Source organism: Gorilla gorilla, chromosome 7, assembly GCF_029281585.2.
Source record: "Gorilla gorilla gorilla isolate KB3781 chromosome 7, NHGRI_mGorGor1-v2.1_pri, whole genome shotgun sequence".
In the NCBI taxonomy this organism is placed as follows: domain Eukaryota; kingdom Metazoa; phylum Chordata; class Mammalia; order Primates; family Hominidae; genus Gorilla; species Gorilla gorilla.
Genome location: NC_073231.2, coordinates 94,688,887 through 94,833,065, shown reverse-complemented (window position 1 = coordinate 94,833,065; position 144,179 = coordinate 94,688,887). Strand labels below are relative to the sequence as shown.

The 144,179-nt window shown below is 35.1% G+C and overlaps 1 long non-coding RNA gene across 1 annotated transcript; it reads right to left on the bottom strand.

Annotated features, from left to right (window-relative positions):
* Positions 1–76,382: 76,382 nt before the first annotated feature.
* Positions 76,383–138,019, bottom strand: LOC134759106 (uncharacterized). Its single transcript, XR_010135008.1, has 5 exons — positions 137,941–138,019; positions 112,184–112,383; positions 90,084–90,208; positions 79,498–79,616; positions 76,383–78,565 (listed from the first exon to the last, which is right to left on the bottom strand). It is a non-coding gene; the product is annotated as an uncharacterized lncRNA (long non-coding RNA).
* Between the last annotated feature and the right edge of the window lie 6,160 nt (positions 138,020–144,179).

The following is a 144,179-nucleotide window of genomic DNA, read 5'->3' as shown; positions in this document are numbered from 1 at the left end:
AATTTTAAAATCAGTTTTTTGTTTTTATGAACTGTTAATTCTCATTTTAAAGAAGCTGAGTTTTGCATATTTTCTTCAATTTTTATTTATAAAACTTAAAACTAAATAAATTCTGGAAATATACCATAATGAATTGACGATTAAAATATTTTCTAAAATAGACACAATCTATTTTTTCAGGTAACAAAGACATCTGTTATAGAGGTAATTGGAAAGAAATATGCACAATGGTCCTGAGAATATCTAAATCTTATATGTTCTTTCTCTTTGTACTGTGTTATTACTAATGTGGCAATCAACATGGGTCTCTGCTTTAATCACTCACCTGACATCAGCCTGTTGGGTATTTGCCCCATCTATATATCAGCATTTTCCAGGCACCTGAAGAATGGGATTTAACATTCAGCAGAATAACATTGAGTATTTTGCTCAATTTAAAAATTCTAACAATTGAATTTCCACCTCTACTTAAATTAGATGAAATAAAGCACCAGAAACTATACTGTAGAGAATAATTCTCCAGTGGCACAAGGAATTTCTTAATGATTGAACATTTTGGAGTAGAAATATGTAAATTTATTATTTCTGTGTATCAACTTTTTTTTCTCATCTTGAGATGTATTTTCTTTAGGAGCACAAATCATCTAAATAATATCATAGAATAATTAGCATAGAACTGTTAATTTTAGTAAGATACTACTCAGAAATTCTAAGTAATATGTTCCAAATAGTCATATTGAAACTTCTTGTCTAGGCCTCTGTATTTCATAACACAGTCTGATTTTTGGCTTATTCTAACTACCAAGTACTGATTTTTAAACTACTTTTATTCTGTCACCAAAACCTTTTATTTCACTCAGATTAAATTACTGCTTCATCAAACCCAATTTGCATGTGATAGTCACGCTACTGATAATAACAACTAACATTTGAGTAGCTTTTATGGAAGTTTAGCATTTTTAAATATGCCACCTCCTTTGAGCCCACCATCAATGGCATGAGACATAAAAGGCAGATGTGTTAAATATTCTCAACTGAAGGATAAAGACATTAAAGTTCAGAATGTGAAAGTGACTTGTTTAAGGCATAAAACTAATAGGTAGTGGAACCTAGACCCATGTACTTTTCACTTACACAACATTGCCTGTATTCTCTTTGGCTCACATTTTCTTCTGTACTGTTATTACTAATGATTGTATAAAATAACTTTTGAAGCACAATAGTTTCAGAGACATCAATTAATGACTCTTATAGTCCTATTCTTTTTCACATTTTAGACTAGGGTTTCTAAACTTTAAGAAGTAATACTTAAGTTTTCTTGAATATAAAATGTCACTTATTGAAGGTGGGAAGATATTAAAAGTGAATTTATTGACTGCTATTTCTTTATTCCATCTTTCATGTTTTCTCCATCCCCATCTCCACCCCATACATGGTGTTTGGGAAATTAAAGAGAAAATCAGACCACTTGCAATAAGCAGTGCTTATTTAGAATATTCTAAATATTTACCTAAAATTGTTGATTTATATGAAATCTATTCTAATTGCATTATTGTTTTAGGTAAGCTTAATCATTTAACACATTATAATACTCAAAAAATGTACAGAAATGTTGTGTTAATAAGTAGTGTGTGATATTTTTTATTTTTAATCTGCATTTCAACAGAATTCACCCTTTGTCAGTAACTTCTCTAAAATTTACAATCATTAACCCACAAAAGGCTGACTCTGTGAAATATGTGACCTAGCTTTTAGCCCACAGAAATTCAACTGAAGGACAGCTGTCAGATAACAAATTTTAAACAGAGGTACAGGTCTCCATGGTATAGACAGTCACTTAGACCTGAAATCCTGAATCTGTATCCCCAGGTAAGTGTGAGCTTCTTGTCGTGGACTGATCCAGAACCCAGATTAAATGTTGACTGTGGGTGGAACAATGTCACACAATCGTGGCCTCTAAAGTGTTTACTATCTAGGTAGAAATAAGGAAAGACAATATAAATGTTCTATTTTACTGAAGTTATTAAAATGAAAAGCTTAGGAAAAATTTATCATGGAAGGATTTTCAGGGGATAATTGATTTTGAAGAACAGGATAGACTACATAGAAACATAATAAAAGAGTTCATTTTTCTCCTTTCTTCAGAAACTCTTACTAGCCTCCATCCTGCTTTTATTTTGGGGGCATATTTTACATTTCTAACTTGGTCAATAAGTTTAAAGTAGGAATTTATCACTGTCGGTGCACTAGTGCCATCCTAACATTCTGAGTCAATACACATTTGAAAATTTTTGTCATTTGAATACCTAAAATAATCACAACATACAAAATCCAAAATGTGAAATATAAAAATTTAGTTTTTCTCACTTTCCTAACCCAAAGCTATCAAGGTCCCTGTTATGGAAATAATTATAATAAACTGTGTTTTGAAGATTTTTCTTAAGTATTATTTGCATTCTCTAGCATGTGCATTCAAAATGCAATATAAAGTTTTGAGAATTCTTCACTAGTTAAAACTTCCTTTATAGAAAATTTTAATATACTCATATTTACTATCACACATTTTTGAAGTGCAATACCTTTCAACTTTACGAAACTCTTATTAGCAATTATTAGAAACAGAAGGCCTGGAAATAGCATTAGAAAAAAATCAGAAAATAAATAATGGAGAAGTAGAGTTTTTTTTGAAATGAAGATTTAGAAAAAATAAAATAAAATGAGGAAAAAATAAACCCGGGCCCTAAAACTGCACTACTGCATTTGGCAAACAAAAGGGAAGGAACTGAGATACAAAGGCTTTGATAATGGATTTCTTGCCAAAAACAATGGAACCACGGACAGTGCGCAGAGGATTAGAAACATATATTGAGGCTGGGTATGGTGGCTCAAGCCTGTAATCCCAGCACTTTGGGAGACCGAGGTGGGTGGATCACTTGAGGTCGGGAGATCAAGACCAACTTGGCCAACATGGTGAAACCCAGTCTGTATTTAAAAAATACAAAAATTAGCCAGGTGTGGTGGCAGGCACCTGTAATCCCAGCTACTTGGGAGGCTGAAGTGGGAGAATTGCTTGAACCTGGGAGGTGGAGGTTGCAGTGAGCCAAGATCACACGACTGCACTCCAGCCTGGGCAACAGAGTGAGACTCCATCTAAATATACATATATATACACACACACACAGAGAGAGAGAGAGAGATGTTAATCTATGGCTTTTTCTGTCACAGGACTCCATTGTATTCTGGAATTGGCCATCTAAAACTCTGTATATATACTCAGGTATTTAACATAAACATGTTGTAGTGAATGTTTGTGTATTCTTCCTCCCTCAAATTCATATATTGAAATACTCACCCCCATGGTTTTGGTATTTAGAGTTGGGGCTTTGGGAAGATGACTAGGCCATGAGGCTGTAACCCTTATAAATTGGATGAGTGCCATTAGAAAAGGGACCCCAGATAACTCTTTTTCCCCTTCTACCATGTGGGAACATAGCATAAGGGCTTCCTTCTACCTGTGAGCCAAGAAGTGAGCCCTCACCCAACATCAAAGTGCCAGTGCATTGGTTTTGGACTTCCCAACCTCCAGAACTGTGAGAAATGAATTTCTGTTGTTTACAAGCCACCCAGAATATGGTATTTTTTTTAATAGCATCCTGAATGGATTGAGACACGGGCCCATAAGCAAACACTTACTAACTTAAATAATGCAACACAAACACGTGCTCTTTGTTGAACCCATGAGAGGTAAGAGCTTGTAAAGTTTCTAACAAGGAAAAGGAGGCTTTTCCTGAAATATTCCCTTTTATTGGTTTCAGGACCCCCCCAAATATACTGAGAAGACACTCTTTCTTTGTCAACCATTCCATGAATTTGTTGAAGCCTGTAGGCAATATAACGAAAGTGGCTGATGTAGCTTCTTGGATGACATGACAACTTTTTAGAATTGGGCATCACAGTTATGTTTGATAGGGAAGGGTGAGGTTAGCTCTTGATTGACTGCATGATTATTCTGCCTGCGAAGGTTTGTATGTGAGCAATCTCTGATGTGATTAAGTGTTCCCCAAATCATACTCTCTTCTTCCACAATTCATTTGAGTTGGTTTTGACTTCTGCTTCCCTGGCCACTCCCATGAGGAATCATACCCAGCTTGTTCTAGGGAGAAGTGCCAGGTACTGTAGGGTGCTGCTTCTCCCAGTGACAACCAGAGTTATCAGGAAGTGCTCTCTTTCCCCACACTGCTGCAATGAACCTGAAGGAAATTCTGGCCATCTCCTGGCCCTCTATGACCTAGTCAGTGTTCGGATTACTTATTGTCCTCAGAACAACTATATCTTTTCCCTTCTTCACCTGCATTCATTTATCTACAATGAGGGGCTAGAGCCTGTTGGTCTTTTGGCTTGAACTCCCCTTCATTTGTTCTCCTCCATGATTTGGTAGAAAAGGAGAAAGTATAAAGCCTGCCTTTGTTTTTGTCATACTTGGTGAGTCCAAGAGTTTCTAGAAAGGTGCATGGAACTAAAGAAAATAAAATCTTTTTAAACTCTAACTTTCGAACCAGAAAATTGGCATTTAATAAAATCAACACCAATGCCAAACACAGATTACTATTATTACACATTTAAAAAATTGTAATTGTACGATGCTTAAGAACATATTAAATACTTTTCCTATGGTATCCTATGTTTACTGAGGACATATTTCTCTAATCCTAGTTTTGAATAAGGATTCCTTATTGCTTTTTCTTACAGTAGAAGAAGTAGAAGCGTTTTCAGGAACCTAACTCTTCTGGTTGTGGTGGGACTTTTAATCTCATCTCCTACTGGTAGTGTCAGGCCTAATGTACAAACATTATAGATAGTGCTTACTCTGGCAGTCAATACTATTTTGTGTTAAAAGAAATTCAGTAAAAGTTTAATGCACTTACATTAGATCTTTAAGCCTTGTAGTATTACTTGGGAGTAAAATAATGACTATGACATAAAACTACATTAAAAAGATTTAGAGTCATCGGGGATGTAAATGTTAAAAAATATAAATACTGCTCACATTATGGACACAGAGCAGGGATATTTGATAGGGGTTGGAGGAGACAGAATATCAGAGATCCCCTCAGGAAAGGAATTATTTGTGGTCATTCTTCACATGCAAGCAACAGTAGTTACCTAAAAGAAGGAGACACACATGAAGGGTATCATTTACTTAGGCAATAGTAGGAGTGAAGAGTTTGTATATATTTGGCATTTCTCAAGAAGTTTGATGCTGCTTGATCAAAACTAATGAGGTGGAATTCGTTGTCAGACAGACATGAGAGATAAACAAGGGTCAGTTCATGGTGGATTTTTCATGTCATAGAGAGATACTTAGTTTATTACTTATGTAGCCTACAAAAAGAAATGAAAGAATTGTATTCAGGCTGAATTCAGACACAGATTTTTTTGTGGGCTGGTTGGAGGATGGGGTAAGGCTGAGTAAGAAAGTTTCAAGTGCTAATACAAACCTGTGAGTTTAATTTTGCCAATGTCCATTTAGAGGTACAGAGAGATCTTTAGCTAGATGTGAACATTACTAAAGTAATATTTCCAGGTTTAAAATATTTAATTTTCTAGCAAATATGGCAACAGTGCATTCCTAAAACGTCGACAAGAAGATTAATCAAAGTAATGTCTTTGAAAACTCTAAACAGTCCTCAAGGTACCATTTTAAAATGTAAAACATTAGCTTGAATGCTCAAAATGTAATTTCTATAAAATACTTTTTAAATGAAAGAAAAATAAGCCATTGTTGGTTAAATGAAATACCAATCACTGCTCTAAGCTCAACTTGTAGGAAAGTTTACTAAATAAAACTATGAAATAGATTACGTAGGGAGGGCATATTCTTTCTAACACTAGATACATCAGAATATAAGACAGGCAGTCATTTCTTTAAACTGATTTATGTATATCTCTGACTAATATAGTAAAATGGAGAAAAAAATAGCCATTTCTGCTCTCTTTCTTTTCTATTATTCTATTTCTGTGACAGCAAGCTCATTTTCTATACTGATAATCTTTGAATATAAATTTCAAAGAAAATACCTCATGTGTTTGGGAGGCAGCCTTATAACTGACACTGAGACTTTTCTATCTTTTAGTGCTACTGTATGTAGAATAAATATTTTAATAATGTGTTTCTGTGGGATGAAAATATTTATATCAAAATGCAAACACAAGAGTACAGTTTTTCTTCACTGTTTTATTCAACCGTTCAGTCAGCAGTAATTTAATATGAAAATAAAGTACATATTATTTAATTCTAAAATGCTTCTTGGCTGTTCTGATGATAAGTTGCTGGCTTTGAATAGAAGCTGAGTTTAAAAAACAGAATTACTAATTCCAATTTAAATACTACCAGGCATTTTGAAATTACCAACAATAGCAGGGTAAGATTAGCATTGTTGATCCCAGTGCAGTGGAAGAAGAGCTGTATAGAGCCAGAAGCCTGGGAGAGGAGTGTGTCAGTTCTATACAATATGCCTTTGGCAGAAAAGGGGCAGGCAGGAAAGGGCTGGGTTGTAAGAATAGGTGTATACATGGGCCCAGAATCCATCAAAGGCACTCCAAAACTACAATCAGTCAGAAAATCAAAATCCCATCATGGAGAAGAAAAGCAGATACTGTTGACATGAGGATGTACCTATTTATAATTAGAACAATTCTGCCCAAGCCATATTTATCTCATTGTTACATATATTGGGCTGTTACCATTTCATGGGCACATATTTGGTCTCTGAAAATTATTTATTACAGTGTAAATGTTCCACTTCCACATTTAAAAGTCCAGGTTTTGGCATGATTCAAATGCTTTTTTTTTTTTTTGCAATACAAATTTACTGTTATAGTATCTAGAACCATCTAGAACCTTACTATCTGCCAGGAACTAAACCAAGAGGTTTCTGGGCAGTATCTAATTTATTCTTCACAATAACCATTGCAGGAAGATACTGTTGGAGAAAAAGACGTTATTTCCCCAAGGTCATAAACCTCACGGTTGATAGAATCAAGATTCAAACTAGGTCTATCAGAACTTTGAACATAAGAATTTAACTACCAAGATTTAACTATACTGCTAAATCTCATTCCTTAGGAATTAATATCTTGAAGCAATTTCAAGTGGTTCCTTTATTTGTGATGAGTGAGAATACTATATGGGGGATAGAAAAAATAGAAGCGTCAAGGAAACGAGCAATCCAATTTCAAGAAAATATACCTCATTTTCATTACTAATAGCATTGCCTATAATATGGTAAACATAAATGAATATTCCATATATGATAGTTTACCTGTAAGACAATGGTTAGGACTTCTCGATCAAGCTGGTAATCCCACGATTCAAATTCGCTGCCCTTCATACTTCAAATCACATTGAGGTACAATAAAAATAGTAACAAAATTATAGCTGTGCTAGAAAACAGAGAAGATGGATATCCATCAAAAATAACATTTTAAGATTTGTGTGGTTTATGGCAGACATTATACAAGTGACACTGAAAACAGGCAGCAAACCAGCATTGTAACTCTTGTGGAGGAAGAGAAGTATCAGAGTTAACCCAAATGAAAACTGGAAAACAAAAAATCCAACCTCAGAGTCAGCAAGAGCTGGGAGTAGGAGTAGGCCTCAGGGCGAGTAACTGGATAATTAATTGTAAAACAGCTAGATCTGAGCCAGCACAGGCCCAGGGTACAACGGCAAAACTGCTGAGGTATTTGCAGCAGGAAAAGCTTAGTAAACACTGCTCTGTAATTAATTGTTCAATGCAGTCTACTTTCAGGGGATCTTAGGATGTGCATTAGACGAGAAAGGGAAGAGGAACAGAGTGCTAGACACTTAAGACATACACCAGGACAAAGAAGGAGAGAAGTAGTGAGGGAAAGAGAGTTCCACCCCACAGCAAACAACACCAAAATTCTGTCTCAAGCTAAGAATCTTGCATAATATGGCAGTTGTGAAAATATTCAATTTTACCTGGATTATCCCAATCCATTTTTCCTGAGAGAAAACCAACTCTTGGTACAGCCTGTCCTACATCTGCAGAGGCATATAGTGGGAGCCTGTATCAGAAGAGGCCTGAAGGAAGAATAGATCCCCATATCTAGTGAGTCATTTCATCTTAGTTACCCATGCCAGTAAGGTTTACCAATCTATCGGTATCTGTTTATCTCAATCTATCCACCAAATCTCCCTAGATACTGACAGTAATTGATGAAGCATCATCTATATTGATGTGTTCATGTAAATATGAACATATATTAAAAAGCACATGCAAGAAAACAGAATCACCAGACACTTATGAGAATACAATATAATAAAAGGAAGGCACTTCAGAAAAAAAAAAAAACAACTAAATAACTGAGTGGGAAAATTTAGCTAATGTTAAAAAAAAGTTTTAAAAAATCCAAGTTAGTATAGTCAAGAGATTCAAAAAAATACTATTTTCATAAATGTAAAAATACCCACTTCTCTAGAATAGAAGCAATCACAAAAATTAAAGAAAATTATCAGTATTAAATATGTTTACTGAAATAAAATAATAATAATTCAATGATGAAATAGTAAGAGATAATATAACTGAAAACTCAGTAATCTGTAACATAAACTCTTCTTAGACCTCTACCAAAGAATTCAAGTAATGGAACTTATAATAGAAAATAAAAAGAAAAATATTATTTATAATATCTAGTATTTGTTTGAATATATATAATTATATATCTAGTATTTGTTAGAATATATATATATTTGAGGCAGAATCTTGCTCTGTCTCCCAGGCTGGAATGCAATTGCCCAATCTCAGCTCACTGCAACCTCTGCTTTCCAGGTTCAAATGATTCTCCAGGCTCACCTTCTCGGGTAGCTGGAATAACAGGTGCACATCACCACGCCCGGCTAATTTTTGTATTTTTACTAAAAAGGAGGTTTCACCATGTTAGCAAGGCTTGTCTCAAACTCCTGACCTCATTATCCACCCGCCTCGGCCTCCCAAAGTGCTGGGATTACAGGTGTGGGCCACCATACCCCACCAAAAACTATATTTTCATTCAAGGAGCTCAGAAAATCAAGAAAGAATACATTTTGGAAATAAATGAATATATAAATAGACACACTTTTGTGAAAATTTTAAATACTAATAAAAAATACAAATCCGGCCAGGCATGGTGGCTCATGCCTGTAATCCCACCAATTTGGGAGGCCGAGGCGGATGGATCACTTGAAGTCAGGAGTTTGAGACCAGCCTGGCCAACATGGCGAGACCCTGTCTCCCTAAAAATACAAAAAATAATCAGGTGTGGTGACGTGCACCTCTTGTCCCAGCTACTTAGGGAGGCTGTGGCAAGAGACTAGCTTGAACCTGGGAGGTGGAGGTTGCAGTGAGCCAAGATTCCACCACTGTACTGCAGCCTGCATGACAGAGTGAGACTGTCAAAAAAAAATTCCAATAATCCAATAAGTTTCCAGAGAGTATGCAAAAGACATCTATTAAAAATTAAAAATTGTAGTGAAAATTGGCTTTTTTAAATAACAGTAATGTTAGAGTACAATGAAGGGCTATCTATATAGTTTTGAAGGACAATAAACTGAACCTAGAAATTTATAAAACATTCAAGCAACTAACCAAATGCTATCCAAATAGGAAACGCTTGTGAGCAAGAAACCAAGAAAATGTATACTAGTATCCAAATAATTATTGATGATGCGGGCATACTACGAATATGAGTATTAAGAAAGTATCCTTCAAATGAAAGGGCACATGTAAATAATAACAGTAGTCTTATAGATAGCTTTTATGATTCGTATTTGCAGACTTTCTTGTGAATATAGCAGACCTCAGTGAAAATTTTGCAGTCTTATAAGCCTTTATTTGGAAAAAGACAAGTTGGTTGTGGCAGGGGCAGTGATGTGATTCTTTAATCTTGAATCATCACACAAGAACAGACAGAATAATTGGTGTAATAAATCAAAACCCTAAAGATAACATCTCCAACAAAACCATATGCTAGTATCTCATGAATGTCTGTATCAAATGGGGAGGAGCCAAGTTAGCAGTAAAGTCATGTTCAAACTGAGAGGATGCGGAAGACAGGATTATGATGGCCCTGAGAGCCATATATCATTGATAAGCACCCACTTCCCCAATGATGGAATTTCATTTGTGAAATGAAATTCAGCAGCCCGAACCTTTTCAGTCCATTTAGCAAGGGACTTCACAGGCTCACAATCATAGACGAGGGCCATGAGACCACAAGAAGACTGAAAACACTGAGGGAGTCTTGATCTGAAATCTCTAAAATGTAACCAGTCCAAGTTTACTTCCTACAAGGCTCACAGTGAAATGACATGAGTAGAATGCAAATTAAGCATGGCTTAGAATTTAAGACAAAGGAAAAAAAGAATTGTAATTCAATGGATAAATGCTTGAGGGAATAAATACCCCATTCTTCATGATGTGCTTATTTCATTTTGTATGGCTGTATCAAAACATCTCATGTATCCAATAAGTATATACACCTACTATGTACCCACATTTTTTTTAAGTTTATTTAAAGTGAAGGAGAGAAGGGAAGCAGATCTCACTTTTGAGTAGGCACTTAATTTACTTCTTGGTAACAACAAAACAGAGAGACTTCAAACTATGAAGCTAGAAATGCTCTATTTGTTCACCCCAACCACTTATACTGGTACCTCTTCCTAAAAGTAGAATAAACCACCACTTTAATTAACGCAAACACCAGAAAACAGCTGCAGTCAATTATCATGTAAAATTCTTATTTAAAGAGAGAAAACAATAAAATAACTTGATACGAAGACATGCTAAAGTATATGCCAACAAAGCAGATGGTAATAATTCAAAAAGTGGATTGAAACACATAAAAACAGTTAGATACATTGGTTCATATACACTAGTTGCAACTCATACATCACTTTGGAGGATACCATGAAACCAACACTTTATTCTGAACACTAGTAAATAAAGGGAAATAATCATATATTTATCCTTACTATACACACGTAACATTATATAGTGAAATAAACAGTTCATAAAACAGCATTTATGCGTACCATGTCATACATTTTATTTTCCTATCTTTTAAATTTTATTTCTTCATAAAAATGATTTCATGATGCTCTAAATTGTTTTCCCACTGCCCTAATAAGTAACCTGAGATTAAAAAATGATACATTTATCCCAACTCTTAAAATTTATAAATATTCAAATGTGATTTAATAATTTATGTATATTTAGTCAAAATAATTTGAAAATATTTAGAGGTAGTAGAATATGGATTTGTCTAAATAATTAAATAAAAATGAATAAAATAAATTAGGTCTACTTCTGGAGATTTTAATCCATCAAAGAAATATAGAAGGGAATTACAATAAAGGCAAAAGTTCCTGGATTGCAAAATAAGAAAAGAAAATAGAAAAAAAAATAGAACCTTAAATTAATTAATTCACCAGTGACACAATAAACCTGTGAAGATTCCACCAAATATGACATTTAGAAATATAAAGTAAAAACAGTAATCAACATTTCTATTCAGCAATTATTTTGAAAAACAGTGCATCTTTATAATAAGCAAAATGAAGAACACTCAGAAAAATAAACTATCAAAGTGAAACAAGACAATAAGAAGCAGGACAAACTAATCCAGGCAAAAACAAATGGAAAATGATCAACTACTAAAAAATGCCAATACAAGCATTTATAACCATATGAGAAATGTTTTAAACTTCCAAGGAAGTTTTTATTATACAAATCTGATCCTAAATAAAAAGAAGGATGAAATGTCTTTCAAATACAGCACTAATCCTAGAGCCTGATGATGATGGCAGTAAAAGAAAATTTATAGTTTAATGATCTTTAGAAATGAAAAATATAATACAACAGACTTAAATAAGATCAGAGTAAACAGCAGTCAGAACTACTTTAATGAAGACTTTACCACCCAAAATTGCAACTGGCATAAGTGAAATCTTAAACATAATACTATATGTCAATATGACTGGTATAGGTAAGCTTATAATTTTACCAATGTCATGTAACAAGCACTCAATTAATCTATTTAATTAATGAAATTTAATCATCATTTATGCTGAATTCATTCATTATAAGTGAGTCACAAAGTTCAACCCACACTCAAAGGAATGGAATTACACAAGACTGTGAATACCAGGAGGCAAGAATCATAGGGGGTTAATTTAGAGGCTGCTTACTTCTCTCTCTCTTTCTATCCCCACAGTAGGTGGTGACTGCCCAGGCAATGCCATCCCTGGATTCCTATACTATTGCTCATGCTTCAGATATATTTTATGTTTTTTAAATTCAACCCATTTGAGTTATCAAAACAGGAGGGTGTGATCTATGTCCTGGTTTACCCTGAATGACAGAAAAAAACATTGTATTTATGCATAGGGGTTTCATGAAAGCTCTTATGTACTATTAAATATAAATACACAATTTTGTGAAAATGAGCCTATAAAATCAAGATGGTCACAGGCTGTTTTTAAGTTTATAAGTTCATTTCACTTAACTAGCACATTTACCATTTTGTCATTATGATTAGCAGGTGTTTCATCAATTGTAGGAGCTATTAATTTTATTAAAACAATTATTAATATAAAACCAGGCATGCATTTATTTATGTTCACCAGCTGCTGGTTCATACGTTGTGAACTTTTTACATATCAAGTAATATTTAATCTTATTCAAAAGCAGGGTACTATTTCATTTAATAGATGCGGTGAATTTCATTCCTGTGATAACTGTGGAAGTCAAATTGCTAGGTCAGAGAATACTATGGTATTTAGAGCCAATTTTCTCTGAAGAAAAGTTTTTCTAATATATATTTCCACAAGATGAGTGTAAGAAAGATTGTTTTCAGATATCCCTGATGGTATTATTAACTATCTTTCTTTAAGATTTATCAATTTGATATTTAAATTTCTTCCTGTTATTTTAGCAGGACATGTAAACTTCTTCCTCCTATTTTAGCAGGACATATAAACACATAAATAGCCTCTCTGAAAATTGTCAAAAATGTTTGATTGTTATGAAATTGAACAAGTTTTCAGAGAGGCTATTTATATGTTTTAGATGTTAGTAAATTCTCTGTAGTACTTATGGATTTGTAAAAGTGTTTATTGATTTTCTTACTGATTTGTAAAAGTCCTTTATTTATTACCCATCACCTATTTTGGTAATGCTTTCCCCTGAGTTTTATGTTATCTTTCCTCTCGATCTTCTGCGTGTCTCTATCAAAATATATTTGAAATTTTCCAAGTTCATATATGTTAATTGGTCAGATATAACATATCTTTATATCTTTATTTGAAGCTTAACAACCCTATACCTTCCTAAAATTCACTTATATATTTTTTCTAGGCTGTTATAATTTAGTACAAGGAATTTAAGCCTTTGAGTTTGCTTTATATTTAATTAAAATCAAAACCAAATATATTGTTGCTGTTGTCAGAGATTTTTGAGTTTTTATAAACACTTCATTTTCCCTTGTCGCCCTTTCCCACATCTGTTAAAGCTCAGATGTGCCCAAATCTTCAGTCTTCTCTTCCTTTACACCACCGAATAGAGATGATGTCAATATAAAAAGATGATGTGAAATAACATTTTGAAAGGTGTGAATTTTTAGCATGGATGATAAAGAAACCTATTTTGTGCTAAGCTACTGAAATATCTTTGTTGATTATTACCAGTACAAAACCTATTCTGTCTTCTGACTAATGTAGGTAGCAAACCAATCATAAGGCAATTTAAAGCGAGTCTCTCTAAATGTTAACATAAGGAAATGGGGATCGGTTTTCACAATTTTTTTAGGAAGGCAAGACATATGGCTGACTAATCAAAACTCTGCATGCTACTAATAAATGTAAATGAATGTCACGCTTTCCTCTAAAGCAAATTGCCGAGTGACAACCTTAAGGAACATTAAGATTAATTTTAAAAGTTTGTCAATCAACTCTATAAATATTCATTTAGCAAAACAACCTGATCACCTGTTATTGGCACTCTACTGGGTCTTAAATTCATAACTTGCAGTTGAAGTCAGTTCATATATTAACTTTGCTTAAGGTATAGTCTGTCTCTTGATAGTTTGTGTTCTTTTCCTGTTACAGGTAGTGAGGCATACACAACTCATCTGAGAGCCTTGGTTCCAGCTAAGTCTAAGGAGAGCCTTGGTTCTAGGGTTCAAGCTAAGTCTGTCTATCACCAACAGATAAAATCCTTTTCAGCTCTTTCAGAGAAACATGAAAATGAAGTTCAAGTTTGCCACTGGACACATGAAAAGATTTAGAAGACTGAGTAGAGTTCACTCAGGAAGAGCTCTGAGGTTAATTGTGAAGTATAGCTATTAGGTGGGTTGATTCTTCTGTGTGGCTAGCTGTTGCTCATGTCAATGGACACAATGAGTGGTGATGGTGGAGTGTGAGGTGATGTGAAAATAAAAATACAGATTTGGTAATATCTAAAAATATTTGGGCTTAACTTGGGAATCAACATAATGGTTAACGTTGGGGAAAACAGAGTTTAATTTTTATATCTACTTGTAAACATACAGTTAGGGGAAATTTTTTATGTTATTTAGCCTTTCATAAATAAGTACTCTATGTTAGTTTTTAATTATAATTTTATTAATATTCAAATTGAATATCCTGGAAACTAGGGAGAATCGACATCTAATTAGAATCTCATATTTATTAGTAACAAACCAGGAAATTACTCATTAATTTCTTTTCTTCCATTTAATAAGTGCTGATTTAAAGAAAGCTCAGGAATGCCAAAATATGCACTTTTATTAGCCTGTACAGTCTCAAATGACTCTCAAACTGGCTTAGATATCATTAGTTTTTGAGAACTGTTATGTGAGAATATTTTACTTCGATCATTGTTCTAGCTACTTACAGGCACTCCCTGCTATAATAGCAGCGTCCTATAGAAATACAATGCAAGTCACAATCTGATTTTAAATGCTTCAGTAGTCACACTAAAAAAAGTAAAAAGAAGGTGAAATTAACTCTAATAATATATTTTATTTGACTCAATATAACTAAAATCTTATTGTTTTAATACATAATCAACATAAAAGTATTAATGATATATTTTATTTTTAAATTTGTTTGGAGGTGAGTGGAAATCCAGTGTGTGTTTTACACTTGCAGTACATCTTAATTTGAATGAAGTATTACAAGTTCTCAATACCCACGTGTAGCTACTAGCTACCTTATTGGACAGTACAAACCTACTTTATCCTATTTTTTGTGTCTTTTTTAATCCATGTTTGCCAGCCTAAACTGACATTCATTTTCTGTTTTCTCTTTTCTGTATGCCATCAGTAACTTTCTTGTTCATACAGTTCCCTTGGTCCACAGTCCTTAATGCTGTATTTATTAATTATTATTTTAAAATGTATTTATGGCATTATGAAGGAATAATTAACATGCAATAATCTGCAGCAATTTAAATTGTATCATTTGATACATTTTGACATATAGATATACCGGAGAAATCATCACAATAATCAATATAGGGAACACATCTATCATCCTCTCCATTTTTCCTATCGCCCTGTAATTTTACTTTACCTGACCTTTCTGTTTTCCTCTCTCTAGGCTCTGCCTACTGTTAGTACAGTTTAGCTTGCATTTTCCAAAGTGTTATATAAATAGAACCGTGATCCATGTAGCTTATTTTCTTCTGCCTTGTTTTAGATTAATTAATTATCTTTATGCCTCCGTTTTATCTTCTTTTTTGGCTTACTAGTTTAAAGATTGTTTTGACATTTTTGTGGTTGATTTTGGTTTACAGTATACATCTTTAACTTAATCTCAGTGATACTGTATCACTTCACATAAAGTATAAGAACCTTACAAAAGTATACTTCCATTTCTTTCTTCTCAGTCTTTATGTATTGTTATGGTATATGTAAAACCTATGTGAGCAATCGCTCAGTGCAGTCAGCCCAAGATGGAGGGTTTGTGCTGTGGGCCCAAGCCAGGGGTTCCCTGTCTGGTGATGTGCCATGCTGAGTGTGTAGGACCCATGGGAGACAGAAGGGCCTCCTCTCCTTGGGTCAACTGTAGCCTGTTGGAGCTGTGGATAAAGCAGTTAGGGTCTTTGCTCCTTCGTTAGTTTCAGGGTGGCAAGGGCAGTTCTACTGCAGATGCAGTGGCAGAGAGGCTTTCAGTCGCTCCTGGAGGCTCTGTCCTGGGAGTTGCTGAGTTGGCACTGGCTTGATAGCTCTGGCAGGGGGTGGCTGGAGGCCCAGGCCTGGAGGACCTGTCCAGTGAGGAGATATGGGAATAGCCACCCATGTAAGTCTGGCCACTTTTCAGTAGGGCTGCTGCAGTATGCTTGGGACCCACTCCAGTCCCTAGTCACCTCAGATTTCTAAAACCTGGAGATGTCACCAGTGAAGGCTTCAAAACAGCAAAGGTAGAAGACTGTCCCTCTCTCTGGGAACTCTGTCCCAGTGGGTATGGACCTGTTACTGGTCCAGAGGCACCTGTAGGAAGTGACTGGGGACCCTGGTTGGGAGCAGTTGCTGACCTGCATCTCTATGGGATGGAGTCCCCAGGAGCCAAGCAAACAACCCTTGGCCATGACCCTACTAAGATCTCTTCCTCTGCTGCCTCTAAGCTGAGAAAGGAACGGAAACACTGAGATTACCCCAAAGCTGCAGTGGGCAACCCAAGAGTGCCAAGTCATGAAGAACAGCCAGCACTCAAGGGGCAGAGGAACCCACACTTTCAGAGCACTAATGGGGAGCAAGGCTGCAAATGTAAGGAAACATAGCGGAGCCCCACAACCAAGCAAGAGTCTACCAACCGACAAATAAGACTATGTCACCTGCTAAATCACACCCCCAAACTTCAACATCAAAACATTTCACTAGCATACCTCTCTCTGAAACCAGAGATAAGAAATCAGCTTCAAATAAAGAACCTATACAAAGCCTCAGCCTGGTTAAAACATTTAGAAAAGAATCTATCGGCTGTACTCAATCTACACTGCAGTTAAAGGAACACCCACACTCAGGGATAAGAAAGAACCAATGCAAGAACTCCAGTAACTCAAATGGCCAGAGTGTCATATGTCCCCTGAATGATCGCACCAGTTCTTCAACAACAGTTCTTAACCAGGTCAAACTGGCTGAAATGACAGAAATAGAATTCAGAAAATGGATCAGAACAATGAACATTGAGATTCGGGAGGGTGGCAAAATCTAATCCAAGGAAAATCATGATCACAATAAAATGATACAAGAGCTGAAGGATAAAATAGTCGGTACAAAAAAGAACCTAATGGGTCTGACAGAGCTGAATAACACAATACAGGCATTTAAGAATGCAATCACAAGTATTAAGAGCAGAATAAACCAAGCTGAGGAAACAATCTCAAAACTTGAAGACTCGTTCTCTGAAATAAGACAGTCAGACAAAAATTTAAAAAAGACTAAAAAGGAGTGAACAAAACCTCCAAGAAGTATGAGATTATGTAAAGAGGCCAAATGTATGAATAATTGGCATCCCTGAAAAGGAGGGGGAGGAAGTAAACAACTTGGAAGATATATTTCAGGATGTCGTCCATGAAAACTTTCCCAACCTTGCTAGAGAGGTTAACAGTCAAATTCAGGAAATAAAGAGAACTCCTGCAAGTTTCTACACAAGAAGATCATCCCCAAGAAACTCAATCATCAGATTTTACAAGGTCAAAACGAAAGAATGTTAAAACCTGCTCGAAAGAAAGGGCAGATCACCTACAAAGGGAACTCCATCAGGCTAACAATGGACCTCTCAGCTGAAACCCTACAAGCCAGAAGAGACTGGGGGCCTATATTCAGCATCTTAAAGAAAAAACTTTTCAACCAATAATTTTATATCTAGCCAAACTAAGCTTCCTAAGTGAAAGAGAAATAAGATCCTTTTCAGATAAGCAAATGTTGAGGGACTTTGTTACCACCAAACCTGCCTTACAAGAGGTCTTGAAAGCAGCACTAAATATAGAAAGGAAAGACTGCTACTAGCTAATACAAAAACACACTTAAACACAGAGATGAGTATCACTGTAAAGCAACCACAAAAACAAGCCAACATAATAAGCAGCTAACAGCAAAATGACAGGTTCAAATCCACACATATCAATAGTAACCTTGAATGTAAATGGGCTAAATGTCCCACTTAAAAGGCACAGAATGGCAAATTGGATAAAAAAAAGCAAGACCCAATAGTATTATGTGTTGTCTTCAAGAAACACATCTCACACGTAATGACACTCATAGGCTCAAAATAAGGAGATGGTGAAAAATCTACCAAGCAAATAGAAAGCAGAAAAAAGTAGGGATTGCAATTTTGATTTCAGACAAAACAGATTTCAAAACAACAAGATTAAAAAAAAAAGACAATGAAGGGCATTACATAATGGTAAAGGGTTCCATTCAATAAGAAGACCTAACTCTCCTAAATATACATGTACCCAATACAGGAGCACCCAGATTCATAAAGCAAATTCTTAGATAAATACAGACACAGACTCTCACACATAATAGTAGGATTCTTCATCACTTCACTGATAGTATTAGACAGATCCCTGAGGCAGAAAATTAACAAAGATATTCGGGACCTAAACTCAACATTGTACCAAATAAATATAGTTTTAAAGACATCTCCACCTCAAAACAACAGATATATATTCTTGTCATTGCCAGATGTCACATACTCTAAAATTGACCACATAATTGAACATAAACAATCCTCAACAAATGTAAAATAACTGAAATCATAACAAACACATTCTCAGACCACAACACAATAAAAACAGAAGTCAACAGAATGAAAATGTCTCAAAACAATACAATTACATGGAAATTAAACAACATGCTCCTGAATGACTATTGGGTAAATAATGAACTTAAGGCAGAAATTAATAAGCTCTTTGAAAATAATGAGAACAAAGAAACAACATATCAAAATCTCTGAGACATGGCTAAGTAAGTGTAAAGAGGAAAATTCATAGCAATAAATGCCCACATCAAAAGCTAGAAATATGTCAAATTAACAAACTAACTTCACAACTGAAATAATTAGGGAAGCAGTAACAAATAAACCCCAAAGCTAGCCGAACACAGGAAATAGCAAAAATCAGGGATGAACCAAAGGAAATTGAGACACAAAAAAAATCATTCAAAAGATCAACAAATCCAGGAGTTGTTTTTTTGAAAAAATTAATAAAATAGGCCACTAGCTAGACTAATTAAGAAGAAAACAGAGAAGATCCATTAAAAAATACAACTAGAAATAATGACAGGAATGTTACTACTGACCCCACAGAAATAAAAACCATCAGAAACTACTATGAACACATCTATACACACAAACTAGAAAACCTAGAAGAGATGGGTAAATTCCTGGACACCCTCCCAAGGTTGAGCTAGGAAGAAATTGATCCCTGAACCGACCAGTAATGAGCTCCAAAATTGAATCAGTAATGAATAGCCTACCAAGCAATAAAAGCCCAGGACCTGATGAATTCACAGATTTACAAAGAAGAGCTGGTACAATTTCTACAGAAACTATTCCCACAAATTGAGGAGAAATGATTTCTCCCCAACTCATTCTATGAGGCCAGCATCATATTGAAACCAAACCTGACAGAGAAAAAACAAAAATTGAAAACTTCACGCCAATAGCCTTGATGAATATCAATAAAAAATCCTCAACAAAATACTTGCAAATTGAATTCAGCAGCACATCAAAAAGCTAATCCACATTGATCAAGTAGCCTTCATCCCTGGGAGGCAAGGTTAGTTCAACATAGTAAAATCAATGTGATGTATTACATAAACAAAACTAAAGGCAAAAACCACATGACTATCTCAATAGATGCAGAAAAGGCTTTTGATAAAATTCAACATCCTTCATGTTAAAAACTCTCAATAAATTAGGTGTTGAATGAATATACCTCAAAATAATAAGAGCCATCTATGACAAACCCATAGCCAACATTATACTGAATGGGTAAAAGCTAGAAGCATTCCCCTTGAAAGCCAACACAAGACAAGGATGCCCTCTCTCACCACTCCTATTCAACATATAATTGGAAGTCCTAGCCAGAGAAGTCAAGCAAGAGAAAGAAATAAAAGGCATCCAAATAGGAAGAAAGGAAGTCAAACTATCTCGGCTTGTGGATGACATTATTCTATGTCTCAAAAACACCATAGTCTCAGCCTAAAAGCTCCTTCAGCTGATAAACAACTTCAGCAAAGTTGCAGGACACAAAATCAATGTACAAAAATCACTAGGATTCCTATACACCAACAGCAACCCAACTGAGAACCAAAGCAGAAAGGCAATAACATTCACAATTGCCACAATAAAATAACTTAGAAATACAGCTAACCAGAGAGGTGAAACATCTCTACAATGAGAACTACAAAACACTGCTCAAAGAAAGCAGAGAAGAAACAAATAAAAAAAATTGCCATGCTTGTGGATAGGAAGATTCAATATCATCAACATGTTTATACTGCCCAAAGCAATTTACAGATTCAATGCTATTCCTGTCAAACTACCAATGACATTCTTCATGGAGCTAGGAAAATTATTTTAAAATATTTATGAAAGAGAACATTCGGTGTTTGGTTTTCTCTTCTTGTGTTACTTTGCTGAGAATGATGGTTTCCAATTTAATCCGTGTGCTTGAAAAGGACGTGAACTCATCCTTTTTTATGGCTGGATAGTATTCCATGGTGTATATGTGCCACATTTTCTTTATCCAGTCTTTCATTGATGGGCATTTGGGTTGGTTCCAAGACTTTGCTGTTGTGAACAGTGCTGCAATAAACATACGTGTGCATGTGTCTTTATAGCAGCATGATTTATAATCCTCTGGGTATATACCCAGTAATGGGATTGCTGGGTCGTATGGTATTTCTACTTCTAGATCCTTGAAGAATCGCTATACTGTCTTCCACAATGGTTGAACTAATTTACACTCCTACCAACAGTGTAAAAGCATTCCTATGTCTCCACATTCTCTCCAGCATCTGTTGTTTCCCGACATTTTAATGATCACTGTTCTAACTGGCATGAGATGGTATCTCATTGTGGTTTTGATTTGCATTTCTCTAATGACCAGTGATGATGAACATTTTTTCATAAGTTTGTTGGCTGCATAAATGTCTTCTTTTGATAAGTGTCTGTTCATATGCTTCACCCATTTTTTGATAGGGTTGTTTGTTTTTTTCATGTAAATTTGTGTAAGTTCTTTGTAGATTCTGGATGTTAGCCCTTTTTCAGATGGATTGATTGCAAACATTTTCTCCCATTCTGTAGGTTGCCTGTGTACTCTGATAATAGTTTCTTTTGCTGTGCAGAAGATCTTTAGTTTAATTAGATCCCATTTGTCAATGTTTGCTTTTGTTGCCATTGCTTTTGGTATTTTAGTCATGAAGTCTTTGCCCATGCCTATGTCCTGAATAGTATTGCCTAGGTTTTCTTCTAGGGTTTTGATGATTTTAGGTCTTACATTTAAATCTTTAATCCATCTTGAGTTAACTTTTCTATAATATGTGAGGAAGGGATCCAGTTTCAGCTTTCTGCATGTGGCTAGCCAGTTTTTCCAGCACCATTTATTAAATAGGGAATCCTTTCCCCATTGCTTGTTTTGGTCGGGTTTGTCAAAGATCCGATGGTTGTAGATGTGTGGTGTTATTTCTGAGGCCTCTGTTCTGTTCCATTAGTTTATATATCTGTTTTGGTACCAGTACCATGCTGTTTTGGTTACTATAGCCTTGTAGTATAGTTTGAAGTAAGGTAGCATAATGCTCCAGCTTTGCTCTTTTTGCTTAGGATTGTCTTGGCTATGCGGGTTCTTTTTTGGTTCCATATGAAGTATAAAGTAGTTTTTTCCAATTCTATGAAGAAAGTCAATGGTAGCTTGATGGGGATAGCATTGAATCTATGAATTACTTTGGGCAGTGTGGCCATTTTCACGACATTGATTCTTCCTATCCATGAGCATGGAATGTTCTTCCATTTGTTTGTGTCCTTTTTTATTTCCATGAGCAGTGGTTTGTAGTGCTCTTTGAAGAGGTCATTCACATCCCTTGTAAGATGGATTCCTGGGTGTTTTATTCTCTTAGCAGCAATCGTGAATGGGAGCTCACTCATGATTTGGCTCTGTGTTTGTCTGTTATTGTTGTATAGGAATGCTTGTGATTTTTGCACATTGATTTTTGTATCCTGAGACTTTGCTGAAGTTGCTTATCAGCTTAAGAAGATTTTTGGCTGAGACGATGGGGTTTTCTAAAAATACAATCATGTCATCTGCAAACAGAGACAATTTGACATCTGTTTTCCTAATTGAATACCTTTTATTTCTTTCTCTTGCCTGATTGCCCTGCCCAGAACTTCCAATACTTTGTTGAATAGGAGTAGTGAGAGGGGACATCTTTGTCTTGCACTGGTTTTCAAAGGGAATGCTTCCGGTTTTTGCACATTCAGTATGATATTGGCTGTGGGTTTGTCATAAATAGCTCTTATTATTTTGAGATATGTTCCATCAATACCTAGTTTATTGAGAGTTTTTAGCATGAGGGGCTGTTGAATTTTGTTGAAGGCCTTTTCTGCATCTGTGAGATAATCATGTGGTTTTTGTTGTTGGTTCTGTTTATGTGATGGATTACATTTATGGATTTGCGTATGTTGAACCAGCCTTGCATCCCAGGGATGAAGCTGACTTCACCGTGGTGGACAATTTTTTTTATGTGCCGCTGGATTTGGTTTGCCAGTATTTTATTGAGGATTTTTGCATCAGTGTCCATCAGGGATATTGGCCTAAAATTTTCTTTTTTTTGTTGTGTCTCTGCCAGGTTTTAGTATCAGGATGATGCTGCCCTCATGAAATGAGTTAGGAGGATTCCCTCTTTTTCTATTGTTTGGAATAGTTTCAGAAAGAATGGTACCAGCTCCTCTTTGTACCTCCTGTAGAATTCGGCTGTGAATCTGTCTGGTCTTGGACTATTTTTGGTTGGTAGGCTATTAATTACTGCCTTGATTTCGGAACATTGGTCTATGCAGAGATTTGACTTCTTCCTGGTTTAGTCTCGGGAGAGAGTGTATGTGTCCAGGAATTTATCCATGTCTTCTAGATTTTCTAGTTTCTTTGCATAAAGGTGTTTATGGTATTCTCTGTTGGTAGTTTGTATTTCTGTGGGATCAGTGGTGATATCCCCTTTATCATTTTGTATTGCTTCTATTTGATTCTTCCCTCTTTCTTCTTTATTAATCTGGCTAGCAGTCTATCTATTTTGTCAATCTTTACAGAAATCCAGCTCCTGGATTCGTTTACTTTGTGTCTCTGTCTCCTTCAGTTCTGCTCTGATTTTGTTATTTCTCGTTTCTGCTAGCTTTTGAATTTGGTTGCTCTTGTTTCGCTAGTTTTTTTAATTGTGAAATTAGGTTGTTGATTTTAGATCTTTCCTGCTTTCCCTTGTGGGCATTTAGTGCTATAAAGTTCCCTCTACACACTGCTTTAAATGTGTCCCAGAGATTCTGGTAAGTTGTGTCTTTGTTCTCACTGGTTTCAAAGAACATCTTTATTTCTACCTTCATTCCGTTATTGACCCAGTAGTCATTACAGAGTAAGTTGTTCAGTTTCCATGTAGTTGAGTGGTGTTGAGTGAGTTTCTTAATCCTGAGTTCTAATTGTTCTAATTTGATTGCACTGTGATCTGAGAGACCATTTGTTGTGATTTCTGTTCTTTTACATTGCTGAGGAGTATTTTACTTCTAATTATGTGGTCAATTTTTGAGTCAGTATGATGTGGTGCTGAGAAGAATGTATATTCTGTTGATTTGGGGTGGAGAGTTCTGTAGATGTCTATTAGGTCTGCTTGGTCCAGAGCTGAGTTCAAGTCCCGGATATCCTTATTAATTTTCTGTCTCATTGATCTGTCTAATATTGACAGTGGGGTGTTAAAGTCTCCCACTGTTATTGTTTGGGTGTCTAAGTCTCTTTGTAGGTCTCTAAGAACTTGCTTTATGAATTTGGGTGCTCCTGTATTGGGTCAATATATATTTAGGATAGTTACTTCTCCTTGTTTCATTGATCCCTTTACCATTACGTAATGCCCTTCTTTGTCTCTTTTGACCTTAGTTTGTTTAAAGTCTGTTTTATTAAAGACTAGGCTTGCAACCCCTGCCTTTTGTTTTGTTTTGTTTTGTTGTTTTTTTTTTTTTTTTTTTTGCTTTCCATTTCGTTGGTAAATCTATAAAAACGATAAAAACCCTGGAAGACAACCTAAGCAATACCATCCTGGACATAGGAATGGGCAAAAAATTCATGACAGAGACACTAAAAGCAATTGCAACAAAAGCAAAAATTGACAAATGGTAACTGATTAAACCGAAGAGCTTCTGCACAGCAAGAGAAACTATTCGCAGAGTAAACAGACAACCTAGAGAATGGGACAAAATATTTGAAAACTATTCATCTGACAGAGGTCTAATATCCAGCATCTATGAGGAACTTAAATTTATAAGAGAACAAACCACTCCATTAAAAATTGGGCAAAGGACATGAACAGACACTTCTCAGAAGAAGACATAAATGCAGCCAGCAGACATATGAGAAAAGCTCAATATCACTGATTATTAGAAAAATGCAAATCAAAACCACAATGAAATATGATCTTACACTAGTCAAAATGGCTACTAAAACATCAAAAAATAACAGATGCTGGAGAGGTTGTGGAGAAAAGGAAACCCTTATGCACTGTTGGTAAGAGTGTAAATTAGTTCAACCATTGTGGAAAGCAGTCTGGTGATTCCTCAAAGAGCTAAAAGCAAAACTACCATTTGACTCAGCAATCCCATTACTGGGTATACACCTAGAGGAATATAAAGCATTCTACCATAAAGACACACACATGCAAATGTTCATTGCAGCACTGTTCACAATAGCAAAGTCATGGAATCAACCCAAATGCCCATAATTGACAACCTGGATAAAGAAAATGTGGTACATATACAACATGGAATATATATTTTTTCTTTGTTTATTATACATTAAGTTCTGGGATACATGTGCAGAATGTGCAGGTTTGTTTCATAGGTATACACGTGCCATGATGGTTTGCTGCCCCCATCAACCTGTCATCTACATTAGGTATTTTTCCTAATGCTATCCATCCCCAAGCCCCCCACCCCCCAACAGGCCCCAGTGTGTGATTGTTCCCCTGCCTGTGTCCATATGTTTTCGTTGTTCAACTCCCACTTATTAGTGAGAACATGTGGTGTTTGTTTTTCTGTTCCTGTGTTAGTTTGCTGAGGAAGATAGTTCCAGCTTCATCCATGTCCCTGCAGAGAACATGAAGTCATTGTTTTTATGGCTGCATAGTATTCCACGGTGTATGCAGCCATAAAAAGAATAAGGTTATGTCTTTTGCGGGAACATGGATGGAGCTGCAGGCTATCATTCTTAGCAAACTCGTACAGGAACAGAAAACCAAATACCACAATGTTCCCACTTATAACTGGGAGCTAAATGATAAGAACTTAACAATACAGAGAAGGAAACAAGAAACCCTGATGTCTACTAGAAAGAGGAGGGTGGGAGGATGAAGAGAGCAGAAAAGATAACTATTGAGTACTAAGCCTAGTACCTAAGTGATGTAATAACATGTACAAAAAACCCCTGTGACATGCGTTTATCAATGTAAAAAACCTTCACATGTACCACCAAACCTAAAATAATTTTTTAAAAAACATGTGTGTGTATATATGTATATGTTTGTACTAACTATACACACACACACACGCACACACACACACACACACAATAAACCCAACAACATTTCGATATTATTTTTGTTTAAAGAGTCAATTATCTTTTGGAGAGATTTAAAATATAAGAAAAGAATTCTGTATGTTAACACATATCTTTATCATATTTTGTGTTTTGCATTTCTTTGTGTAGATCTATCATTCTGTTTACTAATTTTCAGCTTCTGCTTGAAGGAATTTTATTAACATTTCCTAAAGTGTTGGTCTGCAGATAGTGAATTCCTTCAGCTTTTGTATTTCTGAACATGGCTTTATTTTGCCTTTGATATTGAAAAATATAGGTGTAGCATTCTAGTCTGACTTTATTTTTATTTCAGTGCTTCCATAATGTTGCCCTGGTTTCTTCTTGCATGCATTGTCTCTGATCAAATCTGCCAACATCCTTGTCGTTATTATAATGTATGTAACATGTCTTTTCTCTGGCTGCTGTTAAAATTCTCCTTTTTATCCTTGGTTTTGAACAGTTTAATTGGATATTCTTTGATGTAATTTTCTTTAACATGTCCCGTGCTTGGAATTTTTTAAGTTTCTTAAATCTGTGGATTTATAATTTTCATCAAATTTTGAAATGTTTGGCTATTATCTCTTCATTTTTCTTCCCTTACTAATGTTCTAACTGTCCTTTCACATCCTCAAGAAAGAGATAATGACTGGATTTATCTCTTGCCGGATGTTCATTTATAGGGCTGAATGGTGTAGGAGAATGGGAAAATTGTGTGGAGTCTAGTGTCCTCTCTCTCTCTCTCTCTCTCTCTCCGTTTCTCTTTGTTTTTCTCTTTTTTGTGTAGTATGGTGCTCTCATGCATTGGTGGCCATTTAATGGTAAGCCTGAAATTTGGATTAGAAAAATATTTGCTTAGGTCTTGAGCATAAATTACATACACCAACCAAGTGTCATCACTGTTTTGTTTTAGGAGTTACTGCCACCTATTTTAAGCAGTATAGTGGTTTGATTTCCTGTTAAACATTGTCCTTCATGTGTGTAACTCTACTGGAAACCTTATGTGTAATATATAAGCTGCGTTTGAGAATTCTTTGGTATTCCAGAGGAATACTAGTGAAATTCAATCAACATCCCAGGGGGAAGGTAAGGCGTTAAGAAGAAAATAAGGGAGCATGAAAGAGAACATTAAACTTGAAACACTGAATTTACATTTTATGCACAAGAAAAGGAATATGTTGGGGACTGTTTGAAATGAAATTAAAGAGTTATTGAGGAAGTATGTATTTTATCCATAATATAATGCAGAAATATTTAAAATAGTATCATAACAATGTTATAATATTCAGATGAGAAATAATAAGAATAATAAAGGCAGTAGCAGTGAAAATAGAAAGAAGAGGCAGTATTTGAGAATAGAAATATTAGTCACCTAACATTTATGAGATTGGTTGGAGTAGACAGTAAGAGAAAAACGGTATGGAGTAATGCTTAACTTACTGGCTTGAACAACTGCGTAGGTTGATGCCGTCGATGATCAGGTTTGGGAAAAAAATGTTAAGCATCATTTGTGAGAGCTTCAGAATCATGTGAGTTTATATAGATAGAATCATGCACAATTTATGATGTGCTAGTTATAACATCCATCTTCTCCCACTTAAGAAAACATAAGTGAATAAGATGATTTTTATTGCAAGAATGGACTTGAATCTTCTCTAAATAATTTTTTAATTTTAGTACTTTATTAGTAACAAATTATTTGTGACATTTCTTGCAGCTTCTGGAAACAGACCAACATATTACTTTACCACCAAATTAGAAGTTATAATCTCCTCACTTGTCTCCTTACTTCCAGCCTAACCTGATTTAGGACTATCTTCTATTATGGCCATGCTTATCCTAAAAGTTCCCAGGACATCGCATCTTTCAGTTAGATTTCTCAGACTATTGATTAAAATAAAAGCTTCATATCTTAGCATACATATTTCTTTAATGTGATTCTTAATCTATTATTACAGCCTCATTTTAAGTGTCTCTCTCTTCTTGTGTGACACTTCCAAGATGTTGCAGATCGTTTGCAACTCCATACCTTTGCAGATGCTGTCCCTTTTGACTGGAATAACTCATTCTACTCTTTCAGCTGCTCGTAGCCTTAAAAATATCTACTCATCTCTCAACTTTCAGCTCAAATACCACCCCTCTAATAAAATCTTCAACTTCCTTAACAAGAGTGAACTGCTCTGCAACAAACTTTGGCCACATCTCTGCAATAGCACCTCTTAAAATGTATTTAATTTATTAAAATAGGCAATGGCACAGTTTATTTTATCTGTTTCTATCTGTCTTGTGGTTAAAAATTTGAACTTCTCAAAAACACAGTGTGTGATTAATCATTGTAATGATTAACACATTGTCATGTTCAATATAGACCCAATGAATTATTGAGTGGATGAAATTTAAAAAATTTAAATTAAAAAATTAGTGATTGTGTATTTTTCCAATCTTCTATATATATGTGGTGCTTTTGATTACACTACATATGAATTACTGAATGAGGCATTTTAAAGTTCCTAGTAATAATTATTGATTCATTCTGTTTATTTTTAGTTCTGTCAATTTTTAGATTTTGACATTGATTTTAAGTGTATACATATTTGGATTGCTCTATTTTCTGGAGGAATTTCCTGTTTTATAGTTTTGAAATATGCTTCCTTATCTTAAATTGTACCTTATATGACAGGAACATAAATTTTATGACATGAGTTACCATCGGATACATTTTCTATGTATTTACTTTCCATAAATTTTCCCCATAAATGTACTTTATATTTAAAATGATTCTCTTATAAACTTCTTATAGTTAGGACTTAATTTTTGTCCAGTTTGACATTTTTGCTTTTTAATTTGAGTGTTTATTCTTTATACATGTAATGCAATTAACAATAAGGTTAGTTTTGTTTACCATCTTGCTATTTGGTTTCTTTTGCCCTGATAGTCTTTGTTTCTTTGTCCCTCACTGCTAATTTCTTTATTAATCTATGTATTTTAGTATAAAATTTTATCTTTTATTGGCCTTTTAGATATATCTCTCTGATATGTGAAATAAATTTATGTAAAGATGTGTCATCCTTTATAAAAGTGAATATAAACATCTTTGTTGTGCTTGATATCGTAAACAATTTCTTGCCCACAGTGTTCTTTTGCTTGTAAACATGTTTTCCCAAATTTCTCATTAATGTCTTTCTCCAAAGAATTGAAAATCATGTTTTCCTTAAAAAGCCTGCAAAATTGCAAACCCACACTCCCATCTACTGATAATTATAATTTATTCATGAGAACTTGTTTACTAGCACTGTTATAAACAAGTGGCTACCTTGATCAAAAGAGATAAGTTCTCCAAAAGTTATAAACAATTTACATAACCCATGATTTAATGTATGAGATGACTGTGGGTGTAACTAATTAGAGCTGGATGATACAACTGTGAGTCAATAGACTAGGAGGGATTTTGGCTGCCCAAGCACCCCAGTCAGCATATAAGCCCACAGTCCAGAACATGTTGAACGTCAATTGGGCATGAATTCCCTGGGCATCTCTCAAGTGCACTACATTGTTTGACGACCTAATACACACCAACCATAAGGAAACTGCAACTCTCAGTGCAGATGACGGTAACCCATCTGCAAGAAGATGTCACTAGACAGACCAGCTGTGAGCAAGTAACAGACAGTAAAGGTAGTGAGAGAGCCTGCCAGAAAAGGCAGCATGTGCCTTCTTGCCCTTCCCCTTTTTTTTTCTTGTAATTGACAGCTTTTTGAAGAATTTATTTAAACGTAGTGGTTTTCAGTTCAATCTTTCTCAGTATGCTTTCTTAGAGATATTTTGAAGCCAAGGTTCAGTTTTGATCTTCAAGTGATATTACCTAGCATAAAACAACCTTGTTTCTACTGAGTAATATCAGTATATTTTACAGATGCATATTATATTGAGTAATATCTTCTTTTCTTTAAAATTTTGTAAACAGTTGCTCTAGCAGTTGTAATATGTGTCCTGAACTTGTGCTTATACTAGAATTAGTATTTTACCACTGCACATATAAGACACTTCTATTTATTCTTTCCAATCTTTGTGTTGCTATGGTAAATACACTTCTATCTATTTTATGAACACCATAATACATTATTATTATTGTTGGTTCAATTGTTCTTCTTGAAAATCCAAGTTTATAGAGGTCTAATTTACATACATTAAGAGTTACCATCAGTTTTTTATTAAAGATGTTAAGAATAGAAAATACTTAGTCATTTATATTTACTCACATATGTACCATTGCTGGTATTTTTCCTTTATTCCCTTAGATCTACATTTCCATCTGGTATCATTCTCTTCAACCTGAGGAATTCCCCTAGTATTTTTTTTTTTTTTAGTCCAGGTTGGCCAGTGACAAAATCAGCTTTCACAGTTAAAACTTTATTTATATTACACACGTTTTGAAGGATAGTTTCACTGAATATGGAATTCTAGTTTTCAGCTTCCTTAAGAAAAAATAACTTTAAAAATGTAACTCCACTCTCTTCTGGCTTGCCTTGCTTTTGATGACAAGGTAGCTCTCATTTTTTGCATTGTTCATCATATTATAATATTTCTTTGTCTTTTAGCTTCTTTTAAACCTTTCTTGTTCTTTGCTTTTTGGAAATTTGACTATAATGTGCCTAGTTATGGTTTTCTTTCCATTTTTTTATTCTTGCACTTCATTGAACTTTTTGAATCTGTGATTACTACTTTTTATCAAAATTGTAGCATTTCTATTAATTTTTCAAATATACATCTTTTCCCTACACCCAATCAAATGACACATATGCTATATATCTTGATAGTATCCTATAGGTCATGGTACTCTGTCCTCAGGCAATCTCCTCAGCACCCATAAACTTAACTAGTGTTTATATTTTCTTGTGGCAAATACATTGCATTTTAATGTAGTTATTACAAAATTTTCTTATTTTCACTACTCTGTAAGCTCATTGATGGTAAATGATTGTATTTTTTTCTTTTACTGAAAGTTATTTTTAAACCGCTAGTACTTTAGAAGGTTTTTTGAATAAATATAAGCAGTTTGAGGCTGAAAAACCACAAAAAATGTATACCATAGTATTTGTTTTCAGAATAAAATTAAGCAGCTAAAATCAAATCAAATTATTTCATAACAAATTTAGAAAACGTATGTCAAAGTTATCTTCTTCTGAGTTACACACAAAAGAAAATGGCAACTACTAATACACTGTTTTCTAAACCATATATGATAGAGGCTCATGGAAGAGATTTCCCCTCAAAGGAGACTGTAAATAATGGGGATTTTTCTCAGACTAATCACATTTGCCACAGTGATCTATGGTTTATACTCTCATGTCAGATCAACTCTCCATAGGATTAAAAGGTTTACTGAAAATACAGTCATTTATTGCCCACCAGTCATGGGCCTCAGAATTCACCACCTGGAATTTGTTCCAAGTTATACAACTTGACATGAACCTTAAGATGTATTAAAGTGTCTGTCAGAGGTTTGCCACTGTGAGTAAGTGCACTATTAGGGTGTAAAGATAACGACAGTGATTTATTGGTAGCAAATCAACCTGGGAAATATTCCCTTTTTCACTTCGTGTCTTTGATTTTCGAGTTTTCTTGGTGGCATCAACAACAGATTTAACATGTAATTACCACATGTAATATTTAAAAAATAATGTACCTTACCACCAGACCACCAGATCTAAATTACTTTTCTCTTTTCTACATTTATCCATAGTGCAGTAAATTCAACATTTATAATAAGTGGTAGTTTGCATTTATTCTGTAAATTGTAGTATTACATTCGAATCTTACAAATATTCAGGATGTTTTTTTCTTTTATGAATTATACTTCTCTTTAGAGGAATCACAAATATTGTAATACAGGCTGTTTATCTGGCACATTTGAGAATATACTAGGAAAATTAAAGCTACATTTATAAATAGCTTGCAAATAGGGGCATAGAAATCTTGTTTATCTGTTTTGTTTGTTGTGTAAAGCTGCTAGAGAGTTCCAAATTATAAATGCTCTAAGAAAGCTTCTTTTTGTCTCTCTGCTGAAGGAAATAAGTATTCAGCTTCTTATGATGAATTGAGAATTATTCTACCAGGTATTTTGAGATGTCTTGCACCATTATATATTTTAATTTTGATTCTTCTATCTAGTTTTGATTTCTTCTATCAGTACAAGAGAATCTGTATGAGAAATACTAAAAAGTTCTGGTGTATTTCCTTTATAATACTATTTTTTCTTGAATTATTTTGTTTATTTGTTTATGTTATCTTCTTACTCCCAACAAGAATATAAAAATTATGATGCAAACGCATTTTAATATTTGTTCATTAGGTCAGGCACAGTGGCTTATATCTATATTCCCAACACTTTGGGAGGCTAAAGCAGGAGAGTAGCTTAAGTCCAGTAGTTTAGACCAGCAGGGACAACATGTGAGACCCCTGTCTCTATAAAAACATTTTTTAAGTCATTGATTAATATATTCTCTGCACTAACAGTGGTTTTCATATGAACTAAAAATTATTTCTTAGGCTGGGCGCAGTGGCTCACACATGTAATCCCAGCACTTTAGGAGGCTGAGGGGGGCAGATCACCTGAGGTCAGGAGTTTGAGACCAGCCTGGCCAACATGGTGAAACCCTGTCTTTACTAAAACTACAAAATTTAGCTGGGCATGGTGGCAGGCACCTGTAATCCCAGCTACTGGGGAGGCTGAAGCACGAGAATCACTTGAACCCAAAAGGTGGAGGTTGCAGTGAGCCAAGATCGTGCCGTCGTGCTCCAGCCTGGGCGACAAGAGCAAGACTCTGTCTCGAAACAAAACAAAAGAACAAAATTATTTCTTAAATAAATGAATGAATGAATACAATGGTTGATACTAAGTGACTTACTTTCAAAACAAAGTAACTTTCTATATCCTCATTAGAGTATCACCCATGAAATATTGGTTCTGATGAAATAAAATTTTATGTCAGTGAGAATACTATAATTAGGTTCTATGATGATGTCATAGTGGAATTATTTTTTGGTGGGGGGTCATGGAGAGGATGTAGGGATAGTACAAGGAAGCAGTATTTTCTGCAAAAAGTAAAACTTGGCTTACTTTTCCTCATGAAAGTCAGTTTTTATTGTTCTTGTGTACATTCCTTTTACTCTTTTCTAAGTATATATTAATCCATAAGTCACTCATGGATTAATACCATTTACTAAATTGGTATTATACTGTATTTTCATATTGAATAGAATTGTGGCTGCCTAAAAGTGCAAATTGCCATGAAACTAACATATGTGTGTCTGTTTGTAATATGTATTTAAAATTACATATTTAAAATTATATATGTATACACTTAAAATGTTAAAGTGTTAATGAGTGTCTTAACAGTACTTATATAGAGTTTATAATTTGGCACTATTGTGAAGAAAAAGTCTGAACTGAATATACTTTTTAAAAATATTTCATAGAAGAAAATGGTACTAAAGTTCTTTTTTTCCTCTATTTTTTGTTCCTTTTGGAGGGTGGAAGAGAGTAAATATAACACATGCAAACCATAGCCCTGAATCTTGAGAATTTTTTACATTTACTTAATAGTCAAAAGAATATTTAAAGGGAATGAGTTAAACTTATGTATAGTCAAAGTAAAATGGCTTTGAGTTTCAACCCCAGCTTTACTATCTAGCAACTGTTTGGCTTTGGGAAAGCTTCATGGCCTCTTTTAATTTCAACTTATTCACTCTGTAAAACGGTGATTATAATCTCTAGCTCAAAGATTTTTGGTAAGCTTAAATGATCTTATTCATAAAACAACTAATATAGACACAATAAATATTACCTAATGTATAAATATGATGATAATAATAGACAAATGGTTAAGCCAGTGACTAAACGACCAACAGCCGATAGACAACAGTGGTTAATAGACCAATGGCAGTTTGAGAGATTAGTCTACTCTGTTTGGCTTTGGGGCTTTATAGCACTACAGAGGAATAGAATCTGTAGAGTAAGTTAATTACCATGTCCTTGCAAAGCATGACAGGAAGGATGCTGATTACTTGTGAACATATAGCTTACTGAACAGATCAAATTTAGTGGCAGTTGACTCAATGCAATTCTCTAAATTCATGTTACATAGCATATTTCATAATCAACAGGTAATACAGATCTTCAGGCATAATTATCATATGCTGGGCGAAGAAACTTTGAGAAGAAAGTTTTCATATCTCATTACTAATCCCTGGAGCCATTTCATCATCAACCAAGTCATAAATAATATATATTTCCCTTGGAGAAACTAAAGACAAAAATACTGCAGTAAAATTTAGCTGGTACCATAAATCTGTTACATAATCATACCATAGTCATCACTATGAAACTTGAATACCTTGGCCCTACTCACATCATAATTTCTGTCATTTAGTTCAATAAAACATTACAAAGAAAATACATGTGATTATTTGTTAGCATAATTTAAGTTGCTCATATTGTACTATGGTTACTCAAATTTCTACTTTTCTAAATGCTAGCAAATAATTGAAATAAAATTCAATTTACACTCTCAATCCTAAAAAAACTAAAAATAAGTAAATTTTTTCAATTGTGATAAAATACTTTCCCATTGATGTATAGGTGACTATGTACTCAAATACTATATGACTATATTATAACTATATTGGTATAGTTACATTTTAATAATATAAATACATTTTAGGGATATACAATAACGTGTGTAAACATTAATGACACTTCATTGCAATTAACATTTAGACTTAAAATTATTCTATCACAAATTAAAACAATTAAATTTTTAGGCTTGACTGAAGGTAATTTAAATTGCATATGTGTGTATTCATCCCTCCCAAGTATTTCTTGTTTCAATTATGTGTATAAATATAAGGAAAACAAGCATTTTGTAAATGATAGATGCAGACATGTGTCTCATATTATTGATCTCACTTATGTCTAGACTACAAATTAGGAAGGAAAACTTACTACATGAAAGTTCTCATATCGACCCTAGAAGAGTTTGTAGTACAGCATCTAAGAGAACCTGAACATATATAGACCAGATAAAAGGGAGCACTTAACTTCTATATTAGTCCATTTTTATACTGCTATAAAGAGCTACCTGAGACTGGGTAATTTATGAAGAAAAGAGGTTTAATTGACTCACAGTTCCATAAGCTGTACAGGAAGCATGGCTGGGAGGACTCAGGAAACTTACAATCGTGGCAGAAGGTGAAGGGGAAACAAGCATGTCTTACTATGGCATAGCAGCAGAGAGAGAGAGAGAGCTAAAGGGGAAGTGCTACACACTTTTAAACAACCAGATCTTGTGAGAACTCATTCGCTATCACAAGAAGAACAAGGGGGAAGTCCGCCTCCATGACTCAATCACCTTCTACTAGGCCCCTTCTCCAACATATGGGGATTGCAATTCAATATGAGATTTGGGTGGGGACACAGAGCCAAACCATATCAACTTCCTATAGGAAAATTAATTTTAGTTTTGACATATCTTATTAAATCTTTTGGAGATGTGAATCACCTCCTTATAGCCACTGTTACTTCAACCTTATTTTGCTGCCTTAGCAGCCCTCCCAAACACAGGACTCTGCCTGAATAGTTCAAGCAAAAATGTTACCTTTATTACCAAGTTTAGCACCCTACATGGAAAAGATTATGTTGCCGTTTGTTTATTTAATGGATTATCTTTAGGAAAAAGAAATTGTCTCCAATAAGGATATTTGTAACAATTTATAACAATTTCTTAAACAAATTCTTATACAAAAGAGTACTCACCTAAGATTCCAAAATCAAGTGAATCAGTATTCCCCAAATTCTCTATAACCATATAGACCTATGCAAGCAGGGCTCCAATATAATAATTTCTACTTCCTAATTTATTTCATATTTCAATATTTCTGGCTGATCACCTAGGTACTAAAGTTGAGAAATATCAGAAAATACATTGAATAGATTTATTATCAGAAGTCGTATACTAAATTTGGCAGAACTCAAGCCAATTTAGAATTTAACTGAAATATCCCAGCCATTTTGTAAAGCCATTAAAAGAAAACTGCTAGTGCCAAGGAAGTTTCACCAGGGGGTACAATGTCAGTACTCTGGGCAGAATAAGCCTGAGTTGGTTCTGAATGAGAAAAGGAGTTTCTATATCCTTACAGCTTGAAAATTCTGAGCAGAAATGTCTCTGAGAATGGTAGTCGTGCAGATTTTGTATACCCTCTGACAACTGCCTGAGCAGATATCTTGCTTACGAGGAGAAACCAAGAAAGGACAAGAGATGCGTACCCTCACTGCTTCCCTTCGGAATCATTACATTTCTGTTGACATTCATAATGGCACATTTGGGAAGGAGGGTGTTACTCTTATTATTCTTGTCAAGGGAGGGTTATACATATATATTTAGCAATTTAGAAGTCATTTATCTTAATTGTACAATTTATGTATTCATTCACATTTTAACATATAGTAATTTAAATTAAAGTATTAGTTCCAATAGCATTTCTAGGTAGATTTGTTAACAATTAACAATTTAATTATATGTTTTCTACTCTCTACCAAGTCCTCCACAATGAACACATGATATCAGTGTAGGAAAGAAACATGTAAGAATGCTAGGAACAATGAAAGAGTACCATCTGCCTCACAGAAACTTCGAGGGATGTCTCTTATTTGGGACAGATGATAACAGATTTAAAAAAGCTCCCCCTACAGGGCCAACTCACAACCTTGTCTCCTGATATTTCCATTATTAGGGGAATTCAATGGAAACATCAGCTCAGATTAAACTTTAATTCAGAGGCATGAAGCCTGGAAAAAATATATCTGCTTTAAAAAGTATGAGGAAATGTACATTTTAAAATAACATAATTTTAGAAAATAATTTAAGATGATAAAATAATGCTGAACAAGGCAATTGCATGAGATGGATTTAAAACGTTCTCAAAAAATATGTCTAAGGAAGGTGCTGAGACAAGACTATGTTATTGGCAAGTATTTTATTTGATGAGTTACATTCCTTCATATCTAAATTATTATACAACATAACAAATATAGTTTCTAAGCTCCTTTTATGAATCAAGTATAATCGTAATGCTAAAACTTGAAGATGGCACTTAGAAAGATCTATAAATCAATCTTATGAAAAAATACATGTGTGCATTTTTGCAATGAAGTGTTTAATACAAGATCAGGCAACAAAATTGATCCCAGTAATTCAAAGATGATTTATCCTAAAGTAATCTGTCCATATATTCTGTCACATTAAGATGTACAATGAAGAAAACCACATATTTTCTTGATATTCTTCAACAAAAATTTAACTGAGTCCAGCATAACTTTTTCATGTCCTTCATCTAAAATAATTAATCATGCAAAATGAAAATAGTTTCATTAATGGCAAGATGAAGACAATAATATTCCTTATCATCAGTATCACACAATTATTTTTGGGAAGTTCTAGTCAGTCAGATAAAATAAAATAAATGAGATATATGAAACTATTATGAAAAAATTAGAATAATCATTTGATAATGTGATTATCTACTGAGATCCCAAAAAAGTGTTAAAAACTATAAAAATAAATATAACAGTGGCCTGGCCTATTACAAAATCCCCATAAAATTCAGCAGCATTTCTTTATGCTATCATTAACCATTTGGAAAACATGATTTAAAAAGACTTGATTACAATAGCAATGTAAATGACAAAACACTAACAAATGAAACTAAAAATAATGTGCTAGGTGTATTTATAATTAAAACCACAAAACTTTAATAAAGTATATGAGAATATAAAATATGTAGATTTTCCACATATCAGTTTAACAGTGTTTAAACAAAATCTACAGAAGGTTGTCTTTAAACTTAACAAAATGGATTTTTAAAACTATGTAATGAAGAAGGCATCTATACTAAATTGTTGCTTTAATCAAATAAAAATGTGTTCATCAAAAACATTACAAACAAAATCAAATTTCAAATAATGAAAACACATAATGGAGAATTTTAAACACATATAATGGAGAATTTTAAACACATATAATGGAGAATATATTAAACACATAATTTTAAACATACAAAGGAGAATATATTAATGTCTTTCATATATAAAGAATGATTAAAATTCAACAGAAAATGAGCAAAGAGTAATCTGTTTGAAAATACACACATTCAGTAAAAACATTGAATATATTTAGAGTTGGTAGTAACCTAAGACATGCATATTAAAGAATGCAGAGGTTCCAGTTTTGCTCATTCGTTTTCAACTTACTTTATTAATAGGTAGTAGCAGTGAAGAAATGATAAATTTTTGAGGTAGTCTTTAGAAATAGAGATTTTCAAGGCTTTGATTAAGCAAGGGTGTCTTTTATCTCTCAAGATTTTGTTTCTTAATGATTACTCTGATAGTTATTACTGGTTCAGAGCAAAAACAAATAGTATTCTTTGGCCTTAGCTTCCTCCACCATACAATTTAGATAATACATAAATCATAGAACTTAAAGTACTAAAAAAGTCAAATATAATTGCCTAGCAATCTGACTGTCACTTACAAAATAAGTGCTTAATTAATTGCTGGTATCATTGTGATTTTTATTATCACTTTAGTTTGTTTTTATAATTTATTAAAAGACCTTTGAGTTAAGCTTTGGTTAGTCTGAATAGCTCCCCTAAATTTTGATCAAATTTCTTTTTAGTTGTTTTTATTTTAGTTTACATCTGAAATCACGTCTTGGGCCAAACAAGAGTCTGCTTAGAGGGTACCTGCTCTGAGTGTGACCCAAGATCTTCATTTGCAAATATTTTGTTGAAGATGTGTTCAATAAATACAAATCTATTTAGTTTTGCTAGTCTGATATATGAAAGTTTTTCATATCCATAGATAGATTATTAATGTATATATCTAGTTAGATTATTAATAAAACTAAATCATATTTAACTTTTTAATGAATTGGCATGCACTCTAAAAGTCACATGAATGCATCTTCTTTTTTTTTTTTTTTTTTTTAATTTTTTTTTTAATTATACTTTAAGTTTTAGGGTACATGTGCACATTGTGCAGGTTAGTTACATATGTATACATGTGCCATGCTGGTGTGCTGCACCCACTAACTCGTCATCTAGCATTAGGTATATCTCCCAATGCTATCCCTCCCCCCTCCCCCCACCCCACAACAGTCCCCAGAGTGTGATATTCCCCTTCCTGTGTCCATGTGATCTCATTGTTCAATTCCCACCTATGAGTGAGAATATGCGGTGTTTGGTTTTTTGTTCTTGCGATAGTTTACTGAGAATGATGGTTTCCAGTTTCATCCATGTCCCTACAAAGGACATGAACTCATCATTTATTATGGCTGCATAGTATTCCATGGTGTCTATGTGCCACATTTTCTTAATCCAGTCTATCATTGTTGGACATTTGGGTTGGTTCCAAGTCTTTGCTATTGTGAATAATGCCGCAATAAACATACGTGTGCATGTGTCTTTATAGCAGCATGATTTATAGTCCTTTGGGTATATACCCAGTAATGGGATGGCTGGGTCAAATGGTATTTCTAGTTCTAGATCCCTGAGGAATCGCCACACTGACTTCCACAATGGTTGAACTAGTTTACAGTCCCACCAACAGTGTAAAAGTGTTCCTATTTCTCCACATCCTCTCCAGCACCTGTTGTTTCCTGACTTTTTAATGATTGCCATTCTAACTGGTGTGAGATGATATCTCATAGTGGTTTTGATTTGCATTTCTCTGATGGCCAGTGATGATGAGCATTTTTTCATGTGTTTTTTGGCTGCATAAATGTCTTCTTTTGTGAAGTGTCTGTTCATGTCCTTCGCCCACTTTTTGATGGGGTTGTTTGTTTTTTTCTTGTAAATTTGTTTGAGTTCATTGTAGATTCTGGATATTAGCCCTTTGTCAGATGAGTAGGTTGCAAAAATTTTCTCCCATGTTGTAGGTTGCCTGTTCACTCTGATGGTAGTTTCTTTTGCTGTGCAGAAGCTCTTTAGTTTAATTAGATCCCATTTGTCAATTTTGTCTTTTGTTGCCATTGCTTTTGGTGTTTTGGACATGAAGTCCTTGCCCACGCCTATGTCCTGAATGGTAATGCCTAGGTTTTCTTCTAGGGTTTTTATGCTTTTAGGTCTAACGTTTAAATCTTTAATCCATCTTGAATTAATTTTTGTATAAGGTGTAAGGAAGGGATCCAGTTTCAGCTTTCTACATATGGCTAGCCAGTTTTCCCAGCACCATTTATTAAATAGGGAATCCTTTCCCCATTGCATGTTTTTCTCAGGTTTGTCAAAGATCAGATAGTTGTAGGTATGCGGCGTTATTTCTGAGGGCTCTGTTCTGTTCCATTGATCTATATCTCTGTTTTGGTACCAGTACCATGCTGTTTTGGTTACTGTAGCCTTGTAGTATAGTTTGAAGTCAGGTAGTGTGATGCCTCCAGCTTTGTTCTTTTGGCTTAGGATTGACTTGGCGATGCGGGCTCTTTTTTGGTTCCATATGAACTTTAAAGTAGTTTTTTCCAATTCTGTGAAGAAAGCCATTGGTAGCTTGATGGGGATGGCATTGAATCTGTAAATGACCTTGGGCAGTATGGCCATTTTCACGATATTGATTCTTCCTACCCATGAGCATGGAATGTTCTTCCAATTGTTTGTATCCTCTTTTATTTCCTTGAGCAGTGGTTTGTAGTTCTCCTTGAAGAGGTCCTTCACATCCCTTGTAAGTTGGATTCCTAGGTATTTTATTCTCTTTGAAGCAATTGTGAATGGGAGTTCACTCATGATTTGGCTCTCTGTTTGTCTGTTGTTGGTGTATAAGAATGCTTGTGATTTTTGTACATTGATTTTGTATCCTGAGACTTTGCTGAAGTTGCTTATCAGCTTAAGGAGATTTTGGGCTGAGACAATGGGGTTTTCTAGATAAACAATCATGTCGTCTGCAAACAGGGACAATTTGACTTCCTCTTTTCCTAATTGAATACCCTTTATTTCCTTCTCCTGCCTGATTGCCCTGGCCAGAACTTCCAACACTATGTTGAATAGGAGCGGTGAGAGAGGGCATCCCTGTCTTGTGCCAGTTTTCAAAGGGAATGCTTCCAGTTTTTGCCCATTCAGTATGATATTGGCTGTGGGTTTGTCATAGATAGCTCTTATTATTTTGAAATACGTCCCATCAATACCTAATTTATTGAGAGTTTTTAGCATGAAGGGTTGTTGAATTTTGTCAAAGGCTTTTTCTGCATCTATTGAGATAATCATGTGGTTTAACACCCCACTGTCAACATTAGACAGATCAACGAGACAGAAAGTCAACAAGGATACCCAGGAATTGAACTCAGCTCTGCACCAAGCGGACCTAATAGACATCTACAGAACTCTCCACCCCAAATCAACAGAATATACATTTTTTTCAGCACCACACCACACCTATTCCAAAATTGACCACATAGTTGGAAGTAAAGCTCTCCTCAGCAAATGTAAAAGAACAGAAATTATAACAAACTATCTCTCAGACCACAGTGCAATCAAACTAGAACTCAGGATTAAAAATCTCACTCAAAGCCACTCAACTACATGGAAACTGAACAACCTGCTCCTGAATGACTACTGGGTACATAACGAAATGAAGGCAGAAATAAAGATGTTCTTTGAAGCCAACGAGAACAAAGACACAACATACCAGAATCTCTGGGATGCATTCAAAGCAGTGTGTAGAAGGAAATTTATAGCACTAAATGCCCACAAGAGAAAGCAGGAAAGATCCAAAATTGACACCCTAACATCACAATTAAAAGAACTAGAAAAGCAAGAGCAAACACATTCATAAGCTAGCAGAAGGCAAGAAATAACTAAAATCAGAGCAGAACTGAAGGAAATAGAGACACAAAAAACCCTTCAAAAAATCAATGAATCCAGGAGCTGGTTTTTTGAAAGGATCAACAAAATTGATAGACCGCTAGCAAGACTAATAAAGAAAAAAAGAGAGAAGAATCAAATAGACACAATAAAAAATGATAAAGGGGATATCACCACCGATCCCACAGAAATACAAACTACCATCAGAGAATACTACAAACACCTCTACGCAAATAAACTAGAAAATCTAGAAGAAATGGATACATTCCTTGACACATACACTCTCCCAAGACTAAACCAGGAAGAAGTTGAATCTCTGAATAGACCAATAACAGGAGCTGAAATTGTGGCAATAATCAATAGTTTACCAACCAAAAAGAGTCCAGGACCAGATGGATTCACAGCCGAATTCTACCAGAGGTATAAGGAGGAACTGGTACCATTCCTTCTGAAACTATTCCAATCAATAGAAAAAGAGGGAATCCTCCCTAACTCATTTTATGAGGCCAGCATCATTCTGATACCAAAGCCGGGCAGAGACACAACCAAAAAAGAGAATTTTAGACCAATATCCTTGATGAACATTGATGCAAAAATCCTCAATAAAATACTGGCAAAACGAATCCAGCAGCACATCAAAAAGCTTATCCACCACGATCAAGTGGGCTTCATCCCTGGGATGCAAGGCTGGTTCAATATACGCAAATCAATAAATGTAATCCAGCATATAAACAGAGCCAAAGAATGCATCTTCTTAATTTTAATTTTAAATCATGCACGCTTTGCTTGCTGAGAACAATACACAAATCTCTCATAGGTACATGTAGGCTGTTTGCTGACTTTAGCTTTGACTACATTTGTTTTCTCTTACCTTCCACTCTGCAATATTTATAAATAGAGCCAACTCTTACCAGAGTTTTGAAATAGAGATAACTTTTCATCTTTACTCATGTTCCTCTTCCTTCAATTACATCTCCAGTCACTTCTTGCTGACCTCTGATTATCCTCTTTCTGGTTTCTCTCCTCATAGCCTCATGCCATTCCACTGTGTCTTAACTAGGCCTGCAATCATTGGAGAAGCCCTATGTTCTGTAATTTTTTTAAAAAAAAAACCCTCCTTGCTAGTACTTATGTGTACAGCATTCCCTTTCTTTAGGTTCCTGCTAAATTCCTGAAGTTAATCTGAGCAACTAAATCATTAGTTGACCTTCACAAACATTGATGGACTTGTCTGTTACTCCATCCTGACAACATCCTGTTTCCAGTATAGTTTTTAATAAATAATGTGGCATTTCAGCCACAGGTTGAACATCAGTGAGGATCAGTTGGATCAAAGGGTTTTCCTCCACATTTTAAGTGACAAGGCATAGGTGAATGTTTGCTCTATGTTTTAGTTTTCTTTTTTTTTTTTTTCTTTTTATTTGAGATGGAGTCTTGCTCTGTTGCCTTGGCTGGAGTGCAGTGGTGCAATCTCGGCTCACTGCAACCTCAGCCTCCTGAGTTCAAGTGATTCTTCTCCCTCAGCCTCCCAAGTAGCTGGGACTACAGGCGTGCACCACCATGCCTGGCTAATTTTTGTATTTTTAGTAAAGACAGGGTTTCACCATATTGGCCAAGGTTGTCTGGAACTCCTGAGCTCAAGTGATCTGCCTGCCTCGGCCTCCCAAAGTACTGGGATTACAAGTGTGAGCCACTGCCCCAGCCACATTTTAGTTTTTTATTGCTCCTATAACAATTCATCACAAACGTAGCAGCTTAAAACAACATAAATGTATTGTTTCATTGTTCTATAGGTCAGGGGTCTTAGTAGGTTCAGTTGGTTTCTTTTCCCTTATTCTCACAAAGCTAAAGTCAAAATGTCAGTTAGCTGGCTCTTATGTGAAGGTTCTGGGGGAGAATTCATTTCCAGGGCTGTTATGGCTGTTGGCAGAATTTAGCATGTTGATGTAGGACTAAGGTCCCATTTCCTTGCTGGTTGTCACTTAGGGATCTGTCACTCAGCTTCTAGACACCACCCGCATTCTCTTGCCTATGGCCTCCTTCATCTCCAAAGCTAGCAATGATGCATCAAGTCCTCCTCATGTGCTGAATCTCTCTCACCTCTCTTTCTAGCCTATCTCTCCACAATTTCTCTTTGCCATTCCCTCTCTTTCTCTTTTTTTATTTCTCTCTCTCTCTCTCTCCAGCTGAAGAAAGTGCATTTAAAGTTTCTTGTGATTAGAATGCGCTCAACAGAATAAGCACGGATAATCTCTCTGTCTTAAGATAAGTCACCTTAATTATCTCTGCAAAGTGCCTTTTGCTTTGTAAGGTAACATATTCACAGGCTCCAGAGAATAAGACATGGCTATTTTTGGGGGCCTATTATTTGGCCTGCCTATACTCCACATACTTAGTGATCTGGTTATCTAGATTATAGAGCTGGAGCCCTAGAATTTGAAAAATTTGGCTTTTAGGCAATTTCAAACATGAGACGGCTAACTTATTTTGTATATCCTCATGTAACAACAACAAGAGGGCACCAACATCTTCCTTGAAGCACAGAAAGTAAATTTGTCTAAGGCAAGGGATAAATTTTTGGTGGAGGGTGAGGTGAGGGAAAGTCTTGTTTTTATATTTTTATTTACTTTCTTAATTAGGGAAGGGCTACTACAACAAATTATCACACACTGGGTAACTTATGTAACAAACATTTATTTCTTGCAGTTCTGATGACTGAAGTCCAAGATCAAGATGCTAACAGGTCCAGTGTCTGGTGAGGGCCCTCTTCCTGGCTTGCTTCCTTCCTACTGTGTCCTCACATGGTGAAGAGCAGAGACAGAGGAAGCAAGCTGGCTTGTGTCTTTTTATAAGGACACTGATCCCACCCTCATGACCTAAATACTTCTCAAAGGCCCTACCTTCTAATGTAACCACATTGGGTATTAAGATGTCAACATATGAATTTTGGGGGCATACGATAATTCAGTCCATTTTTTCACACTGACAAAAGAATGGCAGATCAATGCCTCAGGTTATGTGGACTTTGGCCTTCATGACCTTCAGACTTGCCCATGATAGCTGTAGAATTGAACTCATTTCACATTCAGAGGTTTCCAGGGTAGCAATCAAGGAGACCTTATATAAAGGATTTTTATTTCTACTGGGGCCTCTTTCCTCAGCATGTTCTTCAGAGTCCCAACAGTCCATGGACCCTCAAGTCGTCGCATCCACAATGATAAAGTTATGCAAGGGGTGTTCTTGAAGGTGAGCAAAACCATCAAACATCCATAGGGAACTGATGTCTTTTGCCACTCATCCAGTTCTTCCCTCTGCTTCCCCATTTATTCATTTCTTTATTCTTTCATTCCACCATAATCTGAGAAGCCTCCACTATGTGTCAGTGACTACACTGATGTGCAGGCTACATTTCTAAAAAGAGTCAGGCAATTTTTCATCTTTGAGAAGCCTTTTTTTTAATTTTGGAGACAGTTAAGAGACAAAAAAAGTAGATACATAAAAAGTAGTTCTGATTTTGAGTGTTTTATATATTATTAATACATTGACAGAGTAATGTCATAGAGAAAGCAACAGATATAGAGGGTGGTTGTAACTTTAAATGAATGTTGGAGAAGATTTCTCTGAAGGATAAAAAATTCTAAAAGCATATAGCAAAAATAACTCCTGCTTCTAGATGTCTTAAAAATTTAACTTTTCATAGAACTAAAATTATTTAAATATCAAACTATGTGATGCAGTAATTGTCTTCTTAGACATGGTGGAGTTGCTGTAATTCAAACTGGTGAGAAAGTAAATATTTTTATTGCTTGTTTTCACTTAAGTATCTGGAGGGAAGAAAAGACTGACATTTTTAACTTCTTCCAGCTCCTTAGAGTAAAAGGTTGAAACACAAAGTATTTGGTGATTCTGTTTTAGAAAAACATTAAGGAGCCTTTGGATATTCAAAGATACAGAGGAGAGATAAATTCCGTAGCATATTGAAGGAGTATGGAAGAGTCCAGGAGTCTAAGATGGAGAGGAGAGTAGTTGGGTTTATAACTTTATATAGAAAATAAACTGAGCCACATATGAATATACAACCCCTGCATTTCACAGCTATTAATTCAAAATAGATATTGGAAAAAATGAAGGAAAATAAATAGGGGTCCCTCCACAGGTTGCTACAGTGTGGAAACACAATGGAACAGTGATAGATGATGAGATTATAAAGAAACTGATAGGACAGAGGCTTGTGAAGGCACAGGAGGAAAGTTGTAAGCTCCCCTTTTCCCTCTGAATTGCCATAGACTACAGAATTCCAGGCTCCAAGTGTCCATGGGATGGTGTTTAAACAAATTTATTTTAAATTTCAGAGGACAGATTACATTAGTTGACAACAGCATTACACTCACCTGGTCATTCTGTCTCTTTAAAACAGTCCTGTGAAGTTGATTGGAAATTTCATCTTCTCCCTGTTTGAGGTAAGAGGAAAGTTAAAGACAACGTACAGTTTACTTTTTCATGAGGACAAACTGTATGTGCTAGATTTTCATTGTTTTGTTTTGAGCTCCTTGCTTTTCTTCTCCCCTCCTTTCTTCTCTTCCAGTTATCTTCCTCTTCCTCCTGCTTGTCTGTTTCCATTTCATTTTAGGGTGTTGGCATTCTCGGTGATACTTGCTCATGCTCTTGCACAATATTTGGAAGACAGAAAGGGGGCAGCAGGTGTTATTTTTTCTTCAGCAGTGGCATCAGACATATGAACTTTAATAAGTATGATTTTCTTCCCGCCAATCATCTGCCTTTTTACTGCAGGGCAGCTGTGGCAATTGGCCATGGTTCCATTTCCTGATTTATAAGTAACCGTAGCAATTTCTTGATTCTCTAGATCACACCTAAGTTGGTGGTTTTGAAAACCATAGGTAATCTCTCTTGACTTTCACTTCTCCAGTCATTTAGAGATTTTACTAACAATGAATTTCTAATATTACATTCCTTTCAACTTTCTATACTAGTTTCTTTTTTCCTGACTGAAAATGACTAATAGTTATTTTTCAAACGTTCTTTTAGTACTCTTCTAAAACTCATATTATTAAAGGGTTGATTGCCTTGGCATGGAGGCTTAGAGAATATCATCCTCCTTTATAGCTTCCAAAAGTCTATAAGAAACTTGAGTGCCAATTAAATCAGTTTCCATAAAGATATTGGAGTATGGTCTGATTCATACACCGAACCTGGAGTACCTCAAGACACGCATTCTCAACAGGACATTGCCCTCCCCACCCCCAACTAAGGGGTGAAAACTGTCCTTGAACATGTAAAAAAATTTAACTACGTATTACGTGTAAAACACAGATATATCTGCAATACTAAACAGATATACAGTAACCTATGATACTAAAATTTCATGGGCTGGTGCTAATTAGAAAGATAATGTTTCAAAAGGCTCTTTAGCTGGGTAATAACAGAAGAAAAAAGAAAACTGGTTCAAGAGAATTAGAGACTAGTTTCATTCTAAGAAGACACTGGGATTTTACTTCCATTCTACCTCAGAATTTCGATGCACCATTGTATACACTATGGGTGCTCCAGCATCATCCAAAAAGATTCTGCAGGCTATTCTAGACCATTGATTTTCAAACCTGGCAATGTAAATCCTGAGAGTTTAGAAATTTTTTTGCCTTACAATGGTGCATAGGTGGTTCAATAATCAGCCAGCTCTGATGAAATTACTGCTCTGCTCTAACTGTAATAAGCCGTAGCTTTTAGAAGGCCAGTTCTCCATAGCTATATGGATCTAGAAAAAATGGAGACAGTGAGCCCGACTATTCTTTTTGGTGAGTGCATGTATCTAATACATCCTTTTTCATGCTCCAGAAATAATGGCTTTTTTTTTCCCCCTTGTAATTTCTTCAGTTAATCCCACATTTACTTAATATTATTTGGTCCTTTGCTCTGAATACCTTTTTCATTATGAATAACTAATCAAAGCTGTATATAATTTCCAGAATATCCCATTTTTATTGACTCATCATTCCTTACCCTTCTCTCCCCTCACAGACCTACATCATATTTAAGAAGACAACGTATGCTTGTTATAAAATTAGATGTAGACAATTAAATACCACCAAGAGTCCTTAAACAAGGATATGTCAGTCCCTAAGAGAACTGTGGCACTCCTAGAGTAAAGCTTTTGTTAATGACTGTAAATACCATACATTTAAAAATGAGTAATGTTTCTCATTGAGAAATTTTACTAAACAGGAGTTGCTTTATTGATTTTTCACTCTTCTATGGCAGTACACCCTGAATATGGAAATATTTTTACTCTGAGAAGATGAATCATTTTTGGTTTATAAGAGTGCTGTCAGAAAGAGTAAAAAGAAATCAATAGACTTGAAGTTACAACCAAAGTTGTTTAAGCAACATGAGCTACAAATAGGAATTAAATGAATAATATGACTTATGCAGTATGCATTTTTCAAGTAAATTAATGAGGAGTAGTTGATCCTATTTTAAAGCATACACAAAAAACTAAAACCAAAATGAAATCTTTACTATGAGAAGGAACAAAGTTCTTATTGACTTATCCAGGCAGATTTTTGCTAAATATTTGTGTGTCTAAATATCAAGTGTGCATATATTGTACTATTTTTTAAATTCCTATTTCACATTGTAATTAGAATTATTAACCATCAAATCTAGAAGGAATCCTATGGAACATTTTATCCAATGGTATCTTACTGATGGAAAACTATTTTCCAAAAGATTAAAAGGAAAAGTAGAATCTAGGCATTCCTAATCATCTTTCCCTGCTCTTTCTGTTTCAGAATCTTGAGATGTTTGAGGTCAAACATGTCTTTATACTACATTCAATGCTTTTTACCTTATATTTTTCTACATCCTCCAGCACAGTGCTTCACAGTACAGACATGGCCAGTACTTGACTTGTAATGGCTGCCCAGAGTGTTGTGCTGAGGAAGGAGTCAGTTGGATAGATCTTCAAGTGACTGGCACTCTCTGATTGGTCGTTTCCCTTCACTCGTGGCCAGTACAGACAGCACAGTCCAATCATGTATCTAAAATATCCTCCCTAGTCCATTCCCTCAATCACAGTCTATTCCCTTTCCTTGCTTAATTGTCTTCCCAGCATTTCACATTATGTGAAATTATCTTTCTTGTATACTGCCTTCTCCTACAAGAATGTAAACTCCAAGAAGGCAGGGATTTTGTTTATCTTGCTCACTGTTGTGCTGTAGACTTATTAGAGTGTTGGCATATGGGAAACAATAAGCATTTGTGTAATAATTTTTTAAATACTGTACTGTATTGCACATGCTCTATATATGTTCCTAAATTCTTATTCCCAACTCAGCTTTTGTTAATATCATTTAAACTTTCACTGGAAGTTCAATATTTTAGAATTATTGTTGCAAAAATGTTCTTTATCACAAGATATATTTTGGCAGTCATATTTATATACATATATAAAACATCTAGGGTAGGGTAGGTTTTCCAAAAGCAGGATCTATCTGTATACATGTATACACACATGTGTACTTGGATAGGACTTATCTAAAATGGTACAGGAACCATTATTCTTGGTTCATGTATCATTGTGAAGGGAGTAAAAATTGGCAAAGAGGATTTATTGGATAGACTTTAGCCCTTTTTTTTCTGAAGTCCTTGTAAGCAGAGTCTGAGCTCCTATTCTGATAAAAAAAAAAAGAAAGAAAATTCCATCATAAGCACCATCACTTTCTACTGAATTACATAATGAAGTAATAAAAGCCAGTTATCATAAGCCAAATGTGACCATAGTATATTCAGTTTGAAACTATTTTAGATAAAAATTTTAGATAAAAATCTATAGCAAAATTTAGTCTTTTATAGCTGAGTTCCACTCCTTTCTACTTACAAAACACATTATTTTAGAGGCTGTAATTAATTGTCACTTTATTCTATATTCATTATCTAAACATTTAATATACTAACAATTCCAGACACTATGCTAGACTCCCAGGATAAAAGGATAATGTCCTTCCTTCAAGAAGTTAACACCCTAATCATTAAAAATAGGACTCTATATCAGATCATGGAAGACTAGAATTCTTCTTCTGGCTTTCCAGTTATAACTTTGTACAATTAAGGAAAAATTATTGATATTAATCCATTTAAAAAAATTAATTGGCCAGGTGCAGTGGCTCATGCCTGTAATCCTAGCACTTTGGGAGGCCAAGGTGGGTGAATCACAAGGTCAGGAGTTCTAGACCAGCCTGGCCAACATGGTGAAACCCCGTCTCTACTAAAAATACAAAAAATTAGCTGGGTGTAGTAGCAGGCGCCTGTAATCCCAGCTACTTGGGAGGCTGAGGCAGGAGAATTGCTTGAACTATGGAGGCGGAGGTTGCAGTGAGCCGAGATGGTGCCCCTGCGCTCCAGCCTGGGTGACAGGGTGAGACTCCATCCCCCCAAAAAAAAACTAATTGATGCATGATAATTGTATATATTTATGGATTACAATGTGACATTTTAATATATTTATACATTGTGAAATTATAAACTCAGAGTAATTAACACATTCGTCACCTCAAATGTTTATTATTTCTTTTCAGTGAGAATATTTAACAGCCTCTCTTTTAGCTACTGTAAAATATGTAATACATTATTATTAACTCTAGTCACCTTGCTGTGTAATACAACGTAAGAACATCCCCCTATCTAACTGTAACTTTGTATCCTACTCATTGACCAAGGTCTTCCCCTTTCCACCTCTTCACCTTCCTATTTCCAGTCTCTGGCAACCACCATTCTACTCTCTACTTCTATGAGTTTGACCTTTTTAGATCTCACAAGTGAGATCATATCGTATTTTTCTCTCTGTGCCTGGGTTAATATACTTAACATAATGTCATCTAGGTTCATTCATGTAGTTCCAAATGACAAATTTCCTTTATATTAGGGGTGAATAACATTCCATTGTGTATATATACCACATTTTTAAAAAGCCATTTATCTGTTGATGAACACTTTCCATATCTTGGCTACTGCAAATAATGCTACAGTGAACATGGCAATGCAGACATCTTTCTGGCATACTGATTTCAATTACTTTGGGCATATACCCAGTAGTGGGATTATTTGGTCATATGGTAATTCTGTTTTTGGATTTTTAAGGCATTTCCATACAGTTTTCCGAAATAGCAATGTGAATTTACTATACCAGATACAATGTATAAGATTTTTGTTTTCTCCACATTTTCACCAATACTTTTCATTTTTTGAGAATAGCCAATCTAACAGGTGTGAAATGATATTTCATTGTGATTTAAATATGCATTTCTCTGATGATTAGAGATGTTGAGCATTTTGTTCATATATCGCTTGGTCATTTATATGTCTTCTTTTGAGAAATGTATATTCAAGCCCAAGGCCCTTATCTTAAAGGGATTGTTTTCTTGTTATTGATAGTTTGAATTTCTTACATATTTTGGATATTAGCCTTTTATATGATGCATGATTTGCAACTATATTCTCCCAATCCATGAGTTGTCTCTTCATCCTATTAGTTGTTTCTTTTTGTTGTTCAGAATCTTTTAATTTTTATGAAATCCATGTGTCTATTTTTGTTTTGTTGCTTATGCTTTTGGGTTATATTTAAAAATTTTTCCCAGACCAATGTCATAGGGCATTCTTCTATGTTTTCTTTTAGTAGTTTTATAGTTTGAGGTTTTATGTTTAAGTCTTTACTCCATTTTGAGTTAATTCTTATACAAGGAGTGAGATTAGAATCCATTTTCATTTTTCTGTGTTTGAATACTAGTTTTTCCAACACTGTTATTGAAGAGACTGTCTTTTACTCATTACGTGTTCTTAGCACCTTTGTCAAAAATCAATTGACCACGTATGTGTGGGTTTATTTCTGGACTGTCTTATTCTGTTGGTTGATATGTCTGTTTTTGTCAGTACCATGCTGTTTTGACTACTATAGCTTTGCAATATATTTTGAAATCTGGTAATGTAATGTATCTAGCTTTGTTCTTTTTGATCAAGTTGCTTTCGCTATTTTGTGCATATGAATTTTAGGATTGCTAACTCTATTTTTGTAAGAAATGCTACTGAAAATTCAATAGGGATGCCATTAAATTTGTATATTACTTTGGGTAGTATGTATATTTTTAAAATTTTTCGTTCCATGAACTCAGGATATCTTTCCATTTATTTGTATCATCCTCACTCTCTTTCATCAATGTTTTATAGTTTTCAATGTACAGGTTGTTTACACCTTTGGTTAAATTTATTCCTAAGTATTTTTTTTTTGATGCTTTGTAAGGAAGATGGTTTTTTAAATCCCTTTTCCAGACAGTTTGTTGTTATTTTATAGAAATGCTACTGATTTTTGTAAGTTGATTTTGTATCCTGCAACTGTATTGAACTAATGTATCAGTTCTAGCAGTGTTTTGATGAAGACTTTAGAATTTTCCGTGTAATTTCTAACTGAGACAATTTCAGTAAACAGAAATAATTTTCCTTTGTTCTTTCTGATTTGGATGGCTTTTAGTTCTGTCTCTTGACTCTGCTCTGGCTAGAGCTTCCTGTCCTATGTTGAACAGAAGTGGTGTGAGTGGACATCTTTATCCTGCTGGTATTTTAGAAGAAACACTTTCTGCTTTTCACCATTAGATGTGATGTTACCTGTAGGCTTCTCATATATGACCCTTGTTGTGTTGAGAAATATTTCTTCTATACCTAATTTGTGGAAAGTTTTTAAATCATGAAACCATGTTGAATTTTTTTCAAATGCTTTTTCTGCATCTATTGCGATGATCACATGGTTTTTGTACTTCATTCTGTTGATATATTGAATCACATTTATTGATTTGTGTATGTTGAGCCAACCTTGCTTGGCAGGGATAAATCCCACTTGATCATGGTGAATGATTTTTTAATGTACTATTAAAAGTGTTTTGATAGCATTTGTGGAGAATTTCTACATCTATGTTAATTAGTTATATTGACCTGTAGTTTTCTTGTAGTGTCTTTGATTGGCTTTGGTATCAGGGTGATATTGGCCTTGTAAAATTAGGAAGTATTCCCTCCTCTTGAACATTTCAGAAGACATTTTAACATTGAGTTAGATCAGTGTTAGTTATTTTTAAGTGTTTGGTAGATGTCAACCATAAAGCCATCTGATCCTTGACTTTTATTTGATAGCAGATATTTAATTATTGATTCAGTCTCCTTATTTGTTATTGTTCTGTTCAGATTTCCAATTTCTTTTTGTTTTAGTCTTAGTAGGCTATATGTTTCTAGAAATGTATTCATTTGTTCTAAGTTGTCAAATTTGTTGGTATGTAATTCTTGATTTAAATTTTTAAATAAATTTGGTGGGTACATATTAAGTGTATATAATTGTGGGGTACATGAGATGTCTTGATATAAGCATGCAAATGAAATAAGCACATCATAGAGAATGGGGTATTCATTCCCTCAAGGGTTTATCCTTCTACAAACAATTCAAATGCACTCTTTTAGTTATTTTTAAAGGTGCAATTAAAAGTTATTATTGACTATAGTAACCATGTTGTATGATCACACAGTATGTCTTATTCATTATTTCCAATTTTTTTCACCAATTAATAATCCCCACCTCCCCCCCAGTCTACCACTATCCTTCCCAGTATCTGGTTATCATCCTTGTACTCTCTGTATCCCAAATTCAATTGTTTTGATTTTGAGATCCCACAAATACGTGAGAACATGTGATCTTTGTCTTTCTGTGCTTGGTTTATTTCACTTCACATAATAATCTCCAGTTTCATCCATGTTGTTGCAGATGAGAGGATCTCATTTTTTATGATTAAATAGTACTCCATTGTGTATATGCACCATATTTTTGTTATCTGTTCATCTATTGATTCACACCTAGGTTGCTTCCAAATCGTAGCTTTTGTTAACATTGCTGCAACGAACATGAGAATACAGGCATCTCCTGGATATACTTATTTCCCTTCTTTTGGGTGAATACCCAGCAGTGAGATTACTGGATCATATAGTAGCTCAATTTTTAGTTTTCTGATAAATGTCTAAACTTTTCTCCACAGTGGTTGTACTAATTTACATTCCCACTAACAGTATATGAGGGTTCTCTTCCTCTATACCCTCGACAGTATTTGTTACTGCCTGTCTTGGATTAAAGCCATTTTAACTGGGGTAAGATGATAATTCATTGTAGTTTTGATTTGAATTTCTCTGATGATCAATGATGTTGAGCACCTTTTCATATGCCTGTCTCAAAGACATGTCTTTGATAAATATCTATTCAGATCTTTATTCCATTTTTTGATTGGATTATTAAATTTTTTTCCTTCAGAGTTTTTTGAGCCCTTTATATGCTCTGGTTATTAATCTCTTGTCAGATGGGTGTTTTGCAAATATTTTACCCCATTCTGTGGGTTGTCTCTTCACTTTGTTGATTGTTTCCTTTGCTGTGCAGAGGCTTTATAATTTAATGTAATCCCATTTGTCCATTTTGGCTTTGGTTGCCTGTGCTTGTGGAGTATTGAAAAAGAAATTTTTGCCCAGACCAATGTCCTGGAGATTTTCCCTAATGTTTTATTATCACAGTTTTACAGTTTGAGGTCTTAGATTTAGGCCTTTATTTTGATTTAATTTTTGTATATGGTGAAAGATAGGGCTCTAGTATCATAATTCTCCATATGGATATCCAGTTTACCCAGCACCATTTATTGAAGAGACTGTCTTTTCCCCAGTGTATGTTGTTGGAAACGTTGTCAAAATTGAGTTCACTGTAAATGTGTGAATTTGTTTTTGGGTTTTCTATTATGTTCCATTGGCCTGTGTGTCTGTTTTTATGCCAGTACCATGCTCTTTTGGTTACTATAGCTCTTTAGTATAATTTGAAGTCAGACAATATGATTCCTCCAGTTTTTTTCTTTCTACTTAGTGTAGCTTTGGCTATTCTGGACCTTTTATAGTACCATATTAATTTTACATTTTTTTTCTATTCTTGTGAAGAATATCATAGGCATTTAAGTATGGATTGCATTGAATTTGTATTGTGCTTTTGTTATTATGGACATTTTAACAATATTGATTCTTCCAATCAATGAGCAAAATATTTTCCATTTGTTGGTGTCATCTTCAATTTCTTTCATCAGTTTTTTATAGTTTTCATTACGGTAATCTTTTACTTATTTGGTTGTTAATTACTAGATATTTAATTTTATCTGTGATTGTTATAAATGGGATTTTTAAAAATTTCTGTTTCAGATTGCTCACTGTGGGCATATAGAAATGCTACTTATTTTTGTATGTTGATATTGTATTCTGCAGACTTACTAAATTTTTTATCAGTTCTAATAGTTTTTTGGCAGAATCTTTAGGTTTTTCCAAATGTAAGATCATGTGATCTGAAAACAAGGATAATTTGATTTTTTTCCATTTCAGTTTGGATGCCCTCTATATCTTTCTCTAGTAGGACCTCCAATACTATTTTGGATAACAGTGGTAAAAGTGAGCATCCTTGCCATGTTCCAGAGTGGCTTTCAATTATTCCTCATTCAGTATGATACTAGCTGTGGGTCTATCATATATGGTTTTTATTATATTGAGGTATATTCTTTCTATACTCAGTTTTTGAAGGTTTTTATAAGGAAGAGATGCTGAATTTTATTAAATGCATCTTGAAATCATCATATAGTTTTTATCCTTCATTCTGTTGATATGATATATCACATTGATTGATTTGCATATGTTGAACCATCCATGCATCCCAGGAATAAATCCCACTTGATTATGATGAATGATCTTTCTAATGTTTTGTTGAATTTGGTTTGCTAGTACTGTGTTGAGGATTTTTTAAATCAATATTCATCAGAGACATTGGCCTGCAGTTTCCTTTTTTTTAATTTTTGATGTGTTTTTGTCTGATTTTTGTATCACAGTAATACTGGTCTTGTAGAATGAATCTGGAAGCATTCTCTCCTCCTCTGTTTTTCAGAATATTTTAAGTATGATTGGTATGAGTTCTTCTTTAAATGTTTGGTAGAATTCAGCCATAAAGCCATCAGGTTGTGGGCTTTTCTTTACTGGGACACTTTTTATTATGACTTTAATCTCATTACTTGTTATTGGTCTGTTTAGGTTTTGAATTCATTCCTTATGCAATTGTGGTAGATTGTTTGTGTCTATGAATTTATCCATTTCATCAAGATTTTCCAATTTATTGGCACATAGTTTCTCATAGCAGCCCTTAATGATCCTTGAAATTTCTGCAGTATCAGTGGTAATGTCTCCCTTTTCATTTCTGATTTTATATATTTGTAACTTCTCTCTTTTTTTCTTAGTCTGACTAAAGGATTTTCAATTTTGTTTAACTTCTTAAAAACCAAATTTTGTTTTACTGATCTTTTGTATTGTTTTCTTCATTTCAAATTTGTTTATTTCTCCGCTAATCTAATTTCTTTTCTTCTACTAATTTCAGTTTGGTCTGCTCCTGCTTTTCTAGTTCTTTAAGCAATGTTAGATTGCTTATTTGAAGTTTTTCTCTTTTTTTGATGTAGGCACTGATAGCTATAAACTTTCCTCTAAGTACTGCTTTTCCTGTATCCCATGGGTGTTGGTATGTTTTGTTTCCATTATTAATTGTTTTAAAATTTTTTCAATTTCTTTCTTCTTTTTTTATTATTATTATACTTTAAGTTCGAGGGTACGTGTGCACAACGTGCAGGTTTGTTACATAGGTATACATTTGCCATGTTGGTTTGCTGCACCCATTACCTTGTCATTTACATTAGGTATTTCTCCTAATGCTATCCCTCCTCCAGCCCCCCGCCCAACAACAGGCCCCAGTGTGTAATGTTCCCCTCCCTGTGTCCATGTGTTCTCATTGTTCAACTCCCACTTATGAGTGAGAACATGCAGTGTTTGGTTTTCTGTCCTTGTGACATTTTGCTGAGAATGATGGTTTCCAGCTTCATAGATGTCCCTGCAAAGGACATGAACTCATCCTTTTATATGGCTGCATAGTATTCTGTGGTGTATATGTGCCACATTTTCTTTATCCAGTCTATTATTGATTGACATTTGGATTGGTTCCAAGTCTTTGCTATTGAGAATAGTGCCACAATAAATATGCATGTGCATGTGTCTTTATAACAGCATGATTTATAATCCTTTGGGTATATACTTAGTAATGAGATTGCTGGGTCAAATTTCTAGTTCTAGATCCTTGAGGAATTGCCACACTGTCTTCCACAATGGTTGAACTAATTTACACTCCCACAAAGAGTGTAAAAGTGTTCCTATTTCTCCACATTCTCTCCAGAATCTGTTGTTTCCTGACGTTTTAATGACCACCATTCTAATAGGCGTGAGATGGTATCTCATTGTGGTTTTGATTTGCATTTCTATGATGACCAGTGATGATGAAAATTTTTTCATATGTCTATTGGCTGCATAAATGTCTTTTTGCGAAGTGCCTGTTCATATCCTTTGTCCACTTTTTGATGCAGTTGTTTGATTTTTCTTGTAAATTTGTTGAAGTTCTTTGTAGATTCTCGATATTAGTCCTTTGTCAGAGGATAGGTTGCAAAAATGTTCTCCCATTCTGTAGGTTGCCTGTTTACTCTGATGATGGTTTCTTTTGCTTTGTAGAAGCTCTTTAGTTTAATTACATCCCATTTTTCAATTTTGGCTTTTGTTGCCATTGTTTTTGGTGTTTTAGTCATGAAGTCTTTGCCCATGCCTATGTCCTGAATGGTATTGCGTAGGTTTTCTTCTAGGATTTTTATGGTTTTAGGTCTTACAGTTAACTCTTTAATCCATCTTGAGTTAATTTTTGTATAAGTTGTAAGGAAGGGATCCAGTTTCAGCTTTCTACTTATGGCTAGCCTGTTTTCCAAGCACCATTTATTAAATAGGGAATCCTTTCCCATTGCTTATTTTTGTCAGGTTTGTCAAATATCAGATGCTTGTAGATGTGTAGTGTTATTTCTGAGGCCTCTGTTCTGTTCCAATAGTCTATATATCTGTTTTGGTACCAGTACCATACTGTTTGGGTTACTGTAAACTTGTAGTATAATTTGAAGTCAGGTAATGTGATGCCTCCAGCTTTGTTCTTGTTGCTTAGGATTGTGCAGGCTCTTTTTTGGTTCCATATGAAAATTAAAGTAGTTTTTTTCCAATTCTGAGGAGAAAGTTAGTCATAGCTTGATGGGGATAGCATTGAATCTATAAATTACTTTGGGCAGTATGGCCATTTTCACGATATTGATTCTTCCTATCCATGAGTATGGAATGTTCTTCCATTTGTTTGTGTCCTCTTTTATTTCATTGAGCAATGGTTTATAGTTCTCCTTGAAGAGGTCTTTCACATCCCTTGTAAGTTGGATTCATAGGTATTTTATTCTCTGTAGTAATTGTGAATGGGAGTTCATTCATGATTTGGCTCTCTGTTTGTTTGCTGTTGGTATATTGGAATCCTTGTCATTTTTGCACATTGATTTTTTATCCTGAGACTTTGCTGAAGTTGCTTATCAGCTTAACAAGATTTTGGGCTGAGATGATGGGGTTTTCTAAATATAAAATCATGTCATCTGCAAACAGAGACAAATTGACTCCCTGTTTTCCTAATTGAATACCCTTTATTACTTTCTCTTGCCTGATCGCCCTGGCCAGAACTTCCAATACTATTGAATAGGAGTTGTGAGAGGGGGTATCCTTGTCTTGTGCCAGTTTTGAAAGGGAATCTTTCCAGTTTTTGCTTATTCAGATATTGGCTATGGGTTTGTCATAAATAGCTCTTATTTTGAGATACATTCCATCAATACCTAATTTATTGAGAGTTTTTAGCATGAGGGGCTGTTGAATTTTGTCAAAGACCTTTTCTGCATCTATTGAGATAATCATGTGGTTTTTGTCGTTGGTTCTGTTTATGTGATGGATTACATTTATGGATTTGCATATGTTGAACCAGCCTTGCATCCCAGGGATGAAGCCGACTTGATCATGGTGGATTAGCTTTTTGATGTGCTGCTGGATTCAGTTTGCCAGTATTTTATTGAGGATTTTTGCATCAATGTTCATCAGGGATATTGGCCTAAAATTCTCTTTTTCTTGTTGTGTCTCTGCCAGTCTTTGGCATCAGGATGATGCTGGCCTCATAAAATGAGTTAGGGAGGATTCCCTCTTTTTGTATTGATTGGAATAGTTTCAGAAGGAATGGTATCAGCTCCTCCTTGTACCTCTGGTAGAATTCATCTCTGAATCCATCTGTTCCTGGACTTTTTTTGGTTGGTAGGCTGAGAATTATTGCCTCAATTTCAGAAACTGTTACTGGTCTATTCAGAGATTCAACTTCCTCCTGGTTTAGTCTTGGGAGAGTGTATGTGTCCAGGAATTTATCCATTTCTTCTAGATTTTCTAGTTTCTTTGCATGGAGGTGTTTATAATATTCTCTGATCGTAGTTTTTATTTCTGTGGGATAGGTGGTGATATCCTCTTTATCATTTTTTATTGCATCTATTTGATTCTTCTCTCTTTTGTTGTTTATTAGTCTGGCTAACGGTCTATTTTGTTGGTCTTTTCAAAAAACCAGCTTTTGGATTCATTGATTTTTTGAAGGGTTTTTTGTGTCTCTGTCTCCATCAGTTCTGCTCTGATCTTAGTTATTTCTTGTCTTCTGCTAGCTTTTTAGTTTGTTTGCTCTTGCTTCTCTAGTTATTTCAATTGTGATGTTAGGGTGTCGATTTTAGATCTTTCCTGCTTTCTCTTGTGGGCATTTAGTGCTATAAATTTCCCTCTACACACTGCTTTAAATGTGTCCTAGAGATTCTGGTACGTTGTGTCTTTGTTCTCATTGGTTTCAAAGAACATCTTTATTTCTGCCTTAATTGTGTTATTTCCTCAGTAGTCATTCAGGAGCAGGTTGTTCAGTTTCCATGTAGTTGCACAGTGTTGAGCGAGTTTCTTAATCCTGAGGTCTAATTGGATTGCACTGTGGTCTGAGAGATAGTTAGTTGTGATTTCTGTTCTTTTACATTTGCTGAGGTGTAGGGTCCAGCCCTACAGAACCAGTGGGTTTTTCTCTTCGTGTGTGGAGATGAGTGATCATAGAAATAAAGACACAAGACAAAGAGATGGAAGAAAAGACAGCTGGGCCCAGGGGACCACTACCACCAAGACACAGAGAGCGGTAGTGGCCTCAAATGCCTGGCCATGCTACTATTTATTGTGTACAAGGTGAGGAGGCAGAGTAAGGAATGTGAGTCATCTCCAATGCGAGTCACATGTCCACTGGACAGGCAGCCCTTCCCTATTTGGTAGCCGAGGCAGAGAGAGAGAGGGGACAGCTTACGTCATTATTTCTATGCACTTCTTGGAAAGATCAAACACCTTAATACTTTCACTAATTCTGCTACTGCTATCTAGAAGGTGCAGCTAGGTGTACAGGGCGGAACATGAAAGTGGACTAGGAGCGTGACCACTGAAGCACAGCTCACAGGGAGACATTTAGGCCTTAGGATGGCTGCGGGTGGGCCTGATTGATGTCAGGCCTTCCACAAGAGGTGGTGGAGCAGAGTGTTCTCTAACTCCCCCGGGGAAAGGGAGACTCCCTTTCCTGGTCTGCTAAGTAACAGGTGCCTTCCCAGGCACTGGCGCTACTGCTAGACCAAAGTCAGCTAAGTAACAGGTGCCTTCCCAGGCACTGGCATTACTGCTAGACCAAGGAGCCCCCTAGTGATCCTGTCCGGGCATGACAGTGGGCTCACACTCACCTTCTGGTCACTTCTCACCGTGTCCCTTCAGCTCCTAACTCTGTATAGCCTGGTTTTTCCTAGGTAATAATTATAGAACAGGTAATAATTATAGAACAGAGATTAATATAATAAAGAGTAATGCTACAAACTAATGATTAACAATATTCATATATAATCATGTCTATATTCTATTTCTGGTATAACTATTCTTATTCTAAATTTATTCTTTATCATACTGGAACAGCTTGTGCCTTTAGTCTCTTGCCTCGGCACCTGGGTGGCTTGCCCCCCACACTGAGGAATGTTTTACTTCCAATTTTGGGATCACTTTTAGAATAAGTGCGATGTGGTGCTGGGAAGGATGTATATTCTGTTGATTTGGGGTGGAGAGTTCTGTAGATGTCTATTAGGTCTGCTTGGTCCAGAGCTGAGTTCAAGTCCTAGATATCCTTGTTAATTTTCTGTCTCATTGATTTGTCTAATATTGTCAGTGGGGTGTTAAAGTCTCCCACTAATATTGTGTGGGAGTCTAAGTCTCTTTGTAGGTCTCTAAGAACTAACTTTATGAATCTGGGTGCTCCTGTATTGGGTGCATATATATTTAGGTTACTGTTAGCTCTTCCTGTAATTGATCTCTTTACCATTATGTTGGTTTAAAGTCTGTTTTATCAGAGACTAGGATTGCAACCTCTGCTTTTTTTTTTGCTTTCCATTTGCTTGGTAGATCTTCCTCCATCCTTTTATTTTGAGCCTATGTGTATCTTTGCACATGAGGTGTGTCTCCTGAATACAGCACACCAATGGGTCTTGACTCTTTATCCAGTTTGCCAGTCTGTGTCTTTTAATTGGGGCATTTAGCCCATTTACATTTAGGGTTAATATTGTTATGTGTGAATTTGATCTTGTCATTATGATGCTAGCTCATTGTTTTGTCCATTAGTTGATGCAGTTTCTTCATATCATTGATGGTCTGTATAATTTGGCATGGTTTTGCAGTGGCTGGAACTGGTTGTTCCTTTTCACGTTTAATGCTTCCTTCAGGAGCTCTTGTAAGCTTCCTTCAGGAGCTCTTGTAAGCTGGTAGTGACAAAAGCTCTCAGCATTTGCTTGTCTGTAAAGGATTTTATTTCTCCTTCACTTATGAAGCTTAGTTTGGCTGGATATGAAATTCTTGGTTGAAAATTATTTTCTTTAAGAATGTTAAATATTGGTCCCCACTCTCTTCTGGCTTGTAGGGTTTCTGCAGAGAGATCCACTGTTAGTCTGATGGGCTTCCCTTTGTGGGTAACCCGACCTTTCTCTCCGGCTGCCCTTAAGATTTTTCCTGCATTTCCACCTTAGTGAATCTGACAATTATGTGTCTTGGAGTTGCTCCTCTCGAGGAGTATCTTCGTGGTGTTCTCTGTATTTCCTGAATTTGAATATTGGTCTGTCTTGCTAGTTTGGCAACGTTTTCTTGGATAATATCCTGAAAAGTGTTTTTCATTTTGGTTCCAATCTCCCCGTCACTTTCAGGCACACCAATCAGATGTAGATTTGGTCTTTTCACGTAGTCCCATATTTCTTGGAGGCTTTGTTCGTTTCTTTTCACTCGTTTTTCTCTAATCTTGTCTTCTTGCTTTATTTCATTAATTTGATATTCAATCACTGATATCCTTTCTTCCACTTGATTGAATTGGCTATTGACGCTTGTGTATGCTTCACAAAGTTCTCATATTGTGGTTTTCAGGTCCATCAGGTCATTTAAGAGCTTCTCTACACTGGTTATTCTAGTTAGCCATTCATCTAACATTTTTTCAAGGTTTTTAGCTTCCTTGCAATGGGTTAGAACATATTCCTTTAGCTCAGAGAAGTTTGTTATTACCGATCTTCTGAAGCCTACTTCTGTCAACTCGTCAAACTCATTCTCCATCCAGTTTTGTTCCCTTGCTGGAGAGGAGTTGTATTCCTTTGGAGGAGAAGAGGAGTTCTGATTTTTGGAATTTTCGGCGTTTCTGCTTTGGTTTCTCCCCATCTTTGTGGTTTTATCTACCTTTCGTCTTTGGTGTTGGTGACCTACAGATGGGCTTTTGGTGTGGATTTTTTTTTTGTTGATGTTGATGCTATTCCTTTCTGTTTGTTAGTTTTCCTTCTAACAGGCTCCTCAGCTGCAGGTCTGTTTGAGTTTGCTGGAGGTCCACTCCAGACCCTGTTTTCTTGGGTGTCACCAGCGGAGGCTGCAGAACAGCAAATATTGCTTCCTGATTCTTCCTCTAGAAGCTTTGTTCCAGAGGGGCACCCACCTGTATGAGATGTCTATCGGCCCCTACTGGCAGGTGCCTTTCAGTCAGGCTACACGGGGTTCAGGGACCCACTTGTGGAGGCAGTCTCTCCGTTATCGGAGCTCAAATGCCATGCTAGGAGAACCACTGCTCTCTTCAGAGCTGTCAGGCATGGTTGTTTAAGTCTGCAGAAGCTGTCTACTGCCTTTTGTTCAGGTATGCCCTGCTCCCAGAAGTGAAATCCAGAGAGGCAGTAGGCCTTGCTGAGCTGCAGTGAGCTCCGCCCAGTTCGAGCTTCCCTGCTGCTTTGTTTACACTGTGAGCATAGAACTGACTATTTAAGGCTCAGCAATGCTGAATGCCCCTCTTCCCGCCAAGCTCCAGCATCCCATGTCAATCTTAGACTGCTGGGCTAGCAGCAAGCAAGGCTCCATGGGTGTGGGACCTGCCAAATTAGGCACAGGAGGGAATCCCCTGGTCTACCAGTTGCGAAGACTATGGGAAAAGCACAGTTGGCAGGAGTGTACTGTTCCTCCAGGTACAGTCACTCACGGCTTCCCTTGGCTAGGAAAGGGAAATCCTCTGAAACCTTGCACTTCCCGGGTGAGGTGATGCCCCACCCTGCTTTGGCTCACCCTCCATGGGCTGCACCCACTGTCCAACCAGTCCCAGTGAGATGAACCAGATACCTCAGTTGGAAATGCAGAAATCACCTGTCTTCTGCATTGATCTTGCTGGGAGCTGTAGACAGGAGCAGTTCCTAATTGGCCATCTTGGAAGTGACTCCTCCTTCTTCATTTCTTTATTGTCCTTCTGGTCTTTCATGATCATATTGTTTAATTTCCATGTACTTGTATAGTTTCCAAAATTCTTTTTGTTGTTAATTTCTAGTTTTATTCCATTCTGGTTAGAGAAGATACTTGATATAATTTCAGTTTTTTTAAATGTTTTAAGACTTGTTTTGTGACCTAACATATAACCTATCCTTGAGAATGATCCATATGCTGAGGAAAAGAATGTGTATTCTGCAGCCATCAGATGAAATGTCCTGTAAATATCTATTTGATCCATTTGTTTTATAGTGCAGATTAAGTCTGATGTTTTCCTGTTGATTAAAATTCTTCGTAATAGTCTCATGATTATTGGTATTTCTGTCTTATCAGTTGTAATGTCCTATCTTAAATTTCTGATTTTATTTGAATCTTGTTTTTTCCCTTAGTCTAGCTAAGGGTTTGTCAGTTTTGTTTAGAGTTTCAAAAATCTAGCTCTTTGTTTTGTTGATCTTTTCTATTGCTTTCTATACCTAGTTCATTTATTTTTTTCTACTTACATTTTTTTTCTCCAATCTTGTTATTCCCTTCCTTCTGCTCACTTTGGGTTTAATTTGTTTTTTTAATTCTTAGAGTTGTAATTTAGATTGTTTACTTGGAATCTTTCTTCTTTTTCTATATAGGTAATTGCTATAAACTTTTGTCTTAGAACTGCTTTTTCTGCAACACATAACATTTGGTATAATGTGTTTCCACTTTCAATTGTCTCAAGATATTTTGAATTTTTCCCTTTAGCTTCTACTTTGATCCAATCACTTTTAAAGTACCAGTTGTTTACGTTTAACATATTTGTTAATTTTCTATGATTCCCCCTGTTATTGATTACTGGTTTTGTACCATTGTGGTTGAAAAAGATACTTGGTATAATTTTAATCTTTTTTTAAAATTTATTAAGACTTGTCTGGTGACCAAACCTATTGTCTATTTTGGAGAATGTTCCATGTGCACTTAAGAAGAATGTGTATTCTGTTTCTGGTAGGTGAAAGTATCTGTACATATCTATTAAATCCATTTGGTCTCAAACATAGTTCAAATCCAATGTTTTCTTGTTGATTTTCTGTTTGGATAATCTGCCCAATGTTGAAGGTAAGGTATTAAAATCCTCTATTATTATTGTGTTGTAGTCCCTGTCTTTTTTCAGATCTCTGAATACTTGCTTTATATATTTAGGTGCTTTGATGTTGAGTATGTATATATTTACAATTACTATATCCTCTTGATGGATTGAACCATTTATCACTATATAACGATCTTTCTTTTTCCCTTTTTAAAATTTTTGCCTTAAAGTCTATTTTATCTAAAATAATTTTAGCTACCCCTGTACTCCTTTCGTTTCCATCTGAATGGAATACTTGGTTTTTACATTCCTTTGCTTTCAATCTATGAATGTTCTTTAAGATGAAGAGAGTCTTTTGTAGACTGCATATTCACTCTATGACTTTTAATTGGAAAATTTAATCAATTTACATATAAAATAATTATTGATAGTTAAGAGCTTTCTAGTTCAATTTTTTAAATAATTTTCTGTTTGTTTCTTTCTTGCTTGCTTTCTTGCTTTCTTCCTTTGTTTTTTTTCTTGCTTGCTTTCTTCCTTTGGGGTTTGGTTGCTTTCTGTAGTCATATAAGCTTTGGACATTTCATTTTTATCATTTGTGTACCTATTATAAGCTTTTGCTTTGTGGTTACACTGAGGCTAACATAAAGCATCCTATACTTATATTAGGCAATTTTAAATTGATACCAACAATTTTTGTTGCATATACAAATTCTATACTTTTACTTCCCCACCTCCTATATTTTATATTTTTGATGTCACCTTTTTAATAATTTGTATTCTTTAACAAATTATTGTGGCTCTAGTTGTTTTTAATAGTTTTGCCTTTTGATTTTTTTAATAGAGATATAATTGATTTATTCACCACCATTACAGTATTAGAGTGTTTTGGATTTTACAATGTACTTACTTTTACCAGTAAATTTTATACTTTCATATGTTTTCATGTAACTAATTGGCAACCTCTTCCTTCAGCTTGAAGTACTCCCTTTAGCATTTCTTGTAATATAGGTGACAGAGTCTCCTCACTTTTGTTTGTCTGAGAAAGTCCTTATCACTCTTTTGCTTATAAAGAAAGGATTTTGGGGCACTGTATTCTTGGTTGGCAGACTTTTTATTTGTTTTAAAATGTTGAATATTTCATTCAACTCATTCTGGCCTGTAAAGTTTTTACAGAGCAAGCCACTGATAGTCTTATGGAAGTTCCCTTGTATGTGAGGATTCAGTTTTTTCTTGCTGCTTTTAACACTTTCTCTTTTTCTTTAACTTTTGATAATTTAAGTATCATATGTCTTGGCGCAGGTCTCTTTAGATTCATCTTGTTTGACGTCTTTTGGGCCTTCAATGTCTGGCTTTCCTTTTACTTTCTCAGGTTTTGGATTTTTTTCTGCCATTATTTCTTTGAATATATTTTCTGTCCCTTCATCTGTCTCTTTTTCTTCTGAAAAATTTATGCTGCCCTGTAAGTTTTTTAAGCTATCTTTACTAATATTCCTTCTTTTCTTCTTTGTGCTCCTTAGACTGGATGGTTTCTAGTTACCTGTGTTTGAGTTCACTAATCTTTTCTCTTGAGTGATCTAGTGTGCTTTTGAACCCTTCTATTAATTTTTTCAGTTCAGTTACAGTATTCTTCAAATCTATGATTTCTATTTGTTACTTGTAAATACTTTCTATCTCTTTAAGTTTTCAGTTTGCTCTTGCATTGACCACTCTCTTGACTTTGGTGAGCATCTTTATAATGATTATTTTCAATTCCCTGCCAGGTAAATTACATATTTCCATTTCATTATGATTGGTTACTGGAGATTTATATTGTTATTTTGTTTGGATTATATTTCCCTGTTTCTCCTTGACTCTGTTTTAGTTTCTGCACATTAGATAACACAGCTACTTCTCCCAGTCTTGTCAGACTGGCTTTATGTAGGAAACAGATCTTGCCAATTCATCTAGTTCAAGACTTTAAGGTGCCTCTCAAACGTATGTGTTTGTACAGATTACTGTCTCTGTTTTTGGTGGCCCTCTGGAGCTTAGAGTACGCCTGATCCTATCAGTACTCTGAGACTAAAACTAATAGGAGCCAGACTCTCTAGATGTAGTTGGAAAGTTTGGGATGTTGGCTGTGTGTTTCAGGTCTTTCTATAATCATGGTGAGGCTAAGCATGAGTCTTTTTGCTCACACTTCCTGCACTAAGCTGAGTAGAGGATTTGTGGAAAATGTCTGTTTTCACATTCAGGCTGTGCCCTCTGATCCTGGGGAGACAGCTGCTAGAAACGTCCCCATTGTACATCTATGTCTTTGTTTTATATGGTATAGTGCCATTCAGAAATGCATAGCCCCATCTACTCATAGAGCTAGTCCATTAAGGAGAAAATTTTTTCAGTAAAAGAAGTTGTTGCACTTGCTGCATGATCAAACTTTCTAGAAAAAAGTAGGTAGGCCTAGATTTATCACTGGGGTGAGAGAGAGGGAATGCTTATGAGGTGTTGAGCTTTGACTCTAGCTACTGGTGGGCTGTGGTTTGTTTTCTCCGTTAGCTTCCTGATGCAAGTTTATTAGAAGCCAGATTATCAAGTAGACACCGAACGTGAGTGTTGTAAATCCCTTCAGAGAGAAAAGGGGAGTTACACATTCCCAACCCCTTTCTGCACTGCCCCCAGAGAATATAGCCCCCGCAAGTGTTTGCACATCCATTTAAAATTACCTCTCTATTCTGTGATCTAGAGAGACTCGTGGATGCCTACTCATTTTGTTTCCAGAGCTAAGAAGTTTAGGACTGAGTCCTTTGGGAGGTAGCTGTGCAATTTGGAGCAGTTGCTGCATAACATCTAACAGAAGGAACCAGGGAGCTGCATTTTCAAAGCCTCTTTTCTGTACTACTTCTGGGAAATGAAGCCCATACAAGTGCTTCCACATCCATATAAACCTGACACATTTTTGTGGTCTAGATATACTCACATATACTTCGTCTTTTTTTGCTTTTGAGCTAGGAGGTTTAGGATGTATTCCCTTAGGTGGGAGCTTTAAAAGTTGGGGCACTTAATGAGGAAATAAACTCCTTCCAGGAGGGATTAAGTTATATGGAATTTTTGCTAGGGTGAGCCATGAGAGCAGACTCAAAGGAACTAGTCTGCTTCTTAGGTTGTTGGCCAGGCTAATGCTTGTCTGTCTCTTTAACATCCCAATGCAAGTTAGTTAGGAGCCAGCCCAACAAGTAGCCATTGGATGAATGGGTTATTATCCACTTCCAAGTAGAAACATGGGGCTTCGTTTCTTAAACTCCTTCTCTGCTCTGCTCCTAGGGGACAAAGTCCCTAGAAGTGCTCATGCTTTCATATCAAGCTGCTACTTTTTTCCTGTGGTCTACAGAGACTCATATGTGTCTAATCTCCTCTGCTCCCAGGGTTCATTATTTAAGGGCCAAATTGTGGAGAGCCTTAGAGTTACAATGCTACACGTGAGGTACAAACTTTCCACAGAGAGAAGCAGAGTTTGAGGGTTTCTTTCTCAGTTGTATGGTACAGTGTCCAGGGTGGGATCTATACCCTAGTGTTCCTCACCTTTTTCTACTTGTTTGGGGTGGATGCTCAGTTGCCCAATGGGTAGAAGTCTCTCAACTTGTCTATGATGTCCTCTCAGAGGGAATTGATCTACAAGTAGATGTTTATTTGGCATATCCATGGGTGGAAGAAGAGCAAGAAGATCCACATTTGTCCATGTTGCTGATGTCACTACAATTTTTAGCTTTAATTTTGCTATTTATAAAATTGGTGATAATAATAACTGCCATATAAATTCATAGAATTGCTGTGTCCCAAAAGGTAATGATATAAAAATAATTTCTGAATAATAAAATCGCTTTCTTTACAAAGAAATTTATAATTTATAAAGACATTTTCTTTTGCATAATTCCATTAATGTGTAGATCCTGATGATTAATATTATTTCTCCTTCTATCATGAGCCCTTTTGGGAACCTAGTATTGATAATAACAGAATCTCTGAAATCTCAGAATTAGAATAAATCTTGAGTTAGCCTTTTCATTTTCTCTAAGACTCACATAAAGCTTGTCTCTAAAATGTATCTTCAATCTCCATGAGATCAATCAATATTAACTTGAACACTTATAGACTGCTGAAACTAATGAGCTGTCTATATTTAAGGTTTTCTTTATGACAACTGACATCTTTCTTCCTCTAATTCACAGCCATTAATACTATTTTTGCCTTCTGCTGCCATTCAGAAATTCTTTTTCATGACAGAGTAAAGCATTTTCCTTTTATCTGCTGCTTTCTCCTATTCAAACTCTAAAACCCACGTATCTTCACTCTGACTGGTTCCTTCACTATATTGCCCATTTGGGGGAACAGGTCTGTCTCTTGCTCATTAGTAGTCTTCAGGTAAATAGGGCCAATTGTGTGGGTCTTCTTTAGAGCAATCCCCAGTTCTTGATTTAGAAGGGATTTAAACTGAGCCTTGTTTCTTCCCTTTAGAACCCCACAGAACTCTGCTTCCCAGGTTATGCCATGAGGGAAAAATTACAGTCATGAAGGAACAAACTCACGTTAAAATAAAAAGAAACTCTCACATTCTTTGATCATAAATACTTCAGTTTTTAGCATTTGTGGCCCTCCTGTGTCCTCCCTCCTCCCACTCTATACATTAGGTCTTCCTGCTCCTACCTCATGCCCACTATTGCCCTTGACCTGTATGCCCCATCCCCTCACCTTCATCCTTATGACTGCACACCTGCTGATAGCACTTATCTACTGCATGCATTTTGACAATTCTACATAATTGTTCCCATCAGTTCATAAGTGCACAAACATGCCCTTGCCTCACTGATTTTACGGAATACAAATCAAATCAATCCCTCATATGCACAGTTATGACTAAGTTCTTTGCTTGTCTTTAAACTTGTTGAAAAAAATATCTGTAATTGCTATATACTCTTTCTCACCTCACATTCTTTCCTCAAAATCCACTTAAATCATACTTTATTTAATTCCTATCACTCCACAAATTGTCAGAGTCCAGATAACCAATGAATATATGGTTCTAAATGCATGGTAAATTATCTCCTTTAAATTTCTTACTTGATTTCTCAAAAGCATGTGACAGAATTAATGATTCTTTTCTTTTGGAAACACCCTCTCTTGGTTTCTGGGAACCCTCACTCATCTGGTTTTTCTTTTTATTCTCAGACTCATTTGAAATTATTTACTGCTTAACCACTCAGTGTTAGTGTCCCTGAGGCCTGCCTTGCACTACTTTCTCTATCTAAAATGTAAGTACCATGTGCAAGTCAATGATTTCCGAATATGTTTCTTCATTCCAAGAATAACTCTGAATTCCAAACTCATACTTAACAGTTGCTAACTTTATATTTCCTCTAGTATGTCTAATCTGTATCTTAAACCTTGACCTTGTTTATCCTTCATTCTTCCCCAATTTTAATCCTTGTCGCTACAAGGCATTGCAATCTACATATTTGCTCCAGCCAAAATTCTAGAAATTGCTTTTATTTATTCTCTAGCCCATCCCTTCATATCCACCATCACTAGATTTTTTTACTCTACCAATAAAATGTATCCCAAATCCATTCACTTCTCATCCACCTCTCTCCACTCAGTTTTATCTCCTCACTGTTATTTTTGTCCTAAGTTTATCTTTGTCTTGAGTGACTGCAATAATCTTGCTGAGTCTCCCTGCTCCCACGTTGGCCTCTCTACAATGCATTTTTAATGAGGCATTGAATATAACACTTTAAAATATAAATAAAAACAAAATTGTAAGTATTTTATTTCATTCCACTAGAATATACATTCCAGGAGAGCCAGGGCTTTCTCTCCCATATTCACTGCTATATTCCTGCTCCTAGAATAATAGATGAGAAGTGGTTGACTCTCAGAAAATATCAGTGAATAACTGACTAATGAATATATTTTCAAGAAGAATGTTGTTAGGCAGGCACTGAAAGTATTGTCACTGGAAATATGGGTGAGAGACCAGAATTTTCTACCTTCTCAGCAGGTCTCTAATTCTCTCTCCTGGTTTCTTTATTCCTCTTGTCTCAGTCTTTCTGCATCACTATCTCCTTCTGCCTTCTCTGTTTTCCTTCTCTTAGCTCTGTCACTGCTTTAATTAAGTTTTCACTCCATATGCTGCTTGTCTCAGAGGAAAAAACTTGTCTGTAATGTTCATCAGTGGGATGGGCCCCAGGGAGAGTAGCAATGTGTCCTGTTAACTGATTTTTAAAATAAAGAATACTTGCCAGAGAACTCAGCATATACGGAATTCTACCAGGAATTGCTTGCTTTTTACAGGGCATGGCTGTGAATTCCCACACTGGCCCAGTCACACCTCTGGCTAGTGTGTCAAAATCTCTCAAAAGCAGAATGCCCAGACCTGAACTCCAGTTCTCCAAGGATTAGTATGCTCTTTTTAATCAAGCAAATACTCTACTCTTAGAGCTTCATTCTCCATAAGATATTCTGGCAAGCTCATCACATTTTTTGACTCATGTGAGCTAAAGTCTCTTTTCCACACATGTTGCCATTATGTGATACCTCACACACATAAATGGTTTAGCAGAGTATATGGTATATAGTGAACACTTAAAATGTGGTATTTTAATAATTATTAATTTTAATTTATTATTACTAAAACAAATAATAACCAATATCCTTTGGGCTCTTACCTCCTACTCCCTATTGATTCAAATAACTCTGTTATTATTCCATCTATATTTCTCCATTTTATTCACAAGGATAAATGTTTGTTAAATGGCTTTCTAAAATCCAGACATAATATTTTATACCATCTTCCTAACAATAAGATAATGAAAAAAATCCTCCAGGTTTTTTAAATATATTATCTCACTGGAATTAACACTGGTGCTAGTATAGGAAATGATTTCAACTATGGAACACACCAATTTGGGCGCATTTAAATTTGTAGATCATTGCAAGTGACTAGAAGATTGGGTTCTCAAAAAGAAAATGATCTTCTTTCTTGTCAAGTAAATTAAATCTCCACAAATGATATAGAATTATATAATAATAGATGCTTAGAAATAATACAAGACTTGTCTGTCTTTGTAAAATACCCTAACATAAAAATTTTCCCTTTTGGAAATTCCATTCATAATTCAATTTGCAAACTTGCCTTGGCCACCATGAACAGTTAGTATATGTTTTCATTGGATGTCCCCCCCAAAATTAATGATAGCAATGTTGGTCATTTTTTAAAAATTATCATTCTGCTCTAAAATATTTTATAAAAATGAATTCATCTTGTTGACCTTTACTATTTCTACTTACATAATTTATTCCTGATCTTCTCTATTCCTCCCAACTCTCCTATCCACCCCCATTCTCCTATTAAACACAACCTTGCTGCACTGTTAGTACATTCTCCCTAAAGGGTAAACTAGCTAAAACACTCAGAAAATAACTAGAATGAATACTTTTGAGAAAATGTAAATAAAATATCTGAGTAAGTATTGGTAAAAATAAATAAGACTATAAACAATTGAAAAAGTAGGTTAGAAGAGAGATCTGAGAACAAGGCATTTTAGTATTAAAACAAAATTATGCATAAGGTTTAAATATTTATAATATTTTATTTATTTTTTTAGAATGTTTCTTCATTGATTGTTGGTTTTTCCTCAAGCTCTGCTCAAAAGCCTTTATTTCCTTACTCTCCTCAGTTCTCCTAGATAGTTTCTAAGCTTCAGTTGCCATTGATACCTAAATAGCTATGCCCCACCCAACAGACATTAATAAGAGGCTTCATGATTCTTCATACAATTATCGAGTCTCCATCTCCCTATATATTCCTCCAGGTGCCACAAATATGCACATGTTCAAAATGGATTCACACTTTCCTCTGTGAACTTGCTCCAGGGTGTCCCAAGTATGTCATGCTTTCTTCCCGTTGTACATATCTTTGCATTTCCAATCTTTCATCTGGAGATACTCATCTTTGTGTGTGCGTGATTTCTGCTTATTCTTAGGTCCGGAAATAGATAAACATTCTTCCAGAAAGGCTTTTCCTGACTTTGTTTGTGATATAGTCTTCCTTCAGTGCTTCCAATCACAAGGCACTGTATCTCAGTTCAGACAAAACTTCTATTTCAATTGCCTATGTACATGTCTATACCACTGAATGGTCTAGCACCTTGTCTGTTTTGTGTCATTTGTGTTTATTTATAAATTAGCATGGTATCTATAAAATAGTAGGCATTCAATAAATAAATCCACTTATTGAACACTTCTTAAACATTTGCTATGGAACAGACACTCTCTTAGATATCAAAATCTATAAATACTAGTAAGCCTTTTTCTTATTTTCAAGGGCAACTAGGAGAGCATGCTGGTAGTCAAACAATTATACTAAAAGATGAAGTGTTGTAAAAACCATAGGACAGGTACAAACTTAGTGGTGGCAAAGTCGTGATGGGAGAGAAAGCAAGGTTATACCAAGGGTCGGGATTCATAAGAAAAAAGATAGCAGATGGCTGAATGAGGAAGAAGAGATTTTTTTTTTAATTCTGTAAAAGAAGTGTCTATGGAACCATTTTATTGAACATCTACTATTTACCAGTTGTTTTGCAGCAGGATATTTTATACACGTGATCTAATTTAACAAATTTGACTAATTTGACTAATCATAACAAATCTATGATGTAGTAATTACTGAATTCTTATTCCAAGCTCATTGTTACCATTTATCAGAGAAAAGATAAAATAATTTGCTGGTAAGATGCTGAGTTTAGAAACCTAGATCTGCTGGCTCCAAATGAAATGCTATATAGTGAGTCCTTAAATGATGAAGGGTTAGAATTGATTATGTATTCAGGTACTGATGTGAGGGCAGATAGAGTTGCCAGTGGGCAAAACAAACAAACAAACAAAAAACTAATTAAGTTAAAGAGTTGAGTTCTTTAGGTTGGAGTATTGTTAAAGAATCTTTTAATGATCCATGTGTCTCTGAATGTAAATTCATCTGCTGTTCAAGATGTGGCATGGTAGATGCTCCAATAATGATGCATATATATCTTGTTAACTAAATAAAACAGGGCCTAGATTATTTTCAAAGACACTACAAAGAGAGCTTTATATGGCATGCTAATATGAAGAAATCATTAAGAAATTTAAGCCTGGAATTGGGCTAAGAAGACCTCATGTGTTTTTGGAAAAATAAATAATAATTTAATTAATATTTAGAAAATAAAATAAATTCTCTAGTGCTAAGCAGTAGCAACATTCTATCAAGATGTAGGATGAATCATGAGTAAGAACAGGGAACCACCACTGTCTCACATAAATCTTTTTAAATAGTACTTACTAGCATTTATTGTGATTTTCTCTTTGCCTATCTACCTAAACCAAACCATAATTTCTTAAGAGAAGCATCTAGATGTAGCACATTCTCCATTTTAACCCAACATCAGAGCAGTTGTGCCACATAGTAATTTTTTGTTAAATATCTATTAAGTAAACATTCAACGTAGTTATGTGAGCAATATTCTAATTCTAGAGGCATCCTTGTGGACATGTGATAGGGAGATTTCCTTCATCTGCAATTCATATTTCTGTGAGTTATATGAGTTTCATGCTGAACTGCTATATTAGTTTGAAGGTAGAGTAAGGTTATAACTATCGAATTTGGTTTCAAACAAAAATATTTGTGAGAATCTGCTATTTTCCAGGAATTATTCTATTTGGTTGAGGTATATCAATGAACAAGGTAGACCTAAACCCCTGCCCTGGTACTACCTACAGTTTAAGATAAATCTTTTATCTTATCATTTCCTTCCTTCGATGTCTATAAATCCCAGAACAAAGCAAGCCTCCAATAGTTAGAATTCATCAAACGAATCTCATAAAATATGTATTATTTATTTTATTTTTGCCATACCTTTAACCAAAATAATTTGATTTCTGCCAAATAAAAATAACATTAATAGTAGTTTAAATGGCATTAAAGGATCTACAAACCATAACCTGTCTTCCAAATTAACACATTTATATTTAATAAATTAACTACTTAGCCATATATAATGTAGAATTGTATTTGAAACCATCGTTTTGAGACTTCCTTCAAAATATTCTCATGCTATGGCACTTTTTAAAATCTAGTGTAAGAAACTTGCAAGAAACAGAAGTTTCATTTAAATACAAATGACTGGTGAGTTATATGTCATCCAATATCTCTATATCTCACATTTTCTGTTCTTTTGATGGTTTGGAACACAAATACATTTGGAAGAGAGATAGTTTTCTAGTTATGCTGACCAATTTCATGCACTGAAAGGGCATTTTCTATTATCATACGTCTTAAAAATGTTATTGTTTTAGTCACTTTTATCTTGTCATTCAAGTAAAAAAAAAAAAGAAAAGAAAGAAACCTGGCTAAGCTTCTATGGAGGACAAAAGTAAGAATAAAATTGCTAAAAGTTATTAGTGAAGTAAGCACAGTCTCTATGAGAAGAATGAACCTCCAAATAGTTCTCGTGTCTAATAAGGAAGTAGTCTCCCTTGGAAAATTATCTATTGCAATTTCAAACACAGGAAAGGCAAACTTCTGTTAAGGATACCATAGGAGGAGTTTGTATTTTGGGAAAGAGAGTGAACTACAGTGTGCTTCTCTAACTCAGCAAGGTGTGGAAGTCAATATAATAGCTTGTCAATAAAACAGATTTTAGGGTTGCAAATCCATCTATCTTTATTTAATATGTCTGGGATATTGAAGTTTTCAAAGTATATTTTGGAGGGTCATGGCCTTGTTGTTTTCTAGAAGGGGCTTCAATGGTCACCACCTAGCAAGGAAGATAATTACATGGGGTGGAAGTATGACGGGGGCAGCAGTGGGACAGTGGGATTGCGAGGGGGACAGGGCAGGCCAGGGGGAAATAGGGAGAATGGATTCTGAACGAAAAGGACTTTGGAGTGCCAATCTATACTACAATCCAAAAATTGATGATTTAAAAAAAATTTAGGAACGTTATTATTAGAGAAAGACTTTCTTCTCTCACAAATGGTAAAAGCCTGTCATCATGTATCACCTTGAAATTTCTTTGTAATGTGAACATCCTATAAGATATTATAAACTAGGCCGGGTGCGGTGGCTCACACTTGTAATCCCAGCACTTTGGGAGGCCGAGGCGGGCAGATCACGAGGTCAGGAGATCGAGACCAGCCTGGCCAATATGGTGAAACCCCGTCTCTACTAAAACTACAAAAATTAGCCGGGTGTGGTGGCATGCGCCTGTAGTCTCAGCTACTTGGGAGTCTGAGGCAGGAGAATCGCTTGAGCCTGGGAGGTGGAGGTTGCAGTGAGCCGAGACTGCCCCACTGCACTCCAGCCTGGGCAATGGAGTGGAGTGAGACTCAGCCTCAAAAAAAAAAAAAGATATTATAAACTATATCACCGCCATTTGTAGTAAATTAACTTCACCACTTGTAAATGTTAGCTGTTTTGATTGGACATTTAACACAGCAGCTTTGGGACAATCTGGGAAGTCAAATAATGATGTTCAGCCTCCTGCTGCTACTCACTTGGCAGATAGAAATCACTTATCTTAGTCCAGACAGAAAAGCTATCTGCCCTGCTATCGCATCCAGAGGATGTGGAGGTAAACAGATTTCTCTACCAGAAGTTCCTTTTTCTGCCACAGTTTATTTAAATATAGGAATTTAAAGACAAATCAAACAGCAATGCTACTGTGTCATGTTAAAGAATTTTCGATTATGCATCCACAAATACAGGGAAGATTTCAGTAGGAAATCATGTCAAATAATCTTTCTCCTAGCATCTTATACCTTTAAAATTAATCAGTACAAATATTCTGGAAGGTCTCTAATGTACCATTCAATCCTTTGCAAAAATTGTGATGAGTTGTGGTTGGGGAAAGAATTTAGAAAATCTGAAAGAGAGCCTGTTATTCTATGGAGAACCCCTCCAAAATCCAACAACATCATTAAATAAATCTTAATTTAAGAATAGTACAACATAGTAACTTTTAAATCCTAAAGAAACAGAATAGAATATAAATGCAATATACTGTGTTCATATTCATTCACATGTACATGCATGCAGAAAAATAAATTTGCATCCTTAGATATTTAATTTTCCATAGACATCTACCCATGTGAACTTTATTTTTCTTGTTCTCATTTTTCTTTCTCTACTTTAACTGGCATAAATACAAAAAGAAAAGAGCAGCCTGAAGAAACGGAACAACAGTTTCTGCTTTGGAGACAAAGTGTAGATAACCCAGGTCAAATAATTTATTTCCTCAATTGACTCAATTCACAAAAAGGAAATTTATATTGGAAGATGAAATAGAAAAAAAATTAATAGCCTGTTATACATTATTAGCTGTTCAAGAGCAAAATGAAATATAACATTTCCCAGGTTCTCAATTAAAGCTTTTTGAAAACTGATAACATTAAAAATATTTATTAGGAGTAATATTTATTATTTTCATAATTTATAATTTGTATTTGAAATTCTGAAAATATAAAAGAAGTCTATTCTTTTTTGACTCTTTAAAGTGAAATAAATGAATCAAATAAAAATATCAGGATTTAATACGCAATATAGCAGCAGTCCCCAGCCTTTTTGGCACCACGGGCCAGTTTTGTGGAGGCAATTTTTTCAGGATGGGCGGCAGCGGGGGTAACATTTCGGGATGAAACTGTTCCATCTCAGATCATCAGGCATTAGATTCTCATAAGGACCACACCACCTAGATCCCTTACATACACAATTCACAATAGGGTTCCTGTTCCTACAAGATCTAATGCCATCACTCATCTGACAGCAGATGGAGCTCAGGCAATAATGTAATGCTCGCTGGCAGGCCCCTGACCTCCTGCTGTGTGGCTCTGTTCCTAACAGACCATGGACTGGTACCAGTCCCCGTCCTGGGGGTTTGGGACTCCGCAATACAATAATATATCTTTCCACTTCTTAGAGCTCTCCTAGCTTCCAGCGAAAATCATAAATAAGGCGACATCAAAAAATAAATAAAGAAAAGGTGCTGATTATTTGAAGATATTAAATAATTAAATATTTAGGAACCATACAAAATGTGAATATTCACACTGATTTTTAAATATTTTTTATATTTTATTGCAGTTGTTAGGATTTTCAGAAATAGCAATAATAAATTTCCCTCATTATCATACAGAACCACAGAGCTATAGGGAAAGGGTTGTAGACAGACTGGAATTTTTCCTGCATTATGAAACATTTCAGGAATTGTTCATTAAAAGGGAGAGTTTGCTTTGACTCATTAGTAATTCTTCTCTACATAAAGATTTCTTTTATAATAATAATCCCCATACTGGTAATATGATTTACGTTTTCACAGGTCAGCTGACAGTGAATGTCTTTGTACATACACATATGATTCATTAACTTGATTTTTGTAGTTAAAATTTCACAGTCAAAGACCAATCAACTCAGGAAAGCTATCCTGAATATATGCAGGCATTTTGGATTAATCCCTGCCATATATCAGTGTGAAATTACTGTAAGAGGGCCAATTTTTATTTTGAAAGGAGTCAGAAATTTTGCTAGAAATGGGTGTCTTCTTGAACAGTTTATACCTATCATTGCGGACAGTCTGCATATTGGTACTGAACATTTTAATGACACAGTGGTGAAGTGAACCTTGGTGGAAGACATGGAGTTCAGAGTAGAGAGCAAAGAATGGACGGAGAGGAGCAGGTAGCATTCCCTTGTAGCTTTCCAAGCTTGTCATTTGGCCACCCATCTATCCTGCATAGTTCCTTGAAGGCTGTCAGTTTGAAGAAGTTGTTTGAGAATTGTTCTCTGAAGTATCCCAAGATTCTGAAGATAAAAATAGCAGCTTTTATCCATACGGATAAAAAAACTGGACTAACTGAAGGACATAAGATATGAAAATCCAAATTGAAAAATACTATATTTTTATCTTTCTTGATGTTTTCTTAGTTGTGTGTCTGATCTAAAATATTATTAAAGAAAAAGAACATAGGATCCTAAATATTTTGTTAGAGAGGAGGCAAAAAGCTAGAATAAAATGCAAGTAGGTTAAATTTCTAAAAATGCACATTGGTTAGGTAAAACCTTAAATGTTACACAAATTAAGAATAGACTCTTACACTTCCAAGCATTAGTTTTATATTCGATTCACATTGAGTTGTGTTTTTATGACGTCAATATTTTTATGATCATTAAAAAAGACTTTTTGGTTATATAACATATTTAATATTTTTAAATAATTTATTATGTACTTTCTACTTTGGCTGATAGACATGAGTTTCTAAAAACATAATAAAATAGTTTGTACTACCCAAAAACTGTTCAGGCATTTTAAAATAATTGATGTTGAGGTAAGTAAACATGGCAGTATTTTAAATAATAAGCATTACGTATTTATTTAATTATAGAATAGGACAACATAAATAAAACATGGCATAATAATTAAGTATAATAAGGTTGACTCATATAGCATGTTGTAATAAGGAAATATTTGGTAAACATGGGGCCAGTCTATATCTATGCAAATAAACACAACTTTATATTAACATAAGCACTATTATGTTTAAGTATAATTGGCATAATTTGCCTCAAACCTTGCACCAATAAGTAATTTTGAATGAAGATAAATTACTATGAAATAACTGGTCCATACCTACTAGATATACCTAGGCCTGAGTTCCAGTGATAGAGAAAATGGAGGCTGTAGCTATACTGCATCTGAATATAAACATACATTTATACAATGAAAGTATACTCACTCAGAAATATAACACTGAGAGTTCCAGCCAAGATGGTGGGTTGAACACATACTTCTAATTCTTCTCCTTCAAATTTATCTTGACACTTCAGAAAATAATTATTTGTTAACTGAACAACACTATGCAGCCATAGAGACAGAAAAAAAAAAAAACTCATTAGTGTACCAGCATGCTTTTTAGAAATATGAACTCTAAGGCCAATGACAACTACCAAAAGAGTTGAAATTGGTTGCCTTTGGGAGAAAAAAAGATAAAATTGAGAAGATTTCTGCCATTTTTTCCCTTGTAATATGTCTTTTGTTTTAACAAAATTATTTAGTTTTTAATTGTGTGACTATATGTTCAATAAACATAAAATATTAAAATATTATTTTTTTTAAAAAAACTTCTAACTAAGCTACTCCCCCTGCAAATGGGCAAAAGACCTGAATTAGGCAATTGAGAATAGAAGATACCTGAATGACTAATGAATATATGGAAAGGAGCTCAAAACCATTAATCATCAAGAAAATGTCATTTCAATTCATAATACATTACTATGACACCCTCAGTAGGACTAACAACAGTAACAATGACAAGACAGAACCAACTATTGGTAAAAATGTTGAACAAACTGAATTTTCATACACAGTCATGAAGAATGCAAATTGGTACCACCACTTTAAAAAGCTATTGGCAGTGTCTCCCGAAGCTGAGAATCTGAACATTTGCATAACTTAAGACCTAGTAATTCCTTTCTTATGTAATTCCTAGGAAAAGTAAAGCTCATTTATATTCATATGCCCATAAAAAGACATACTCTGGAATCTTCATGGCAACACTATTAACAATTACCTACAATTTTAAACTATATGAATGCAAATTAAAAGTAGAATGGAAAATGCATGTTGATATATTCATACAGTTAAATGCTATACAATAGATATATTCATACAGTTAAATGCTATACAATAATGAGAATGAAAGAGCTAAAATTACATGAAATAATAAAATGGTTAGATCTCACAAAGAATGTTGAGGGGAACAAGACAATCGTAGAAAATGCACACTATAAGATTCCATTTATATAAACTTAAAACCCAACACAACTGATATATGGTGTCATCATTCCGAATAGTGTTTGGTTTCTATTTAGTGGACTGTGACAGAATTGGAGATCTGGGTAAGGTTAATAAGGGTGCCAGTAGTGTTCAGTTTCTTCAGTTTGGATACTGATTATGTGAGTGTGCCAGGTTTGTCAAAATCCATAAAATTATGATAACATGCTTTTGTATCTGTTAATTTTCAAGATAGAGTTAAACATAATTAATAAAAAAGAATATTTCCTAGAACTAAAGATATGTATGCATCCTCAAAAAAAAAAAATCCAACTTATTGACAAGAAGGCTGAATGCTCATTTGAGTAAAGATCTGAAAGACAAAAAAGAGTCAGTTTCAAGAGCTTTCCGTTCAGAAATGTCAAATATGAAGGTGCTATGGTAGAATCATGACTAGCACGTTTTGAGGAACAAAAAGAGGTTAGCTTTAGATGACAGAATGAGAGTGCTCAGAGAGAGATCAGATTGTAAAAGACCTTTGTCTTTTTTGTTTTGTTATGGAGTTTAAATTGTATTTATCATGAGGGTTTAACACAAGGTAGTAATATAACTGATTTACTTTTTTAAAAGATCACCTTGAGTGTTCAGAAGAGAACACATGAGAGGATAAAAGATGGAGATTATTTAGAAAACTATTATACTAGTCTCTGTGAAAAAAGACGATTATGACTTGAAAATGGGTTTTAGCGATGGAAATGAATAAAAGTGAATAGAATCTGGATATATATTAGAGGTAAAATTGCTAATATCTGCTTACATAGTTGACTGCTTGAATAAGATAAAGACAATTTAAGAATTTCTCACAATAGTTAATTTGAGCAGTTACATTGATGGTGACTTTACTGAATTGTGTTGTATTGGGGTATCAACAATTCAGAGTAGCAAGGAGAAAGATGTTTTGTTAATGTTGAGTTTGAGACCTTCAGATAGATTCTTACAGCTTCCTGCTTAAATACTTAAAATAATAACCAGCTATTTTATAGCAGTGATAAAATCATCCCATGGTTAGATGAAAACTGCTTCCTCAGATCATTCACTACACCTTTAGAGGAGGTCCAGTGCCTTTTCTAAAACTTGCTTGATTCAGAGATTGTGGATTCTGTAAATGATGCATCCATGCAGTCAATATTTCTTTCAGTCATCTGTGTTTTTAACATTCATTAATTCAACATGATGCTGGTATCCATGTTGGCTTTAGTCTATCATCAACTGTTTGTAAATATATCTTGTGCCAAATTCCTCTTCCCTTAGGAGAGGTTGCTTACGGGAGCTTGCTTGGGCCCTCCTGTAGGTATTTCTGTTAACGGTTTGCCCTGCTTGTCTTCCAGATTCACATGCCTGTAACTGAATTCAAGGAAAACAAAGCCTGGGGCTAGGTGAGCACACCTGACAACTCTTACCCAATAAACCATTGCTGTGACTGCAAAAATCTTTATAATAATCTATAAATCTCTTTCAATTGCTAGAAAAATGAATAATTCCTTACTATAATAATTTAGGGTCTCTAATGATCTTACTTTTCATTGAAAGGTGATAACATTTTCATCAATGAAGTAGGTTTATATACACTTCTGTCTAGTACGCCAGGGACTGGGTAAGATAAGCCAAATTTCATTCCTCTTTAATGAAAACAATTTATTTATCAACAAGGTTAGAATTTCATTCGCTAACACTAGGTCTTCAAACGTCTTTGCATATTCAGGTGTTAGTGAATTCTATTAGTAGAAGAATGGGCTCAACAATGGGACTTTTTATAGGATCTAGGATCAGGGAGCCAGTCTATTTTCATTAACTAAATTTATGAATATGGATTGTCTGACTTCCCAGTCCACTGACATTAACTGCAAATGTACTGTAACATTAAATGACTTTGTGTCCTTTCTATAGGGACCCCAAATCACGTCCATGGAAGTTCTCTCTCTCTCTCTCTATAGCATAGTACCAAGAGTGAGGAACTTTCTTTTTCTTTTTCTTTTTTTTTTTGAGACGGAGTTTCACTCTTGTTACCCAGGCTGGAGTGCAATAGCACAATCTCAGCTCACTGCAACCTCTGCCTCCCAGGTTCAAGCGATTCTCCTGCCTCAGCCTCCCGAGCAGCTGGAATTGCAGAAATGCGTCACCACGCCTGGCTAATTTTGTATTTTCAGTAGAGACGGGATTTCTCCATGTTGGTCTGGCTGGTCTCGAACTCCTGACCTCAGGTGATCCACCCACCTCGGACTCCCAAAGTGCTGGGATTACAGGCGTGAGCCACCGCGCCCGGCCGGAACTTTATTTTTCATAACTGATTGATAGTACATTTTCTATGGAAAATAGTTACTCCGCTTTGAAATTTTCTTTATTTCTGCAAGTTGAGATCTGTCATTTCAACTTCTATAAAGTTAAAAGAATTCTTTTTTTTAAATTAGCCTAGCTGTGTGTTTGTATCTTATCCTTTGTGTCTATTCCTAAATCTTCAATCATAATTTGATGTAATCTTAAAATGCTGACCTGATATGAGTACATACAGAGAAGTGGCATAGGAAACTTTAGTATGGTAAATCACCGTGAAACACTATGGATTTGGGTTTGCAACACTGAATAAATAGATTAGATTATTCAAATACTAGTTCATTCCTTACAGTAGAAATTATTTTAGTTAATCCATTCATGCTTTAAATAATCATTTTACACTGGCTTTTCTTTAAATGTTGAATGAATTAGACACTATTATGTTTTAGTATGTTGTTAGAGTTTAATTTATAATTTTATCCTCAAACAAACATGTTTTGTGGCAAAAGTAGGTAAGTAAGATAAAAGTAAAAAGATGGCTTGACTCCTGTCTTTATTTAAGTCAGACCAAAGAATTCCATAAGGCATGGTGCAAGGAAGTGGCTAAATACTCGATAGCTAAATTATAGAGTTTTATGTGTTATACTAGAGGACTTACACACACACATATACACATGTTCACGCATCTATTTCCTTGAGTGAAAATTTCCGTTTTCTAAACAGTTCTGCTAGCCTTCTGTTTCTACATTCTAACCAAACCAGCAGAACTAATTAGAAAATGGTAAAGAATGCCAACATGGATTTTCAAATTTCTGAGTAATGCTTTGAAAAGTAAAAAGCACTTCTGTCAGAAGCAGTTGCTGTTGTGTGTAGAGATATATTATATGACAACATGACCTGAAATTGAACTTGCAATGCCTTTTTTAAGCATAAAACATATCAGGGAGAATCACTTTGGTAAGTTCCCCAAGCAATCAAATAAAATATTTCTAATTAGTAATTGTTTTGAATATGAAAATTTTCTCCTCTATTTCTCTCTCTCCCATCCCCTCCCTGGAAACCAAATCTTCAGGAAACTTGAATAGCTGGACCATGAAGCCCTAATAAAATAGCTTCTATCCATCTGTTGACCAGTAAAGTACATAGGGGGAAATGAATTACCTGCTTTAAGCCACTGTTTGAAAACCCAAACATAATTTGATGGAAAATGCCACACTCAACTTCAGGTTATCAGGGTTCATCAGCTTGCAGACATGACTTTATTAAAAATTAGGAGTCCAAATGATGTATTTTGTTATCATATCTAAACATCCTGGCTACTGCTCTGTATCAGATTCCCATAAAAGTACAGAAAACTAAATGATAGATTACTATGTGGCTTATTTTATTTCCAACAGAAAAATTCAATTTCTGAGTAATGCATTTGTGGAAGTTGGCCTTGACAAATGTACAAATTAAAGATAGAAAATGAGCAATATATGTGGTAATTTAATTTATTACTTTGTAAGCTACATCTGATACATCTCAAGGAAAGGAAATTATTTTAATATGTACAATGTGGTGTCAGCTAGTTCATATCTGATTTTGGTAAAGCGGAAAGAAACCAAGAGGGAAAAACATAGGCTAGAATTATATGGATTAGGAACAGAATTGCCTAAAGTATTAGAGGGTAGTTTGGATATTCGATTAGCTTTACTTTTCTTAATTATTTATGAGTATTAATGCAAATAAGTCATGTGACCTTCTAGGACTAAAATCCCATTAGTCCAGGACTATATATTTTCTGTGTAGTGAACAGCTAGCAAAGACCTCACATTACTATCTTAATCTCTATTAACCTCTGGCTGGTTGTGACCATTTTTGGCTATGCTTTCCAATTCAAGTTACTTAAATTTTATTGTTTCTGAGAAGTCAGAAGCTCTTGATTTTTGTTTCTCTCAAAGTAACTATTTTCCCTTTTAAGTTAAGTAGCTTTAATAAACTATGTTTAAGTTTAAAAAATTTATTTTAAATCACCCATGGTATATATTGATATTGGCTTTTTACCGCTGTTGGGCACAGAAGTTTTGTTTATTATTATTCGTTTAGGAGACTACTCTGATCTCTGGACATGAAGGCGTGATCTCATGAGATTTAAGGCCTGCAAAATTTTGTGTCCCAATGAAATAATCATGTCTCCTCACAGAAAACAGATATTATCCCTGTCTGATTTGTCTCAGGGTGTTGTGGGTGGATTCATTTGGCTAATGGACCAAATCTGAGGCTAAGTCCACACACCTCAGATGTTAGGAAAAACTAGGGTCCCAAGCTCAAATATAAAAGTGTGTCCCAAGGAGTATGTTCTTTTCAGAATGAGAGTTTCTTGAGGGAAAAAACTTGTCTGTTTCAGCTTTGCATTTTCAGTTCTTAGAACAATGTGTGGCACATGTTTCAGGGTGAATGACCACATGATTAATTGAATGAATGGATTGATTTATAAACCCATCAATGGCAAAGATCATGAAGAACCCAAATGTTTTCTTGGTGCCTGCTTTTCTACTGGCATTTTGTTTGCTTACCTTTGTGTTTCCCTTGATCCTTCCACAACTTTATGAATGTATTTAGTCATCCCTATTCACATTTTATAAAGGATAAAACTGAGTCTAAGGGACAAGAAGTGATGTACCCACTAAAAGAAAAGCAGTAAACATTGGAACTCCAATTAAAGTACAACATTCCACCTTCAGAATATAAATTTCATAGTAGTAACACAGTATATTGGTACAGTATATAATAACTATATGTATGAATAGGCTCTCACAGGTGAGAGCCAAATGTGTCAATAAATACAAACATACTTTGAGTATTAAAATCCCTATAAAAATGTTACAATGCCTTCCCACCTCTATATTCTGATATGTGAGGGCACTCATCAGGATTTGTTTTCTTTATCTTAGTCTATTATAGTATTTAGCATCCATTAAGAAAATACAAAATACCAAACGGTCTCCAGCTTTTATATAATTAAACTTTCCTGAACACACACAGCCAGCTCGAGTCATCTCCTCATCTGATCTTCCATAATTACATATACTACTTATATTTATCATATACTGCTTTAAAAAAAATTACTCATGGGTTCTTGGAAAGCAGGGAGAATACTTCTCATAGACCTGGGCCTGTCATCAAACTTTGCTGGATTTCCAGAAAATAAGTGCTCTTAAATTGTTGTCACTCAAGATACTTCTTTTTAAAGACTCAATAATACAACTTTTTCATATTTTTATTAAAAATAAAAAGTGTCTATTCAGATGTATATATTTTATCCTTTCTTTTTTTTTATTTTGAAGCAAAGAACAAAACAGCTGAAATAGCTGTGGAACTCAGTGTTTAATAAAACTGATTATAAATCTGAGCTAGTACTAAGCATTTTTTATGCCAAGTAAAAATATTCTTTAGAAAGTTCTCAAGTAAGCATATTAGGCACATCACAGAAATATAGTGCTGCTTCGGACTGTTTCACATCATTTTCAAACTTTTCCTGAGCACCTAATTGTATATGGTGCTGTATTACATTATGTTACAGACAACTGCACATATCCAGTCCCAGCACAGCTAGAGTTGGGACAACTTTGAAACTAGTATTCACCAAAGAATATTGATTCTGATAATTTGTAACATCTTACAAATCTTATTAGTACAAGTGCTAGAAGAGTATGTCCCTTTAATAAGCTCGAGGCAGAAGTGCAAAAAAATATTTTATTTCTTTTACATTATAAGACATCCAACTTTTATTATATATAAAAACTTGGTAAATACCAAGACACATCCTCTTTTCCACTATTAACCTAGTCAGAATGAAAATAACGGAAGATACTTTTGCACAACTAAAGACAATATAGTATTGCTTCCTGGGAAGAAGTGGCAAGGGTACTATGTTTTGTTTAATACTGTTACAGCCTATAAAAATCTACTAGGCCAAAGGGATGAATTCTTACCTAAGGAGAGGCAATATCCCACAGACATTCTATAGCTCGGTTTGGTTGCTAAGGAAAATGCCCCCATAAAACTAACTCTGCAGGCATTTCAAATTAGAAATGTCATCAGCCACTACCCTAATGCCAGCACACTTTAACTTAATGAAATGCATTTCATGCTGTTATCACAAAACGCACTTGCTAGAAGCAATATGGTACTAATACAATTAGTGTTAACAAACAGAAATGTCTTGTTCATTGATTTAAAAAATAACCATATTCTCTATGTGCATAAACACATATCAGTACCAAATTCAATTTAGCTTCTCACTAGAACTCATACTTGTACACTCTTTTCCTGTACTTTCATTTATTGTTTCATGCAGAGGTTTTGCAGGTAACCTGTATCCTGGATAAAACATGAATTCCATCTGTGAGGTTTTGAGATAAACATGTGTCAATGGATCCCTGAGAAGAACCAGGTGATGACACAATGGGATCAGAATTATAACTTAAAACTGGCAAGTAATTTGTGCCCCATAAACTACTTTCATGTTTACAGGCATTTGAATTTGATAAGGATTTGCTATTAATCATCACCACTTATTTATAATACAAGGTCCTTGATGTCAAGGAATCTTGTTATTTGGATAGCACCAGCACAAAGTGCCACTACAGCACGATAGGTGTCGTCATATGAATGAGAAAGAGGCACTGTATGCATGCCGAATTCTCTGCATCACTAAAGCCTCCATGTGAGAGTCTGAACAGATGATGGTGAGTGGAATCTGAAAAACTCCAGTGCTTCTAAGCTGACAATTAGGATGGATAGCATTGCTATAATTTAAAGAAATACTTAGGTCTCACCTTGAATTATCAAAAGAAGTGACTCTCCAGCTTCCATATGATGGACAGGTGAGTATAAACCTAGAAAGATGCCAGACTATGTCACTTGCTTTAATAACATCTCACAAGACCTTGATTCCTCAGATTATTTCTTGAAAAGGTGCTTGAAAAGCTAGAATGAATCTTACATGTCCTATTGAGTGACCCATAAATCCCTTAGGTAATGGTGAGAGAATGCAGCATTTGATTTTATTGTAGGTGGAATAGTTCAGGAATTCAGAGTTGCTGCAAAGGTGGTGTTCCTGATGGACGCATGTGTTTGAGGTTGCAAAGAAAAACTTGACTTTGGAGAAACTTGACTTCATTATATGACTCTGAAAGAGTGACTAGTCTTTTAGTGATTCACTCTATCAACCTTTCAGTCTGTAAAGAGTGGGTTGCCAGTTAATCCAGTTATGAAGGTCTCCAAAGAGATCTATACAAGGGAAACATAAAGTGCACATTAGGCTCAACCACACTAAGAGATGCCCAAATTAAGTTGGCAGTGTAGCAGAACTGGCTATGCAGACAGATCTTTTTGAGAAAAATGTAGTGGTGGTTGACCCTCAATAAAATGGTAATATCTCGTGATTTCCTAATTATTTTGTCTACGTATTGGGGTCAGATATTTTGAATGTTCTTTAAATATATTTTAGGTGATCCTAGTGTTACACATTTGAAAATGATAATGTGGCACAATTTTTCATCAAAATATAACCACAATCTTGATGCTTCAAATACACACCTTTCTAAGATTTGATGAAAGATATGGTGGATTCATTGGCAGCTTCCTGATACCTATTTGATAAGTGCATCCTTTGTCAGGATGCTGCTATTTAATGACAGGCTTCAAATGTATACAGCCAATATAGAGCTTCTGAGGTTATTAAAGTTCTTCTGTAACAGAGTAATGGATGGCTTTAATCCTTTTTAGGCTGGCTATAAACTTGTAATACTTTGCTGACTGTGCAAAATAGCCTATAATATAGACTTATACCTTTTCTTATGTGTGTGTTTCCAAGATCTATTCATCAGCTTAATGACTGATTTTCCTGAGGTCGGTTTTAGGGCTTGGAGCCAATCAGACTGAAACTATTTGGGAGAAAAGGAAAACATTTCACTGTCAAATACCTTGTGTATCTTAATAAATTTTATACATATCTTCATGTTGTTTTGTACATGTCTTACAAGTACCATCTTATCTTTACTTAGTAAGCACTTCAGTTCTCTCATGGTGGGGCTAATCCAAAGCAAATCTTCAAATTAACTGGTATTTGTTACTGGCATCTCCTCTTCCATTGAATCCAGAAGCAAAACAGTGCTTTGGCAAATTATAAAGTTCCTGATAGCACCTCAGCTATATAGCTCTCTTCTTCCCAGCAAGCCTTACCTGAACACATGTTTCCATTCCCTCCTAACCCTGTTCTTTGCTTTGTACAGAACAGCATTTTGACAGGTCAAAGAAGGCTAAGATGATAAATAGCTTCAGACATTAGCCTTCCAATGGTGATTTCATGTTAATAGGAAGCTCCTGGAATAAATGTCTCAAATTCAAGCGATGAATTATTGAAGATGCTACTTCATAAAATGCGTCTGAACACTTGGGGAGCATTTTTGAAAACAGAGTCCCTCTCTATTTCTTGCAAATATTTACGGATACATGGCTATCTACTCCGACTGCTTATAAGAGTATGTACATATATTTAAGAGTAACACTGAGGCTGCTTCTTTTTCTGATATTCATGTTTGTATATACCAACAAATGCAAATTAATATTGGCTCATGTTATATTGAGATTATTTTACTTAGAGTTTAAACTCATTGAAAACTAGCTCCCAAATTAAAATTATTTGGGCAGACTTGACTAAAACTACTATGCAATCAAGTATGTAGTTAGGAAAACACTTATAAAGGATATGCCCAATTTTGACTGTATATGTATGTATGTGTATGTCACAAATTGATATATATATGTATCTACAGAAAATAATACACACACATTCAGAGAGAGAGAGAATTAAAATGGTGTCATCCAGAAGGTTTGAATTGTGCAAAGCTAAGAATTTGTCAAAGAAATGTACATATGTTTCCCAAATAATTATACAGATATTGTTGTCAAAAAAGAATGATGAAGCCAGGTGTGGTGGTTCATGCCTGTTCAGCATTTTGGGAGGCCAAGGCAGGAGGATCACTTGAGGCCAGGAGCTCAAGACCAGCCTGGACAAGATAGTAAGAAACCATCTCTACAAATATATATATTACATTTGTTAAAAGTTAGCCAGGCATGGTGGTGCTATTTATAATATTTATATATATTATATATTTAGTACTTAAATATTAAATATATTAAAAGTTAGCCAGGCATGGTGGTGCTCACCTTTAGTCTCAGGTACTCAGCAACTTGGGATACTGAGGCAAGATTATCACTTGAGCCCAGGAGCCGAAGGCTGCAGTGAGCTATAATCCCTGTATTCCAGCTTCAGCGATAAAGGGAAACCATGTCTAAAATTCAAAAAGAATGACAAGGTATAAAGTCATACAATTATTTTACTTATTGTGTCTCTTTCTCACACATACATGCAACTGATTATTATAACAATTGGTGTCAATAAAGAGAAATGCTAGTTTGGCGTTAAAATCTCAAAATTGATAGCATATGAGGAGATAAATCCAAAATCCATCAAAATACTTATACATTCCAGCAACTTGTTTTTCATGTGGACAGATGTGCGGTTGTTTCTTTGGAATTTCACATAGCCAGCTATTTGCCCTCTTCAAAATGATTGTCATTTTAAAGAATAATATGCTGTTATAACGTTTCTTGAAACATCAAACTATCTTACAGAATAATATTAGACTTTGTCAAAAACCACAAAAAAATAGAATATTTCAAAAACTTGGACCCTGAAAACTTTGTATATATTTTATGACCTTTTAATATGTCTTGCTTATATGGACCCTTTAAATAGAAGCTAAATACCTCTGTGACTAGCATTTTTCTCTCATACTCGTTTGTTCCTGGCAGCTCTGGGTGCTCCATAGGGTACACAGAGGTATGTACCTTTCCTGCTCGGGGCCTGGCAGCATTTTGAGCACACTGATTTCTGTCAGAGACCTTCAGGCAGTAGCCTCTGGCTGACATGTGAAATGCACATTGTAACACTGAGTTTGTCAGTCCTCAACAATCTCTGAAAAGTGGAAAATCTTGGAGAAATGAAGGAGAAATGGAGGAGAAATGAAAGAGCAACTCTGCATTGAAAAAATAAACAAAAAATAGCTCCTCTACCTCCTCATTCCCTTTCCAGTCAAGGTAATATGTACAAGGTATGAAATCCAAATCAGTGTGGCAGAAGTTGGGACTGCCATCTCACTTGCTTAATTAATCTTTTGATGACATTATGTCACTCAGCTATGAGCACTACAAATAAACCTTAGGAGACATGACTGCAGCATTCTAAAAGGAGGTCCATCAGACGAAAGACAATTTATTGCATCCATGGAGCCACAGTTGCATCACTGAAATCGGGAAGCCCACTGCTGAATAGATTTAATAACTTGAGTAGTGACGTTTTCATTTCTATAAAACAGCTAAATTCTTTCCAACTAATATGCAGTAAATACTTACTATGTGGAAGGTATTCCACAAAACAAAGAATTTAATTAAAGTTTTTAAATTAAAATAAAATCATTGAAATTTTAGTTTTAGGCAACATAAACTAAGCACTCCTTATCCTGACTCTTTCACTGAATACTGTTATAAAATCTGGATAGATGCATGGAGCAAGTACTAGAAGACTCCAAAACCTAAATAGTAGCAGATGGATTAGAAAAGAAAGTCAAAATACAAAGTAACACTGAAATGACTGTGAACTTATCATTTATATCTACCTGGGTGGTATCTGCCAACCTGATCTCAGAGCTGCTTAAAACCTGGAAGTGAATACCAATGAAGAAAGAGAGAGCTGCAGGAGATGTCTTCTGGTTCCAGTTTGAGGAGTGGGAAAGAGGACTCTGGATGGTAATGATGGCTGTAGCATGGGCCTGCAGTTACCTAAAACTCTTAAGGAGGGGAAAGTTCTTAGATCAGAGAAGTTGTGGTATTAAGATGAGGTAAACGTTCATTGCTTTTACTATTTTTGTCCTTCGGCCATTTGGCCTCAACCATGGTTGCAATGGAATTAAGAATTTAACAAATAGGGTTAAATACAGTCCAGCTCCCTGACTGGGGTATATAAAAGCAAGCCCCAAGAAAATCAGAAAGAACCAAAAAGATTACTGAAAGAGAAAAGCTTAGGAAAGTGATCTATAAACTTGCTTATTAATCTTGTGGGTTCAACCCTGATTTGAGTATGCATGGATCTGATCTTAAACTGCACATTTTGAAAACTGGACACAGATATAAACTATCACTTATGTCCCAGACTTGCCACTGGATGACCCGCATACAGGAAAGATTTAAATAGCACAGAAAATCTTGAAAAAGTAAACTGAAATTGGAGCCACAGCATACAGGTTGGAACTTGTGACCAAAATCAATATCAGTTAATTGCCTACTACAACAAACAAATACATATAATTTAAACAAGACCAAATGGCTCATAACATGACATTCAAAATATGCAGGATACAGTTAAAAATTTTTAGACATAGGAAAGATCAGGAAAATCTCAACACACGTGGGAATGAAAAACCTATTTACTAATGGAGTTTGCAATGTATGCAGATGTAATATATGATATCTACAATATACAAAAAGGCAAGTAAAATACGTATATCATGGTAAGTTTCCAATCTTCGACTTGAAGTGGTAAAATGCTGATTTAAAGTGAATCATAAAGAGCTAAATATGCACACCATAAAAACTAGAGAAATCACTAAAGCAAAACAAAATAAAAACAAAACAAAAAAATCCAAAACTATACAAAGGGATATGGTCAAACACCCAATAATAAATTAAAATGAAAAAATAAAATGTGTAAATCAACAAAAAGAAAATAAGAAAGGTGAAAGACAAGTAAAAAGAGGTAAATAAAAAAATGTAGCGCTACATCAAACATAGCAATAATCATATTAAGTGTAAATTGTTTGGACACACAAATTAACTCACACATATTATCAGAATGAATTTTTAAAAATCATGATCCAACTAGATTCTATATATAAAAAACTGACTTCTAATGTAATGATACTGGTAGTTTAAAATGAAAAAGATGGAAATATATGTGTGTGTGTGTGTGTGTGTGTCACAAATGTCACACTATGCAAACAATAATCCAAATGACCAAAAATCTGATGGTTTATAAAAATGTCAGTCAAAGTAGAATTGAGAGCAAAGAAAGTTACAAAAAACATATAGGGAAATTACACAATTTTAAAAGAAAAGAAATCAAGAAGACATAAAGGAAGGAAAAACTGACATAGCAAAAGGAACTAGACAAAATCTACAATTGTAGTTGGAGACTTCAACTCTCACCAACTGGATTTAATTTCATTTATAGAATGCCACCCAACAATAGTAGCAGGCACGTTTTTGTCATGTGTTCATGAACACTTAGCTTACTAAACCTTTAATTTGCCTTGTCTTATTCTATTTTGTGCTGCTATAACAAAATACTTGACACTAAGTAATTTTTAAAAAGCAGATATTTATTTACCACAGTACTGGAGGCTGAGAAGTTCAGTGTTGAGAAGCCTACATCTGGTGAGGGCCTTCATGCTGCCTCATCCCATGGTGTAAGAAAAAAAAGATAAGAGAGCATGTGTGAGAGAGTGAGAGAACATTTACAGCCTCAAACCCTTTTATAAGTGGTATTAATTCATTAATGACGGTAGAGCCCTGGTGACCTAAACACATCCCATTAGGCCCCACCTCTCAACACTTTTGTAATATGAGCATTTAATATTAATTTCTATGTATTTAATTAGCTGCATATCACATACACTTATTTGTAATATTTTCATTTTAATTCAGTTAAAAATATTTTCTAATTTTCCTTGACATTTTCACTTTGTACTATAGATTCTTAAGAAAGTGTTAAATTTTGAGGATTAAGTTTCCAACACTTCCCTTTTTCCAAGTGTTTAGTGATTTTTCCTGCTATCTTTCTTTTACCAATTTCTAGTTTAATTCTATCATGTTCAGAGAACATACTCTGAGTTCTATTATCTAAATGATGTAAGATTTGTTTTATTATCCAGAATATGGTCTACTTTGGTGCTGTGGTTTGAATGTGTCCTCAAAAGAAAAATGATTTCAAGTAGATAGCCAGAACATTCATCCTAAGGAACTATAACTAAGCAAATGGAGGGTAAAATGAAGACAGAAACAAAAATCAATAAAATTATAAATTTAAAATCCTAGAGAAAATTTTAGAAATCAAAACATAGTTAGTTGAAAAGACTTTAAAAATTGATAAATCTCCAGATATTCACAAGAAAAAGAAGAAAGTAGACACAAATTACCAATGTCGACAATAAAAGCGGATATTACTACACAAACCACAGAAATGAAAAGCATAACTTAAAAAAAGTATTACCAACAAATCACATATGTTCAACAACATAAATAAAATATGCCAATTCCTAGAGAACCTCAAACTATCAGAAGTCACCAAAGATGAAATAGGATAATACTATAATTATTATATAAACTGAATTTATTCCTTTTTCTTTTTTTTTTTTTTTTTTTTTTTTGAGACAGAGTCTCGCTCTGTTGCCTAGGCTGGAGTGCAATGGTATGATCTTGGCTCACTGCAACCTCCGCCTCCTGGGTTCAAGCAATTCTCCTGCCTCATCCTCCTGAGTAGCTGGGATTACAGGCATGTGCCATCATGCCTGGCTAATTTTTTGTAATTTTAGTAGAGACAGGGTTTCACCATGCTGGCCAGGCTGGTCTCAAACTCCTGACCTCGTGATCCACCCGCCTTGGCCTCCCAAACCGCTGGGATTACAGGCGTGAGAACATTTATTCTGAAAAAGAAATCTTCAGTTCCAGATGATTTCACTGAGAAGTTCTACCAGCCATTTAAAGAAAAAATAAAACCAATTTCTTTCAGAAAATAGAAGAGAGGAGAGCACATCACAACTAATTTTATAAAACCATTACTACATGAACAGTATTGAAATGAGTCAAAGACACTCTAAGAAAGATTAACTACAGAGAAATACCACTTATGAATTTAGATGCAAAAATCCTCAACAACACATTGCCAAATTAAATACAACAATATATAAAACAATACTATATTATAACAAAACAATATTTACCCTACATATGGGAAAGTTTTTCAATACTCAAAAATTAATGATTGTAATCTATCATATTAACAGTCTAAAGAAGAGACGGCACATGATCATATCAACTAATGAAGAAGAGTATTTGACAAAATTAATGATCGATTCATAATAAAAACTAGCAGAAAATAAGCAATTGAAAAAAAATCAACCTGATAAAAGGCTTCTGGAAAAAAAAACAATACCACTAACATAATTCTTAATTTTGAAAGACTGAATGCCTTCCCCCTAAAATTGACGGCGAGGCCAAAATTTTTATTTCATTACTCATATTTAACACCATACAAGAGGCCTAACCAATGTATTAAAGCAAGAAAAGGAATGAGATATACAGATTAGAAAGGACTAAATTAAACTGTACCTATCTATATACACAAATTTCCATGCAAAAAAAACCATGGAATCTATTAAAAATAACTCCTAGAAAATAATTAGCTGGCATAGTCACAAAATACAAAGTTAACATTGTAAAATCTCTCATTTCAGTACAGTAAGAACAATGAGCAAAATTTATCTTAACTCATATGATTTACATTTGCTCCCCCCCAAAATGAATCAAAATTAAGTATGAATTTAGTTAAAATGTGCAAGATCTATATGCTAAACCTTATAAAAGCTGATGGAATAAATCAAATAACTCATGCTATGGTCAAGAATGGAAAGACTCTAAATGGATAAAATTCTCTGTTCAAAAGATACAGAGTGACTGAATAAATTAAAGCGAAACAAAACAGGACCCAGCTATATGCTGCTTATAAGAGAAACACTTCAACTTTAAGGGCACATAATGTGAAAGTGAAGGAATGGAAAAAGATACTCCAGGCAAAGAGAAGCTAAAAGAAAGCAATGGTAACTATATATATATAAAACATTAAAATTAACCTTATATATATATAACTTTATATATAGTTATAAAGTTAATTTTGTATGTATATATGTATATGTATATATATTGTGTACATGTATATATGTATATGTATATATATTGTGTATATATATATATACAAAATTAACTTTTAAGTATCAAAAAAAGAAGGAGGCATAAAGGTCATAAAGGTGTAAATTTAACAAGAAGATATAACAATTATAAATACATATGCACCTAAATATACCACTTAAATATACCAAACAAATATTAATAGATCCTAAGGGAAAGAGAGACTGCAATACAATAATAGTAGTGAACTTCAGTATCACTTTCAACAATGAACAGATATCGAGATAGAAAATCAGTAAGAAAACACTGTACTAAAATGGCACTTTAGACCAAATGAACCTGACAGACACATACAAAACATTTCACCCAACAGTAACATAGTATACAGTCTTCTCAAATGCACATAGGACATTTTCCACAACAGATCATATGTTAGGCAGCCAAGCAGTTTGGACAGATTAAGACTGAAACATAGCAAGAATCCTTTCCAACAACAATGGTATAAAACTGGAAATTAATAACAGGAAGAATTTTGGAAAATTCACAAATACATGGAAATGAAACAATGTACTACAGAAGAACCAATGAATCAAATAAGAAATTGAAAGGAAATTCTAAAAAAATCTTGAGATAAAAATGTAAACACAGCATACCAAAATTATGAAATGCAGCAAAAGCAGTTATAAGAGGAAATTTTACAGCAATAAATACTTTTATCAAAAAAAGAAAAAGAAAGAAAAATTCCAGATAAACAACCTAATGTTACAACTCAAGAAACTAGAAAAAGAAGAACCAACTAGGCCTAACTTTAGTAGAATAAATAAAAAAAAGATCAGAAGAAAAACAGATGATGTAGAGACCAGAAAAACAAGAGAAAAAAGCAATGAAACCAACAGTTGGTTTTTAGAAAAAAGGAAGAAAATCGATAAACTTTTAGCTAAACTAAGAATAAAGAGAAGACAAATAAAACCAGAAATGAAAGAGGAGACATTACAACTGATAACACAGAAATACAAAGAATCACAAGAAACTACTAAGAAAAACTATATGGCAACACATTTAATAACCTAAATTCCTAGATAATAAAACCTTCCAAGACTTAAAAGAAATTGAAAATCCCAAGAAACCAACATAAAGTATGGAGATTGGGTAAGTAATAAAAGGTCTCATCAAAGAAAAGCTCAGGACATAATTGTTGAACTCTACCAAACATTTAAAGAACTTAAAACAATCCTTTCTTCTCAAATTCTTCAAAAAAATAAAAGAGGAGATAATACTTCCAAGCTCATTTTTAGAGGCCAATATTACCCTGATGTCAAAGCCCAACTAGGGTATGACAAAAAAAGAAAATTACAGTTCAATATCCCTAATGAACATAGATTCAAAACTCCTCAACAAAATACTAGCAAACTTTATATGGTTTGGCTGTGTCTGCACTCAAATCTCATCTTGAATTGTAATCCCCACGTGTCAAGGGAAGGACCTGGTTGGAGGTGATTGGATCAGAGGGCAGTCTCCCCCATGCTGTTCTCCTGGTAGTGATTGAGTTTTCAGGAGACCTGATGGTTTTAAAATGTGGTACTTCCTTGCGCTCTCTCTTTCCTGCCGCCTTGTGAAGCAGGTGCTTGCTTCTCCTTTGCCTTCTGCTACAATTGGCCGCCACATGTAGAAAAATGAAATTAGACTATCATCTCACATCAGATACAATAATCAATTAAAAATGGTTTAATAACTTAAATATAAGACCAGAAAATGTGAAGCTATTAAAAGGAAATAGAAAACTCCATTACATTTGCCTAGGCAATGATTATTTGAATATGGCCCCAAAAGCACAGACAGCAAAAGCAAAAATAGATGAATGGGATGACAACAAAATAAAAAGTTTCTGCACAGCAAAGAAAACAATCAACAGAATGTAGAGACAATCTACAGAATGGGAGAGAATACTTGCAAACCATACATCCGAAAAAGACACAATATTCAACATATATGAGGAACCCAAACAACTGAATAGTAAGAAAAACACACTTTAAAAGAGGGGCAAGGGACCTGAAGAGAATTTCTCAAACACATGCATACAAATGACCAGCCAGGCATGAAAAAATGAGCATGAAAAAATGTTCAACATCACTAATCAACAGAAAAATGAAAATCCAAACCACAATGAGATGTAACCTCATACCTGTTAGGCTGGCTCTGATAAAATAGTCAAAAGACACCAAACGTGGGCAAGGACATAGAGAAAAGAGAATTCTTATACATTGTTGGTGGAAATGTAAACTGGTACAGCCATTATGGAAAAGAGCATGATGATTCCTCAATAATTAAAAATGAAATTACCATATCATCTAGCAATCCCAGTTCTGGGTGTATATTCAAAGGATATGAAATCAGTATGCCAAAGAAACTGCACTTTTATATTTATTGAAGCAATATTCACAATGTCCATGATATGGTATCAAATTAAGTGTCCATCAGGAAATAAATAGATAATAAAACTGTGATATGTATATGTGTGTAGATATATATATATATATATGTGAGCCAAGATCATGCCACTGTATTCCAGCCTGAGTGACAGAGTGAGACTCTGTCTCAAAAAAAATTTGTATGTTATAAATTATATTTCATATATATATAATATTGTCATATATATTGTTATATATTATTTTATATAATAAATAATACATATGTGTTATGTATAATATAAAATTTCATTTGATACATAAATACGTATTTTTATATATTCATTGTACTGTATTATAATATATTCATCATATATGTGTGTGTATATATATACATGGCATATGTATAAGATATCCTAGGTGATATCCAAGGTCTTTCAATATGCTAATTGAAACAAAGCACAATATATCATATATAAATTTGTCATATATTTTTATTTTTTATCATATAAATTTGTAAATTATTACAGAAGCTATGTTAATAAGGAAAATAGAATGTACTAGAATGGAGGGTAACAATAACTTTATACAGGTAAAATCTGAAATCCAAAATTATATCAAATTCTAAACTAACTTTAAGCGCCAACATGATGCTCAAAGGAAATGCTCACTGAAGGTTTTTGGATTTGGAAAACTTAACCTGTAGTTGCTATAAAAGCCTATTAGCATGACTCCCAGATACTTCTGGAAAATTAAACCTTGTCTTATCTCTGCAGGTTTAAATTTAGGGAATACTTCATTCAGCCTCCTTAGCTTGGGCTGCTGAAACATGCTCAGCATTAACAATGCTCAGTCCTGAGAGTATCGTACTTTATTATGCTCTTTAGTCATAATGTACATGGCATAAGACTAAAAACAGTGACATCTCCAGCTTAGATATCGCTGTCCGTAGCCTACAAGCAGAACTGCTTCAGCTAGGAAAGGGGGCAGATGAGTTTCCTGAGGTCTGATTTAACCTTCTTTCACTTTAAAAACAATCCACATGTTGGGGAGCTAGAAGCTTACATTTCCAGGTCCTGGGAAACTGTTGCTGATCTTTCAGTTCTGTACCTTGTCTGGATTTATTTTGCCACGTTTTGAATAGGTAAACTTTCTGTGTGTCTTTTCTTTCCATCATTCCGAATCTGTTCTTCATGTGGGTCATAAAGTTCCTTATCTTACTTTATCATCCCAGCTTCCTCAGAAAAGAAGACTTCAAGTTACCGTAGAGAAAACTATCCTAGGGAGAATTATTCTGCTGTGCAAACGCAATAAGGTAAAATGAGGAAAAAAAAAATGGAGAGAAAGAAAAACATATGGGTAAATCTCTAAGACAAAATGGCTGATACCACTTTCTGTTTGCTTGTCCCAGGGAATCTCAAGATGAGTTGTGAAAACAGTAGAAGAATAAAGTCAATATAACCTGAGAGCTAGAAATGTGGTCATATTTTCCTTTCATACCTTTCTTCCTCCATAATTTTGAGCTGTATTTGCTTTTTCCTAACAAAGCAATTTGTCCCTACAGAAGGAAGTGTAGGAATCCAAGAAGTATCCGTGGTAGATTTCAATTAAGAAGCTCTGGCATTAAGCAAAATAGGTGAAGAGGCTTTACACGTTTCCCTTTTGAGTCGCTCAGCCAAATTCATCAGTGTAAAGGAAGAGGCAAGTATTTAATTCAAAGGTATGTACAGGAATGGCTTTTCTTCTAGAGTGTGCCTTGTACTGCATTTCTTGAAGATCGGCAATACTTGGAATTAAAGAGTTGTAATACACCAGTTAAATTGGACATAGACAGGGCCGGGCGCGGTGGCTCACGCCTGCATTCCCAGGACTTTGGGAGACCAAGGCAAGCAGATCACGAGGTCAGGAGATCGAGACCATCCTGGCTAACACGGTGAAACCCCGTCTCTACTAAAAATACAAAAAAAACTAGCCGGGCATGGTGCCGCTGTAGTCCCAGCTACTTGGTAGGCTGAGGCAGGAGAATGGCGTGAACCCAGGAGGTGGAGCTTGCAGCGAGCTCAGATTGCACCACTGCACTCCAGCCTGGGCGACAGAGCAAGACTCCCACTCAAAAAAAAAAAAAAAAAATTGGACTTAGACAGGTTCCTATACAGTCAGATAAAATATACATCTCATGGATATTGTTGCTTTCATTGTCTAAGGTCACTGGTTTTTATTAAAAGCAAGCATTACGGAGGTAAAATTTGGTCTGATCCACATTCATCCTTGGTATCAAAACCCTCGGCCTTCCCCTTGATAACTCAACAAGATAACTTAGGTCATTTGAGATGTGTTTCTAATAAAGGATGCTTCATCTGTAATTATGCAGGAACTTTATACATATTCACCAGTAACAGTGTGTCCTTCATTTTTGAATAAACTAATTGTCATTTGGATCTCTTGGGTGTCTCAGGGTAAAGCTATTTAAGCTGTTAGCAAAAAGAATATGATAAAATTTCTGCAGCCAATATATAAGCAAACTTGCCACATAAAAATAACAGTAACTTTCATTTTTCTTAAGCTAAAATATTCCCATACTTTTACATTGTTTCATCTATGTCTTTCTCTCAAGCGAGAGACAAGTTTGATAACAAATGTTTAATACTGTAGAATGATTTGGACACAAACATCTTATTTGAACATACCAAGATCAGTTTTGAATTTATAGACTCTTTAGTAGAAGGTGATATCATAGATTATGAGTTTGGTAAACTGAAGATCAGACTCATATTTTAGTGATAAATTAAAACATGATGATATGGTTTGGATCTGTGTCCCTGCCCAAATCTCCTGTCAAATTGTAACCCCCAATAGGAAGTAGGGCCTGATGAGAGGTGATTGGATCGTGGGGGTGAATTTCTCTCTTGGTGTTGTTCTCATGATAGTGAGTGAGTTCTCCTAAGATCTGGTCATTTAAAAGTATGTAGCACCTCCCATCTCTCTCTCACTGCTGCTCCCACCATGTAGGTTGCCTCACTCCCACTTTGCCTTCTGCCAAGATTGTAAGTTCCTTGAGGCCTTTTAAGAAGCTGATGTCATTATGCGTCTTAGATAGGCTGCAGAACCATGAGCCAATTAAACCTCTTTTCCTTATAAATTACCCAGTCTCAGGTATTTCTTTATAGCAGTGTGAGAATGGACTAATATACATGATAATAGCTTAAAGTTGATGAGAATGAAGGGTATTTTTTTTCAGATGCTGACTGTGCTGCTGCAACCACGTGGATCTCAGTATCCACATTAACATCCCATAGAATGAGTAACTAGATTTTCACTTATCCCTTTCCCTGAATACATTTGTCTTAATTTTCTTATTGTAAAGATCACTATCTTTAGAAATGCAGTCAAGGCTTAATAATCCAGTACACAGTAACATCATTAAAATCTATAGCCTAAGATGAAACCATGCTACAATAATAACTTTCCAGAATTCCTAATAAGACTGAAGATAAGAGTCAAGTGAGCACCTATAAAACTGAATTTAGTAGTCACATTTTAAGATACATCTGGAAAACATATTTTGGCCTTTGAAAACGTGATTCAATAGTTTTGAAACCTCAGCCTAGAAATATACCACTCTCAAAAGCAAACAGATTTGTGAGCAGTCAAAACTTGCTTTGCACTTCATTTGTAAAATTCAAATTGCTTATTCAGGTCTCTCTAAAAAATGATGCTTTATGCTTCTTGAAAATTTATAAAATTATGTCCACTTAAATCTTCTTACTAGGTAAGATTAGATAATATTACTGCAATTAGGTAAAGTGAGTCTATTGTGCTGTGGTGCAATACCACAGGCAGCAGGAAAGAAACAGAGAGAGAATAAAGGGACAGGACTGCCCAGTGACTAGGTGATCCCCCATTTCAGGAATTTGAGCGGAAAATCTTTTATAAGCTGGTACAAGTTATAACAGCTAAAATGCATATAAGACATCTAAAATGTGAGTCATCACATTTTGAACTCATATAAAAGAGGATATCTGTCCAGTTGGACATCATTTCATTTATTCAAGCTGACTAGATTAGATGACCTTCTCAATGACAAGAGTGTCCACACCTCTTCAATTGCCATCAAAACCTCTCACAAATCAAAATATGCCCCCCCAAATATATTTCCTGCTTCTTTGCATAATAAACCTCACACTTTACCATTATTATCATATTTCTAATAAATGGAATAAAGTCTAAAAATGTAATATTCCTTCAGTGTACTGCAGGTCTGAGATAAAGTCAAATACAGAATTCAAGTAGTTTAATTATTATTTTATGAACTGCTTTTCCATCAGTTAGGAGATTGAAAATTACAATAATTAAATTAATTGCAGCAATGTGAATTAATTTTTAAAATATTGCTATGTGTTTCAATAATAAACTTTGTATTTATATGTAAGTAGTCATCTATAAAGAAATTTAGAGAGTAAAACTATCTTACATATTGTCATTCATTTTTCTTTATTCAGTTAAAGAAGTACTCAAACCCAAGAGCCCTTTAAAGAAACAACATAGGAGTCAGTGAGTGAGTGGGGGAAGCAGCCAAGATGGACGAACAAGAACAGCTCTGGTCTACAGCTCCCAGCGTGAGCGACGCAGAAGACAGATGATTCCTGCATTTCCATCTGAGGTACCAGGTTCATCTCACTAGGGGGTGCCAGAGAGTGGGTGCAGGACAGTGGGTGCAGCACACAGTGCGCAAGCCAAAGCAGGGCGAGGCATTGCCTCACTCGGGAAGCGCAAGGGGTCAGGGAGTTCCCTTTCCCAGTCAAAGAAAGGGGTGACAGATAGCACCTGGAAAATCGGGGCACTCCCACCCTAATACTGTGCTTTTCTGATGGGCTTAAAACACGGCGCACCAGGAGATTATATCCCGCACCTGGCTTGGAGGGTCCTATGCCCACAGAGTCTCGCTGATTGCTAGCACAGCAGTCTGAGATCAAACTGCAAGGTGGCAGCGAGGGTGGGGGAGGGGCGCCCGCCATTGCCCAGGCTTGCTTAGGTAAACAAAGCAGCCTGGAAGCTTGAACTGGGTGGAGCCCACCACAGCTCAAGGAGGCCTGCCTGCCTCTGTAGGCTTCACCTCTGGGGGCAGGGCACAGACTAACAAAAAGACAGCAGTAACCTCTGCGGACTTAAATGTCCCTGTCTGACAGCTTTGAAAAGAGCAGTGGTTCTCCCAGCACGCAGCTGGAGATCTGAGAACGGGCAGACTACCTCCTCAGGTGGGTCCCTGATCCCTGACCCCTGAGCAGCCTAACAGGGAAGCACCCCCCAGTAGGGGCAGACTGACACCTCACAAGGCTGGGTACTCCTCTGAGACAAAACTTCCAGTGGAAGGATCAGACAGCAGCATTCGCGGTTCACGAAAATCCGCTGTTCTGCAGCCACTGCTGCTGGTACCCAGGCAAACAGGGTCTGGAGTGGACCTCTAGCAAACTCCAACAGACCTGCAGCTGAGGGTCCTGTCTGTTAGAAGGAAAACTAACAAACAGAAAGGACATCCACACCAAAAACCCATCTGTACATCACCATCATCACAGACCAAAAGTAGATAAAACCACAAAGATGGGGAAAAAACAGAGCAGAAAAACTGGAAACTCTAAAAAGCAGAGCACCTCTCCTCCTCCAAAGGAATGCACTTCCTCATCAGCAACGGAACAAAGCTGGACGGAGAATGACTTTGCCGAGTTGAGAGCAGAAGGCTTCAGACGAACAAATTACTCCAAGCTACAGGAGGAAATTCAAACCAAAGGCAAAGAAGTTGAAAACTTTGAAAAAAATTTAGAAGAATGTATAACTAGAATAACCAATACAGAGAAGTGCTTAAAGGAGCTGATGGAGCTGAAAACCAAGGCTCGAGAACTACGTGAAGAATGCAGAAGCCTCAGGAGCCGATGCGATCAACTGGAAGAAAGGGTATCAGTGATGGAAGATGAAGTGAATGAAATGAAGCGAGAAGGGAAGTTTAGAGAAAAAAGAATAACAAGAAACAAAGCCTCCAAGAAATATGAGACTATGTGAAAAGACCAAATCGACGTCTGATTGGTGTACCTGAAAGTGACGGGGAGAATGGAACCAAGTTGGAAAACACTCTGCAGGATATTATCCAGGAGAACTTCCCCAATCTAGCAAGGCAAGCCAACATTCAGATTCAGGAAATACAGAGAACGCCACAAAGATACTCCTGGAGAAGAGCAACTCCAAGACACATAATTGTCAGATTCACCAAAGTTGAAATGAAGGAAAAAATGTTAAGGGCAGCCAGAGAGAAAGGTTGGGTTACCCACAAAGGGAAGCCCATCAGACTAACAGCGGATCTCTTGGCAGAAACTCTACAAGCCAGAAGAGAGTGGGGGCCAATATTCAACATTCATAAAGAAAAGAATTTTCAAGCCAGAATTTCATATCCAGCCAAACTAAGCTTCATAAGTGAAGGAGAAATAAAATACTTTACAGACAAGCAAATGCTGAGAAATTTTGTCACCACCAGGCCTGCCCTACAAGAGGTCTTGAAGGAAGCACTAAACATGGAAAGGAACAACCGCTACCAGCCACTGCAAAACATGCCAAATTGTAAAGGCCATCGAGGCTAGGAAGAAACTGCATCAACTAATGAGCAAAATAACCAGCTAACGTCAAAATGACAGGATCAAATTCACACATAACAGTATTAACTTTAAATGTAAATGGACTAAATGCTCCAATTAAAAGACACAGACTGGCAAATTGGATAAAGAGTCAAGACCCATCAGTGTGCTGTATTCAGGAAACCCATCTCATGTGCAGAGACACACATAGGCTCAAAATAAAAGGATGGAGGAAGATCTACCAAGCAAATGGAAAACCAAAAAAGGCAGGGGTTGCAATCCTAGTCTCTGATAAAACAGAGTTTAAACCAACAAAGATCAAAAGAGACAAAGAAGGCCATTACATAATGGTAAAGGGATCAATTCAACAAGAAGAGCTAACTATCCTAAATATATATGCATCCAATACAGGAGCACTCAGTTTCATAAAGCAAGTCCTGAGTGACCTACAAAGAGACTTAGACTCCCACACAATAATAATGGGAGATTTTAACACCCCACTGTCAACATTAGACAGATCAATGAGACAGAAAGTTAACAAGGATACCCAGGAATTGAACTCAGCTCTGCACCAAGTGGACCTAATAGATCTACAAAACTCTCCACCCCAAATCAACAGAATATACATTTTTTTCAGCACCACACCACACCTATTCCAAAATTGACCACATAGTTGGAAGTAAAGCTCTCCTCAGCAAATGTAAAAGAACAGAAATTGTAACAAACTGTCTCTCAGACCACAGTGCAATCAAACTAGAACTCAGGATTAAGAAACTCACTCAAAACCAGTCAACTACATGGAAACTGAACAACCTGCTCCTGAATGACTACTGGGTACACAACGAAATGAAGGCAGAAATAAAGATGTTCTTTGAAACCAATGAGAACAAAGACACAACATACCAGAATCTCTGGGACACATGCAAAGCAGTGTGTAGAGGGAAATTGATAGCACTAAATGCCCAGAAGAGAAAGCAGGAAAGATCCAAAATTGACACCCTAACATCACAATTAAAAGAACTAGAAAAGCAAAAGCAAACACATTCAAAAGCTAGCAGAAGGCAAGAAGTAACTAAAATCAGAGCAGAACTGAAGGAAATAGAGACACAAAAAAACTCTTCAAAAATTAATGAATCCAGGAGCTGGTTTTTTGAAAGTATCAACAAAACTGATAGACCACTAGCAAGACTAATAAAGAAGAAAAGAGAGAAGAATCAAATAGACGCAATAAAAAATGATAAACGGGATATCACCACTGATCCCACAGAAATACAAACTACCATCAGAGAATACTACAAACACCTCTACGCAAATAAACTAGAAAATCTTGAAGAAATGGATAAATTCCTCGATACATACACCCTCCCAAGTGTAAACCAGGAAGAAGTTGAATCTCTGAATAGATCAATAACAGGCTCTGAAATTGTGGCAATAATCAATAGCTTACCAACCAAAAAGAGTCCAGGACCAGATGGATTCACAGCTGAATTCTACCAGAGGTACAAGGAGGAACTGGTACCATTCCTTTTGAAACTATTCCAATCAATAGAAAAAGAGGGAATCCTCCCTAACTCATTTTATGAGGCCAGCATCATCCTGATACCAAAGCCGGGCAGAGACACAGCCAAAAAAGAGAATTTTGGACCAATATCCTTGATGAACATTGATGCAAAAATCCTCAATAAAATACTGGCAAACTGAATCCAGCAGCACATCAAAAAGCTTATCCACCATGATCAAGTGGGCTTCGTCCCTGGGATGCAAGGCTGGTTCAATATATGTAAATCAATAAATGTAATCCAGCATATAAACAGAACCAAAGAGAAAAACCACATGATTATCTCAATAGATGCAGAAAAGGCCTTTGACAAAATTCAACAACCCTTCATGCTAAAAACTCTCAATAAATTAGGTATTGATGGGACATATCTCAAAATAATAAGAGCTATCTATGACAAACCCACAGCCAATATCATACTGAATGGGCAAAAACTGGAGGCATTCCCTTTGAAAACTGGCACAAGACAGGGATGCCCTCTCTCACCACTCCTATTCAACATAGTGTTGGAAGTTCTGGCCAGGGCAATTAGGCAGGAGAAGGAAATAAATGGTATTCGATTAGGAAAAGAGGAAGTCAAATTGTCCCTGTTTGCAGATGACATGATTGTATATCTAGAAAACCCCATTGTCTCAGCCCAAAATCTCCTTAAGCTGATAAGCAAATTCAGCAAAGTCTCAGGATACAAAATCAATGTACAAAATTCACTAGCATTCTTATACACCAATAACAGACAAACAGAGAGCCAAATCATGAGTGAACTCCCATTCACAATTGCTTCAAAGAGAATAAAATACCTAGGAATCCAACTTACAAGGGATGTGAAGGACCTCTTCAAGGAGAACTACAAACCACTGCTCAATGAAATAAAAGAGGATACAAACAAATGGAAGAACATTCCATGCTCATGGGTAGGAAGAATCAATATCATGAAAATGGCCATACTGCCCAAGGTAATTGATAGATTCAATGCCATCCCCATCAAGCTACCAATGACTTTCTTCACAGAATTGGAAAAAACTACTTTAAAGTTCATATGGAACCAAAAAAGAGCCCGCATCGCCAAGTCAATCCTAAGCCAAAAGAGCAAAGGTGGAGGCATCACACTACCTGACTTCAAACTATACTACAAGGCTACAGTAACCAAAACAGCATGGTACTGGTACCAAAACAGAGATATAGATCAATGGAACAGAACAGAGCCCTCAGAAATAACACCGCATATCTACAACTATCTGATCTTTGACAAACCTGAGAAAAACCAGCAATGGGGAAAGGATTCCCTATTTAATAAATGGTGCTGGGAAAACTGGCTAGCCATATGTAGAAAGCTGAAACTGGATCCCTTCCTTACACCTTATACAAAAATTAATTCACGATGGATTAAAGACTTACATGTTAGACCTAAAACCATAAAAACCCTAGAAGAAAACCTAGGCAATACCATTCAGGACATAGGCATGGGCAAGGACTTCATGTCTAAAACACCAAAAGCAATGGCAACAAAAGCCAAAATTGACAAATGGGATCTAATTAAACTAAAGAGCTTCTGCACAGCAAAAGAAACTACCATCAGAGTGAACAGGCAACCTACAAAATAGGAGAAAATTTTCTCAACCTACTCATCTGACAAAGGGCTAATATCCAGAATTTACAATGAACTCAAACAAATTTACAAGAAAAAAACAAACAACCACATCAAAATTGGGCGAAGGACATGAACAGACACTTCTCAAAAGAAGACATTTATGCAGCCAAAAAACACATGAAAAAATGCTCACCATCACTGGCCATCAGAGAAATGCAAATCAAAACCACAATGAGATACCATCTCACACCAGTTAGAATGGCAATCATTAAAAAGTCAGGAAACAACAGGTGCTGGAGAGGATGTGGAGAAATAGGAACACTTTTACACTGTTGGTGGGACTGTAAACTAGTTCAACCATTGTGGAAGTCAGTGTGGCGATTCCTCAGGGATCTAGAACTAGAAATACCATTTGACCCAGCCATCCCATTACTGGGTATATACTCAAAGGACTATAAATCATGCTCATAAAGACACATGCACACATATGTTTACTGCGGCACTATTCACAATAGCAAAGACTTGGAACCAATCCAAATGTCCAACAATGATAGACTGGATTAAGAAAATGTGGGACATATACACCATGGAATACTATGCAGCCATAAAAAATGATGAGTTCATGTCCTTTGTAGGGACATGGATGAAAATTGGAAATCATCATTTTCAGTAAACTATCGCAAGAACAAAAAACCAAACACTGCATGTTCTCACTCATATTTGGGAATTGAACAATGAAAACACATGGACACAGGAAGGGGAACATCACACTCTGGGGACTGTTGTGGGGTGGGGGGAGGGATAGCATTAGGAGATATACCTAATGCTAAGTGACGAGTTAATGGGTGCAGCACACCAGCATGGCACATGTATACATATGTAACTAACCTGCATGTTGTGCACATGTACCCTAAAACTTAAAGTATAATAATAATAAAATTTAAAAAAAGAAAAAAACAAAAACAAACAAAAAAAGAAACAACATAAACACTGATTTGGAAATGATAGTTGAAGTTATTTGTGATTTTTATATTTAAATTTGATTGTTTTATTATGCAGTAATTGCTAATGGGCTTAATATCCTGTGTTAATTTAAAAAATTTTAAAGGTCAATGATTAAGAGCTAAATATCTTCAATAACCTTCTTATACATTATTTTTTTCATTTCTTAATAATCACTTGGTAAAAATCTGATAGACTCAAACTTCTAAAACCACTTATCTTCAGTGAGTTTTGTGTTTGAGTAGTTCAGAAAAGCATGTTGTCGAGTCTACCGTTTACCTTGCAAAAAAAAGGCTGAACTTCTCTGCCTGCCCTTCAGTCCTGTCTTCATACCTTCTTCAGGATGGAAATAAAACTCAGTAAAACATGCTGGAATATATTTACACACAACACTCTTCATCTGGCTCTTTAAAATGTTTTTTAAAAAATTAAAATGTCTTCTCTTTGTTGTGGTTTTGGTTTACTTAGATAATAAGCATAACCAGAAAACATTGAACACATGTTTATAGAGCAACTTGCTATTTGTTATCTGTGTAAAACTGTCCATCATACTATGGAAGATATAGAGATAAATAAAACATAGTCCCTATTCCCCAGGTATGTGAGAAAGTATAAACAGGCCCCCACTGATTCCAATGAAAAGCCAATTTCATAAAACATAGAATTTAAAATCTGTGAAATTTTTGTATGGGATTGCTGAAAAGTAAGACAATGCTTAGAGCTAAAGGAGCAGAAAACATTTTGCCATTTATATTGAAAAGTAAAAATAGAAACAGTCAGAATTCAAACAACAATTACAATATATGTTGCATTTTAATATGTATAAAGCACTCTCATATTCAATATCTCATCTGTTTCTTTAATCTTGTGAAGTAGTCAGAATAGATACATCATCACCATTTTGAGGATAGAGAAAATTTGTTTACAAAGGTTAATGATTGGTTAAAAATCAGTCCACCAAATCTAGAATCCAACCTAGAACTCCTAAATAAGCTAAGTTTTTGTTTTGTTTTGCTTTTGGCTTTACCTTCAGGAAAAAAAAAATAAAGCTTATTTTAAAGAAAAGGAAAACCTTTCTACCTCCCTAAGAAACTCACTAGAAAGGCAAATTTATGATTATATTCCTGAGTACCTCTTTCAAATATGTTAAAAAATACTTTTTTTCTCACAGCAAACTAAGTGATCCTGAATCATTTATGACCATAAATAGTCAGGATCTTTGTTTTATAGCTTTCTGGACAGATAGCGCTTTCAGCATAGTGAAACACCATTTGTAGGGAGCTTCAGATGACTGTCAAAAGGAAACAGGTATCCTACTAAAATATTAACCAACACCACGTTCTTTGTAATATTTAAGGAAGTAATTCTAAATATTAATTTCAACTACTGGTATCAATATAAAGTTTATTCAGCAAGCTTTTATAAACATTCACTATGTTGGGAAGATGTAAAGAACTCTTGAATCTCAATCTTATTATTTTTCACACACTGAAGAAAAGTACTGCATAAAGTTACAGTCCTGGTTAACAATTTCCTGAATATTTTTTCATCGTTCTTTTCATAAACAAAGATAAAGTGCTTGGATTTTTAAAAATATATTTCTTTTATTTTGACGGCATCTCTAATATTTTCAAAGCAACCTCTTAACAGATTCATGCTCTTGTGTAATATGTAAATATTAATGCATCATCTTAGCTTGTATGTTACCCTTGCATTCAAAAATAAATATTTATTTACCACATAATATATTTTAAAAACTCTTTAGGTAGTTTGTATTTTATAACAAATCAGAGAAAATACAAGCTATTGAAACAATTATTTGTTCTGTTTGGTTTTGCCTTGTTAAGTACTATTGCTCTTATATTGTTCCAGGATAGGATTATGATTGTTGCATCTGAGAATAAGCATTTCATGAAATAAGCTTTTTGAAAAATAATGACAATAATACTCATTAAGCACTGAATATAGTACCAGCAAGGGCATGACATAGGTTTCACTGACCCCATTTGGGACAATACACAGTGTGAGGCTTAGACATGTAAACAACCCACTGAAGATCACAAAGACGATCAGTGGTGTAGCCGAACTAAAGCTCAGGTTCCTGTGACTGAAGAGCCCCACCTTTAACCACCATGTCCATCAGTTCCTGTATCACAACAGTTTAGGTCTCTCTGTTCTAAAAGTTTATAAAAATGAAATCATACCAATGATATAGAAATAAAGTAGGGTGGAAGTGGCTTTCCCCATTGAAGGGGGTGAGTAATTTGTTGCTGCAGTGTTTGGAATTCTATAGGTAATAAACACACTCATTGTCTGCACCTGAGCACACTGCTTCCATTGCCTTTATTTTGGGATGCCTCAATACCCCACAGCATGTACTGCCCTGTGACCTCTTTTATGTGGCATAATGTCTGTTTTACTGATATCATTACAAGTATTATCCAGTGGTTCCCTTTCACTGCTGAGTAGTATTCACCGTATACATGTACTGCAATTGTTTACTCTCTATTTATGGCCATTTGGATTGTTCTTAAGTTTGGATATGATAAATAATTATACAAAAATATTATTGTACAAATCGTTATGAACATGTTTTCTTATTTGTTGAGCATAATCCTAAAAGTGAAGTTATTAAATCATAAGGTATGTGTATGATTAAATTTATGTGGAAAGATAAATAGTATTCCAAAGTATAACCATTTTACATGCCCACCTGTATAGTACAATGCTTTTGGTTTCTCTGCATAATGTCCCCACACTTGGTTTTGTTAGTCTTATTAAATTTTAGCAATTACTGTGTTTGTGCAGTAGACAATAAGTCATCTCTTAATACCCTCAATAGATCCTTGAAAACTGTAACTTTAAGTGAAATGACCTGTAGGAAATCAATTTTACCATAAGCTAATTAATATAAACCAGAGTTAAGTTTCTATAGTATATTTCTGGTCATGAAAACACCACCACCAAACTTCTAAATGAAGACAAAAACTCTTCTAATATTAAACTTTGAAATAAATGTGAGCGATGCATACATTTAAGACAGATTAATAAAAACAAGTAAGGTAATTATTTACCTGCTGAGACGAGTTTGGGGTCACAGGTGGGTAGAGCCACTCCTGGCAGTTCAGAGCAATAGAAGAACGACCCTGGACAGGATGATACGCCATCAGAGGGTGCACTCAAACACACCCACACTCACACAGATGAGGTCCATGTGGGTATGCTAGTTCACCTCGTGTGCACAGCTTTGGGGTGTGGGAGGAAGCCAGGATACCTAGAGAAAACCCACATGTGAAAAACATGCAAACTTTATACAGATGGTGGCCCCTTCCTATGAGCAATTTTTTATTCATTATCAATATTATAATAAAAGGACATTCAATGAAACACTATTTGAGAGTCTGTATTTCACTTTTGTTTTCTCTGAAACCACTGCTGTTAATCAACATTTAATGAGATCAATAGCCATTTGCATATCTCCTTTGGGAAACATCTAGCCAATCTTTTTTTTCTATTTATATAACATAGGGTTTCTTTTTGCATTATATTTTATAAGTGATTCCTATATATTCTGGATATAAGTCATTCACTAAGTATTTTGAAAATGATCTTTTGAAGAAGTTTTTTTTTTGTTTGCTTTGATGAGGTCCATAGCACCATTCTTTTTTCATTTGTGGTTTGTTCTTTTCATTAAAACAATTATTGGATAAAACCTTTTTCACTAAACAAAGTTACCAATAATTTATGTTTTATTTTTCTATGAATAGATATTTTATATCTTATGCTCATATATTGTTCTATAAACTACTTCTCTTTAATTTCTATTTAACTTTTGTATATTTTATGACAAAAAGATTCAGGATCAGCATATTCAATTGTTCCATAAATATTTTGAAAATATATTATCTGTATTAAATTATTTTTGATATTTTGTTGAAAATGAATTGACTATATATGCATGTGTCCATTTCTCAAGATTTCTGTTTCGTTGATCTGCATTTCCATTCTTACATAAATACCATAATATGTTGATTACTATGGCATTCTAATACATTTTAAATTACATGGTGTAAATCCCCCAAAATTTCTTTTCTTAAAGATTTTGGCAATTCTCGGTCTTTTTCATTTCCAGAATAAAAGAACTAAAATTTAGAGATATTAAATAGCTTCCCCAAATTGAGGTTAACAGGTCCAGGAATTAAATGCTAGTTGTTGTAGTTCCTGAAATCATTAGTAACTACCTAAGTAACTAATAACCATCCAAGTCTATTAATAAATTGCTTAACTATTTAGTCAACTGAAGACATAAACCTAAACTCATTTCCTTTTTAAATAAATCTATTTCATTTTTCAGCCAGAAATAAACTATGCTTGTTGATAAATTTATTTTAACATTATTTAATAAAATAACTTTCAAAAATACTTTAAGCTCTGGGGTACATATGCAGAATGTGCAGGTTTTTTACATAGGTATACAAATGCCATGGTGGTTTGCTGCACCCATCAACCCGTCATCTACATTAGGTATTTTTCCTAATGCTATCCCTCCCCTAGCTCCCCACCCCGACAGGCCCCAGTGTGTGATGTTCCCCTCCCCGTGTCCATGTGTTCTCATTATTCAACTCCCACTTATGAGTGAGAATACGCAGTGTTTGGTTTTCCGTTCTTGTGTTAGTTTACTGAGAATGATGGTTTCCAGCGTCATCCATGTCCCTGCAAAGGACATGAACTCATGCTTCTTTTATGGCTGCACAATATTCCATGGTGTATATGTGCCACATTTTCTTTATCTAGTCAATCATTGATGGACATTTGGATTGGTTCCAAATATTTGCTATTGTGAAGAGTGCCACAATAAACATACCTGTGCATGTGTCTTTATAGTAGAATGATTTATAATCCTTTGGGTATATACCCAGTAATGGGATTGCTGGGTCAAATGGTATTTCTAATTCTAGATCCTTGAGGAATCCCCATACTGTCCTCCACAATGGTTGAACTAATTTAAACTTCCACCAATAGTGTAAAAGTGTTTCTATTTCTCCACATCCTCTCCAGCATCTGTTGTTTCCTGACTTTAAAATGATCGCCATTCTAACTGATGTGAGGTGGTATCTCATTGTGGTTTTGATTTGCATTCCTCTAATGACCAGTGATGATGAGCTTTTTTTCATATGTTTGTTGGCTGCATGAATGTCTTCTTTTGAGAAGTGCCTGTTCATATCCTTTGCCCACTTTTTGATGGGGTTGTTTGTTTTTTTCTTGTAAATTTGTTTAAGTTCTTTGTAGATTCTTGTTATTGGCCCTTTGTCAGATGGATAGATTGCAAAAATTTTCTCCCATTCTGTAGGTTGCCTGTGTACTCTGATGATAGTTTCTTCTGCTCTGCAGAAGTTCTTCAGTTTAATCAGATCCCATTTGTCAATTTTGGCTTTTGTTGCCATTGTTTTTGGTGTTTTTGTCATGAAGTCTTTGTCCATGCCTATGTCCTGAATGCTATTACCTAGGTTTTCTTCTAGGGTTTTTATGGTTTTTAGACCTTACGTTTAAGTCTTTAATCCATTTTGAGTTAATTTTTGTATAAGGTGTAAGGAAGGGGTCCAGTTTCAGTTTTCTGCATATGGCTAGCCAGTTTTCCCAACACTATTTATTAAATAGGGAATCATTTCCCCATTGCTTGTTTTGGTCAGGTTTGCAAAGATCAAATGATTGTGGACGTGTGGCATTATTTCTGAGGCCTATGTTCTGTTCCATTGGTCCATATATCTGTTTTGGTACTGGTACCATGCTGTTTTGGTTACTGTAGTTTTGTATATAGTTTGAAGTCAGTTAGCGTGTTGCCTCCAGCTTTTTTCTTTTTGCTTAGGATTGTCTCGGGTATACAGGCTCTTTTTTGGTTCCATATCAAATTTAAAGTAGTTTTTTCTCTCTAAAGAAAGTCAATGGTAGCTTGATGGGGATACCATTGAATCTATAAATTAATTTGGGCAGTATGGTCACAATGTTGATTCTTCCTATCCATGAACATGGAATGTTTTCCCATTTATTTGTGTCCTCTCTTATTTTCTTGAGCAGTGGTTTGTGGTTCTCTTTGAAGAGGCCCTTCTCGTCCCTTGTAAGTTGTATTCCTAGGTATTTTTTTCACTTTGTAGCAATTGCAAATGGGAGTTCACTCATGATTTGGCTCTGTGTTTGTCTGTTATTGGTGTATAGAAATGCTTGTGATTTTTGCACATTGATTTTGTATCCTGAGACTTTGCTGAAGTTGCTTATCAGCTTAAGAAGTTTTTGGGCTGAGATGATGGGGTTTTCCAAATATACAATCATGTTATCTGCAACAGAGACAATTTGACTTCCTCTTTTCCTATTTGAATACCCTTTATTTCTTTCTCTTGCCTGATTACCCTGGCCAGAACTTCCAATACTATGTTAAATAGGAGTGGTGAGAGAGGGCATCCTTGTCTTGTGGTGGTTTGCAAAGGGAATGCTTCCAGTTTTTGCCCATTCAGTATTGTATTGGCTGTGGATTTGTCATAAATAGCTCTTATTATTTTGCAATGCTTTCCACTAATATCTAGTTTATTGAGAGTTTTTAGTAAGAAAGCATGTTGCATTTTGTCAAAGGCCTTTTCTGCATCTACTGAGACCAGATGGATTCACAGCCTAATTCTACCCGAGGTACAAAGAGGAGCTGGTACCATTCCTTCTGAAACTATTCCAAACAATAGAAAAAAAAAGGGCTTCCTCCCTAACTCATTTTATGAGGCCAGCATCATCCTGATACCAAAACCTGGCAAAGACAGAGCAAAAAAAGAAAATTTCAGGCCAATATCCCTGCTTAACATAAATGCAAAAATCCTCAATAAAATACTGGCAAACCGAATCCAGCGGCACATCAAAGAGCTTATCCACCACGATCAAGTCAGCTTCATCCCTGGGATGCAAGGCTGGTTCAACATACGCAAAACAATAAACCTAATCCATCACATAAACAGAACCAATGACAAAATAACTTTTTTATTTCTCTAATTTTCTCTGAAAAAATGCTGCCTGTATTTGAAAAAAAAAAAAATGTAAAGCCAGTTTATTTCATTTAAGTGAATGTAAAGAACAGCTCTGCTATGAATAGCCTATGATAGAATTAACTACTGTTTAAAAATTACCAAAAGAATCTTGATAAATTTCTTTATGATTTCTAGGAATGGTTAATAGAAGAAATGTATTTTAAAATTATGTTAGTTCACTTAATCAATTTTTCTCAATATATATCTAAAAACTTTCATTACTTTTCTGCTCTAGGAAGGACCTCAGGCAACCTGCCCAGCAATCATAAATGCTGCTTTCATCCTGCAAGTGATCTTACTTTGCATGCCACTGCGCCACAGGTTCATGAGCAAGAGAGTAGAAGGTATGAAGCATAAACTTCTCAGCTGTAAAGGCAGGGTGGATAGAAAGCCAATATAAAAAACACACACTTCCATACTTAATCCAATATTCCTTTTGAATACAAATGAGAGTGATACATATTATGCTAGTAATTAGATTAGAAAAACAATATTTCAGAAGGAAGTCTAAAGGAAACAACAACATGATATGCAAAAGAATTCTAATATATCCTTTCTGTGTTTTTTTTTCTTTCAGTCAGATTTATTTATAAGGCCTCTGCCAAACTAATTTAGCTCCTGCTATAGGTACCACTCAGAATTCATTTTCACAGATGCTCTTTTTAATCTTCACAATGTGGAGCTGAGTGGATGCTCTCAAAGGCCCCCTAGTTTCTTGTATGTCTTGTTTTGGAGATGCAGAGTCTTCCCAAAGTGAATATCTGTATTTAACTCAGGTCTACACAGTTTTACATCTCACAGGATTGTTTGGCTAATTTATATCTAACATTATTTCAGGACTGAATATACTGTATAATTGTATTGAGCACAATAGACAACTTCAAGTGAATACCAAGGGTACATTCAGGAAGCTTTTTAGTTTGCTCCATATTAAGTTTTCTTTTCATATTAATCTTGCTTTTCTATTTTTACTCTAATTTTAGATAAATATTATTCCTTTGAAAGTTTTGATGTTCCTCTTCCAAAATCTGGGTTAGTCTGAGAATAAGAACATTTAGGTGATGGAGTCATTAAACATCCTAACGTGTCAAAATTCATCAACCATATGTCTGTAAAGTCAGTCTACACTATGTAACTGTCCCTCTCAAGTAGTTAAGAAAACATCCCGCATTAAAAAAAAATTAGCAACTATTTCTTAATTTTAAATCCATCCAATCTTTTCGTGTGTCAGACACATAGTAATAACGATTACAGGAAAATATTGTGAGAACATTTCTCTAGATTATTTCTTGAGAAATGATCTCAATTTGACTTGTATAATGGCTTCATAGAAAAAGAATAGCCTTTGGCAATGAAACATGGTCATTACATTAGTTGGTAATATAAAGATAAACCAGATTCAAGTGAAGTTTTCTTAAAACCGGTATTACTTGGACAGTAAAACTCAGGGTATTGTCTCTTCATCTTGCAATTCACTTTTCATTTATGCACAAAGGCCAGATAAGCATTATTAAAAATGTGAGTGCAGCCAAAACTGTCCATAGTTGGCCTTAGCTTATTTTTGACAAACAATTAAGAAAATTTTATATTAATACAGAGTGCCAAAAAAGCTTTAGATTAAATAGATGTTAGATGATTTGTTTGAAGCTCTACAACTTTAGAAATATTTGTTATAGGGTGTGAATCATATAGCATAGAGAAAGGACTATATTGTATACATTTTTTCAATGCTTTGCTTTTAAATGAATAATAAATGCAAGAAATATGTTTACTGTTTTATTTAAGTTATTAAAAATCATTGGTAATTTTTTTAAACTGAAACAAATTATATGCTATTATTTTTTAATTTTTAAAATTTTTTAATTCTTTTAATTTTGCAGAGTCTCACTCTGTCACCAGGCTGGAGTGCAGTGGCATGATCTCCGCTCACTGCAACCTCCGCCTCCCAGGTTCAAGTGATTCTCCTGCCTCAGCATCCCAAGTAGCTGGGACTACAGGCATGCGCCACCACAACCAGCTATTTTTTTTTTTGTATTTTTAGTAGAAACAGGGTTTCACCATGTTGGCCAGGATGGTCTCAGTCTCCTGATCTCACGATCTGCCTGCCTCGGCCTCCCCAAGTGCTGGGATTACATGTGTAAGCCACCGCACCCAGCCTTAATGTTTAAAGTCAAATTTGTTGAGTTGTAATTTAGTAACAAAATGCCCTTATTTTAATATAGAGTTTTATGAGTTTGGACAAATGTATTTGCCTATGTAGCCATCACATTCAAGATATAAATTGTTTTCATCATCCAGGTATATATATTACTAACACCCCTTTGCAGTCAACCCCAAATTCCCACCTTCTCCTGGGTAACTGCAGATCAGCTTTCTAGCAACATAGATTGGATTTGTCTGTTCTGGATCCTTTATGTGTCATTCATTGGGTATATTTTTGAAATTAATCCATGTTGTTTCATGTATATCACTAAATTTTAGATTTTTTTACCAATACATTTTTTCAATTTAAGCTTTTTGGTTTCTTCACAATAAAACACTCAGTTTAGAAAAAAAAAAAACATAGATTTTCTTTTCTTAGTAATGCATTGCAGTTGGAGACACCTGGGTTCCAAAGTTGGCTCTGACATTTATAAACCAGATGGACATTTGCAAGTCACTCAACCATTCCAACCCTCTACTTCCGGAAAAACTGAGAAACTACCTCTTTACTTGAAATGTTGCAATAAAAATTAATTGAGAATTTGTATAAGGCATCTAGCACAAGTACACAGCAGTAGGCACTCAATAAGTACAACTTATTCTTAACAATTATTTCAATAAAACCCATAAAATTTCCCACAATTCTGTAATATTTTCGCCTCACTGCAACCAAAAATATGTGTAACTCCTTACCTAGAAGTTTTATAAACTATACTTTTGATTAACTGTTGCCTCTCACTATAAAATTACAAACCTTTAATGTATATTCTTCTAAAATTGGGATCAACCCTGTCTGTAACTACTGCTCTTGCAGTCTTGCCTTTAACAGTAGTCATATCCATTTATTATTCTTTCATGCACAGTATTTATCAAGAACTTAACATGTGTGGCTGCTCTTCTGAATACTCATTTCATTCCAATCTCTGCCATGTTTCTTTTTCTTAGAAAGGATTTTACGGGCAACAAATCTGATGCAGTATTCTCCACCATCTTCTTTCGCATTTGCCTATTTTAGTCCCTTTGTTACCCTTATTCTTGTACACACACACACCGCATTGTTGGTGTCTCCAAATGAAGCATATGCTTCATGAGGATAAGAATTTTGTTTTGTTACCATGATATTCTCAGCATCTACAAAAATGCCAAGTGAAGGTAGAAGCTCAGCAAGTGCTTACTGATCAAACTAACAGCTCTGATGAAAGCAAACAACTCTCATCATGACTCAGAGCTTTGGGATAAGTGGTCTTACTCCTGGATCTCAGGACAGACTAGCAAACTTCTTTGTGACACAACTGCTCTCTCTTTTTGGGTTATTCACAAAATTTGAATCACTGCTGCTTTTTTTTTTTTTTTTTTACGTCTGCTTTCTGAAACCCTTTAAACTAACCTTAAGTTGCTACTGGGTTTTCTCCTCTTTTATTACAGAGTAGGTCCAAGTGAGGTAGGAGACAAGCAGCACTTGTTTTCTGGTCACAGCTCTGCTGACCAAAGCAGGATCTGGTCCAGACAGGATAAAGTGACAAAACTGACAGGAACCAGCAGATGGCTACAAAAGCAATTCCTGGCTGCCCTCATTGCTCATTAGCATCAGACACTCCCACCAGCACCAGGACAGTTTATAAACGTCATGACAATGACCCGGAAGTTGCCACAGCTTTTCTAGAAAGTTATAAATAACCCACCCCTCAATTTGCATTGAAAGTTATAAATAAGCCACCCTTTAATTTGCATGTAATTAAAGTGGGTTTACATGAGAATAAATACTGTTGCCAGGAGCCCATAAGTTGCTGACTTTGGATGCACTGCCTGTTGAGTTACATCTGCTCCACAAGGAGTAGTACCATTCAACAAAGGATTGATGTCTAACATCACCAGCTTTTCCTTGAATTATTTCCTGGGTGAAGCCAAGAACTCTAAGAACTAAGCCCCAATTTCAGGGCTTGCCTGTCCTGCAACACAAGGGCTAGTGTCCAGATGGCCCCACTACTAGTGAGGCCACTAATTGTAGCTTTTTAAAAATTTGCATGCTATTTATGTTGCATAATTTTCTACTTTCCAAATAATTATCTTAAAGCAAGCTTAGTTTTAAAAAAAAAGACCCAATTAAATGTAACCAATATTTCTAATTTTTGATAAAAATCACTAGGACTTAACTTGTTGAACCTGAATTAGAAAGACATGGACAAAATCACTTTTAAGTTCTTCCTCCTCTTCAAAACAGCCTAAATCTTCTAAAAATAATAACAGCTATGTTTATTTAAAAATTCCATTTTATAATAGTTTTTATAATTTTTTTATTCTTTAAAGTATTTCAAAGGAAATTTATTTTTTTTCAGGTAGAAGCAAAGTGATACTAATAAATTTGAGTATACTAAAGTATCATGGTCAACAACTTTCTACAGGTAGTATTATTCCACAAAATTTCAACATATATCTGTCAAAGTTATTACTCTAATATTTTTCTATTATTGTGTGCCCAATTATAGTGAATTTTATTCTGATCTTGTCTAGACTGAAGCTGGCACCATATTCAATTAAGGTAAATTCTATTTCATTTCCAAAAAAAATTACCATATTTATTGTACAAAAAAAATTAACAGGCTTTGAAAACAAGTTTCTGTTCTTCCTTTCAGAGAAGGAAATGGCACTCATGTTTTCTAAATTCCAAGTTTGTATGATGTTCTTTTTCATTTCTCTTGTACTTGAAATTTAGTGACTTCTGGACCAGGAGATAAAGGATTTTTATCTCTGTATTCTCAGAGTTTGAAAGGAAAAAGAAAAAATAAAAACTAAAATGCTTCTTTTCTTGTACTGAACTTAAAAAACAGTTTTACTCTAGATTTTAGCATTTGTCAGCAGGCTTAGATGAAAGAGAACAAATAATTCTGCTTTTCCTTTATGAATTTGTTAAAATTTTTAGAGGATCCAAATACGTGAAATTTATCTTTATGACAAATGTTACTGATGACAAACAGTAATTCAGATTTGTCTTCTCTAAGCCCAGATATTTTTAAGCTATGCATCCTTTTATTTTCAAATTGATTATAAAATCCTTAGTCTCATCTCTTACAATCCCTGGTCTAAATTTTAAATGTGGGGGATCATTTTGTCTGTGATAAGTACCGTCATTAAGGTTAATAGAGGTGCTGGAGGAACATCTGAGTCATAAAGTTAAGGACATTTAGGGGATACTTCACAGAGAGATGATTGCGCAAGCGGTATATGAATGCTCAATTGGAATGTTTTCCAGTCCAAATAGATAAACAGAAGTAGAGGAAGATTCTCTAGGTAGAGGGAACATCTTGTACTAACACAAGGGCATAAGCTTTTCTGGGAATGATAAGAATCCCTGCACAGCTCTCAGACAGAATTTATGAAGGACATTTAAGGATGCAACTAGAAAGACAGATTAAGGTCACACTGGGAAATTCCAATAAATAATATTCAATCAGCTGCAGAATTTGAACATTTTCTTCTATAGTAAGTAGCCTTAGGTAGCTTTGAAATCCAATTTGTATTTTAGAAAAATCACTCAACGGAAGTGTGAAGACCTGAATTAGGCAGTATGTAATTACCTATTAACACATAACAATTATCCCAAACAGTCCACAACACAATTTGGCCTTTAGCCTCCAATAATACACATCCTTTCCATATGCAAAATATACTCAGTGTCTCTTAAAGCCTCCAAAAGTCTCATCCCATTGCAGCATCAGCCCAAAGCCCAAAATCTCATTATTTAAATCAGGCCCAAGTGCAGAGAAGACAACTGATGTGTAGTTCTATAAGTACAGCTCTTTGAGTACAGTTCCTTGTGGCCTGTGAAATAAAGAGATAATTTATCTGTCTTCTGATTACCCAACATTTTATGATAAGACAAGCATAACATATTCACTATAGATATTCTTGTTCAAAAATGAGAAAGTGAATTTCACTAAGGTGTCATTGATCCATAACAATTCTAAAATCCAGCCTGCATGATTTTTTTCTATTTTTTTTTTTTTTTTTTACAAAAGACAGCCTGTCTTTGCAGCTGAATAGTTTTATCAGCCACCATCCTGTCAGTAGAGTTTTGGGGACCAAAGGCTGTTGGATATTTTTTTCTTTCTTGCCTTTTTCTGTCCAAGCCGGCGATGATCTGCATATATAACTGCATTAGTCCATTTTCTGTTGCTTATAACAGAATACCTAACACTGGATAATTTATTTTTTTAATTATTTTTTCCAGTTATGGAGGCTGAAAAGTCCCAGATCAAGAGGCTCCATCTGCTGTGAGCCTTCTTGCTGGCAGGACTCTCTGCAGAGTCCCAAGGTGGTTCAGAGTATCACAGGACAAAGGTGCTGACTGTGCCAACTCAGGTCTCTCTTCCTCTTCACAGAAAGCTACCAGTCCCACTCCTGTGATATTCCATTAATCCAATAACCTATTAATCCACTAATGGATTGATCAATTTATGAACATAGAGCCTTCATGACCCAATCACCTCTGAAAGACCCCACCTCTCAATATTGCCACTTTGGGGATTAATTTCAGCTTGAGTGTTAGAAGGGATAAATATTAAAACCATAGCAATTACTCTTTTAAAAACTTTGTGGGTGTCCTATGAATGTTATTTGGATTTAATCAACTATATAAAAGCCACAGCCACAAAAGTTTTCAAGATAAGCCTGCTTGTATGTTGGGATCCTGCTAAAATGTCTAAAGAACAATGCTGTTAAGGTTCCTAGAAGCTTTATAGTTTGATTGAGAGACACTTGGAGGCATATTTTATCTGCCCAAGTAGCATTCCACTGTTTATTTGAGACTAAATTTTGTCTTTTCGAAACATTAGGCCGGGCGCAGTGGCTTGGCCAGGCATGGTGGCTCACGCCTATAATCCCAGCACTTTGGGAGGCCAAGGTGGGTGGATCACCTGAGGTCAGGAGTTGAAGACCAGCTTGACCAATATGGTGAAAACCTATCTGTACTAAAAATACAAAAGTTAGCCTGGCGTGGTGGTGTGCACCTGTAGTCCCAGCTACTTGGGAAGCTGAGACAGGAGAATTGCTTGAACCTGGGAGGTGGAGGTTGCAGTGAACCAAGATCTTGCCACTGAACTCCAGCCTGGGCAAGAGAGAGCAAGACTCCATCTCAAAAAAAAAAAAAAAAAAAAAAAGATTTTACAGTCACACCTTTAACTTCATCTTTGGTCCATATTTTCCTGGCAGTCTGCTAGATTGGATATTTGCTCAGAAGTAATTTCTTAATTTTTACATCATTTGCCACCTGCAGATTTTTTTTTTAAATCATCAAGTCCTGGCTTACTTCTTTTTTATATACTTTCATTAGTTTATCTCTCACTTCTCACATTTTACTATTAGCACCACAAAGCTGATGGCACTTTTAAAACTCTGGTTGAAAATCCCCTTAGCTGTATTACATGGTTAATTAGACATATTTTCTGCTTTTCACAGAACTGCACTAAGAGGGTTGCTAAACTTTCTGCTACTACACAATACAGTTCCTCCTTCTTTCAGTTTGCAGTAACTTTTACCTCACTTTCCTGTAAGCCCTTACTAAAGACCTTATTAAAGCTCATGCACAGCTTTATAAAAGCCTTGGGGGCTACTGATATGGTTTGGCTGTGTCCTCACCCAAATCTCATACTGAATTGTGTAACTCTCACAATTCCCTCATCTTATGGGAGGGACTTTGTGGGAGGTAACTGAATCATGAGGGCAGGTCTTTCCCATGCTATTCTCCTGATAGGAAATAAGTCTCACAAGATTGGATGGTTTTATAAAGGGGAGTTTCCCTGCACAAATTCTCTTCTCTTGTCTGCCACCATGTGAGAGGCGTTTTCACCTTCTGCCATGATTGTGAGGCCTCCCTAGCCACATGGAACTGTGAGTCCACTAAACCTCTTTCTTTGGTAGATTGCCCAGTCTCAGGTATGTCTTTATCAGCAGTGTGAAAACAGATTAATACAGCTACCTTAAGGCATTTTAGGCTTTCACTAGTACTTTCCTCAGAGCCTGCTTCCTGCTTCCAGAACCATCCCTACATTTTAGATATTTACTGTGACATCACCCCACTTCCAGGTGCTAAAATCTATATGTACGTATCTGATGTTATGGGCTGAATCATGTCCCTGCAAAAGTTATTACACTGAAGTTCTATCCACCAGTTCAGAATGTGACTGTCTTTGGAGACAGGACCTTTAAAGTGATAATTAAGGTAAAATGAGGTCATACTGGTGGGCCTTAACCCAATATGATTCATGACCTGATAAGGAAAGGAAATTAAATAATAGGCACATAAAGACAGAGGAAAGACCATGTAAAGAGAGAAGGAAAATACAGCCATCTTTAAGCCAAGAAAAGAGGCCTCAAAAGAAATTAACCCTGCTGACACTTTTAGATATGAAAAAAGATGCAATCTCTTCATGCTGCTATAAAGACACATGCACACATATGTTTATTGCGGCACTATTCACAATAGCAAAGACTTGGAACCAGCCCAAATGTCCAACAGTGATAGACTGGATTAAGAAAATGTGGCACATATACACCATGGAATACTATACAGCCATAAAAATGATGAGTTCATGTCCTTTGTAGGGACAAAGATGAAGCTGGAAACCATCATTCTCAGCAAACTATCGCAAGGACAAAAAACCAAACATCGCATGTTCTCACTCATAGGTGGGAATTGAACAATGAGAACACTTGGACACAGGAAGGGGGACATCACACACTGGGGCCTGTTGTGGGGTGGGGGGAGGGAAGAGGGATAGCATTAGGAGATATACCTAATGTAAATGATGAGTTAATGGGTGTAGCACACCAACATGGCACATATATACATATGTAACAAACCTGCACGTTGTGCACATGTACCCTAGAACTTAAAGTATAATAAAAAATATATGTATATATTAAAAAAAAGAAGACTATGGGGAAAATAGAATCTTTATAGGAGAAGTTGACAGCAATTAAAGTCAATATTTCAAAGAAACAGTTACGTACTTGAAGAGAATGTTTAAAATGAAACAAAATGTAAGCACGATGCCAAGTATTCTGAGATAAGTCAGGAATGGTAGGACAAAATGAGGCAGACAGTACAAAGAAATATGGAAGTGAAGGTTTTGTGTTTTAGTTGTTGGCTGTGAAAAGACAGGAATGTAAAGCCTGGTGCAACCTGTACTGCCACCATCCTAATTGAAACTATCATTGCCAGCTCTCTGATGGCCCACTAATTCTATTCCATTCTACCTTCAACTTATTCTTCATTTTGACTTTTCTATTTCCCCAAAACATAGACATACACAGAAGCATGCGTGCACACACACACACACATACTCACACACAAACTTTTTGCTTAATCTTCACTGTTCTTAAGAAAAAAAAAGGCCCAAATCTTTTACAGAGTTAATGATTTGGTCCACGCCTTCCTTTGTAGGCCCTTTTTTTTTTAATATTGCTACAACATCTCTTAGTGATTCTTTAAATCTCTGTTCAATCAACAGTTCCTCAGATGTTTGCTGATAAGAGGAGACTATATTAGATTCTCATTCTTCTCAGAGAACCATTTTTTGTACTTCAGAGTTATTTATCTCAGTTTGTAACTGCATATTCATTAGTGTAACTATTTAATTAATATTTGTCTCTTCTACAAAAAACAAGGTATCTGAAAGGATAAAATTTGTCTTGTTCTACCTACCACTGAACACTCAGCAATTGACACAGTGCCTCACCAAAATAAGAGCAAGAATATTTGTTTAATTAATGATTACATAGATTCAAAGAATTCCAGGTTCTGAATAAAATTGTAGTATAATATTCCTTCCTTATAACCTTATTTTCTTATTAGTTTAGGCTGTGATATGGTTTGGCCATGTCCCCAGCCAAATTTCATCTTGAACTGTAGCTCTCATAATTCCCATGTGTTGTGAGAGGGACTCGGTGGGAGATAACTGAATCATGGGAGCGGATTCCCCCTTGCTGTTCTCATGGTAGTGAATAAGTCTCATGAGATCTGATGGTTTTATAAGGAGAAACCCCTTTCACTTGGTTCTCACTTCTGTCTTGTCTGCCGCCATGTAAGATGGCCTTTTGCCTTCTGCCATGATTGTGAGGTCTCCCCAGCCACGTGGAACTGTGAGTCCATTAAAACTCTTTTTCTTTATAAATTACCCAGTCTCAGGTATGTCTTTATCAGCAGCATGAAAACAGACTAATATAGGCAGAGCAATGGCTCTCTGCAGCTTGGCCAGCACTATTTTTTTCACATGTTAAAAATTTTTGGATGAAGTTGTTTTAGTAACTCTACAAAGGTCACTCCAGGTTGCCCAGTGTCTTCATGAAAGTAATCAGTGTTCCATCTCCAAGGTACTGTTCTCAACAAAGCTTGGCTCCTGGACTGATCTGACATATTTAACTTCCTTCCAGCCAAGGAATGCCACTTTGAATTCCTGAACCCTTGGTAGTATATCAACTCTTGAACACATTCCATATTAATCAATTATAATTAAAATATCATTATACATTTAACCACTATATTAACATTTTTAGTGTCTCATTGTCCTCTGATATTTTCTTTTTTAATCCACCCTAAATGTTATAGAAAGAGTTGTCTAACATGCGAATGTATTTATGTAGCTTTTTCCATTAAAAATCTTTGACAGTTAATAATTTTATACAGAAAAGGGCATGAATTAATTATCATGGTATTGAAGATACTTCAAAAGCTAACCTTAATTCACATTTCCAGCTTCTGTTCCACTGCTCTCTACTTTACCATATATCCTAGAGTATCAACAACTCAAAGTTCATGAAAAGATATGTGCAAAGCCTAAGGCATTCCCATACAATTTAGCAGCTGGTTTGTTTGAGATATTTCACATGCCATAAAAACATATGTTATTAAAATGTGCAATTAGTGGGTTAGTATAGTCACAAACTGGTATAACCCTCACCACTATCTAATTCAGAGAAAATTTATTACCTCATAAAAAAACCCCGTGTCCAGATCACATTCCCCCTTGCCTCTAGGCCCTGGAAACCACTAATATACTTTCTGTCTTTATGAATTTGTCTATCCTGGACATTTCATATAAATTGATTTGTACATTATGTGGTCTTTTGTTTCTGTCTTCTTTCACTTAGCATAATGTTTTCAAGGTTTATCTATGTTGTAGCACATATCAGTATATCATTATTTTTTATGGATGAATAATATTTTATTGTATGGGTAAGTCATATTTTGTTTAACAATACATCAACTGATGGACATTTGAGTTGTTTGCTTTTTTGCTTATTATGAATAATGTTGCTATGAATATTTGTGGACATGTTTGTTGGGATATGTTTTCAATTCTCTTGTGTAGAAAGTAGGAATAAAATTCCTAGGTTATATGGTCAAACATTTTTTTTTATTTCTGAAGATACTGCCAAACTATTTTCTAAAACGCCTGCCTCATTTTACATTTCTACCGCTAATATAAAATGCTTTCCATTTCTCCACATCCTTGTCAACTCTTGTTAGTGTCCATACATTTAATTATGAACATCTTAGTGGATGTGAAATAGTAACTTATTATAATACTGATTTACATTTCCCTGATGCTAATGAAATTGGCTATCTTTCTATGTTCTTATTAGCCATTTGTATATCTTTGAAGATATGTTCTTTGCCCATATTTTAATTGGTTAATTGTCTTTTTATTGTTAAGTAAAAAAGTGTTTTATATAACACGGATTCAAGTCTCTTATCAAATACTTGACAGCAAATATTGTCTCCCATTTTTAGATTATATTTTCACTTCATTCATAGTTTATTTTGATATACAATCATTTTTAATTTTGATGAAGTTTAATGTATTTCAGTTTTTATTGGCTGCTTGTGTTTTAATTGCCATATGTAAAAAACTGTTGCCAAATTCAAGGTCATAAAGACTTAAATCTCTATTTTCTTCTAACAATTTTATAGTTTCAGCTGTTACAGTTAGATTTTTGCTCTATTTTGAATTAGTTTTTGTATATAGTATGAAATAGAGGTCCTACTTCATTCTTTTGTATACAGTGTGAGATAGAGGTCCTATTTTCATTCTTTTGCATGTAGTTATCCAGCTGTCCCAACATCATTTGTGGAAATGTTATTTTTTTCCTTCGTTAGATTGTTGGCATCCTTGTAGAAAAACATTTAATCATTGTCTATTTGTACTACTATAAACAGTATTTATTAAGAACAGAGATTAATTAGTTAATTAATATTCTCACAATCCTGAAGGCTAGGAAGTCCAGTATCAAGGTGCTGGCAGGTTTGTTTTTCTGGTAAAGGCTGCCCTCTGCTTCCAAGATGGCTTCTTGTTGCTGCATCCCCAGACAGAAGTAACACTGTGTCTTAACATGGCAGAAGATGGAAGGACAAGTGAGCTGACTGTCGCGTGAAGCCTCTTTTATAAGGGCCTTAATCCCATTCACAAAGAGCAGATCCCTCAAGACCAAATTACCTCTTACAAGCCGCACCTCTTACTATCATCACATTGGCCATTAAGTTTTAACTCCTTAATTTTGGAAGGGACACACTGAAACTATAGTAACCATAAATGTGTTTATTTGTAAACTTTTAATTCTAACCCATTAATCTATATGTCTGTTTTTATTCCATTACCACACTGTCTTGATCACTACAGATTTATAGTAAGTTTTGGAATCAGGATATGTGCATCCTCCAACTTTGTTCTTCTTTTCTCAACATTTGGCCATTTTGTGTGCCTTTAATTTTTATATAAGTTTTAGAATCAGCTTATTACTGTTGCAGAAACAAGCAGCTACAATTTTGATAGTGGCTTAGCTAAATCTTAAGCCCAGTTTGAGGAGTATTAGAACTTCAAAATTAAGTTTCATATACCATAAACACAAAATGTCTTTCCATTTGTATGAATCTTCTTTAATTTCTTTCAAGAATGTTTTTTAGTATTCACTGTATAATTCTTGCACTTACATGTTAAATTTATTTCTCTGCATTATATTCTTTATACATTGAATTTATTTACTTCATTTTCTATTTATTCATTGTAAGTGAATAGAAATACAATTAATTTTTGTATATTGATACTGTACCTGCGAACCTACAAAACTCATGTTTTAGTTCTAGTAATTTTTCAGGGAATTCCTTGGGATTTTCTATATTCAAGTTCATGGTAGCTGTAAATAGAGATAGATTTTATTTTTTTCTTCCCTAATTGTCTCTACTACAATGTGAATAGAAGTGTCAAGAGAAGATTTCCTTGTCTTGTTTCTGATCTTAGAGAGAAAGCATCTAATGTTTCACTATTAAGTTTAATGTTAGCTTTTGATGTTTTTCATAGATGCCCTATGTCAAATTGAGGAAGTGTGTTTATGCTCCTTAGTTTTGTGAATGTTTTTGTCATTAAGAGCGTTGGTTTTCTTAAATATTTTCTGTGTGTCTCTAGGGATAATCATGCAGATTTTGTCTTTTTTTCTTAATATGGTATGTTACATTAAACAAGTTTTCTATTCTGAAACAGCCTTGCATATCTGTGATAAGTCCCACTTGGTCATGGTATAAAATCCTTTTTATATGCTGCTGGATCAAGTTTACTAGTATTTTGTCGAATGCTTTTGTGTCTATATTTGGAAAGGATATTGGTCTGTAGCTTTCTGTGATATGTTAGTCTAGCTTGGTATCAGGGTAGTACAGGCTTATGTAAGTTGGGAACTCTTTCCTTTTCTTGGACTTTTTGGAAGAGATTTGTGAAGGGTTGTTTCATTAAACGTTTGGTCAAAATAACCAGTGAAGGCACCTTGGCCTAAGCTTTTATTTGTGGCCTAAGTTTTTGATTACTGGTCCAATCTCTTCATTTGCAACAGGGCTTTCTCATTTTCTGTTTATTCTTGTGACAATTTCTTATGTCTCTCAGGAATTGATTCATTGCATCTAGGCTAGTTAAATTTTTGGCATACAATTGCTCATCATATTCTCTTTTTTTGGTCCATCTAGCTAAAAGTTTGTCAGTTTTGTTGATCTTTTCAAAGAACAAGGTTTTGGTTTAATTGATTTTTATATTGTTTTCTATAGTTTGTTTAATTTATGTTTAATCAAATCTTGACCACTTTTGCCAGTTCTTCTCATTGTTTTTATTGAGGTACAGATTTTTAGAGGGCCTTACTCTGTCATTTACACTATTCCACAGTTCCATACTTTTGAGATGATAAAATTATATTCAGCCATCCTGGCCACATTTAGTTATCAGCTACGCAGATATGAAGGTAATTTGTCTCTGAAATCTGTCTTCCGTTTATCAGTTTCAGCTGATTATAGTATGTGGGTAGACATCACTAAGATTACTAAGATTTTCTATGTGTATCCCCTCCCAAAAAGGTAAACTTATTAAAAAACTACCTTCCTAGATCAAGGAGAACTCATCTTTAGTCCAAAACAATTATCTGATAAATTAATTCTAAACCTAACTAGAAAATTATTTCCTTTGTCTACGAGGATTTAGAGAATCAAAGCAATTTTTGGAGTCAGATAGAACTGCTTTACTATCTGAGACCTTCTATTTATTACATGTGTAAAATTGTTGAATATATATGGGAATTACTACATTGATTATCAAATGAATGAGTGAATATAAACATACAAATATAAACATATTTAGTAAGGCACTATGATTTGTTAAACACTTTAACATGAATTATCTTATTTATTCATCATTTCTATGCAGCCCCATATTTATATGATATTTGAGTAAGAGTAACTAAGATTTTCTGTGCCTTTATCCATAGAGGGAGTTTTCAAATGCATTATCTCATGTTCCCTGTGTAAAATACTGCAAAGTCATTAAAATTATCAACCTGTCTAGAGAAGTTCTAATGTTATAACTTAAATCTATGCCTGGGATCCAGGTTCTGAATACAATTCCAAACATTTATTCACTAATCTGACTTGACTAATTTATTGAACATTTGATACATTTTTTGATTAATGAAAACATCAAGTTGTGTTTGAATTTTTTGCCTATTTAACCCACTTAGAGATTTTGAAAATACGTTTAAAGCTTAAATATGTCTGAAACACTTGAGATGAAGATATATTTCTTTTTCAGGTTTCAGGAAAATAAATGTGAATTAATGCTTGGAGAGTGTTTGCTTTGCCCTATTCACGATATATAGATGTGGAGAAAAATTCAGTTGTAACCTCTTTTTGCTTCAGTATGCATCAGTAAATCTCCTGATAGCACAACATTTTCTGTGTACTGGATTATAATGATGTACACATCATTAAAGACTAATACAGGGAATCAATTAACTTAGACCCCAAACCAGCACAAGGAATTGGCAGTCCTAGTGGAAAGAACCACTGAGCTTAAATGTATCTCTAATACCACTTCCTAGCTGAAAAGTTATAGTATTTTCCTCTGCAGTGGTTCTTCTTGATAACAAGGGCTAGTGTGTTCTGCATATGATTTGGGTTGCTCTCAAAAACATGTTTGCTGTCTTAATAAGTTCTCAAGAGACAGCAAAGAAAGTAGGGTTTCTCATTTGCAGAGCTCGCAGTGATTTAAAGCATTCATTGTAAGGCTACCTCATGTGAATTCATGTTTCATATAAAGCTGCTTTGGTCTGAAATTGCACACAATATTCAAAGCCTATGCCCAAAGTCTTACATCATAAAGAAAAATAAATAAATTGAGAATGTGCATAGCAAGTGAACCATGATGTAGGGCCCCTGGTTTAATAGAGGTCATTTACAATGCATTAATATTTGGAGATAACTTTTCAAAAGGTTGTGACATAGACTTTCTTATTTGCATAAAATTGGATGCAACATTCCATTGGTTAGTTGGAGTAAATGTTCAAAGTGGCAATCCTCAAAAAACATGGCTCAAACTATAATTGTAAATAGACTACATGGAATGATGTTGAAATAGATGTGAAATGCATTATATTATTTTACCTACAAGCTGATTATGATACAAAGAGAATAAACAAGTAATATTAGGTGATCCTTAATGGAAAAAATCAAAATGATCTATAGTTGTTTTGTTGAGGGCATAATGACTCTTATATCTCCACCAAATAAATTTTGTCCCTATAGCTCAATCTCTGATATCTCCTATATGTGTATACTAGTAGACTTCTAGTTTACACATTATGTAGACAGAAAAGAGGATTTATTTGAAGAGTCTTAATTAAGGAATGTTTTAACTGGTCCCACTGGATGTTACCTAAGATCTTACTTTTGCAAAAACATAGATATGCATATATATACATATATATGCATGTGTGGGTACCTTCCATTTACATATATATGTATACACACACACGTGTATATACACATAAAATGTATACATACATAAATGTATACATAAATGTGTGTATGCACGTGTGTGTGTGTATATATATGTAAATGGAGGGTGCCCACACATGCGTGTGTGTGTATGTCATTTTTATTTATTTCATTCAATTGGATTAAAAATAATTCTATGCTATTTTGGTTGTTTTGCCACTATGATTAATTAAATAAGTTAAAGATATTGTGAGTGATTTAATTTTTCATCCTCTGAAACCTTTAATTCATTTTTACTTCAATTCTCCGCCACCTCATTTATTTTTTATTTAAAAATTGAATCTATTGTTATATAGCATAGCAGACATTTAACATTTTTATCTGTCTACAATCTACTTACTTTTGCTTAATAAGACTGTATTAGAACCTTACTTTCTTGCTTCTAGGCAATGTCGGCTTTCAAGCTATGAGACACTGTATATATATATACATATATATATATATACACTGTATATGTACACTATATATGCATACATACATATATATGCATACATGCATATATAGTACATATATATGTATGTACTATATATGCATACATATGTACATACATATATAGTGTATATACACTATATATACATATATATAACTAATACCATATACACTATATATACATATATATATATAACTAATTTACCAGATGAGACCAAAGGCTTCCAGCTTTGACTGGGACCCAGAGTAAGAGGAAACTCTGCAGTAGCCTTGGATTCAATGAAATTATGTTCCTCTACTCATACGATCCAAGATATACAGTGCTGCCCTAAATGACCCTATCAGATCAAAGGTCTAACCTCAGCTTCTGTTAAGCACTAATACAATAATCATAGTAGAAGCCTCAAATTTGCATCATCTTTGCCTACTGAGGCATCTGCTTTATGAGAAGTAGATCTTGGCTTTTTGCCATGCCCTAGCAGATACTGGACATCCAACCATGGCACACTGAATGATCACACAGCCTAAACTGCCAATTGTGAACTGGATATTGTCTAATTCACTACTTCCCAATCCGGATACATCCAGTACCAATATATCATCGAATAGCAGTAAAATATGTGGAATTGTGCATGAGCAACATATGTTGAACTGACAAATCTCATGCACAGATCACTTTATCTTCTTGTGAGACTAACTCATTTTACAAAGCTCATCATCCCTCACACCACATCTATAGCCTCACGTGGCTTCTCCATGATGAGTTAACTGAAAAAAATAACATTCCAGCCTGGCTTTTGGATGTAGCTTTATGAAACAAAAGGACCCATCAGAATCAGTGTGCTGCCACATTGCTTTCCATTCTTAGAGAAGTCCTCCTATGCTTGCGAAACTTCAAATGCCATCTCTTGATTTCCGTTCTCCTAGAGGAAATATTGAATATAAAAAATACAAACTATTTTAAAAACCAGAGATTGATTTTTCTGTCCCACTTTTATTATAAAAAGTACAATGACAGGCCCACAATGAAATTATAACTTTTCTTACAGTCGTTTCCTTTTCATGCTTGTTATGCTTCTGCCAGCACTATCATTTTTTAAATAACCAAATACTTCAAACACTGTCGAGATAGCTCACAACATATTGCTTCTAACCAAGAGCTAACTTGACAGTTAAAAGAAAAGGAGAATAAACCAATGCCCAAAGGATTAACTGGCAATGCCATTGGGCACATTATTCAGAAGTAGCTGGCTTTAATGCATGTTAGTATACCTTATTATAATTCAGTTATAATAATACCATCTTGGAGAGAATGTCTGTGAGGTGGGTTGGAATGCTATCTTGCAGGATCCAATGTGTGTGTATACATTGCTGTGTGTGTTTGCATGTGTATGCATGTGTGCATGCACCCATGTGAATCCGTTTCTCCCACAGCTACAGTATTTAGTTTTCAGAACCATTTAGAAGGTAGATAGGAAAATATCATTTTGTATTGTTTTTCTTAATGACCTAATCACAAAATGTTTGCTTCTCAGCTCTACTGGTTGCAATGTATAAAAATCCTACAAGGAAATGCTTCCACTGGAGAATATGAAAATACTTCGATTTAGTTGAACTCTAGGTGAGACCTCCCAACTGGCCATTTTGAGATTTCATTTCCTAGTAAAAAGAAGCAATCAGAAGGTTAATACACAAAAATCATAGCAAAAAATCAAATGGAGGATAATCCCGTTTAAAATAGCATAAATCCTAAAATTATTTATAAATAATAGGACTTAGAGATAAAAAAACTATAAAATTTTACTAAAAAACAGAAAACCTTAATAAGTGAAAAGAGGCAATACTGTATGGAATGACACCACGTCAAAGCTATAAATATGTTTAATACTCATGTGTTTCTTTGTATTTTTCCCAGTTATAAATTTTCTTTCAATTTCTACAAAATACCAAGTTTTGGAATTTTACATTTTTTATGAAGGGACAGATTTCCAAAAATAAATAGGAATTTATGAATTTGAGGACTAGTGAAACTCAATTTAACTGCTAATACTTTATATTCTAAAGGCACTGTGATCAAAGCATGTATTAACTTTGATAAACAAATAGAACAGTTGAGTTCAAAATAGATCTGTGTGTTTATGGAAATCTAGTACATGAATGAATTGTTCAGGAAGAAATCGAAAACTTGAATAGAAAAATTAATGCAGAGAAGACTGGAAAGGTATGTTGGAATATTGGCTGCCCTTCTTCTTTCTGCTATTTTCTATTTCCCCTGAAATTCCTATTGTTTACAAATGCCTTCTCAATTTTCAATCTATATGTCTCCAAATCTCTTAAATTTTTTTCTCATGATTTTTTTTACCTTACGCTTTCTTTTATTGTTTATTCTTTTTAAAATGGAATTCAGTTGCACAGAATTAGAATACTCATAATGCTGAGTTTTTACAGTTCTCACTATGCAATTATAATCTATCCATGATTCTGGATGTTAGCCCTTTGTCAGATGAGTAGGTTGCGAAAATTTTCTCCCATTTTGTAGGTTGCCTGTTCACTCTGATGGTAATTTCTTTTGCTGTGCAGAAGCTCTTTAGTTTAATTAGATCCCATTTGTCAATTTTGTCTTTTGTTGCCATTGCTTTTGGTGTTTTAGACATGAAGTCCTTGCCCATGCCTATGTCCTGAATGGTAATGCCTAGGTTTTCTTCTAGGGTTTTTATGGTTTTAGGTCTAACATGTAAGTCTTTAATCCATCTTGAAGTAATTTTTGTATAAGGTGTAAGGAAGGGATCCAGTTTCAGCTTTCTACATATGGCTAGCCAGTTTTCCCAGCACCATTTATTAAATAGGGAATCCTTTCCCCATTGCTTGTTTTACTCAGGTTTGTCAAAGATCAGATAGTTGTAGATATGCAGCATTATTTCTGAGGGCTCTGTTCTGTTCCATTGATCTATATCTGTGTTTTGGTACCAGTACCATGCTGTTTTGGTTACTGTAGCCTTGTAGTATAGTTTGAAGTCAGGTAGTGTGATGCCTCCAGCTTTGCTCTTTTGGCTTAGGATTGACTTGGTGATGCAAGCTCTTTTTTGGTTCCATATGAACTTTAAAGTAGTTTTTTCCAATTCTGTGAAGAAAGTCATTGGTAGCTTGATGGGGATGGCATTGAATCTATCAATTACCTTGGGCAGTATGGCCATTTTCATGATACTGATTCTTCCTACCCATGAGCATGGAATGTTCTTCCATTTCTTTGTATCTTCTTTTATTTCATTGAGCAGTGGTTTGTAGTTCTCCTTGAAGAGGTCCTTCACGTCCCTTGTAAGTTGGATTCCTAGGTATTTTATTCTCTTTGAAGCAATTGTGAATGGGAGTTCACTCATGATTTGGCTCTCTGTTTGTCTGTTATTGGTGTATAGGAATGCTTGTGATTTTTGTACATTGATTTTGTATCCTGAGACTTTGCTGAAGTTGCTTATCAGCTTAAGGAGATTTTGGGCTGAGACAATGGGGTTTTCTAGATATACAATCAAATTTACAAGAAAAAAAAACAAACAACTCCATCAAAAAGTGGGCAAAGGACATGAACAGACACTTCTCAAAAGAAGACATTTATGCAGCCAAAAAACACATGAAAACATGCTCACCATCACTGGCCATCAGAGAAATGCAAATCAAAACCACAATGAGATACCATCTCACACCAGTTAGAATGGCAATCATTAAAAAGTCAGGAAACAGCAGGTGCTGGAGAGGATGTGGAGAAATAGGAACACTTTTACACTGTTGGTGGGACTGTAAACTAGTTCAACCATTGTGGAAGTCAGTGTGGCGATTCCTCAGGGATCTAGAACTAGAAATACCATTTGACCCAGCCATCCCATTACTGGGTATATACTCAAAGGACTATAAATCATGCTACTATAAAGACACATGCACACGTATGTTTATTGCGGCACTATTCACAATAGCAAAGACTTGGAACCAACCCAAATGTCCAACAATGATAGACTGGATTAAGAAAATGTGGCACATAGACACCATGGAATACTATGCAGCCATAAAAAATGATGAGTTCATGTCCTTTGTAGGGACATGGATGAAATTGGAAATCATCATTCTCAGTAAACTATCACAAGGACAAAAAACCAAATACCGCATGTTCTCACTCATAGGTGGGAATTGAACAATGAGAACACATGGACACAGGAAGGGGAACATCACACTCTGGGGCCTGTTGTGGGGTGGGGGAAGGGGGAAGGGATAGCATTAGGAGATATACCTAATGCTAAGTGACGAGTTAATGGGTGCAGCACACCAGCATGGCACATGTATACATATGTAACTAACCTGCACATTGTGCACATGTACCCTAAAACTTAAAGTATAATAATAATAAAATAAAATAAAATAAAATGAAATAAAATTAAAAAATAATCTGTCCATGAAAGGATGAATTTATTTATTTATGTATGGATTTATTATTTAATTTATCTAGAAATAAATTCCTTAATTTATTAAGGAATAAATTGCAAACATACCACTTTTTTCCATTACATCTTCCTGCATATTTTTATTCATATCATTAGAATGAATATTGCTTTACTATACATAAATACATGTACATATATTATATGTATACATATACCTGCTTAGACACGATACTGTTATTTTACTTGATTTTAAACTCAATAGTATCATATTGCATATTACTAAGATTTATCCATGATGTTGTATTTGGTCCTTTAGAACAATTAAAAATGTTTTAAAAACTTTATTTTACCTTGATTTACTTCATTTCTAGTGTTCTTCATTTCTTTGTTTCAATCCAGGTTTCTTTACGGTGTCGTATTACTTCTCTCTGAAAAAAAATTATTTCTTATAGTTTATTTTGCTATTAATTAATTCTTTTGTTTATATTAAAGGTCATTATTTTTCCTTAATTGCTTAAATTAATAAACACTATTTTTAGAGCAATTTTAAGTTCATAGTGATTGAGCAGGAAGTACAGAGAGTTCCCATTATCAACATTCTGCACCAGAGTAGTACATTTGTTATAATCAATTAAACTACATTATCACTCAAAGACCATTGTGTATATTAGGGTTCATTCTTGGTGGTGCATATTTTATGAGGTTTACAAATGTACAATGACATATATGTACCATTATGGTATTATACAGAACAGTTTCACCACCCTCAAATCCGCTGTGCTCTGCGTATCCATTCTTCCTTTCTCCCAAACATTGGAAATCACTGATTTTTTTTTTTTACTATCTATAATTTTAACTCTTCCCGAATGTCATATAGTTGGAATTATATAGTATGTAGCTGTTTCAGATTAACTTTCACTTAGCCATATGCACTCAAGTTTCTTCCATGTATTTTAATGTCTTATAATGTCCATATAATGTCATGCTTATATTTTTAGTATGAAATAATATTCCATTGTCTGGATGCACTACAGTTTATTTATTCATTTACCTACTGAAATACATCTTGATTGTTTCCAGGTTTGGCAATTAAAGCTGCTATAAACATCCATGCACAAACTTTTGTTTGGACATAAATTTTCAACTCCTTTGGGTAAAGTATTATTGCTGGATCACACGGTAAAAGCATATTTAATAAGAAATTGTCAAACTACCTTGTAAAGTAGCTGTACCATTTTGCATCCACCTGCATTGAATGAGAGTTCCTGATACTCTACATTCTAATAAGCATTTGGTGTTTGTCAGTGTTTTGAATTTTTGCTATTATTTTTAATGGCAAAACCACAATTACTTTTTCACCAACTAATAGTAGATATGTAATGGTATTTCACTGTTTTAATTTGCAATGATATATGATGTTGAACATCACTTCATATGTTAACATGCTATTTTGTGGTGAGTCCCCAGTTATTATGGAAGTAGAGTCTACCTCTTTCACTCTAATAATTCTTGCTTTATAGCTCTGGGTGCTCTGGTTTTCGGTGCATATATTATTTACAATTGCCATGTCCCCTTGCTCCATCGATTCCTTTTTAACTATGTAATGACCTTTTTGTTTCTTTTCATGGTTTTGTCTTAAAGCCTGTTTTGTCTGATGTAAGTATAGCTACTTTTTCACATTTTTGGCTTCTGCTTGCACAGAATATATTCTTCTGTCCCTCGCTTTTAGTCTATATATGACTTTACAGGTGAAGTGAGTTTCTTGTAGGCAAATTATAGATAGGTCTTTTTTTTAATTGTTCAGCAGATCAGTTTTTTGAATTTAGACAATTTACATTCAAGCTTGGTATTGGTAAGTGAAAACTTATTCCTATCCCTCTGTTTCTTGTTTTCTGGTTGTTTTGTATATGCTTTGTCTATTTCTTCCTTCCTTATTCCTTATGTGATGGCTTTCCGTAGTGATAATGTTTGATTCCTTTATCTTTCTCCTTTGTGTATCTTCTCTTCCAGTGAGCTCTTTATTTTTGTGGCTCAGACTCTGTGGTTTTTTATGGACACTGTGGTGAGACTTTGTGGGAGATGAGGAGGGGGACACTGAGTAGGCTGGTCCTCAGTCATCTAAGTGTCATGTGCAGACACTGGCAGTGGCAGTGGTGTGTGCCTCAGGTGGACCACTCTTTGGGCCCTATGCAGGGTGTGTGGGCACTGGTGATGGCAACAGTAGGCTGGGTGGGCCAGATTCTGAATCTCTGGGTGGCATGCACAGGCACCAGTAGGCTAGAAAGTCTGCTTCCAGGGTTTCTACATGAGGTGAATGGACACCAGCAGTAACCATGTCGGGGTAAGCAGGCCAGTCCCTGGGCCCTGAGTGGGTTGCAAGGGCTAGCTAGCCTCTGGCCCCTGGCCTTGCTGCTGGAAGGGAGTGGGGTCACTGTCTGTGGAAGTGGCCCTGGGAAGACTGCTTTCTGGCTCTAAGGAGTGCATACTTCAGTTCTATGTCCTGAGGGCAGACTTCCTGATGCGCTGGACTGCCTGTTCCCCAGGGCGCAGGGTGTTGTGCAAGCACTTTGGGTTCCAGTGATGTGACTGCCCCTGGCTCCCATCAGCACAATAATGCTGCAGCCCTCTGGGTGGATGTGAGGGGATGTTAGCAGGGCCCCAGGCATGTGGAGATACAGGAGATATTGGGCCCTAGGTCAAGATGTAGTCCGGTGTTGTCTCTGCTCTCAAAATGGTGTCATGCTTGAGCAGCTTGGGTACAGCATGAATTCCCTCTCTAGAACAATGCAGTCTGAGTCCCTCACCATATTCACCTGCCCAATCTTTAACCTTTCTGCCACCAGAATCGTGAGCCAAATAAATCTCTTTTCTTTATAAACTATCTAATCTCAGGTCAGGTATTCTGTTATTAGCAACACTAAACAAACTAAAACATTGTGGTAAGCTAGGATGCTGTCTCAAAATTTTAGATAGAGGAATCCACAATTTGTTCTCTTCAATATTAACTTTCTCATAAACGAGCATGTCCTATATTTGAATGTGGACAAAAACTGAATATCTTTTCAGTAGAAGAAATATTATGTTTTTTAGTCAAACAGATACTAAAATTTAGTCTTTGGGAGACAGTTTTTTAATTATAAAATTTAAATTGTTTTTAAACATTAAATCTACCTAAAAATCACCAAATAAAGTGAATACAACTTTATTTGCTAAAATGAACTTAAGCCCCATAGGACTTGGGTTACATTTTTAAACTTCTGCATCCAAAAGAAAATGTCAAGCTAAGTTCTGACTCAAAATTTTATGCCCCAAATTAGGCCTCTAATCAAATATCTTGTTTATAATATTCCTGTATCTAATTTATCTCCCCATAAACAATCAAGAATTAGAAATGTCAGCCTTACTAGAAAGCATATTTTCTAAACAAAGTTTTATCAATGTTGCAACTCATAGTGCTGAGCATTTTAAATGAAGTTATCAATGTGATGCTGAACATTATTTTGAGATTTTGAAAGTTCAGAAGTATACTATTAAATAATGTTTTAGATTCAGTTTCATTTATTATCTCTTTGAGATTGTTCAATATATTCTCCAAGTTCATCTTTATTCATTACCTTAGAGATAGTCATATTTACGGACTATATTTTTAACAAATATATTTATGAAAAATTAGAATTCCTCTGTATTTGGAGATTATAATCAATGTATAAGAGGCAGTGAAGGGAGTTATTTAAAGATAAACACATTTCTATTGGATTTATTTCTACATGTGTTTGCTAAGTAACTAGACAGAATTGATATTAAGGAGATTTATTCAAATATACTTTATGAGATATTGGTTTAAACTTGGGTCTCAGATATAAAAAGTGCTGAAGTTTGAAGAATAAAATTATTGTTTACATTTCAATGCTTAGAAGAATTATCTGGGTAAAGCAAGTTGACTCTCCCCCAGGAAGCCTCACAAGATGGAATTATGCTGGTAAACTTGCCATTGTTTGACATTTTTCCATTAGTCTTACTGTCTCATAAACTCTAATGTGTCCCATATTAAGAGTTTTCTAATAAGACATACTAAACTAATTTATGATACAAGAATATACTTTTGTTTTCGTTTACTCTAAGGAAAAGGACTGGTGTTTAGCCATCTAGCTAGCACTTTAAGCAAGATACTCAAAGATCACTCTATCTTCAGAAAAAAAAGCTTTTTAAATATAATGATAAATAAACTTGCTTATTTTATTGGGCAATACTAGTGCTATGAGCAGTGTTATCTCTCTCCAGAGAAATGGCATATGGGAAACCTATTATTAGAAAGTTGTTCATTGTTAATGGAATCAGATCAAAGTGGGACCTAATGGCTCTTGTTTTAGTTACAAGGTAAAGAAAAGGAATTCCTTCAACTCTACTAAAATATATCTTCAGATATAATCTTTCTTGATTTTTCTATAAAATTTAAGAGTGTTGACTCTAACTTTCTTCTTGAGAGTTCTTTTTACTTACTTGATTCCATGTTTACTTAGATTTCTCCCTTCTCATTGAATACCTATCCATTTATTTTGTGGATTCTTTCCCTGCTCTTTTTTGGGAGACTTTGAATTCCTTGTGGTTATTTCTCACTCTGTGACTCTATGACAATCAGTGATTACATTCACCATGGCTTTCATTGTTATCTATATAATGGTAACTCCCGGCTTTCTCTCTTGAGTTTGAGGTATCTGTATCTATATCCAATGAAATACTAGGCATTCTCTTGGTTGTCTTACAAATATACCAACCTCCTTTGTTTACTGTCTTAGTTGTGACACTAATATTCTCTCTTTTTATTCTTTTTTTTTTTTTTTTTTTTGAGTTTCTGAGTTTGAACCTTAAGAGTCAATCTTGACGCTGATCTTGGATTACTTTAACCAAGTCTCTCTCTGAGAGGTCTCCCCTGACACTCTCAGGTACCTATTTCTGTTATTGGAAATCTGTTGCCTCTAGAATTTCCTTTTATAGCACGTCATGCATCTCCAGAGAGAAGTTAAGTGCTTATAGAGCACGAACCGTGTCTCAGTTCATGGCATATAACAGATATTTAAAGTATTTGTTGAGTAAATGTCCATATAAATACATTTTTATTTTTTTAGTTTTACCAATGCTTAATTCCCCTTGGATTTTTCTGAATATGAGATTTTCTAGTGTTTCTCTCCTATGCTTCCAGGAGGAAACACTCTTACTAGGCTTGACATATTCTTTCTCTAGATGTGTCAGCACATTCACTGAAATTGTCATGTGATCTAGTCTAGTAGAAACAGACTTAATTTGTACTTTTCAGAGATCTGCACATTCCTCTTCTTAATCCTCCTTTGTTGATTCTAATTTCTTTCTCATACAGCAATCTAATCTTATTGAAAAATTTATTGTAGAAGTGGGAACCTACCTACCTAGGATAATATCACAAAAGTGATATATTGCTTTGTGATTTAGCTTTCTAATGTAATTTGCTTTTCTAGTTTTTAAAACTCTTCATATAAGAGACTAATGACACTGTAGAAATCTTACAGTGCAACCACCTATTTTCACACTATCTAAGGGGCTGCAGAAGATTGCAAAACTGAATGATAGAGCAAAGATTAAAACCCAGAACTCCTAGAACAAACAGGATTTCATTTATGAGACACTGCTTCTCCCTCAATAATTTACAATACTAGTACAATAACATTTACTTAACACTTATGAGCTTGCTAAGGATGGCAGTGTACATTATTTTCTTTAATTCTTACAAATTTTCTGTGAAATATGTCTACTATAAGATGAGAAAATTAACCAAATTGGAAAAGTTATTGTATTCTCCGTTGTTTTTATTTCTGTCTCTCATAGTCCATTTCAAGTTATTATTTTATTAAGGCTAAGGCAATTGTGTAAATATTTAGTCCTTTATTCCCATCTGAAAATAATTTTGTTCATAAATTTAAAAAGAACTCTTTCCAGGAAGTGAAAAGTCTTGAAGCAGAAGCAATAACTATCTTTCAAATGGGCATGCCACCCTATGGGAGAATTAGGTCCAGAAATGTTTGTAAAAGTATGAGGCAAGAATACACTTTATACATGCTGTAGAAGCAAGATAAGCTGCAACATGAAGAAGGTTGAAAATCGCCTTTTGTTACACCCAATCCTGATCTATGTTTGGCTATCTACAGTTGTGAGTCCATAATTTTATGGGGGAATATAGTGTTATGTTAGGCAATCTGTTTAGATGAATAAGTTAAAGACAACTATTAATACTGTATTCACACAATAATTACAGTTGTGGAGAAAAATTGAGGTCCCAAATCTCCCCCAGTCATTTCCTTGGTACAGCCACTGATTAATTTATTCAGTGGCATGACACACAAATGTGACTTTTAACTTCAGGAAAAATCTCAACATAATAACCTAGTCTTGTTCACCTTTCATCCGTTGACCACATACATGGAGGTTATTTCTCTACAAACAAATCTGACCATGTAACTTCCATAATGGAAGCCCAAAATTCACAGTATGGCATTGAAGTGCCCTCACTATGTGATTCTAACATATGCTGCCCATGGCTTACTTCTACTCTCTACTC